The sequence below is a fragment of the Lissotriton vulgaris genome, chromosome 12, assembly GCF_964263255.1.
Source record: "Lissotriton vulgaris chromosome 12, aLisVul1.2, whole genome shotgun sequence".
Classification (NCBI taxonomy): Eukaryota; Metazoa; Chordata; class Amphibia; order Caudata; family Salamandridae; genus Lissotriton; species Lissotriton vulgaris.
In genome coordinates this window covers 766,382,446-766,526,624 of record NC_141700.1, presented here as the reverse complement: position 1 = coordinate 766,526,624, position 144,179 = coordinate 766,382,446, and the positions used below count along the sequence as shown (strand labels likewise).

General features: G+C 43.4%; 1 protein-coding gene and 1 pseudogene across 1 annotated transcript; both read left to right on the top strand.

The window, feature by feature from the left end:
- The first annotated feature begins 6,374 nt into the window (after positions 1–6,374).
- On the top strand, positions 6,375–17,986 carry LOC147678639 (monocarboxylate transporter 13-like; annotated as a pseudogene).
- Positions 17,987–46,943: 28,957 nt separating this feature from the next.
- LOC147678638 (monocarboxylate transporter 13-like) lies at positions 46,944–140,078 on the top strand. The gene is made up of 5 exons (XM_086946086.1): positions 46,944–47,029; positions 57,939–58,166; positions 96,108–96,251; positions 117,197–117,982; positions 137,957–140,078. Exons 2-5 carry the CDS (start codon positions 57,956–57,958, stop codon positions 138,166–138,168), a joined length of 1,353 nt encoding a protein of 450 aa, XP_086802212.1. The 5' UTR covers positions 46,944–47,029; positions 57,939–57,955; the 3' UTR covers positions 138,169–140,078.
- The last annotated feature ends 4,101 nt before the right edge of the window (positions 140,079–144,179 follow it).

Below are 144,179 nucleotides of genomic sequence, written 5' to 3'. Positions count from 1 at the left end.
ATTCTTGAAGGGTGTTTGTTCATCTTGTTATTTTTACTACAAGGTGTACTTTTCCTTTAGGGACGTGGTTGTAGCCTCGTGGCTCATAGCTACTTTTCCCTTGGACATCTGGACCTGGCGTACATCTTATTGTGCTTACTTCCATCTGCACACATTTTGTCTTTTGGTTGTTACACCCTATTTGGCTTACCAGGGTCGCTACCTTGTTTTATTAAGGAGGGTGGATGGGCATGTAATGTAATTTGCATACTTGTGTTTTGACCAATCATGACCATTTGTGCACTTTATGAATATCTTTCTACATGCCTCTTTTCATTTTCTTTGTTTCTGCCTCCATGCTTAAGTTTCCTGCTTTTCAAATTATCTCTTTGCCTTGCTCTTGTGTCTACAGTTTCCTTTGAATCCTTCTGCTCCATCTTAACTTCTTTCTTGCTGTTGTTCTTTAACGAAGGAGGATGTGTGGTAAATGACTTCTGTGTCTCTTCCCTCTCTATCTCTTCATCAGAATGTCCTGTGACATCATAGAATGTTTGAGTGCCTTTCTGTGACTAGATTGTCAGTTAGTCATCTCAGGCTGAGCAGCTGGTAGCTCGCTCCTGGTGGGGTTTCTCCTTGTATCTTCTTATCTTGTAACTTGCCACCTATCTACCTGCGAATAAAGAGGGATCTTCTACTACACCTGGACTACGCATCATCATTTATGTGCCACATTGCACTACACCTTTTATGACATGACTAGCAGCCCGTTCCGACGTTGTCCGGGAACAATCATGGCTCAGGGCCCTGCCCGCCCTGACGTTGTGTAACCTGCCCACGTTACTGCTCATGTCACTTTTTCCTGCTGTAATGCCCCGTTTGGTACCTGCCCACGAGACACATTATTAGGACTTGTTGACTGTTCTCCGCAGAGTGATGACTCGGGTGCTCTGTGTGACGCACAGGCTGTGTCCACTACCTTTTTATATTTTTAATTCCCTCTATTTTCATTGTGTTGAACGTTACCTATCCACCTGCCAGTGATTAACATAACAGAACAGATTGTCTACGTGTGCTTTCTCTTTCTTTCTTTATACATTCTTTGCTTTTTTTTAAATAAATGCTCTTTTTATTGAGCCTCCTTTGTCTCCTTAATGGAAAAGTGCAGGTAGTTAGCGTCACAGAGTACCTGCTTGCCCCTCAGAAGTTCCTGTACTGTCCCGTCACTACCCTCGACAACTAATTGATTCAATTTCAAAGGAAATGCCTTTTCTGAACAGCAGACACACTTTATATTCACTGTGCTCATGGGCCTGATAGCAGTGCTCTGCGCGTTTCACAATTCCATGTTATCAGCACCTTACGCTCTCATCCAAGAAGAACACGGCAGTAAGCTCCACTCTGGCGCACACCTGACGATTCAACATGATTTTTATTGGTTAGAAGCAATCCATGGCTGCCACAGGTGCTATACAAACAGCCTCTACCTTAACATAAAACAGCATACCAAAACAATGCAGAGATGGCATGCTTGTACCTTCCCAGCACTGGTGGCGATGTCCGGACGGCTGCAGCGGGGGCTGAAAAGATGGCAGTGGGACACTGGTTGCCATGGGATAGAAAGCGTAAGAGCTCGCAGTGTCTGCAGCCTTAAAAACCCTGGTGTAGGCCTTTTAATAGGAGAGCAAGTGCAGCTCCTCCGATAGGCCCCGGTACCAGCTCTCACTAAATTATTAGAGCCGTACAGTACAGTGAATATTCAATCTCTGCAGCCCCTCACTGTCTGCCCGCCGATCCTCACCGCCTGTCCGCCGGTCATGTCCGCGGCTTCCCTGATCTACGCTGCTCGTCGTCACTGCTCCTCCCTGCGCTGATCTCCACCGCTCCTCCCCATGCTGTTCTCCGCCGCTCCTGTACGCCGCTCCTCGCGTGTACGCCGCTCCTGATGTCAGCAAAGACGTCGTGGCTGGCGCGACTTTGAAGGGACTACTTTTTTTTTAACTTATATTTTTTAATAACGTATTTATTTTTAATTTATATAGCCTATGTCCATCTGCACACCCTGAGGATTACAACGATGTATCGGGTGTGTGGATTGGCGTTGTGGTTCCCGAGTTTACCCGCCTCAAAGCCTCAAAGTTCTTCTTTTATAATAGTAGTATAGATTAAACCTTTCGACTGCTCTATTCTCTGCTGGTTGGTAAAATGAGGTGGTTTTATGAGTAAAGCCATTCTCCTTTGCAAATGTTTTAAAGATAGCAGAAATAAATTGTGGACCATTGCCTGACACTATACATTTGGGAAGACGTTCTCTAAGGAATAACTTTCATAAGAAGTTGACAATGGTTTTTGCATCGGCATTCTGTCCCACTTTGACTTCTGGCCAGTTAGAAAAATGGTCCACTAGCACAATGAGGAACAATTGTTCTCCCTGTTCCCAAATAGGACCACAAATATCAATGCCTAGTCTAACCCAAGGCATACAGGGACTGGCAAGGGGCTGGAGGGGTGGCCAAAGCATGTGTTGTGATTTGTCAGAATTCTCACAAGCTATGCAGTTCCTGACTTTTCTCTCAATTTCAAGATCACAACCCGGCCACCAATACGAGTTTCTTACTCTGCTTTTAGTCTTCCCTATGCCCAGGTGTCCTTCATGACAAATGTCTAAGAGTCTTGCACGTAAAGTGGAGGGAGGTATGACTTTGACATTCCTAAGTAATAAGTCTCCTTCACTAGACAATTCGTCTCTGAGTTCTCAGAAGGTGTGCAATTGTTCAGGAATAGACTTTTTGGTAGGCCAACCATCTTCTCTGTACTTTTTTACTTCAAGGAGAGTAGTATCTCTCTCAAGGGCTGTGGTATGTGATATGCCGGGTACCTCCTCAAGTATGTTTGCAACACAGAATGTTTTGATATCCGAGTTCTGACTTACCGTGCTTGGCAAAGGCAACCGACTTAAACAGTCAGCCACACGATTCTTGATTCCAGGCACATACTCACATTGTAATTAAAATCCATCATTTTGACGGAAATGGGTGTGAGACAGGAAGAGGCACTCTGTAGGCGCTTAGTGGAGAGTACTTTGGCAAGTGGTTTGTGGTCACTTCTAAGGGTGATCTGGTACCCCCATATATACTGCCTAAAGTGCTCTAAGCCCCAGGCGCATGCTAGAGCTTCACGCTCGATCACAGAGTACCTTTCGTCTGTAGGTGTGATTGAGCATGAGGCAAATGCCACTGTTACTTCATTACCTGCTTCAGTGATTTGACTGAGGACTTCTCCTAGGCCTCTACCACTAGCATCAGCGGTGACCACACTGTGAAGGAAAGGATTAAATCCTTGAAGAGGAGGAGCATTGCAAATATCATCTTTAATTCTATTGAATGCTTCTTCACAAGTGGTGTTCCATTCGAATTTGTTTTTTAGTTTCGCATGTTCTCTCAAAGCGAAAGTTTTTGAGGAAAAGTTGCGGACAAACTTGGCACAAAATTCGGAGAGGCCTAGGAAGGCTCTTACATCCTCCCTGTTTTTAGGAGAGGGGTCTTTTTGATGGCAGAGACTAGTTCTTTTTTTGGTTTTATGCCACTTCCATTAATCTCGTGCCCTAGGTATGTGACCTCAATAATGGCAAATTTGCATTTATGGACATCAGCGGTGAGACCATGACAATCTAGGATACTTAGTACCCTGTTTAGTTTGTCATCATGTTCCTTCCTATTGCTGCCCATCACCATAATGTCGTCCTGAAAAATGAGGAGATCTTTTTCGTTTTTAAAAAGAGTACGCATCAATCTCTGGAACATGGCAACAGTCAAGGCCAATCCAAAGAGCACCCTTCTAAATCTAAAACATCCCAATGACGTAACAAAAGTGGTGTGGCTCCTACTTTTGGGGTGTAAGGCTACTTGGTGGTAGGCTGAACTTAAATCAATAGTGGAAAACCACTTAGTTCCATATGTGTAGGACAGCATCTCACTGATTCTTGGCAACGGAAATTGGTCTATAAGGATGTTTTTATTAAGATCTTGTAGATCCACACATAAGCGGAACTTACCATTGGATTTCTTTGCGATGACCAAGGGCGAAACCAACTCGGCCGATTCCACTGGTTCAATGATGACAGACTCGTGCAGCCTAATAAGTTCAGTTTCTACTTCACTAGTAATGGAGAAAGGAATGTTTCTAGATTTATGTATGCAAGAGATAGCATTTTCTTTGAGTTTAATCTCGTGGACGAACCCTTTAAGTTTACCAATGTTCTCAGAGAATACACGAGGATACCTTCTGACAATCGTGTTCTTGTAATCCTCATCTGTTTGTAGTGTGAGCACGGGATCAGGGCTGTTTGGGTCAAGAATTATTGCCAAATTCCCTTGATCGATCCATCCTAAAACAGAGGGATCGACCACAGAGAGATACAGCTTTCCCAAAACTTGTTGTGTCTTAAATTGGAACTGCAATTCTCTGAAGCCTAGCATTTCAATGTGTTCCCCAGTGAATGTTTTAGGAGATATGTCATGATTTAGCAAATGGTTACCGATAACAGGAACACATTTTTCTAACCATACATTCTTATTTACAATTGTATAGGGAGATCCAGAATCCACAACAATGGAGATCTCCACACCTCCGATATTTAAATGGCACATGGGTTTTCTACCTCTGTGCAACACATTATCCTCAACTTGTAACACACATAAATTCATGTCATTATCATTAGATAAATAAGTTAGTTCTTGGTCCTCAGGTACAACCAGTTTTACATTTCTACTACCTCTTGGTTTTCTCTGACACAGTGCAAGGAAATTACCAATAATCCCACATTTAGAAAATTCTGCTTTAGTGCAGTACACATTTTATCATTTGCCAAGTGGTATCTGCTGCCACATCTACAGCATTTTCTATCATCAGACAATTTTGTTCTAGTATTAGTGTCTTTCCCCTGTGTGGGGTTAGAACGCAGGGGAATATTGTAAACTTGAAACCTTGGCTATGGTAGATTTGTCCTCAGTAATCGTCTTCTCTTCCATTAAAACCGCCTTTGTGCATCTGCCTGTTAATTCCGTGCATTTGACGTTTTCTAGGACTTCTATAAGCGGCAGTTCTCTTTCGCCAACAGTTTCTCCTGAATGGTCTTACTGGCCGCTGGCATAACAATTTGGTCACAAATAAATTTGTTGTGCAAAGGACCAAAACGGCAAGTAAGGGCTACATTCTTTTAAGCAGCTACAAAGACTTCCGCCAATTCTTCAGCACTCTGTTTACATTGGAAAAATGTATATGTAATTGCAGAAATGGAAATAGTGAGTTTGAAGTACATAGACAAATCTTCCAGTGCAATTTTGTAGACATCCCCCTCCCTAGGCTTTTTTTTGATGCGATTGTAAATTTTCACAGCTTTTGCGCCTAAACAGTGGAGAAGGATTTTTTCCTTCCTCTCAGGGGTAAGTTTTTCTTCATCCTCAAATGTAGAGATGGGTTGCTGATCTTCCTGCCTCAATTTCTCCTGTTCTGCTGAAGTCCTGCTGCTGTCAGCAACTCCTGCTCTGCTCTGTTCCGCTGAAGTCCTGCTGCTGTCTACCCAGCTCTGGTGTGATTCTTTCCCATCTAAACCACTGATCCCATCTGCATCCAGTCGCAATGCCTTCCTAGAAGAATGCGGTGAGATTGGTGCCTTTGACGGGTTTGTCTTTCGCTGGTGTGGTCTCTGAATTCCTTGGCTGGAGAGGCGTCCTCTCTGAGGGGTTCTGCGCGATTCCTGCCAAGCGGCTTCTCAACAAGAATTTCCTCAGAGTACAGTCATATACGGCGTGACGTCATTGTACGCACGCATTCACGGCCATCTTGGGATTGGAATCCTCCTAGTTTACAATATACGTGTAACATGCGTTTGCCTATTGGAGACACGCACACTTTATTTCTTCAAATTTTACCATTCGATGTGTTTCTTTCTTTAAAAACACATTCACTACGTGTGTGCAACCTATCCGTGATATGCACGCCTTGAATATTGCTGCCTTTTGAATGTTTCAAATGCAGTTCTACGTGCATCTTCTTCATCGGTGATATGCACACCTTTATTTTTCTGCTGTAGTGCATCGTTTTACCATCTGCATCATCTTACACTTCCCTGGCACTTTATTCTCAACTGTAACACCCTCAACTTTATTCATTATTGTACTAATATACTTACCGACGTGCGTTCCATGCATCCGGTGACTTGCACACCTCTTCTCTTCAATCGGCAGAGTTACATTGTGTCTTTCTATGAATCACATAATATCCTTGACGTGATATATTTTTTAGGAGTGAACATTTTAAATGTAAGATCTACCTCTTGTAACTCTACCACCAATTTTTTTCACATCCTTTCTCATCGTTATGGCATCAGACAACATATGGAATCTTACTCCACCTCAGCCATTTATTCCATCCTCGTCGCCAAATTTGTAAATACGAATGACACTGGAGGTAAGTTGAAATGTCTTTATTCAAGAAACGCCACTGACACCAAGGGCACGTCTCCATATGAGCTCCTAGGAACCGCACCTGCCACTCCAACCATTGCCCATGTCCAAGATTCTACCCATAGAACCAAAGGACGTCATAGAACACTTGGGCATGAGGACGCGGCATGAGAAGGGGCGGGAGGAGAATACACGAATGCGGAACAAGGTTAAAGAACAAAGGGCATAACGATAAACATAACATGCAAGCTTGCCTCCCAAAATCTTCCCATTGAAACGCTGGCCAGCACTCCTCTTCAGCAAAACTGCACGACCACACAGCTGCACCGCCCGGTACTACAGCGGCCAAACTCTGATGCACCTCAATTACAGAAATGTACAGCTGTGCTGTCTAGTGCTCAACTGGTGGGCTCGTCACACATGTGGTAAACTGTCCTCATACTAGTCACCAATATTTAGTTAGGAAATAGTAATGACCCAGAAAACATCAGGTATGGTTAATAAGGATTTCATTTCATACAAACTAGTTCCATTAAACAAGCCCACCAGCCAGCATCCCCACAACTCTGATTATTTCTCCAACCATCACTCCGTCCGTTAGCCCTAGAATCCAAACACAGCAGGAATCCTGGATGCTGGCAATGTTCATTTAAAGGTAAGTTTCTTCATATGTTAATAAACAATACTGAGACCCCAAGATAAAACAAGCTACAAAAAACCTTAGTGGGAAAGAAGGGCATTTACAGTGCAGAGTTTCAAATTTCCTGCCCTTCAAATTTAAGTTGTGCCTGACCATGATTAAAATGTAACATAACATAACCATTGGTCAGAACTTGCAGAGCCAGCTGGTTGTGCTTCCTCCTAAATGTGATTGCTGTCTTCAGCACCAAGATATCCACTACAGGGTGTATGCACTTTGTATGTGGTTTAATGGAGTTATTGGTAAGTAACAGTAAAGGATACAAAAAAGTGCTGTCCCTTTGTTGGTTGGTTCCATCATGATCATCCATCTATATGTGTTCCCCACTCACCCCAATGTGTCTTTTCCTCCTTGTTCCATCAGGTCCAGTTGGCAGCGCCCTCAGCATGCAGTATGGGGAGCGAGCTGTGGTGATGGCTGGAGGGGTCTTCACCTGTCTGGGAACTGTACTGGCTTCATTTTGGAAGCTCCTTGACGCACCTCTACCTCTCCCTTGGAGTCTTGACAGGTAAGAGACATTCCCTGTGAATGGAGGATGGGCTATGAGTGTGTGGGAGTGATGCTTCATACTTTGGAAGCAAGAGAGTACATGTGATGTGGTCATTAGCACCATACTTCTTCCTTCATACTGAATACTGCCCCCACACTTTTAGGAGTTTTTTCATGAGCAACACTTACACAAAGGGAATTTGGGGGATAGCGTAGTGGTTCATGGCTTGGTCTGCTTTATTGCTTCTCTACCTTCATTCCCATTGTATTTGATGTATTACTTTCTCAGTTATGTGACATTCAGTTAGGTCTTTAGATCTAATCGTATGTTAGTAAGGAATCTGAAAGCTAGAAGGTAGTTCAACATCCGGGGTGTCGTGGAATAAATTACTTGAAATAGACAAGTGCAGAACTCTCTTCACATTTAAGACCGAGAAGGGACCTAGAAAACATGTTGAATTCATTTCCTGATAAATAGAATACAAAGACATTGGAGAACTTCTATAAAACATCTCTGATTCACACAACTCCCTCCACACAAGTGTGTGAATATATGGTGTATGAATCTAGTGCAGAAGGTTCCATCACGCAGATGACTCAAGGGCTACCCTGTTAGAAGCAATGACGAGGAGGAATGTTGTAGTTTGCACATTGTTTTATTACTCATAATCCTGCTTTTAATTGTTTCATATAGTTTTTATTTGAGTCTTATCATGCATTTCCCCTTCCCTTTGCTATGTCCTCTCTCTCTTTTCCCTCCCTGTCTTTTGCTTTTTTGTGTTCTGACTGTGAGGATTCTGTTTTCTTTGTTCTTTGATGTAACCAATATGATTCATCGTTTTCGATACCTATTACCGGCAGGGAGCTACATTAAAAGTCATTCATAAGTTCTGTGTCCTGGAAGTTTTGATTTCTACAGGAAGCTACAAATGGGTTTTCTGTGGTAGCTCTGTGTCTAGATGTGTGTGTGTGTGTGTGTATGTGCGCCTGTGTGTAAAAGCGGTTCCTCAGAGTCTTAATTGGACTACATTGAGGAAGCACACCAAGAAAAAGAACATGGCACAAGTGGTGGGTGTGTGTTACAACTGAGGCAGATCATAACAATCTTGGTTTTCTTCCCTCTCAGGTTTTGGTTGGGCTCTTGTATATTCACCAACCATGGGCGCCATTCCAAAGCACTTTGTCCGCCAAAGGGGCCTAGCACTGGGCTTGGCACTCTCTGGAAATGGCTTCTCCTCTATCCTCTTCTCACCACTCTTCCAAGCTTTCATTGACATCTACAGCTGGCGAGGGGCCCTCCTCATCATCTCAGCAATAGAGTTGAACCTGTGCATCTGTGGGGCTCTACTTAGACCAGTCCGTGCACCGCAAGACCACCGCCCTGGCCAACTAGAAGTAGAGAAGTCATCTAAGTATGCCTTGTTTTTGCGCACGATGGCCTCTGACCTAGACCTCAGTCTGTTCCGGAACCGTGGCTTTGTATTGTACCAAGCTGGCATGTTGCTTGTCTCTGCTGGTAACTTCCTGGTTTACGTCCACCTGGTGTTACACGGCAAGGAGATGGGCCTTAGCAGCTATGAGGCAGCCTTTCTCATGTCAGTGACAGGTCTAGCAGACACATGCTTTCGCCCTCTATCAGGATGGTTTGCTGACCTTAAGCTACTTACGACGTTGCAACTCTTGGTGCTTTGGACTTCATCAACTGGGCTCAGTCTGCTCTTCTTGCCCCTTAGCAGCACCTTCCCTGGCATTATGGCCCTTGGGCTCATTTATGGCCTGAACACCGGTGCCTTTACACCACTGTTTTTTGCTGTGCTGCCTGATCTGGTGACCATTGAGAGGACGACCAGTGCTGTGGGGCTCTCCATGATGGTCATGGGCTTTAGTGCATTGCTAGGTCCCCCATTTTCAGGTAAAGGAATTGAAATAAAGTAAATCAGATTGCAAGGGACTTTGGAGAAGTTAAGTAGAGAGGGAGTAAGAAATAGAGTAGTATAAGAGGGATGTATGAAAGGGTAGGAAGTGGAAAACATCACCACACCACAAATGCATAATAAATATTGGACTTGGATGAGGTTAGGAATATGTGGCTGGGTATGGGTAGAAAAGAAGAAACAATATGCAGTGTTGTAGCTGGTTATTTCTACAAAAATATAGCATTGAGTGACAACACCAGTCACTACACATTAACAGATTACTCTAGTATGCACATGCATATAGCAGCTGGAGTCTGTCTCTTATTAACTTTATTTCACACAAAAAATAAGAGGGAGAGGGTAAATGACTCTGCTACCCCAAACCCTCCTGAACTAAGCTTCACACACTAAGAGGGGTAGAGAGGAACAAAAGACCAGATAGAGCATGCAGGGACATACACAGAGTTAGTAAAAGTGCCCTCACTCACACACAAAATTGTGTGTGACATGATTCATCATCGGGTTTGCTTACAATACACCCTGGTGTAGCCACACACAGGGTGGAGCATAGGGGGGGGGGGGGGGGGGGGGAACATCAAACAAATCAGACAAATATGGAAAAATGTACACAACGGTAAGTACAAAGTGTTACCACCCTGACTGGGAAAAGACGTGATAAGGATTAGTGCAGTGTAAGTGATAATAAAACTGCCTCGTAGGTACTCAAACCAATTTTTTATTCCGGAGTCCCACGGACAGGATTAAAAGTAAGATGGAGTGGGTATATTTATGAGAAACAAAGACTCACATCAACCCCCCATAAGAAAGACTGCTAAAGTCAACATGTTTCGACCAAGATCACTATTCAGGATACAAAAGAGCAGGAATCCTGCTTAATGGAGGCTTTCCCCTTCTAACCACCGGGATACATATACGAGTTTATTAACCCAAAAGGCTTGAACTGGCAGCGGGCTGGGTGACCCTCCGAGGACACAACTGTCCCTAGGACGGTGCACGCCTGCTCTTTTGTACCCTGAATAGTGACCTAAATAAGGTAATACAGTGGGGACTGGAATGTATAGGGAGTCCTGAAGAAGACGGTTGAGACCCGTAAATTTGGGCACATAACACTTTGGTCGAAACATGTTGACTTTAGCAGTCTTACTTATGGGGGGTTGATGTGAGTCTTTGTTTCTAATAAATATACCCACTCCATCTTACTTTTAATCCTGTCCGTGGGACTCCGGAATCAAAAGATGGTTTGAGTACCTACGAGGCAGTTTTATTATCACTTACACTGCACTAATTCTTATCACGTCTTTTACCAGTCAGTGTGGTAACACTTTGTACTTACTGTTGTGTACATTTGTCCGTATTTGTCTGATTTGTTTGATGTTTTTCCCCCTCCCCTATGCTCCACCCTGTGTGTGACTACACCAGGGTGTATTGTAAGGAGACCCGATGATGAAGCATGTCACACACAATTTTGTGTGAGTGTGGGCACTTTTACTAACTCTGTGTATGTCCCTGCATGCTCTATCTGGTCTTTTGTTCCTCTCTTATTAACTTTATACCATGGACTTTTGTTAGGCAAGCCGCTCCTGAGGACATAAAAAGTGGTCATGAAGGAGTTCCTTTCCACTTCAGGGCCCCAAATCCCTCTCTGAGAGTTTTTTCAAGAATATGGGAATACCACTCGTTATCCTAAAGCTTCAGTCAAAAATGTGACCCTATGACTGTTTCCCAAATTATCCTCGTGCAAGAGGATCTCCTACATTCTCTTCGGGAATATTCTATATAGTATACCAAAGGGTCAGTGGGAAAGGAGAAAGAAGGGAAATAGAGTATTTAAGGTCTTGCATTACAGTGCACCTTCTCAACTACATACACAACATATGATATAAAACACTTGGTTTTGAAATGATTCAAATAAGACTGCACATTTGCTAGACCTTAAACCAGGTGCGATTTCTGGTTGCCCTCCTTGTCATAACTCTAAATGTGCATTGGTCTTTTCCATGCCATCTGTTATGATTTCCTATTTATCCTTGACAAACAAGGTTCATGAAGATTGGATCTTCATATCATGTTCATGCGTGAACCCTGGCGAATCTTCAGCACAATTGCATTCTTACGAACTCTTCCAATTTTGGTTTGTTGGATCTCTGGTCTAAATATGCAGCACCAATCTCTGGCTAGCCAGGTATGTTTTTTCATAGTGAAATCTTTGCGACCATTTCCCTCAACCTTTCCTTGTTTCCTCTGCACATTCCTGACTATGTTTTCAATATTCTGCTGTGGATCCATGAAGGGGACATTTTTTGTGCCAGGAGGGACACAACTTTAGACAATCCTGTACCAGGATTGGGTGTGGTAGGTAAACCCAAACCATGTCCTGTAGAGCTTCCTTGCCTGTGATATCCTTCTCCTTGGTTAACTGCAAACATTCCCCCACGAGGCAATTTACCTTTTCTCACCATATATTATCACATTAAAAGGGGGGTCATTTTCTCAACTCTCAGTAAGCTTCCCACTTACAAATGCAATTCATCTTTCTCATCGCAATATTGTTTGAGGTTATTTTCCAAAGCTTGTTTTTTAGGTTGATCATCTATATATTGGTTGATTTTGATAAGGACATCATCTTCTGCATATTCCACATCCTACTCATCTTTGGTAAAAGTTTCTAGTCTGGTATTCAGAGCTCCATCTTCAATTGTGTGACTTTCCTTTTCTATATCTGTCACTGGTAAGCAGGATAAACTATCGGCTGCTAAATTTCTCTGTAAGTAAGCATTCCATGACAAAGTTATAGCCATCTACCCCTATGATTCATTTGAACATTCTAAGGGTAATCCTTTCTGAACCTTTAGTAGTGAAATCATAAATTAATGGTTTGTGTTCAGTACAAACAGTGAACTGCTTTCTCCACAGGACATGTATTAAATGATTCACTGGCCAGTAACAAGCTAGGGCCTCTCTTTTCACTACAGAATAATTCTGCTAAGGCATCTTTCAGGGACCTAAGTGCAGAACTCTCAAGCTACTGTTTGCTGTTCACCATTGAGATAAAGTCAGCCCGACCCTCTTATACTGGCATCTGTGTTTCTCCCAACATCAAGGGGATGAAGAGATTTGTTCCTTGATCACGTTGAAAACTTTCTTACATGAGTCATTGTGTTAAAACTGGACCATCTTTTTAAATATAGTTCTAAAGGGGCTACACTGCAACAACATATTTTTTATATATTTAAAACAATATTTTGTAAGACCTAGGACTTATTTGAGCTGCTCCTTATCACTGGGAGACGGTACCATTTTTACTACTATGACTAAATCATGTTTTGACTTTATTCCCTCATGGGAAATGATGTGGCCAAAGTAGTTTATGGATCCTAATTTTTTCTTTCTTTCTGTATCTCTTGAACTCTCCAAACATTCCTTAAGTTCTGATTATGTTTCTCCTCCACCTCACCATGAACTTAGTGCCATATGTATGAAGAAAACGATTTGCGATTCTGAAATAGCGATCATTACCGAATCGCAAAATCAGAATCGCAAATCGGGATGTAACAACTCAATCGCAAATATTTAGCGATTCGCCCAAAATCGCTAAATATTTGCGCGATGGGTATTCGCGATTCCTTAAATGTAAAAAATCGCAAAAAAGCGAGTTCGCACCCCGAAAATCGCTAAATTGCTCAACCGCACCCAGAAAATTGCTAAATTGCGCAACCGCACCCCAAAAATCGCTAAATTGCGATGTTCCCACGCGAAATATTGCAATTTAGCAATTTTCTGGAAACATCCAATCGCAATCCTGATGCTTTATGATGACATCACCATCCAGGAAGTGAGTGATTTCCCATGGTGCTTCTGGATTGAGACAGAGAGTGTGAGAGTGTTGTTTGGTACTGAGGAGCCATGGCAGAAGGTGGAAACCAGGATGTCCCAGCAAGCCAGCAGGAGCAGCAAGAAGGGGAAGCAGGCATGAAGAGGAAGCTCAAGTTCTCTGAGGCTGAACTAGAGACCCTCATTACCGAAATGGTGCCACACCATGGGGCATTATTTGGGAGGAGTTCCCACAAGGTGCCAGAAGCCAGCAAGAGGCGGATTTGGGAGGGCATCCAAGCCAAAGTGAATGCCCTAGGAGTGACCCACAGGACAGTTGAAGTGTTGCGGAAGAGCAGGTACGACCTGCGCCAGCGCTCCAAGGAGAAGTTGGCTGCCAGGCTGGAGCAGTCCCAGCTCACCGGTGGGGGAACCTCCAACGTCCCTGACTCTACACCACTGGAGGAGCTGGTAGAGGGCACACTGCCTCCACAGAGTGTTGCGGGCGTGTCCGTGCTCGACAGCTCAGCAAAACCAGCTGCAAGACCAGGTAAGAAGCATGCCTCCCCACCCTAAACCACCCCCAGCAACCCCCTGTAGCGACCTAGGGATTAGGGGAACCACATGTCAGGCTAGAGCAAGTACACATGCAGTCACAGCAATGTAATGTAGAATGTAGCATCAGAATTTCACAATGTACACATGTGCAGGTCAGGAAAGGTGAATGACACAAGTAAAGTCAGGGAACACTGTGAAATAATTTATTTGAATATCACATGTAATGAAAAAATAAGTAATGTGTGCTGTTCTATCCACAGCACCTGCAAGTGGGAAGACTACAGCCAGTGCAACTGACACAGGACCCCAAGTCTCAGGAGAAGGCAGACATGGCCATGATACAGATGGGGAGGGCAGTCCTTTCATCCGACCACAGGGACACAGTAGGAGGAACGTCGGGCCATTCAGAATTATGGATGATGAGGATGAGGAAAATGAAAATGTGCAGTCTGATGCACCAGTACCCCAGCAGCAGGAGTCCAGACCACAGTCCAGAGGCAGGCGTAGACCCCGTACGGCCATCAGCTCCAGTGTGCAACAAGAAGAATCTGTGTTTGCCGGCCTAGAAATGCACATGCTTCAGGTTCACCGCCTGCAAGCGAAACACATGAAGGCCATTCAGAGAGAGATCAGGGCAGGGAACAGAGGAATACGCGAGGAAATCAGGGGGGCTGTGCAGGAGCTGATTGCAGAGTTGAGAGCTGAACGCACAGCCAGGCGCAAAGAAATGGCCCTCATGGACCACTACACGCGTGCTATTAATCGCCTGGCCTCCTCCACCAATATGCTGGCAAGGCGTGCCATAGAGACCCAGCGAGAGTTCTCACATGGTATCCAGGACATAGCCACTGTGGTAGTGCAGTCAACTGCCACCCTGGATGAGCTGCGTGCGCTGCGTACTGCTGGACCCGGGGTGCTTACCCCCAGTGAGGAGGACTCACAGTCGGTGCGGAGCTCAAATACACCACCACCCACTGTTGAGAGGAGCCATAGTGGCCAGAGCACCAGGCCTGCCACACAACAATAGGGACTGCAGCAAAATGACTATTCCACACAGGGGGGATATGGGGCCAGCAACAGTGTAGCACTTGCTGTACCAATGACTGATTTTGTTGCACTGTGATTGAAACATGTGTTTCGGTTTAGGAGAGTTCATCCATGTTTTGTTGGATGTGTGACATTGTTGCTTTGGGAATTAAACACGTTTGCAAAGCAAGAAGTTGTCATTGTATCATTTTCACTCACCTAGAAGTAGTTCTGCATGATCTCATCACGCCTCTGTCGCTCAGCTGCAGCAGCAGCTATGCCAGCTTCCATGTGTATGGGTCCAGGTCCCTCCACGTCAGAGGATTCTGAGTCACTCAACTCCATAGGTGTCCCTTTCCTGGTTGCAATGTTGTGGAGCATGGCACAAGCTACAACAATTTTGCAGCACGTCTCAGGGCTGTATTGGAGGGCTCCTCCACTTTTGTGGATGCATCTGAATCTGCGCCTCAAAATCCCAAATGTTCTCTCGATGGTGCCTCTTGTTGAAATGTGTGCCCGGTTGTAGCGCCGCTCCCCAGCAGTGGCAGGATTCAGTTAGGGTGCCAGGATTAAATCCCGGACTGCATAGGCACTGTCCCCTGTGGGTGGAAATGTTTAAAGGTCAGTCACTGCGATGCACATGCTGGCCATGAGAAATATAGGCTGACAGTGTGTGCTGTTACCTAGTAGGTATCCCTCTCCAAATTCCCCTCTTGAGAGTCTACGGTATAGCCCACTGTGACGGAATATGAAGGCGTCATGTGTGCTTCCTGGGTACTTTACCACTATATCGGTGATTATGTTTTTGGCATCACACACCATCTGTATGTTCAGTGAGTGGTAGCATTTCCTGTTCCGGAATACATACTCTATGTTTGAGGGGGGTGAAATGGCAACATGTGTTCCATCTATACATCCTATGACGTGGGGGAATTGGGCTATGTTGTAAAATTCCTGCTTGGTCTGTGCTAGTTCCTGTGGGGTGCTGGGGAAGTGTATGTGGTGTTGCATCCTATGTGTCATGGCGTCGAGGAACGCATGGAAGAAGCGCGACAGGGCAATCTGTGACACCCCTCCTGCAGAGGCTATGACCCCCTGGAAACTACCTGAGGCCAGCAGGTGTAGTGAACAGAGGACCTGGATGTGTGTGGGTAGGGCTTGTGTCCTGCGGGTGGGTTGTTCTAGGTGGGGCCTGAGTTCCTCAATCAAATCAAGTATGCTCTCTTCCTCCAGTCTGTAATGGGTGTAGATATCCTCCTAAGTGCGTTGGAAGATGGTGGTGCGCAACCGGAATATCCTCTCCTGCCGTCTCCTCCTCTGCGCCAGAGCTCTCACTGTTCGCCTCCTCACTATCATGTACAGCCCGGACATTGTGGTAGGGAGTGTGTTGCATTCTGGGTTTCAATTTATACTTTGCACCTGGTTACCACCTGCTCCCACTTGATGGTAATTGCGATTCCTTATTTTGCGATTTTGCTTAATTCGCTATTTGCGATTGGTTGATACATTCCATTGCGATTTCTAAATAGCGATTTCCAGTTTTGCGAATTTCGCTAACGGGTTTCATCGCAAATTTGGAAATCGCTATTGTAATCGCTATTTACCACTTTCGCAACGTTTGGGAATCGCTATTTTGCGATTCCTTATTTTGCATGCGTTTTTTGCTTCATACATTGCGATTAGCGATTTTTTAGTCGCAAACGCTATTTTTAACGATTCGCAGCGTATGCGACTGATTTTTGGCTTCATACATATGGCCCGAAGAATATTATCCTGAAAACAGACAACTTCGGGTAAGTCTTTCAAAATATGTTGCATAATGCGTTGGAATATAGCAGATGCTGAAGCTAACCAGAAAGACATGCAACAACACCTGTAGACTGCCCACAAAGTAACAAAGGAGGTGGAAACTGTTTCAGTAAAGACCGTTTTAGCCTAAAGTTATTTTTGTAGCAGTACACTGGAAATTGATTACCCAGTATTTTCCTAAGTCACGAAAATTGTATTTAGTATTTTTGAAGGAAGACGGTGTTGTATGCGGATGTTGCCACACCATCACACAGGCCAATTAAGGAGCTGGGAAGGGGATTCAAAAGGGCAACCAACAGAAACCGCATTGGACGTAGATGGGAGGGAACTAGAAGGAGCTAGAGGGAGATTAAGTGGAATAAGAAATGCCTGGGAAGAATAATTGAGGGCAGTAGAGTAAGCATGATGGTGGAATTAGGATGAATATGGAATAAGAAGATTGTGAGGGCACTCCTAGGAGTTGGAAAGGAGGTGAAAGGGCACTAGAAGAGTCTGGGAGAAGATTAAATGGTATTAGAAAGACTGTGGCAGAAGTCTGGCGAGCATTTAACTGAGAAGACTCTAGAATTGGGATGGAAATAGTTTAAAAGATTAGAGGGCACTCTTTGGAAATGGGAGTGTCCAAGCCTAGGTAAGAAGGGAGGAGATGAGATTTGAGATGGAGATGAGAAGCCACTAAAGGTAATTGGAAGTGAGCTGGGCATTAGAAGGCAATTGAAAGTGGATGAAAAAATGGCTCTGAAACAGACATAAAGAAACATTGGTGTTGATGGGAAGGTGGCACAAGAGGGTTCAGATAAATAGATAGATAGTAGAGGAGACTTTATGGAGTTTGGCTAGCTGGGACGGGGCTAGGAGGAACTATTACGCCAATGGGGCAGGGTTTGAGATGTAGTTTGGCTTTTAGGCATGTTGTCTGCAGCTTTCATGTTTCATGATGGCCACTATTTGTGTCCCACCCTTGTCTTTTTTCAGGATTCCTCAGAGACCTCACCGGGGGCTTCACAGTCTCTTTTCTTGTCTTTGGGGGACTGACGTTAGTCGGGAGTGGCTTTATGATGTGTATCCGCGTGTTCTCCCCTGGAACGCCATTGCCCTGCCTGATGCAGAAGAGAAGTGATTTGCCACATACTGAAGAGGAGCCACTGGCATCTACCATGCTGATGAGACTATCATCGATGGACCAATCTATGGACACCTCGAAGACCACATAAATGTGTCCGGTTAGTTATAGTCATTTTGGGAAAACCAATAAATACCAATACCAATAAATGGCACCAGTGTGTCAGGTCCAGATATCCTTACTACTGAATAGATGTTTATACTCATACAGAGGTATAGTCTTCAAAGGTAAAGAATAGTGTTCTGTCAAAGTGGATTATAATTAAAAGAAAAACACATGGCAATCATGGCAAGCTGAGGACTGAAATTAGCAGATCTATGAAGGCCTCAGAGAGCATATTAGAGGTCCAACTCATGTATCTATGCGGGTCAGCGGGGTCATACACAGGGGCTCCAAGGAGCAGACACAGGAACACCAATGGCAAATGAAGGATTTTGAGAACACACTCACAGGTTCTCAATGTCACCATTATATGAGCACCGTAACAATAAGGGTTGCACAATATAGGTTATAGGGTATAGTGTATATATCCAGCCATTTCATAATTCACTTATAGGTCCTCAATGGAGCACTGATGGGGGTCTCTAAAGGGATGCTCAGGGGCTTGACAGCACTTGTACCCAGGTCCATAACAGACGCAAAGGAAGTAGGAGATGGGAATGCTTGACTACTGAAGAGAAAGTCTGCAGTGAGCTGTGGATGACCTCACAGTTTTAAATAATATAATTCCTCTTAGATAAACATATTTCTGTGAGGAATCCCTGGCTCATCGTGCTGACTCAGCTTACACAATGTGGCCCTCTTCCGAAAATATTTCATGTGCTACAGGTGCAGCAAGAGGAAAACAACATTTTAGTAAAAACATAAGTTAGAAATCCTATAGCAATTTAGTAAAATAAAAATTAAATAGAATAAAAAATGTAAAACATGCAAAATGTTATTGTTCGCTATGTTGAGTTAATAAAATAATGGGAAATAATCAGAATTCAAAAACAGATTTACGTCAATGTGGTGTGGTCCCAACTTTTAGAAAATGTTTTACAGCTGTGTTTCGTGGGTGTGGGGGGCTCCAACTGTCTCCATATTCTCCAAACAATTTTATTGACACCAGGCCAAGGCTCCCATTTGAGGAAAGTCTTCTCATTACTACCTGTCAATTCAATAGGTCAAATGCCCAGCTGTAGTTGTTTTTTTTTTACTCTTTAAGTCATCAGCAGCTTTCTCTGTCTTTCAGAACTTTTCCACTCATCAGTCTTAGGGGGAAAATCCCAACAGGCAACAGGTTTCATTTTATATGAATAGAATCCCTATGCCATTGTGGCAGAGTAGAAGAGGTTATCTTCTTTAGCCCTTAGACACCTATCATGGTCCAGAGAACCAAGGGGCATATTAACGAGATGAAGTATCGCCGCTTTCTCTGCACAATTCGCCTAGAAAGGGGCGATACTTCCAGCGCCCTATTAACAAGGGCATTGCAACGCCTGCCACAAGTCCACTTTGCATGTCAGCGAGAAACATCGCTAATGACATGCAAAGTGGGCGTTCCCACGTCCAACCACATGTAAAATGTGGTTGGAGGTGGGAACACCCTATCACCAAGGCAGGCGTTGGGAGGAAAAGACCTGCGATAATCATGTTTATCGCAGGTCTGACCAGGCGTTAGGCATTGTTAACATGGGGGTGTGGATCATAAAGCTGAATCCACCCCCCATATTAACAAGGCACACATTAGCGCGTGAAAACAATGCTTGTTTTCACACGCTAATGTTCACTATCGCCGGCTATCGCAGGATTTACTATCGCTATATGTGTTGCGCGTTGATAATAACGCGCTAACACGGCGAAAAAATCCGGCGATAGCCGGCAATAGTGACATGTGCATTGTGCATTTTTTAACGCACATCTTGTTAATATGCCCCCAAATACCACTCTGCAAAATTACAACCAGCTGTGCTCCCACAACCACATGTGTGGGTGCAGGAATACCAAACCCAATTTTACCTACTGAAACAAATCACTAGAGAAAAGGCTGCATTGCAGTCCAGACCTATTTTCCAGACACCACCCGCCCCTCTCCCACGGCTGCTTCAAGGAGCATGTATTGTTCCATTCTTCAGGGCTATACACTCTCCTTCCCTCAAGGAACCTGCCCACCCCCCAACACCTCTACACCTCACACATACGTTCTTCCAAACATTTATCATCTGCTCGGAGGAGGTGTTGACTTTGTGCATACATCCACAAAAGAATTGGGCATTTCATGCAGGATTTTCTACAGTAAATCTAGGTCTGCACAGTTATCCTCCATTTTGAGGAGGTTGACTTTTAATAAAAGCAATTTTGTGGGTAGATTTGAACTAGCAATGGAAAATCCAGTCAATCAGAACCTCCACAGGGAATACTTCCTATCTTGTAAAGTTGGTTCCACCTCCCTGGAGCATATCGTCCTCCAGTGTTTGACATTTGGCTATTGGCCAGAGTACCCGAGAGGCAATTAGATGGGAAGTCTGACAATTATCTCCACTCACAGGGAGTCCTGCAAGAGGAAAATGATTAGACCTCTTGAATAACATCATATACATTTTAGAAAGATGTTATAACAATTTAGCAATGTCAAATAAGTTGTATAGATAATCAAAAGCCAATGCTGCAATTGACTTTGTTGCCTGTATGATAAATATGACTTTTTTAGCATTTACCTAACAAAACATACAAAAAAGACAATTGTAGTCAAAAAGGTTGCATTTTAAAAAAGACATCCCGCTACGCCCATTGCACAGCACATGGCATTGCAGCCATACTCAGTTTTAAAATGTAAAAAGGTCATTTAGAAATAAGATCCAAATTAGAAACAGCTGTACAATTTATAAAATGCTGATTTTAATTTGACTAACATGTGGCACTTTAATTTTGAAAGTGGCATAAAAAGCAGCACCCAACACATCTGTGGATCTACAGTTTGAAGAAGATAGGGTGGATACCTACACTGTGCCACAAGTTAAGGCCTTCTGCAAAAGATTTAAAACTCCTTTGAAAGGCATCGCCATGAAGGAGGAGTTCCAAAAGGCGCTGAGGGCCTAGTTTTAATCTAGAAATGCTATTTAGCACCCTAAAGAGCCTAGGGAAGAGGCAGAGATTGCAGATGGGCAGCTGGATGGGCCATTGGGCGTGACCGGGGAGGAAGTACCTTCAAGGCAAGGCAGCAGTGTTTTTTTCAAAGGGCCTGTCCCCAGAGGATCTGGAGGACAGGGAAACAGATAAAATGCACAAGATGGAGCTAGCCAAACTCAAGATGGGCAGTCAGATGGAGTTAGAGAATAAGAAGTTAGCCTTGGAGGAAAATAGGATGCATTTAGTGCATGAGAGGATGTTGAGAGAGTTGGAATTGAAAGCCAAGAGTTTAGAAATTACTACCTCTGGTGGCAGCACACCATCCATTCCTGTAGAAACAAGAGTGTTCATTGCCAAGGATGTTATTAAGGAGTTTCATGAGAATGAAGATATTGGGCAATGGTTTAAGGCCTAGGAGGTAGTTATGTCTTCCCACCAGGTTCCTGAGAAGGATTGGGGAGTGGGGTTGTGGGGGCGGTTCCTCAGTGATGGGCGGGTCACCCTATTAGATTTGTCCTCTGAAGATATGAATTCTTATGTAGACATGAAAGAGGCCTTAATGTCCAGATATGGGTTGACCCCTGAGCTTATAGACAAAAGTTTAGGAATTGTAAGAAACTGGAGTATAGCACTGCGGTAGAATATGTTTCTTTCTTTGGCAGAGCATTGGATGGTTGGGTGAAGGGTAGCAAAGGGAATGATTTTGAAACCCTTGTCAAATAATTGTTTTCCAGAGCTACGCCAGCACCTTATTGATAGCAAGCTGACTAACCCTAGGAAGCTTAGGACCGCTGTGTGAGAACCTAGGTCCACAGGGGCCACTTGGGAGACTCTGCCAAAGTTGGGCAGGGTCCCCAGTAGAAGAGTGGGGGGACAAGGGTAAACAGAGGGAGTTCCAGAAAGGGCCCCAAAGTAATCCCCAAGGGAAGGGTTCCCAGCCTCCCCCTGAGAAGAAGCCCGGGGCCCGACAGGTAAACCTGTTCATAGGGGACCAATGAAATGTTTTCAGTGTGGTGAAGTGGACCACCAGTTCTATGATCCCCAGTGCCCGCAGAGAGGCAAAACAACACCCACTGGTGCACCACCCCGGCAGATGACGAGGGTCACCCTGGGGAAGGAGGTGGGTACCCAAGGTGGGTGGGGTCCCGCAGAGATGTCCCTTGTCTCTTTAGGAGACTGTGAGGTGGTCCCCAGAACCCAGCTGCCTGATAACACTAAAAAGTACAGGCAGTGGGTGACCATCAATGTCCATAGAGTGGAAGCTCTTAGAGACACCAGGACAAGTGTGAAAGCTGTCAGTTGTCACCTGGTGTCTGAAGAGCAGGTGGTCCACAGTACATTTTACCCAGTTGTTGCCACTGACATCACAGAGAGCCACTGCAAGGTGGCTCAGGTTCCCTTTCAGTGGGAGGGGGGGTTCTGGTACTCTTCAAGTAGCTGTGATGCCAGCCATGCCTGTTGACTGTCTGTTAGGTAACGATTTGGAGAGCTCCCCTTGGGCTAAGGTGGAGCGAAGTGCTCATTTGGAGATGTTGGGTCTGACTGAGTAGGTGTGTGTGACCCCACAGTCCATGGTAGCCAGTAATGGTGTTCAAGAAGACCTGGAGCCTGAAAGAGTGGTCCAGGTGCCTGCCTAAAAGAGAAGAGGCCGGGGGCGTGGGAAACCTGCCCCCAAAGTTCCCACGGTCCAGGAGGAGGCAGACCTTGAGGGGGAGGTCCTGGAACCGACAGGGGAGCAGGTAGCTGAACTGGGGGACATGCCTGAGCTAACCCATTAACAGCAGGAAGGAGGACCCTCCAGGGAAGAGTTCTGTGAGGAGCAGAAAAAGGGCCCTTCTCTTGTGGGGTTGCGGGAGCAGGCTGCAAACCAGGCAGCAGGTGATTAGTCTGGATCACATCGGACCTACTGGGAGAATGGTCTCCTGTGTAGTAAGCCTAAGGTTGCTGAGCCTGGGTCAGCTCATGTGCTGGTGGTACCCCAGCACTTCAGAGCCTTCCTACTGGGGATGGCTCATGGTGTGCCTTTAGCAGGACATTTGGGGCAGTGTTATATTTCATATCAGTACCCTAATATAGGTCCAGGGAACATCGTACACTTTCCCTACATCATCTCCCCGTCATTTCACAGGAACAAGCCTTATTAGGACATAACTCCAAATAAAGACAGAATGCCTTATAGGGACATAACGCCTTATAAGGATTGCAGCCTTTTATGGACTAAACCTTTCTCCTAGTTCCATGCAGACGGTGGGTTTTTCCCAATCGATATTGCTAAGACGTCCTCCTTAGCACATATGAATAATTTATGAGTACACTCTACAGGGGGTATACTTCACCTCTCTCATCGATGCACAAGGTTCAATCCCCAACGTCATCCTCATACTGAACAATGGGTACACACGCACATGGACTGTATAAATACAGCACCTCTTGCTATCCGTAGGCAGGAGGGAACCGAGACTTCAAGGCCAACACACTGACCAGAGATGCTGCGGCTACGACATGCAATCGCTCCAGCTGACAGTGGTCTGACTATCCCATGCGGGGTGTCCAACTCAGGTCCAGGACGAAGTCCCACACTCTCACTATTCAGGTATGGGGTTTCGACTAAATCCTAGCCGGGTTCTTGGCACTTAGACCCTTAGGCTCTTAGACTCTTAGGCTCTTAGGCTTAGGCTCTTTTGCACCTAATCACATGCTAGGTACACTCAGGTACATCTAGACAGGCATCTTAGGAGTACACACTTTATTTTATAAATGCATTTTATATTCATGTATGTGTTCATGACTATTGCAAAATGGTAGCACAATACCATTCTTTTTTATTCTCTGTACTGCTGGTTCTATATCTCTGCTACTGTGTCACAATTGTAGCAGCACATTTACTTTACATGAGAAGAACACGCTCTACTGCTTCTTCTGTGTATCTCTCTGAGAGCAAAACAAGCAAGCACGAGTGACTGGGTGAAAAATAGTATATTGTTTCCACGAATCTGAGGAATAAGGGTTTGTTGTATTTTGAGGTTGCCAAAAATGAATCTCTCTGATAATAGGAGATCCTAGTGGCACTGCAAGCTAGCTTATGCAAAACATCGGCTAACATATTCGGCAGGGGTGTACAGAGTCAGTTTGCCACCAGACCCACGGTATATGTAATCCATAAACAGTGCAGCTCCTGCATGAAGGGTACTATAGGAACTATACTACAGCAGGAGAAGACCTTTGAAAGGCTTGTCACCGACTTTTATTGCCCCAAATACGCAAGAGTTCAGATACTCATTGCAGGACCTGTCAGACTTGCCAGGCAAGCGGTAAGAGTGGGAGGAAGCACAAGGCTCCTCTCCGGCCATTCCTTGTGGTCAGCACCCCTTTGAAAGGGTGGGCATTGACATTGTGGGGCCTTTGGATCCCAGACAGCCATGGGCAACAGGTTCATCCTGGTCTTGGTGGACTAAGCCACCTGGTACCCGGAAGCCATCCCTCTCCGGTCAGTGACTACCCCCGTGGTGGATCGTGCGTTGAAGGGGATTTTTTCCCATGTGGGGTTCCCCAGAGAGGTGGTGTCCGACCGTGATCCAAACTTCATTTCCAAGTATATGAAGTCCCTGTGGTAAGAGTGTGGGGTAACTTATAAGTTCACCACTCCTTATCACCCCCAAGCTAATGAGCTGGTTGAGAGATTCAACCGGACCCTCAAAGGCATGAATATGGGTCTTGCGGAACTTATGAGGTGTAAGTTGGACATCCTCTTGCCATGCCCTCTCTTTGCTTACAGGGAGGTGCCACAGAAGTCCCTGAGGTTCAGCCCCTTTGAACTGCTCTACGGACACCCTGTAAGAGGACCTCTGAGTTTGGTAAAGAAAGGTTTGGAGAAAGCTCCCAGGAAACCTCGTCAGGATGTATATAGTTACATGCTGGCCTTCAGAAACCAAACCTGGAGTTTCAGGCAACTCGCCCTGGCGAATCTGGAAGCCAACCATGAAGAGATTAAGCTGTGGTATGGTCAGAAGGCCACTCTGATTGAGCTTCAACCAGGTCAGAAAGTTTGGGTCATGGCCCCCGTGGAGCCCTGTGTGCTCCAGGATAAGTGAACCGGACCATTTGAGGTGGTGGTGCAAGAGTGATGTCACCTATTTGGTGTCCAAGGAACCCTTTGCAGGTCCTGCATGTCAACCACCTGAACCCCCACTTAGAAAGGTCCGAAGTGGGCATGCTCCTAGCAACAGATGATGGAATGGAGGAGGAGTCTGAGCCTCTTCCTGACCTTCTGTCTGCAACAGAGCAAGATAGGACAGCGAATGCTGTAAACCTCTCTTCCACACTGACCCCTGAGAAGCAGAGTGACTGTCGCCAGTTGTTCGTTCAGTTTTCTTATTTGTTCTCCCTGATTCCCAGTGTCACTGATTGGTGTGTCCATGATGTAGACACTGGGGACAGTCCTCCTGTTGAGCACAAAACTTACAGAGTGACTAACAGGATGAGAGCTTGCATCAAGGAGGAGGTCTCCAAAATGCTTGCATTAGGTGTGGTTGAGACCTCTAATAGTCCTTGGGCCAGCCCAGTAGTCTTGGTTCCAAAGGCCGCCGCACCGGGTGCCACTCCAGAACTCCGGTTCTGTGTGGACTACTGAGGGCTCAAGTCAGTCACCAGGACTGACGCACACCCCATCTCCTGAGCTGATGAGCTCATTGATTGGTTAGGGTCTGCCCGGTACCTCAGTACATTTGATTTGACATCTGGGTACTGGCATATCGCCTTAACTGATGGGGCAAGAGAGAGGTCAGCATTCTCCACACTAGATGGGCACTATCAATTTGGGATGAAGAATGACCCTGTCACCTTTCATAGGTTGGTCAACCAGGTGTTGGCTGGACTGGAAGGTTTCGGTGCCCCTACCTTGATGACATTGCAGTGTTCAGCGCCAGTCTGGAAGAACGTCCGCGCCACCTCTGGGAAGTGTTGATGGCACTGCGGAGAGTAGGCCTCACGATCAAGGCAAATAAGTGCCAGATAGGGCAGGGCACTGTGGTGTACTTAGAACACCAGCTGGGGAGCGGCCAGGTGGTGCCCCTGCAGCCCAAGATTACGACCATCCTTGCTTGGGAACCCCCCAAGACACAGACAGAGGTGAGAGCCTTATTAGGACTCACTGGGTACTACAGGAGGTTTGTCAAGGGGTATGGCAGCATTGTTGCACCCTTGACAGAGCTGATTTGTCTCAAGCTGGAACTTCACACCACTATAAATACACAAGTCACTATTCTGTGCCTCTCTTGTGACACACCCACAGAGGTGCAGCATTCAAATATATCGAGTGAGGAATTTTAACTTACAAAGAATGCGGTACCCTATCAAGTGGTGCAGATTTAGACTCCTGGTTTGGCGAAAACACTACAGAAACCTCTGGGAAAAACCATAGGCGCAAGATGCGGAGAGCAGGCCTCACGACACTAGAAGGAGAATAGTTGTTTATGGGTGGTGCTCATGTGTTAAATTTCACGGCAGGATTAGTTATACAGTGTGGGGATTGTACATGCAGAGATCTGTCTCAGGAAGTTTGTGCGCATTCGTTTCTGCTGCCTATTCTTCTTCATCAACGAAGACTGGCTACACCGGCTATCCGGCCAAAAGAGTTGAGGTTCCGTGACGATCGTAAGTGGTGTTTTTGACTCGCACGAATATGGTCGAGTCTGGTATCTATGAACCGCAAATGACGAGTTTAGTGGGTGTACGCAGTTTCGCTGTGCTATCCTAAACCGTTCGTCTGTTTCGTGGGTTTCTATATCTGTACCCACGGGTTCCATCTTAGATACGGCATCCATTTTGTCCCTTGCCCTCAAGTAGCCAGCGAACGGACGCTGTCCGCTTCGCCACCCTGGGATTCCCAAGACTCTTGCGGAAGACACGTTTCCTTTGAAAGTGTCTTTATGATGAGGGGGATGATACTGTAAGGCAGATGGCCCCGCTCGAGGCTCATCTTGCCGTGCCGGTCTATTGTCTCAGCCGTGCATCTCATTAGGCGCGTCCCTTTGATGCTTGCAACTCGTGTTTCCCGATACCACCTCTTTTACACCCTTTCCGATCTCCCCACTGTTTCTGTCTTCCTCTACACCTGTTCCTGTTCCTTCTTCGATCTGTTTATTGCTGATTGGAATGTATTAATGGTGGGAAGATGGGTTTTTACAGTTGGGAACCACCAAATGTTTCCGTACTTATGTTCCGGGCCCTGAAAGCATGAAAGCAACCTCCTTGTGGTTTATTATGGGAACCAAGTTGTAAACCTTTGTGTACCATGTTAACCTATGAGAGAAATGTGTATAAAAGGAGCGACCCACATCAACAATTTGAAGCAGTCTCCCAGAACTTACACGTGTTGTACTTCTTGTGACTTCTGTTTTCCCTGCAGTAATAAACCTCGAATCTTTGACGCCGAAGGAAGTGTCCCGTGTCTCTGTCATTTGGTACGCCGGAACAGGTTAAAAACGAAGGTTTCAGGTGTTGTCCCCTGGCACCGCTGGGTCTTAATAAAACCCAGTCCTTCAGAGTGGTGCGCAGGCGATGTAGTGCCCCCATAGCCCCCCTGGTGGTCCCGCGAGATAAAGGTGCTAGGGGTTTGATCACACGGTTTGCAGCACAGAGGAGTGACTGGAGATGGAGCCTAGCGGTGGTGGGATGCCTAGCCCATGTTTAGGTAAAAGAGGGGCCACTTATACCAAGAAGGGAGTAGGGCACTTACTCAGTGAAAAAAGGAAAATCCCTTTGAGTAGAAAATATTCTGGAGTAGATTCAGAGTTCACACATACACATTCCTATATATTTTTTCTCCTTTTCCGCACATACTACAATTGTACCATATATAACAGGGAAAGCACCATAAACACTAAATTAAAAAAAATATATCACATATATTTATTATCTGTTTGTATACAAAATATCACATTAAAAAAAGTGCAGAAATCCATACAATTAATAGCACAAACATTTCAATAAAACACAATAAAAATAATTAATCTCCATAATTAATGAAAACATCAAGAGAATGAAAACCAAAAGCTAGACAGAAAGAATTGGTCTTAACATTTTACACATCCGTCATGACATAATATTACAAGTATGGAAATATGCCATATAAAGTTAGCCTTTTTTCATCAGTGAACAAAGACCGGATTGTGTACCAAAATATAGCATTGACGCGTTTCGATGGGATTTTGTCTTATAAGTCCATCTTTATCAAGACCTGTATAGTATACACTCTGTCTTTTTATTCAATGTTTTCATGCAGTCACCTGCTTAAGTCAGCGAGGCCTCCCTGCTAGCACCCTTAATCATCTGTGCGTTGCAGGGAACACTATAATCAAAGACCTGTGTATAAAAACTTGCAATTTAATATGACGGAAAACATGGTGAGTAAAATCCAATCTTGTATAGGAGATAGCTTTATCCGTTTTAAGACAGTCTAACTTTAGCTGAGAGAATGTACTTGTCATTCAATAGCAGCCTCGAATCTCAATGGATCCCTATAAGGCGTTTTGTAATAAATTGGGCAAAGATTTTTACTCGCAAACAGCCCTCTTATAATTAGAGTCCAATGTCCCCAGTCTCCTGGCACTGAGAACGGGGCTGAATAGGGTCACTAGGGGAAGTAAGGGGGTGTAGTGATGCTCCTTTCAAGGATGTATAGCACACCTAATTTTGTTGATGAATATATTTGTATGCGGGTTGAAAGTGCGTTTTCACTTTTTAAGGGAGCCTCGAAGTGGGTCTCTTTCGGGCTCTGTTTTGTGCCCTGGCACAGGCGGTCCTTTTTCCAGACTGCAGTGACAGCAGGCACATCGATGTGTGCGTGGTGAGCGTTGTAGGGGAAGGGAAATCCTTTAAAGAGGGTCATTTTCTCTCTGGACTTCCCTTCTCTTTTTGAATCTCAGGAGCAGCAATAGTTTTGTGGTGTCCCTATCAGGTCTTTAAGTGGAAGTGTTTTCAATATTATATACAAGCCATAGTCACTGCTTATTTCCCTTATTCAACTATTAACCATTGACAAAGCCAATATTCCTGACTTGTAGTTATGAGGTGACTTGTTGTATCATGTATCTGGACGCAATGACATGAACAGCAAAATACAAGTTGGGCGGCACACTGTGCTAAACAGAATTTTAGCCTAGGTGTTTTTAAGCCACGCCCTTAATTACATTGACCACGCCCCTTTAAGAGACTCCCCAGTTTTTTCATCTCACTTTATGGCCGGGATGCCCGCCACCCCCTCCCAACACCAATTCCCCATGGGAGGAGACAGACACAAGTTTGAGCTTTTGGAAGGCGAGGGGGAGTTACCCCCCCGGCCGTATTTATTAAAATATGAAACAAAATTTAAAACATTAAATTAAAACGTTTCATACATTATGTACAATTTTACTTTCATTACATTTTGATGAAGACATGTTCCTTGGCTAACCTTAACAGATCTCTAATACAAAGGTTTCCTAGCCGAGTCTAGCATCCTGAAAATGTATACATTCTAAAATAAAATTGTACATCCTAGCATTAAGGGCCAACGGCAAGGTCTTAACCGGTGTCAGATCCCTACTACCAAACTCCCGCCGTCACGGTGTGAGTGGCGCATGCGCAGAGGACTTTACCCTCGTTGCCAACTGTAACTCCCGCCCTCACGGTGTGAGTGGCGCATGCGCAGAGGACTTTACCCTCGTTGCCAACTGTAACTTCCCTTGTCGTGGGGCCCCCCTTTCACTCGACGCCATTTTAAAGGTCGTCCGAGTTCCCGTGTGAGGTATCTGTAAGAAGGACAGCGTGGACTCCCCCCCTTCCCCACACTCTCTTCCGCCGGAGCGGATATCTGGCCCCCGGGAAATTCGTAGGAGGGGCATATAGCCGTCTCCCCCCTGGGAGGGGCCCATGGCCGTCTCCCCCTAGGCGACCCATCCGTCGTGGGTGCCACCTCCCCGTGGGAGGGGCCAATGGCTGCCTCCCCCCGGGCGCCCCCATCCATACTGGGTGGCGCCCCCCCTAGGGACCTTGAAATTACTGCTCACCGATCATGACCTTACCGCCCGACCAGAATAAATACGACAGTTGTTTTACCTACTAAGGAAAGAAAATACACCTAATCTGACACAGCTTGACGATTCATCAACTTTTCATTTCTACAAAGGAAAAAAGTCCTAAAGCACAAGACACCTTTTCATGTGATACACTCCTTCACTTTTCTACAAAGGAAAAAAGGCCTATACACATCTATTCAATCCAAGGCATACATCAATGCTGTAAAATGTGACTGCATCTCTTTAATACATTCGAATATCATCTTTATTTAAACAAAACATTGCAAGAAGGGGCTGGTGGGTGGGTCAAAATTGCTGCTTGTTCCGTCGAGGGCTCACGAGCAACGAGTGGTGCAGCCTTCAGAGCACTGGAACAAGAGGACGCTTCCTTGGATTCCCGCTCTATTTATCCGTCTGCGGAAGGGCGGGGGCCCTCCTCGGGTACGCCCATCTGGGCGCGGTCTTCCGGGCGGGTGTCTAGGACAACCCCTTCTGGGCGGGAAGGGCGTGGTCCGGCTATGCCGCTTTGGGCATACCAGCCGAACCACACCCCCCGCCCAAAACGGTTTCCCGGGGGAAGCGGGGCACCCATCCATACGTTTGGGGGGACCGAGTGGTCTTCCCTTTCCATATGGCCGGGATGCCCGCCACCCCCTCCCAACACCAATTCCCCATGGGAGGAGACAGACACAAGTTTGAGCTTTTGGAAGGCAGGGGGAGTTACCCCCCCGGCCGTATTTATTAAAATATGAAACAAAATTTAAAACATTAAATTAAAACGTTTCATACATTATGTACAATTTTACTTTCATTACATTTTGATGAAGACATGTTCCTTGGCTAACCTTAACAGATCTCTAATACAAAGGTTTCCTAGCCGAGTCTAGCATCCTGAAAATGTATACATTCTAAAATAAAATTGTACATCCTAGCATTAAGGGCCAACGGCAAGGTCTTAACCGGTGTCAGATCCCTACTACCAAACTCCCGCCCTCACGGTGTGAGTGGCGCATGCGCAGAGGACTTTACCCTCGTTGCCAACTGTAACTCCCGCCCTCACGGTGTGAGTGGCGCATGCGCAGAGGACTTTACCCTCGTTGCCAACTGTAACTTCCCTTGTCGTGAGGGCCCCCTTTCACTGGACGCCATTTTAAAGGTCGTCCGAGTTCCCGTGTGAGGTATCTGTAAGAAGGACAGCATGGACTCCCCCCCTTCCCCACACTCTCTTCCGCCGGAGCGGATATCCGGCCCCCGGGAAATTCGTAGGAGGGGCATATAGCCGTCTCCCCCCTGGGAGGGGCCTATGGCTGTCTCCCCCTAGGCGACCCATCCGTTGTGGGTGCCGCCTCCCCGTGGGAGGGGCCAATGGCCGCCTCCTCCTGGGCGCCCCCATCCATACTGGGTGGCGCCCCCCCTAGGGACCTTGAAATTACTGCTCACCGATCATGACCTTACCGCCACAGGCCGGATAGTTGACCGACTATCCGGCCCCCCCACACCTCCTAAAGGTCATGCCTCCTCAATCCCCTTAGTCTAGAAACAACAGTGGTCCCCAAGAGTATATAAATTCAAAATCAGATAAACAATAGTCCACAATGGGAGCTATATTGGCCACTGTCCAGCCGGACAGGGTAGTTTATTTTTTACAATGAAACAAATATTGGGGTGTGGAAGGGCACAGTCCTGTACCGTTTTCAGGAACAAACAGGGAGAGTTTTTTAGGCAAGAAGGAGCATGATTGGCCACTTGTAATTCAGTAGAAATTGAAAGTAGTGCCAAAAAGTGCTAGACACAGCGTAAATCAGACATAATAGTAGGGCTGTGAAAACACTTAAAACAAGTCGACGTTTCGATCCCATATGCTCAATGTTGCGGGACCATCATCAGGACTAACAATACATACATTTGCTTGCCTGGTATAAACAGTTAAACACACAACCGCCTATTAGGAACAAGGAATAAGGAGGAAGGTTGGGAAACAAAAGAAAGAGATATGCATGAACCCACTTAATTGTACTCTGAAAAAACTGACACAGCACTGTAATCGGAACCGACTTATCGTGTTCGTTAAATCCATGCAAGTGGTAACATTAGCCTTGGAACAGGTGATTGTTGCAGTCCGTGTCTGTAGCCTTGAGTCACACAGGTGGTGAGGTAAGTGACATGTGTATGTGAAAGATAATACTTTACTTTGATTACTGGAATCAACAAAATTACTTAAAATTACATAAATATTACTAAGCCACTTTCACTCAGCGTCCGCATTTATTCAGCATTTGAGGGCACTTATGTCCGCTTTTGTATCATGCATATTCGTGCTCACATCTTCACCACCTCTTAGAGTGACCGCTTACCCATATGGGTCGGGGGGTTTTCAGGGAATTTTAATAAGTTGAGATAGGTCCTCGTTTTGATATTCGCCTGAATAGTGGGGGATGACAAATTATAAGCAATATATGAGCGCTGCGGGTTCATTTGCATTAAATTCAAAGATCACGTACAGTAGCAAGGGCTATTACCTGTTTGATACAGGTAGCTCCGTTATGTCCACCTCATTTCCGTTAGGACAGAATTTTCTATGGGATAAATAATTACAAGGGCGGCTATCAGTCAGGGGATTTGCAACTAAGACCGTAGTTTTTAAAAAAAGGGGAGGCGAGCTTACCTTGCGGCGGAGATTGGCCTGTTAGGTCCGATAATAATCAAAACGAGTCTGTAATAGAAACTCTGTTTCAGTATAAGAATGCGGGGGGCCAGCATAGCGTTAATCGCCAATCGCTCAATCTGCTTACCAGTCGGAGGCAGTGCCTCCGTAGTGTCTGGGGTCCCTGGGTGCTCTGCCGAGTCGCAGTCACTGGGGCCAGACGGTCAGAACGCTTGATAAGCGTGCAGCATAAGAAATGGAGAAAGGACAAGGCGCACGTGGGCGCCATCTTGGAGTGGGGTAATGATCATTGGAGTATGCTGCAGCGAGGGTTGTGAGCGTGAAATTGTGCAAAAGTGACTATAATTATCGGCGCAGTGATAGAGTGATTAAAAGTTTAAACATGAGATATTTACATTAGGTACAATTCATTAATTTTCATATGTCAAGATTTAGTTGTCATTAAGGCAGACTCATTTTCTCATTCATAAATACATAATCTCCAGTCCATTGAGATTTTGAGAGTTCAGAATTTACCAAATTGAACCATTCATAATAATGTTGTCCAGTCCTCAGCGCGATTTAGACCATCGCGGATAGTGTTAAATTGAATCATAATCCTCAGCTCCTCTCTGTTGAGCATCTGGGTCAGGTTTCCGCCTCTTGGTGGTGGTTTGACGACTTTCAAAACAGTCCATTTGACGTCATTCTCATTGTGCCCTGCTTCATTGTAGTGATCCACAAGTGGTGCATTGATGGTATGGCACCTGATTCTACTCCGATGTTGGCAGATGCGGGTCTTCACTTTCTGTGTGGTCTGCCCTACATACATTTTAGGACAAGGACATTCAATGGTGTAAATCACGTTCTGCGTGTTACAGTTTGACAATGAACGCCTCTCATACGTGATACTATTGTGGGTGAAATCTTTACCCTCCACCGTGAAGTCGCAGACGTTACAACCACCACACTTAACATGTCCTGTAATAGGGGGCAGTCCCCACAGTAGGTCAATAGTGGGATTTTGGGCTGGGGATGGTAATGCCGCTCTTACAAGATGGTCCCTTAGATTTTTACTCTTTTTGAAAGCAAAAAGTGGTTTTTCAATAGTTAGGGTACCTACATTTAGCGTTGGCCAATATTTTAGGACTGACTTCCTGATTTTGTTGGAGATAGGTGAGAAGGTTGTTACACATGCAATAATCTCTTTCTGGGTTTTATCCTTAGGGGATAGTAGCAACTCCCTTGGGCAATACCATGTGAGCTTTAAGGATTGTTTTATGATCCTTTTCGGGTAGCCCCTGTCTTTCAATTTATTTGAGAGGGTTGAGGATTCCCTGAAATAGTCCTCTCTACATGAGCAGTTTCTTCTAATCCTAAGAAATTGCGAGTAGGGTAATGCATCCCTCAGTGCTCTTGGATGGTTACTCTTATAGCTTAAGAGGGTGTTTCTCTCAGTCGGTTTTCTGAACAGCTTCGTGAGGAGCTTGCCTTCAGAATGGTATATGGTAAGATCAAGGAAGGGTATAGATTCTTTGTCCCATGTTAATGTAAACGTCAGGCCACAACAATTATTGTTTAGCCAGTGGAGGAACTGGGTGAGTGTTTCAACTGGTAGGCTCCAGATCATAAAAATATCGTCTATATAACGCCTCCACATCTGGATCCCGGAGTAGAAGGGGTTGGAATCTGACAGAATGGAACCAGTCTCAAGTAGGTCCATGAACAGTATGGCCAGGTTCGGAGCAAAAATAGCCCCCATGCTGGTCCCCTTGATCTGTTGGTAATAAGTGTCATTGAAGAGGAAAAAATTCCTAGTGAGGCAGAGTTCGAGTAGCTGTAAAATGAACAGGGTCGGCACTCTGTGGGGACGAGGTCGTGTGTCAAGAACCTTCTGAATGGTGAGTAATGCTGTGACTTGCGGGATATTAGTATACAATGATTCGACATCCATTGTACACAATGTCTCAAGATGGGGATCGAAATCAAGATTTTCAACTAAATTTATCATCTGCATACTATCGCGCACATAGCATTTGGTGGATTGCACGAATTCTTTAATGAAAAAATCCACGTATGCTCCTAGAGGCTCTAGAACCAAACCACAAGCTGACACAATAGGACGACCTGGTGGATTTTGTAAGTTCTTGTGTATCTTCGGTAATGTGTATATTACCGGAATACGTGGTGACTTAGTGTTGAGGAAGTAGAATTCTTTTTTATTGAGGAAGCCATCAAGTAATGCTTTTGATGTAATTTTACTTATAATGTCTTGAATTTGTTTAGTGGGGTTACCTGGTAGTTTCTGATAATGATCAGTATTGCTCAGTTGACGCAGGATTTCAAGTTTATAATTGTCTATCTCTTGGAGGACAATTCCACCGCCCTTGTCTGCACTCTTTATGACAAGATTTTTATTGGTTTTTAGTGTTGAGATGGCCTTCTTTTCATCAATGGATATATTGTATGGGATAAACACCTTAGTTTTCTCAAGGGTATCAAGATCTGCTAGTACAAGCTTCTCAAAGGTAGTAACTTCAGGAGGGATCATTCCTGCTGAAGGAGAAAATGTGGATGGGGGGCGGAATGGAGTGTTGGCCACAGGCACATTACTGGGGTGTAGTTGGAAGAAAGCCTTCAGTCGGATAGTTCTAAAAAATCTAAGAAGCTCGGTATGGAGTTCCATAAAGTTTGGAACAATAGTAGGTACGAATGATAAACCCTTCTTGAGTAACTCGAGCTCAGCGTCCATTAATGTGTGATTTGAGAGGTTGAAGATAGGAATTACCTCTGAAGTGGTATTTGTTACCATTGGTAATAATTGTTCCTTGTTCTCCTCTCGCCTGGTGGATTTTGCCATTTTTGTGTACGCTTTACTTTGCCACGTTGGGGAGTGTTGGGCTGGCCTCTGCCTAAAAAATTAGGCTGTCCGCCGCCTCTTTTATTCGGGACACTTGGTCCTTCGCCTGGGTCTGAGCTTTCTGATGAGTCAGCCGAGGTGTCTGAAAAGCCAACGAGGTTTTGACGGCGATTAAATCGGCCCCAGGGTCTGTTTGATTGGGGGTAGGAATAGGCTCTGTTAGTGTAGTAATCTTTTTGAAGATAGGGGTAGGTGTTTTCTACACTATATTGTTTGATGTCCTTTTTCACCTTATTTGCCTTTTTGTTTTCCTCGATTCTGTGGAAATCTGCTAAACTTATTTCAAGTTGTTCCAATAGTTTTTTGCATTCACTTGTGAGATCAGATTCACCTAATTGCTTCTCTATATCTTTGATCTCTATATCCAGTGATTTTAAGGTTTCTACCGCTATGTCTATACCCAACACTAACCAGTGCCTAGAGCAGGTGGTGCTGATATAGCTGAAATTAGTAATATATTTAGGATTGTCGGTAAATACACCTGGTACGTTTCTAACTTGGAGGCCAAGGGGAATTACGTCAGCTTTGAGATAGTCAGTAAGCATCAAGACCATCAGCTTAAGTCGGGTCTGTTTCTTCCTGAGTTTTTCTAATTGCTCGGGAAGTGGGCTGGGGGTTGTACTGGGTGTTTCAATAGTGTTTGAGAGAAGAGAGGGGCCTTGGCATAATTCTTTGATATAATCATCAGTATACAGGGGTGCGTGTGCAGACATAACAGAGCAATAAAAAAGTGGGGTGGGGAAAAAATTAGGAGTGAGAGGTTTGTTCGTGTTAAGTTGGTGAACAAGGTACTAGGTGAGCCAGCCCTCGGCCGAGGGCTAGAAGTGTTCACTTGGAACCCTTGCAATCATGCGATTGCGCTAAAGTCTGTATGCAACAACAAGGGAACCCAATCGGTTGTCCGGGGACCGTGGGTAGCTATAGTCTAGAAACAACAGTGGTCCCCAAGAGTATATAAATTCAAAATCAGATAAACAATAGTCCACAATGGGAGCTATATTGGCCACTGTCCAGCCGGACAGGGTAGTTTATTTTTTACAATGAAACAAATATTGGGGTGTGGAAGGGCACAGTCCTGTACCGTTTTCAGGAACAAACAGGGAGAGTTTTTTAGGCAAGAAGGAGCATGATTGGCCACTTGTAATTCAGTAGAAATTGAAAGTAGTGCCAAAAAGTGCTAGACACAGCGTAAATCAGACATAATAGTAGGGCTGTGAAAACACTTAAAACAAGTCGACGTTTCGATCCCATATGCTCAATGTTGCGGGACCATCATCAGGACTAACAATACATACATTTGCTTGCCTGGTATAAACAGTTAAACACACAACCGCCTATTAGGAACAAGGAATAAGGAGGAAGGTTGGGAAACAAAAGAAAGAGATATGCATGAACCCACTTAATTGTACTCTGAAAAAACTGACACAGCACTGTAATCGGAACCGACTTATCGTGTTCGTTAAATCCATGCAAGTGGTAACATTAGCCTTGGAACAGGTGATTGTTGCAGTCCGTGCAAAATTATTTTACTTGTCCTGATGATGATCCCGTTGTAACTGAGCTGGGGATCGAAACGTCGACGACCGTAGAGTAATTCATACAGTTAACTCCCTGATACTATTGTTTGTATGAATGACTCCAGGATACACTGTCAATGTAAATTTAATTCAGTGACCTGCAAGCTCACTCTGTTTGCCTGATATTTTTCTTCACTTGCCTTCACTTTCTCACCTCTCTTCCTCTCGCCTGGCACAGAACTGTGCCCTAATGTAACCCTTATGTTTTGGGTTATATGTTGTATTCTGAGATTCTATACTTATTGAACTAATAAACATTCCCTGGCCGGCTGGTCAAGGAATCCTGAATTATATAGAATTCCATTGTGATCTATATACATAAATCTTTCTGGGTCTTTGCGTACTCTATCTCACGATGGTCAGTCAATAGTGAAAACATATTAACATATTTGTCCGCCCATATCATTTCCTTCGTGGTCGACGGGATGTGCTTGGCTACCCTTTCACGCCTCGAAGGCACTGAACTCTCCCCTACCATCGGCAATGGGTTCTTACCGGGTTCAACCGCCGTGTCTGCTGTCTTTCCTCGGCCAACCGTCGTCACTCCCGGTGCCACCTGTGGGAGAATAGAAGGAACATTTGCCGTCCCGGCGTCTCTTGACTGCCGTAACTGCTCGATTATTAATCTGGCTTCCTCGGCCGGATCCCCCGTAGCCACTGCCCCCCCTGATTTTTTCTTAAGCCAGGGTAATACTGCCGCTAACTAAAGGGCCAGTTCTGGGGGCATCTGATCATCCTCAACCGGAGTTATTACAACAGGGATTGGTAAACCCACATCTGGACTCGGAACCGGGCTGTCCACCGGTGTGATGGGGCCTGCTGGGGGTACCTCCGTGACCGGGCCCTCCCCGGAACCCGCCCTCTTCTTACTACGTCTCCCCCTACCCTCAGGGGCGACTCCCGGCAAGGCCGGACCTATTACCTTCTTAGGCCGCCCTGAGAGGTTGTTCTGGGCTGCAATCTGCTTTTTAACCTCTGCCAAGCCCCGACTGATCGAATCCACTTTACCCAGTTTTCGGTCCATGACCGCCATTCTGTTCGACAAAGTGCGCAGTATCTTCTCCAACTCGGAGCTCTTTCCTGCTTTTTTGCCGGACATGACTTCGTTCACTCCGTTCGACTTGATCGACGAGGTCCTAGATCCTCCACACGCCTGATACTGAAAAAGAAACAACAAAGATTACAAGTTCTCAAAATTGCTGCTTGTTCCGTCGAGGGCTCACGAGCAACGAGTGGTGCAGCCTTCAGAGCACTGGAACAAGAGGACGCTTCCTTGGATTCCCGCTCTATTTATCCGTCTGCGGAAGGGCGGGGGCCCTCCTCGGGTACGCCCATCTGGGCGCGGTCTTCCGGGCGGGTGTCTAGGACAACCCCTTCTGGGCGGGAAGGGCGTGGTCCGGCTACGCCGCTTTGGGCATACCAGCCGAACCACACCCCCTCGCCCAAAACGGTTTCCCGGGGGGAGCGGGGCACCCATCCATACGTTCGGGGGGACCGAGTGGTCTTCCCTTTCCAAAAGCCCTGGTGATTATCCTACAGGCAGACAGTGTGATTGTCATTTTATGTGCTATGCCAACCTAAAGGATAATATAATATAAACTGAATCAATTCACCTCTTTATTACAGTAAAAGGAACGGGCATATGTTTGTGTAACCATTACAGGTGGGGTGCAGCAAGTCGTGTTCTGGTCACTGGAAGTCCATGTTGCTAAATGTAGAGTGGACGCACATTGGAACTTTATCATTAGTCTAATGTAGTAGCTGTGGAATGGGAAGCGCGATCACGTACAGTTTACAAGATCCCTGTTGCGAACATCCAGATGACCGACTGTTGTATACGGCAAAGTCCTATTTTATTGACACAAAGCTCACAGCCTCAGCACATTCCCCCTGACGTGTCTGCCTGAAGAAGCCGTGCTCAGGTGTGCACAAGTGTGGCTTAGGAAGTACGACTTAGCCTATTTCTACTAGGCCTGGGTGGTAAATTCTGTTCAGCTCGCGGAATTTGCGGAGCGTTCCGCGGAGAACACAGAATTGCCAAAAATTGAGCGATCCGCGGCTTTGCAGATTTTTTTGCTTGTTTGCGCTTTCAAAATGCGTGTTCGTGAAATATTTCTTCCCAAGCACGCAAGCAGCGTTCGCGAACAGGAAAAAAGCATCGCGAATGGGCGGAACAAGCAATACCGTGTGTTCGCTGAAGTTTTGCGTGCTCGCAGAGATATTTGACTATTTTGCAGAGCTTTGCGTAGCGCGACTACGCAAATTCCACCCACCCCTAATTTCTACCCCTAAACGTCATTTGACCTCAGTATTGTGTGAGGGTGACATAACAGACTAGTCCTGCTGGAGAATTAGTAGTGAGTCATAACCCGTGAGCGCTGCCAAGAAGCGGTGGAAAAATTGTCAACTTGTGGTACTTTGTTGGTAATATGCAGCTGAACTATTAGCAGCTATCTTTGCCCAAAAGGCTCCGTTAAGGAACTCCTCCCCAGCACCTTAACAAACTGAAACACGGAGATAGCAAAAGCCTAACTGATTTTCTAGTCTGTACAAATGTTAATCTTTATTTCCTGTCAAACGGCTGTATTTCCTGAAATGAAAGCGTGCACTTTTAAGTTTCTTGTATGTAACCGCTTCCCTTGTTTCACAGGCGAGTGACCTCTATCTACCGCGTCTCGCACACAGTGCATACACTTAAGGTTCTTGCATTACAAGCATTGATGGCAGAAATAAACATCAAAATGCAACTTCTTTTTCTAACCCCTTTGATTCTCATGACGAGCTCAGCTCGTCATGAGGCATGGTTGAGCTGTGCTGATGATGAGCTGAGCTCGTCATGAACAATGGGATTTACACATCAATCAGCACAGGAGGGGAAAACCATTAGCAGCGATGGTGGTTAAAGAACTGCTTTGTAGCTGGGCTTCCGACCTTCTGCAACAGCAGAAATTCCCTTCTAGTCACTTGCGGTTTAAAGCAGATTTGGGAGTTCCTGAATGTTGTAATCCTTTCCTCGTGATTACTGGCTGCTGCAGAGAAGGCCGCCCGTTAAAATCCTAGGGCCTCGGGTCATTAGCCGCCCTGCAGTTCTTTCCCGTCCGAAGCCTCATCTCGAAGCTGTTGCCCAATTAGTAACTATCTGGCACATGCAGCAAGGTCGGCTTTTGCGATTCCTTAATTTTTATTATTAAGGAATCGCAATTAAGGAATTGCAAAAGCCTTTGCATGTAGGAATCGCTGTAAAAATAGCAATTGCTACACATTCCTTAATTGCGCCTCGCAAATTGCGAGTCGCAATTAAGGAATGCCGTCCCATTCATTCCTATGGGCCTCCAAGACTTAGTTATGTTTTTTTTTAGCAGTTCTGTCTATTTATCCAAGTTATTTGCTGCCATTTTATCAGTTTATTCCATATTTATTTGGCTTTTGTGACTAAATGAAGTTGTGAATTGTGTATTTTCACATTTATTTAACCAATAGATGTGCAGTCAATTTGTGGTGCTTGTTGGATTTTAGCACTTTAAACAACAAAATAAAGCACCAGCATAAACATATTAGCATTAAACCATAAATATATGTAGAAATAGGGTTCTATTTAGGAAATCCTACTCCGTTTTTTTGTATTACTGAGGCTGTTAGTCTGCTCAGCTGTTGACCTAGAACTCATGAATGACAGCAAAGAGAGTTGTTCAAAAGAACCCCAATTTACAATTTTTGTGTGCTTTAAAAAGAAATATAGGCAACAAATACACTGTTTTCTGCAAGTATATATCTGGAAAAATCAATAAAAAACAGTGAACCTTATAAATAATGCCAGACAGGATATCCCCCATGGATTAACCATCAGCCAGATTCTAACCCGGGCCCTAAATATTGAATATTATGGCATTCCTATTGAGAAAGAGTCTGGGTGTTCCCTGGCGCACGTAGAGTTAATAGAAGGTTGGAAACATCTCATTAAATATTTCATTTTGGCACATTGCTGATAGATCATGAAGTTAGTTATCAGTATGTGAGTGCCCTTCTTTGCAACAGAAGTCCAAATAACCTGTCATTTAATTTGTATTATTTTTGTGGAGAAGTGTGGCTCAATGGTTAGAGCAGCAGACCCTGATGCAGTGGTCTGGCCCAGGACCAGGGTTCAATTCCCCGCCTTGGCGGGTCTTGGGCTCAAAAATTCCACAGACCTGATCATTCTCGCCTCGGTGCCCATTCCAATCATGGAGTCTCACTCTGCAGCTCTGGGCAATAGCTTGCTTAATCTCCACAACGGCCCCAACAGTGCTGGGATACCTGGCCTCCACCTTGGGGGTGCCCAGGAGTGGACATTTCACAGGGAAAACCCAGGAAGGGTTCCACAGCGGTATGCGTACAAGTGCCTGAGATACCCCTTCGGGGGTCAATTCGGTGATCTATACAAATACTACTACATTTACATTTATTGACCATTGGCGCTTTAGACTCATGCTTCCTGTGTATTATTATGTTGCCTGCTTTGTCGAACAGCCAATGAGATTACTATGAATCAACATATGTTGAAGCTATTCAAAATGTGATTATTAATAATAATCATTGCTTAGCCTTGTAGTAGGTGAGGGCTTGAACACATCTCCATTTTACTAATAGATCTCCGGATAAATGACTGATAATGCTTTGCCAAGAGTTCTATTCATGACCTTCAGTTGATACATATTGTGCGGAATGCTTTATCTCACCAAGTTATCTTATCCGCTAATAAAGTAAACAAGTATCGGCATAGCCAATAGGCCTAGCTTTTGGGACCATATAAGTATTTAGTTATGCAGCACAATATCCTTGGTGCAGCAACATCAACTGTTGCATGGCTAAACACTTAAACACTTATAAGGTCCCAAAAGCGAGACCTATTGGCTATGCCAATGCTTGTTTTTTATCTACCAGTATGTCATCGAGTGATGGCGTTTTGGTCTGCGACCTTATTCATTACTGAAGTAATGGCTCCTACTAGGTAACGCTAATTCATAGATCAAAGTTTATACAAATAACTATAGGATTGAACATATCTGAAAGCCATTTAAATACAATATAGGCCATTTTGAACATCCATTTGACTAATGCTAACTCATTTCAAAGGTTTAGGCCGGTCCTGATAATTTAATTCTTCCTTCCATTAGTTAAGGCCCAGTTTTGCTCATTTGTTTGTACATCATGAAGCCATGCTGTCTGGCTGTTAGAGCCGCCACCCACTACTTCTATAGCATAACCTACTTTAGGATTTTTAAGAGTGACTGCTGTTTAACTTCATTTTGTCAATTAAAGGCACTGTTTGTTTTAATTTTCTTAGAAAAAAGATGGTCGATTTGACCACTTGCCTAAATTAGATTGAAAGTTGAGGCTTGGAATTCGTACAATGCCCAAATATTTTGCTAATTCGGAGGAATGTGGGTGTTACAATCAATTCTGTTGTCTAATCTTAACAGCTGAAACTTTAAGTTCATGGCGTTCAATCTTTGTTCATATTTATTTACCTAGAGGCGACCAGCTCTACTTTTATTACATGTACTTATTTTGTTTTAGTGCAAAAACAGCATCTTTACATAAATGGAACTGCAGGGTTCTATCCCTTATGATTAACAGCGGCTTGTTGAAGATGTTCAATAGAAGTGGTTAAGTGGAGAGCCTTGGGGTACCCTGCATTCCTCCTAATTCCGAATGTTTTGAAAAGGCAAAGTCTGACCTTATGGGTGCAACTAGTTAGAAAGTTAAAATAAACTTCTGCCAGTTTCCAACCTGAGCATCTGATTAGCAGCCTGACCATGACTGCAGAACTTGTAGCAGAATTAGAATTGCAGTGTGGCTCTGCTCAGTCGATGGAGCTTTGAGGGTGGTTTGCCTGAAACATACATTTCTCTCCTACTAAGAAGATGCTGTGTTGCTTTATGGACAGCAAAAGGTTAACTGAACTCTTCCATGCTCCAGCTCATAAATGCTGACAACTAGACCTGTGAGCAGCAGATCACTACAGGGGAGTCCTGGCACATGTGGCGTTGTTGCCCCCCAGGAGCATAAGCGTAGTGGGCTGGCCTGGCATATGCCAGTCCAGCGTAAGGGTTTGCACGATGACCCCGGGGCTCTGTGCGTGGTTCCGTACGGGACTGGACAAGGAAGTAACAAATGCATGTGTCGTTGCTGTTGCGTTGGTGCAACCCTGACAACAATCAGCAATGTGTCACCCTGTGACCTAAGTCTAATGACATGAGCCACATGGACGTAAGTGGAATTCATTGATCCTACATTCATCCATACAACCACACTTGAAAAACCATAGAGACGACACATCTGTGTGATTCGGAATGTTTAATGCACATTCAGTGGAGTGTAGCCTCTGGAGCAGTACAGGGCCATGCAAAGCCCACTTTCAAAGGTTGGCCCATGGAGGGCCAGCCAGAGTCCTTCAGTGAATGAGAAGTCCAATGGGAGAGGAAGAGTTCAGTCCACAGTCTGATAGCTGTGTCATTGGCGAGCAAACAGAATATGGCAGTCCATGTCGAGGTCCATGGTGAGTGTCGCAGAGTATTACGAGGGACAATGGAAGGTGATGATGCAGAGGGCAGAACCAAGCTGAAACAGTTCATATTGCGGAGGTGAATGCTAGAGTTTTCTCCATACCAGAAAGGAGGTTTAATCCACAACTTCATCCTCTGCTATTTCATGTGCATCAGGTGTGGGTGGTGCTGGCCTTACTCCAGAACTGTGTGGCAGTGCCACCTCAGGGGCCGGAGGGGGAATGTCTGCCACACTGTGTGGCACTGACACTTCAGGGGGCAGAGATGTGGATGTAGTGGTAGCAGCAGCATGCATTGGCGCCAGGCCTTGTGGCAGCAATACCATGGGGATTGTTTTGAGGTCATTGTGGAACCCAGATACCTCTCTCTGGAGTAAAGCCGTGGCAGCAGCTATCTCCACATTGGCCCGCTCTATGTTATCCATGAGTCTGCGCATGAGTCCCAACTCCCGTGCAAGCTTGATGGAGCCACCCTGACTAGACAGTCGTTCTTGTCTGGACTCTGGCGATGTCAGCCATGGTTATTTGGAGGGTATGGAGCGGACTGTCGGAGTCCGTTAGTGACTGTGAGTGGTCCCTGATGGAACTTAGACACCCACATATAGCATCTAGTTTGTCTGCCATGCAGTCGAAGCCCACCCACACCTGTTCAGCCAGCTTCTCCTGGCATCCCAACACACGGTGTTGGAAGGCCATGTGTTCTTAGTTGGGGTCATGGGAGGCAGCCGTGGTGGTGGGTGCTGCCTGCTGTGTGGTCTGCGCAGGAAGTGGGTTCTCCTTGTTGCAGCTGGGCTGCCCTGCTCCTGGAGGCGTGCTTCTGAGACTGTCAATGAATTCTCAGAGGGCGTCGGAGTCAAAGGTGTTGTGGTCCTCTTTGTCATCAGAGAAAAGAGGTTGGGACTGTTCTGCTGGAGGTGGTGATTATCCCTCTGCAATATGAAGGGGAGATGCAGTTTAATAATGTGTCCACATGTGTGTTGTCGCATTGTACATGTTTACATACAGACTGCATGACTGTGTACATCATGACTGTTTCAGAGGGGCTGCCCATTTGCTGCGGGACAGTGGACATTTCGACACCATCACAACTGTGTGTTTGTACCAATACATTATCAACTCACATTTCACTGCAATGCCACTTGTGATTGGCCAGTGTCTACACCCAGTCGGCACCACTCGTGTCCTCTGTTCTGTTGTGGACGTGTTGCAGTTTCTGCCACTTCATTGTCAATATTGATGTGCTCTGCATGTGATGTGTGTTTGCCGCGTTTTTGGGTTGTCGCCCCTGCAGCTCTGCTTTGACTGCCCCTTATCCCTTACATGCGGTATGCCTCAGAGTACTGTGCTTATACAGTGCTGACATGTAGCATGCTTGGGTACATTGTTCTCTTGGTGGGAGTTGGGGTCTGGGGCATGGTTTGTCCACCAGTGTGCTCAGCTCAATTGTGCATGTGTGCCATTGTGCCCGTCTCCCCCGTCCTCCAGTCCCTGGTCATCACTCACCCTGGTGCTGTTGTGTTCGAACCTGTTGAGCGGTGTTCAGGCCCCCGACTCCTGCCACTGTCTCCTCACTGATGACTGCGAACACCATTTCCTCCATGTCGTTCAGCTCCTCCTCTGGGACAGGACTGCACCTCCAGTCTGCACTGCTGCCTTGCAGTTGTTTGCCAATAACTGCTTGGTTTTTCGCTTGACATCATTCCAGCGCCTCTTGACCTCATCCATTGTCCTCTTCAGCACTCCGACTGCATTCACCTTGTCTGCGATGGCCTGCCATAGTTCATTTTTTGTTGGCAATGACACAGTGGAGGTGACGAACAGTTGTTGATGGTGTTCAACCACCTCCGTTATCAGGATCCTGTTTTCCTGCGGATTTAAGCGCTTCTTCCCCTTGGCCTTCCCGGACCCTGAGGTCCCAGGCAGGACCTCCTGGGGGGCATGTGAGGTTCTGGTTCTCCTCCGTTCTTGCTCCGGCAACATCCATGGTTCTTTGCTGTTGTTTGGCATTTGTTTGTCTGTTTTTTCTACTTTTAAGTTGATTGTTCCCGCCTGAAGTGTGAATTGCAGGCCTGTGGCTGGTTTTCGCAGATTTTTGTATAGCGATTGGCCTCATTGCAGCTTTTTTTGCGTTTGCGTTTCGCATTTTTGTGGCATGGTGTTGATTTTAAAGCGGCCATTTGATGTGTTAACTGGTGACTATCGCATGGTACCGCAGTGTTGTGAATACCTGGTTAACATAGCATAAATTTCCCAAGATGGACTGCGATGTTGAGGGTTGCATAAAGTAATTTTTGCGATGGTTAGCACACGTTCTTGAGAATATACCCCTACGAATGCAAAACTAGGGAAACATCCCCCTACGCATCATGCAAAAATGCAAATCAAGTGTGGGACATTGTCGGTCTCCATATTCAAAAAGCTTTAAGAGCAGGTTTTGTGAATTTGTGCAATTCGGAGTTTTACACTCTTTCAGAGGTCATAATTAGGAGTGGGCATAACTGGCGTAATTCTCTCTACCGTAATTACTCGTAATTATTGCGAAATTACCTGTAATCATGAGTAATTATGTGAGAAGCTTAATCCAGCATTTAGAGCTAGTTTCAAAAATGTACCTTCGCATCCAACGTTAGCCAGAGTACTCACGTAAATTCCATCATTTCACATCAGAAGAGTAATGCGTAATTACTGAAATTACTCCAATTGCTCTGGCCTATTTACAATTTCACCCAGGCCTAGTCATAAAGTTATGCAGCTGAAATATTTCACACACATTACTTTGTTTGTGAATCAGGTCCCTTATGCTTGCTTTTATCAATGCCAGTCACATGGCAAAATTTGTTTATAAACAAGTGAAGTCCTAGCTATGTGAATTCTCACTAAAATGTTTATTTCTTTTCCCACAAGTCTGAAGTAATTAAGAAGGATGTGTTCTATTTCCTTCAGTAGCCATATATGGCAGTGGATTAGGTTGAGAAACTCCTCAATAACATGTTTAAAGTTCCGGAACTGGCAATGTTTATAGAAACTATAAAAAGACCTGGACAAGACAATGAATACCCTCTCACCTTAGTGGCATGAGCAATGAGGTGCCTTAAGGTTACAGACTCCAGTTAAAATGGAAGTTTATTTTTGTTACTATCTAATCCAGTAGTTAATATATGACTAGAAGCTGATATGTCTTGTCGCAGATCTGATGAGCTTCTCTACTTAACATACTTTGGATCTTGCTGTCACATTCCATGCAGATTGAATCCTCAGCCAACCTATGCCTTCAGAAGTGAGGTGCTGTATTTATTTTAACATTCTAAATATATTTCACTTTCAATTGACTGTATAGAAACTATTTCTGATCTTATGCCTTGGTATAATCACAATTTGCACATATGTTTGTTTGTTTTCTTCCTTTTTTCTGTTTTGTCTTCATGTGTCATTGACTGCTACATATTTAGGTATATTACTACATGTTGTGTTTCAAATGTCAATTTCTTTAATTTAGTACATCTATCTGTATCTTTTGCATGTGCGTAATATATGATTTACTTGCTTGTATGAAATATTTCTAATTGTAATGTTGTAGCTCACTTTAAAAAAATGGGGCTCACTGTGCCACTGGAATCAAGCTATCCTGGCTGAAGAGGGGTGTAACCCCGAAACCGGTCCCAGGATGCTTGTTTCCGGTCCAGGGAGGACCTGGTTTGGCAGTTCAAGCTGGACTGTTCCCATGAGGCACAGGGTCAGACTGATTTGCATATGGCCAGGTCTAAACTGGGGTGGCACGGTGAGCAAATGAATGATGGATTTAACCCAGATCTCTTGACTGAGGGTGAATGTTCTGATTTGTTCTGCATTCCGTCCATCAATTGTGTTTCTTTTGCTTAAAAAATTGGTGGAATCTGAAATCAAAATATAAATGCTATCCCATTAAACAGTGATGGCTGACAAGATATTGAATTTGTAGGTTGTAGGAACACAAGGTTTATGAAGGGCTCAATTGTAGGGCCTGAGTGCCTCTTTCATTGGTTGGTGCTAAGTTATTGTTGAGCGGCGAAGACCAGAAAAGAGAAATATTGGAGTAAAGGGGGCAGGACAGAGTTTTGAGTATTTCTAAAGGAACAGCTTGTTGATATTTATTGGTGTTCCAGTGGTATAATGTGGCTAAATTGTGACCCTAGGAGCGGAAGTCAGTTTATAAAGCTAACTTGTAAGGGACACCATTTGTAACAAGCTCCAAGAGCAACATACGTGGGGTAGGGCTATTGCTGAAACTTTAGGGATCCCCTCTATTGACTAAAAACATTCAGAGGATTGGGAAAGAGTGAGCTCTGTTCACTCACCTATGCAATTCATAATATTGCTATATAATGTGACTGCTCGTCATGATATTGCCTCAAGATGCAACATGACTGATCTAATTAAGTAAATGTTTGGGGATCCACATTTCAGAGTGATTGTTGTTTGCTGTGGTCTGGGAAGAATGTAAAGTGTTTCTAAAGGGTGAATGTATGTCTTTCACTTTGTGAAAGATAGGCACTAAAGGACTAAAGAAAACTGTTTTTTCTGAGCCCGATTCACAAAGCTAAACTTAGACTTAAGTGTCAGTGTACTACTTTTTGCTTTTCATAAAGGTAAGTTACTACTTGTAACTTTCCTACTAGTAATTTTACTAGTAGTACCTTTACTACGAGCAACTCTACTAGTTGTAACTTTATAATCAGTAAAGTTACTTGTAGTAACTTACATTTGTGAATACCAAAAAGATGTAAACTTTGACTTAGGTCAGGCAGAGCTGATGGGACAAATAGGGAAATGTAGAATGCAGGGATGTATGACGTTTCAACGCATACTTTTACAACGCATACCATTACAACGAAACTTTTACAACGCTGGATCCATTACAACGCATGCCATTACAACGCATGCCATTACAAAGTAAGTATGGGTAAGTATTTTTTATTCTAAGTGTTGGATAGTGTTGGGGTTTAATTTACTATTTTAACTCCAGGGGGGCGCAACAGTAGGGAATGTGTTGGATAGTGTAGGGGTTAAAATTAAATTTAATACCCATACTTACGTTGTAATGGCATGCGTTCTAATGGCATGTGTTGTAATGGACCCTGCGTTGTAAAAGTTTAGTTGTAATGGTAGTGCGTGGTAATAGTTGTGTTGTAAAGGATTTTCCCCAGAATGCAGTGCATAAGATGATAATAACTTGTAGTTACAATCATGTTCTGCTTCTTTGCACTGCTTAAAAGCAGTAGGGGGGACACACCTCTGCCATAGCGAAGGAGCTACCGCTAGAATGAAATATGAACCTGCTACAGAAATTTAGAGAAATAAGATTACAACCTGTTCCTGACCAGTCATCACCAAGAAGAGATTGAATTGGGTAGAACAGAGGTGGGTAGAACAGAGGTGTGACTATAAAAGAGGAATTGATATTTTTAAAGTTAAAACCTCGTTGATTCAAGGCAAAGTAGTAAGGGCAGTGATTGAGTCTTAGTATAGTTCAGAGGAACCAAAAAATAAGCTACACCCACCAAATGTGTATTAAATATTTTCACAACATCTGAGAGCGTGAGAGGGCGAGTAAGAAAGAAAAAAGAGGGGAGTGATGGAAAGTGTGTGATAAGAGTATTAGAGAAGGAGAGAGGAAAGAGTAACAGTGACAGTGGGAGGAGAGTGACAGAGAAATGAAGCTAGAAAGAGATGAGAGATTGTGAGAGGGGGAGAGGAGAGAGTAAGTGAAAGCAGAGAGAATGAGAGAGCCGGAAGAAACAGAGAGAGAGGGGGGAGAGCGGCAGAGAGAAGTAGAAAAGGAGGGGAATAACAGAGATAAAATAAGAGAGAATGGGAGATAGAGAAGGAGAGAGAGAGCAGGAGTGTCTGTTTGTGGAATACTCACCAGTTTTTGGTGGGTTGCAGAAGTCTACGAAACAAATAAAGAAACCTTTAAATTCTGTATAAATCTTTGCACATTTGCTGCTCTTCAAAGACAAAGTTCACATTTCAGGCTATGTTTTCAGACAAATTGGTGCTTATTTTGTTAACATGAAGATTGGTATTTACAAACTCCTGTTAATTTGCAGTGAGAAAAAAAAGTAAAGTGAATTATGTGACAATCTTGCTGGAGTAGAGGGAGTGTGAATGATGAGAGTGTAGGATATAATGTTTGTGTAACTCACCAAAATGTAAATACCTTTAAATAGCAATGTACACATTCAGCAGTTAAATAAGCAAAAATTAAGCACTTTTTGTAAGTTTGAAGTGTGATGATAACAAAGATCTTAATAGGATCAGAACAATCTAGGACACTTTAGTTTGTGGTACACATGATGAATATTCACTGAAACCCGATTTCCACTCATTATTATTTGTATGCAATGTAGTTTTTGCAGTAAAACTGTGTCTGTGCCAATTTAGTGGCCATTTCAATGGAAAATGTTTTTTTGTAAATGACAGTGCGCTACCACACGATGCTTTAGATACATTAAAGAATCGCCTGCCACATGTCCATTAAAGCTAGGTGTTTTGTGAAAGATTGTTGTTCTAAAAATTGGGCTGTGGTTCAAACAAATTTGGGAAGCACTGCCCTAAAAGGTTGCAGCTTTCCTTGTGATTTGCTAAAATGTTAATATTTTACTTGGTGCCTATATGAGCACATGTACACTCACAGACACAACAAATACACTCTTTCTTTTTCTCTCTCACTGTTGAGTGCGGGAAGGCCATGAATTATGAGAAATGGATACTCAAGTGTGTCATGACGCCCCTCAACTCGCCTACCTGTGGTAATAAACAGTATATTACTCCCAGACACAGCAATGTGTAGCATGTTATGCCATTTTGCTGTTTCCAAGATTTAAACTGCTAAAGAAAGGTACTGGTTCACTATGGGTTACACCCCTGCAATTAAATATTGTCTCTTCCAATGTTTTTTTCTTACTTTCCAGCATCAAAGCAGATGCTGAACATCTTGAATGAAAACATCAAATGTAAATGTAAATGTAGTTGAGCTTATATAGCGCACAGCTACCCGCAGTGGGTTTCCCGGCGCTTGCTTAGGGAACCCGTCCTGGTATTCCCCTGTGAGATAACCCCGGCAGGGTATCCACAAGGTGAAAGCCAGGCTTCCCGCCACGAGGGGCCGTTGTGGAGATTAAGCAGGCTTTTGCCCAGAGTCGCAGAGTGTGAACCCGTGAGTCGAGAAGGCACCGGAGCGAGAATTATCGAGTCCGCGGAATTTTTGAGCCCAAGACCCGCCGAGGCGGGAAATTGAACCCTGGTACAAGGCCGATCTCAGATTCCGAGTCTGCCGCCTCTAACCCCTGAGCCACACTTCTCCACTCCAATCAAAAGTGGAATAACTAAATAAGCATGATGAAGCTAGGGCTATTCAAGTGTTAAGCAAGTGTATGCATGCAACTACAAAATGATGCAGGCCAGAGGCAGCCTCAGCACATTTCTTTATTTTTTTCTTTAACTGTTTTTGGGGTCCAGGCTTTGGGTCGGGGAGGGTAGCAGTGTGAAGTGGGTGTGAGAGCAACATGGAGGAGATTAGAGGGTCACAGAAGTAAATGGGCAAGAGAGGGCAAATGGGGTGGAGACAGAAGCACGCGTCAACATAAGCGAGAGTGGGAGCTACAAGCACACAAGTGAAGAAGCGCAACACAGGGGCTTAGAAGCTCATGGTCGAGCATTGGGTGATGGACAGAAGCACACTAGTAAGAGAGCGCGATGAGGAGTGGGTGGGTGCACTAGGGAGAAAGCTGGCAAACACATGTGCTGTGATGGAATGCTTCAATAAAGGAACTCCAACCAGCACAGACAGTAGCCCCACATTGAAGGTTGCTATGGACTAGCTGTCCAGTCTTGCTTCTATCTAGATTGAAGATTATTTCAGACCGTACCAGCTTTTCTCTGCAGCGCTTCCACCTGGGACCTTTTACTCTTCCCGCAAACCAGACTCCATTTGTGGAGCGGCACATGCACACAGCAGTAATGGACAGGCAAAATGTCCAACTGAAGATCTAGAACGCTAACTGCCAAAACTGAATGAGCCATCCTGATTCCTGTGCCAACATGCAGCTCAAGAAAGCAGGCACTGCTGACTGCTGTGATTATTTTCACCAGCGAAGCAGAGGGATTTATTAGTAATTCCGCGTTACAAGAGCAACACAGAATTGAAAAATGTGCCCATTTCTACTGGCGAATTAAAAATTTCATCCAACCCTAATTGTAATTATGGCTCAAAACACAAGCAGTAAAGTACAATTGGGTAAAAAGGCAGGTATCAGACAGAACAATGGGACTATGAATTTGGTTGGGATTTGGAAAGACTTCTCATTTTTTCACCACTATACCATGGGCATGGTGACAGAACTGTTTTCAAAGTACTAGAGGTGACATAATTAAATCTTCCAGGGGCCAATCCTTGAGTGGGCCCGCCATCTTCCCTTCCTCGACTTCCTTTTCTAGTTTTGCTGCCACTCTTCGGCAATTCTTTGGCTGAATTCAAATTGTCTGCCCATCTATGCACCCTTGGACCCTGGTATCCTACCTTGAAACCCTCGATAAAACGCCACTGTAGCCTCCCTGTCGGGGTAACTCGAGAGCCACGGGTCCATGGCCTCAATCTTAACTGGAGTAGGGGCCCTTCTGCCCAGTCTCTCCCCTCCCCTACGTGGCCCTCCACTGTTCAGCGGGGGTGGCCAGGGTAAAACACTGCATGAGTGGGTGTCTCCACCAGCATTTGGAGCATTTGTGCTTAAACCTACATGGGTGCCTGGAACAAAATCCCTTATTGAAGTTCCAGCATGCCCCGGTTTTGGCCCGTCTGTTTTGGTGACACACTTGTTCCACTTGCCCCGAAACTAGGCCCTCACAATCCTTGTTGAGCGGTACATGCCTGAAGGGACTGATACATCGCAGGCAGGCCACTGGCCGTATGTGTAAATGCCGAGGATGGTGTGGATGACATCCACTTCATCCATAGCTCCTGGTCCACCTCCCCCCATGGTTTATCAGGGTTGATGCTGACCCTGGCCCTACATTCCTCGTCATAGCTCAGCTAGGCAAAACCCCCAAAAAGCATCTGTGCTTTTTGAATATTATCCATGTACTTCAGCAAGGCAATCCCCCTGTCTAAGTATTTCTCATAGTAAAAGCTAGCGTATATTAGGACTGCTGAGGTCTAGTTTTAAATAATAATGGGTACCCTCGGCCTCCTTATCAATTCCGACTCTTCTTCCTTTGATCCCTCCTTAGTCTGTATCTCTCTGTGTAATATTTTAAAGACATCGACATATTCATGTTTCCAAATCATATTTTTCGATTTGTCAAGAAATGCGAACCCAGCGGCATTGCTAGTCCCATGTGTGGCAGTTTTTTATGGTGCTTGTTGTCCGTTTTGTCCTCCTTCCCTGCACCTGTTTTCATCGCTAAGTCCCTCACCGTCCATTCACCAACACCCAAAGACCGGCAGAATTTACCCTTCCCATCCTCATCACTGCCATCCCATGCTGTCCACCAGTCGCTATTACCTGAGCGCCCTCCTTGGACTTCCTTGTCTTTGCCCCAGCTGCTGAGCTTTTTCTGTCCCACTGGCTTCAACTTGTCCTTGGCCGCACTTAGCTCCTGTAAAACACCAACTCTCTTGGTTTCCTTCTCCGGCACTCTCAGAGCCCCCCATGGTCCCTTCTTCATCATCTCCCACTTCCCCTTCTTCCCACTCGTCACTCTCATCCTGATAATCCAGCACTATTTCAGCCTCGTTCAACATTGGCATCAGATCTCCTTTTCTTCTTTCCAGCGTGCTTCTGGGCAGCGACGCACACCCATGTATCCACTGTGAGCTCATCCTCATCCTCCTGCACTCCTCCCTCATCCACATCCCCACCATGCGGCCCAACCCCCCACCCAGATGTTGCCTGCTCTGCCCTCTCCCTAGCCTCACACATGGATGCCCATCTCTCCTCACTCTCCTGTATGATACGACGCTGTTATGTTATGTTATGTTATGTTAGTAGCTCTTTTACAGCGCTCAACTCACCCTGGGGCATCTCGGCGCTGCCTAGAGAAACGTCTCAAATAGCGGGGGCCTAAACTGTAGTTATTTTAATACAAGAAAGCCTTTAGATGTTTCCTGAAAGTACCGTAGGTCGAAGTGTCCCACAAGGCCTTAGGCGAGCTGTTCCAGTACTTCGGAGCTAGATACGAAAAGTCTTTGCCTCCAGTGCGGTTCAAACGGATGCGAGGGATCTGTAACAGTTTTAGAGAGCCTGATCTAAAATTTCGGCCTTGAGTGTGTTTTATCAGTTTCTTTTGTAAATAGTGAGGTCCTCTACCTTTTAGAGCATTGTATGACAGGCAGCAAATTAAAAAAAAGGATTTTTTTTTACCGACAGCCAATTCAGCTCCTTTAGCAAAGGTTCAGAGGGGGAGCCTGCTGGCACGTTTAAAATCATTCTGGCAGCAGTATTTTGAATGGCCTGTAGTTTGTTAAGCAAGGTCACACCCACTTCTGCCAGCAAGTTGTTTCCATAGTCCAAGCGGCTGATCACCATTGCTTGGACCAGGGTTCTGCGGTGAGCAGTCGGCATGTAGGGGAGGATTTTACGAAGTAATCGTAAGCTGTAGTAGCAGGAACTCGTTGTGGCTGCTACGCGATCCTTCATTGTTAGTGATTGATCCAATTTTACTCCAAGATTTTTGACACTATGCTTGGGCATGGGGGCGTTTCCCAGCTGTGAGGGCCACCAGTCGTTGGACCAGGCCGCCAAGGCTTTTCCCAGTAGCATGACCTCCGTTTTTCCTGGGTTCAACTGGAGACAGTTGTCAGTTATCCAGTTGGAAATAGCAAATATACCCTTGGAGAAACGAGATTTGTCATCTTCTGGATTAGGTCCGATGGTGAACAAAAGCTGGGTGTCATCAGCATAGGAAATCGTTTCAAAACCCAGGTGTTCTGATTTTGTTTCGGGGCTTAAGCCCTCCCATCTGGTTAACAAAGGGAGGAAAGGCTCCCCTCCCCAACACCCCCAATGGCCCCCAACCCCTTGTCAGTGGGCCCTGCAATGAAAGGAGATGCTTGAGCCCCGCCCACCTGGACTTTTTAATAACAGGGCCCAGGCCTGCATCTGACTCTTTTGTCCCAGTCCCAGGGAGAGGCCTCCACGTGAGGTCTATCGGGCCGCTCTCTCCCTGGGGCTCCTGTTCCTTCCCTGACATGCCGGCGCCTGTGCTCTGTGGAGCCGGCTCATGCATGGCCAGCCCCGCCCCCCGCTCACCTTCTCCATGCTGCCTTCGGCCTCAGGCAGCCGCACCGGCAGGCTCTGTCTCCTGACTCCGCACTTGGCCTGCTGCGTCTTTTGTTGGCCCCGCCCCTGGTCGCAGACGATTTCGTGTCGTGTGGGTGCTCGTCCCTGCATTCTGCCACCACCGCTGCTACTCCCGCAGAGGCAGACCACGGGGTTAATACCATGCCAATGCACTCTTGGTCTAGCATGCCTGGCTGCAGGAGGTCCACCATCACCAGCAGCGAGTCACGCACCGCATCGCAGTCAGGTGCCAACATCATCTGTTGATGACGGCTAAGTTAGGCAGTAATCTTCCTTTTTAGTTTTTCTGTTGATGCTGCCCCAAACTCGCTAAGAGGGACCCCGTCCGAAGTATCCTTGGACTAGGCCCTAAATACAACTACCTTACTCACAAACCTTTTCCTGCCCTACCCCGTGGTGCTAGGTGTCAAGAAGAGGCCAGAACCACCTCTCCTGACATCTTTATAGCGCACCCCTTAACCCGCCCCGAACACACTCCTTTGGACCCACCTTGTCTTTCCAGCCTTGACTAAGTGCCCCAGGGGAAGACTGGTTTGTGACCTTTGCTTCCCCCGAGGGCCGGCATTCTGGTACTGGAACTACTGCTGATGCCATATTGGTATTCTGTCATTGTTTGTGCGCTTGAGGCTACTAGAATTGTGAAGATTTAGTAAAGCAGTCCCACATGCAGTTGAATGAAGGGCTCCACCATGGGAAACAGTTTTAGGGCTTTCTTGTTCGTAGTGGTCCCAAGAGTCGTTCCCTTGTTTTAAGGGTGGATTCAGACATATGGAGCCCCAAAGCTTCCTGCAGCCTCGTGAGTCTCCCATAGTCTCTGCTGGTGTCTCCTGCGCCGGACCATATGACATCAATCAAATACAATTTATCCCTTCAAATGGTAATAATGTCACTGTTAATGTATTCTATTTTCAGCTTTTGCAAATATATAAATAGACATGCGTACACATATTTGCTATTGTTATAACAATATCAGTTTCAAATACAAGTGACTGAATAATGGCGTGATCCTACGTAATATGTCTAGAGAGTAACATCATGCATCCTAACTCACATATGAGGGGAGAGGGTAAAAAAAAAATCTCCACTACCCCGAACCCTCTAAAGTAATATGTCAACACATAGAGGGATAGGGAGAATAGAAACACAACACAGACGCGAGAGTGGCAAAACTAATATGTTTTGAAAACAGCCCTCCCTCACACACAGATGTGCGTGACATGCTTCATCATCGGGTCTGCTTACAAAACGCCCTGGCGTATCCACGCTCAAAACGGAGCACAGGGGAGGAGGAAAAAACATAACAAACCAAAAGGCACATACACAAGACAACACAAATGTCACAGAAAAGTGATAACACATTGAATATCACCCTGTGACTGGGTATCGTGATAGAACAGAGTGCAGCATAGGAAGTGCTTTAAAACTGGCTCATGGATACCCTAAAAAACTTTTATTTATAGGTTCCACGACCAGGATTAAAATGGTGAAGGATGGGCAGTGTTTAAAGATAATATTAAGTTCTCAAAACACCCCTCCTTAAACTGCTTGTGCCAACGTGTTTCGACCGACTTACTGTGCCAAAATTAAGCTGGTCACCCCGGTCTTCTTCAGGACGTCTATCTATCCCAGTCCTATTATCCACCTCACCTCAGTCCGGCAGATAGATGGAGTAAACATGATTGAAAATCGATCAAACATGTGTGGAGGAAAGTCCCGCCATCACGGGAAACAGATACTGCAAAAAAGCATGACAAATAGTATGCTTTCATGTATTGTGCCTGTTGTTATAACCCACCATTCCAAATAGCATATATCTAATATCTTAATGCTATCCCCAAAGAAATTACAGAATATCTGGAACTGTTATAATAAGCAGAACCTTTGTGTGGCTCATAGATTCACTCATCACCCTTCAAGCCATAATCATAATTTTGAAGGTGGTCTCACCACCATGAAAAGGGTGTTTTGAGGTAACTCATAATATGACCTGCAGTACCGCTGCGGCACCACCAGCATATTACTGACTAACCGATGCAAGACTGTCGCGTAATCCAGTATCCCCACCGGCCACAGGGGTCCTGTGGCAGTCTGACCATCACACTCAAAATACTGCGGTGTGGCGGGGGTCGGACTGCCACCATAGGTTCAGCGGTACTATGGACTGCCAAACTCATAATGCGGCCCATAGTCATTATAAGTGAGACCAGAAGTGCCTCGTAACGTTTATGTACAAACATTTCACTGCTGAGTCTCTCAACATCTAACCTTACTTTATATTCAAAGCTTGGCTCCAGGCATCCTTTCACATCTAAGGCACTCCACACAGACGAAGGGAGAGACCTGGCCATTCCAAATTAGACAAAGTACAGATAGGAACGCATCTTTAGGGGAGATACAAAACTGTTGCAGGAATAATTGAGCTCTTCCCTGACCATTGAGGGTCTCATAACACAGGGCCCTTATCTCATGGTGCATGACCTATTTAATGGGAAAATATTTACATACCCAGCGAGAGGGGCCAGATAGCAGATTGCAGGATCTATATTTCGCTTGCAAAAAATATTTTATGTTGAGTCCATACTTTGTGATGCAGGGGACATATTTCAAGGTGCGTGGCCTTGTTTCGGTGGTTACATGTAACATATTTTTGGGAAGTGGGGACCACGAAGTGGTGTGCAGTGTGTATAAATAGAGTGGAAAGCCTATATCATTGGAAACATCTTTCATATTTCAAGGTACAAGGCCTACATATAAGAATTCAGGACAAAGATTTACCAGTTCAGGTTCAGTATTTATGGTTTATGGCTATTTATGCGTCCAGAACTGATGTGTCTATTTTTCTTTCTTTGACGCAGGTCGCACTAGAGTTCTGATGGCGCTCCCGAGCCAGGGCCTCGATGGCCCCTCCGAAGGCGGGTGGGCGTGGATGATCGCCCTGTCTGGGTTTATGGTGAATGCACTCACCTTTGGCTATATCCGCTCCATGGGAGTCTTTTATGTGGAGTTTGTCTACTCGTTCCACAAACTGACCAGTGAGGTGTCTTGGATCGCTTCCATCTCCATCGCTTTTCAACAGTTTGCGGGTGAGTGACATGGTGGATGAAATAGGGCGTGACCGATGAGAGGAAGGGCATGGCTAGTGAATGACCAGAGTTCTACACACTAGGCATTATTACTGTGTGGCCAAGTGAGGCGTGCTTGGGCAAGGTCAGAGAAGAGAAAGGCCAGGGACCTGAGAGGGGACAGCTCCCAGAGGGCAAACATCTTAGGCCACTTATTAGAGGTGTTAGTTAGTGCAGTCAACAAAATCCAACACCAAGATGTGTGGAATCTATTGCAAATAATAATTATCTGCAGAAATGAGGCATAACATGCAGACTGGGTGCTTTCCTCACCAAAAGCCTCATGGCGAGGTGTTTACTAAATATTCTCCCCTGAGTGAATTTCCTCAAGTCTGGACTGCTACATTTTACCTAGCTAGACCTGCAGAGGTGCGGTATTTGCTGCCAAACTTGGAATTCAGGTATGTGCGACAATGGGAGCTGACACACATAGCCAAGTATAAGAGAACACTCATGTTGAGGGCCTAAGAGGACAAGGCTGAGAAGGAATGGTTCTCGTATGGGTAGCGTATATATTAGGATCTGGGAGAGGGAGGGGTGATCCCTCTCTCAGGTCAGGAAGGTAGAGAGGCCCTTCCACCTTATGGAAGGTAAAAAGGCGGGATACGTCCTCCATAATTAATTCACACATAGAAAGAGTATCGCACCTAAGACTTTCTATACATAGTACTGGGCAATCATTGTTTTTAGTGGTTCATTTTTAGTGGGTCACCACTTTAATAGAAGCGGAGAAGGAAAGGATTCCTTTTATTTAAATAAGCCTCATACTCTCTAGTAGTGTCATGCTTCATCATCGGGTTCAACCTGAATCCTAAAAGTCAGGGTGGGCTCGACCATCTTCCAGGGATCACTTAAAAGAAAAGACCAGGGGGCAAAAAGATTAAAACCCCTACGGCTTGCTCTGAGGTATCCCTTTATTAGTGGAGTAGTTGGGGTTGCTAAAACTAAAAATATAAATAGATGGTGTTAAGATATAATGGTCCTATGACCCTATACCGACATGGTTCAGCCCTACACTATAGCCCAGATAGGGTCGGGCTTTCATCAGGGTGATTTGGCTCACCTAGAGCTAGCCATTTGGAGCAGCTGACGTTCCAGTCTTTTTCCTCTCTTTTCATCGGGCTTGCGCTCCTTTATTTATTCGAAGACGCAGTGGACGTGCACAGCAGGCGCGCCGAAGATGTGCCAAAGGCAAGCCCATCTACGCCTGTCCACGCCTGGACTCCCCCAGCCGCCAGGAAGGCTGCATCTTTTTGAGTAAATTATGTTCCATAAAACTTACTTGAGTATGGAGCTTAACAACAGTAGGGAAACACGCTCTTGGCACCTTCTTTGGGAAGAAACTCCACCTATGTGACAATCTAGACCACTGGCAATGTAACACCTGTAAGTTGTCCTAGGTCAATACAACTCCCCGAGCCAGGCATAGTGCCCCTGGGCCCTCAATATGTCACCCTTTAACCAGCAATGCCTCTGCCGATAGTAACACTATTACTCTAGAAATGGCTATTTACACCCCTCCCCAGATACAATGCACTTACCTAAATGCACGTTCTATTCCCAAGTATGCCACAGAAATGTTGGATCCTTTAGATTCTACGAAGCCAGATATATGTTTCATTACTGAAACTTGGCTAAATCTGTCTTCCTCCCCTCCATAGCTATAGCCTTTCCTCAAGGCTACAGTATATTCAGGTGTGATAGACAGTATTATAAGGGAGGGGGAGTAGCTATTGCGACAAGAAATCCCCCAAGAGTGAATACCTTGGACTCCTGTTCCACCCCTACAGTGGAAATTATAATATTTCAATAAAAAATCTCAACTAACTTAACCTGGAAGGGAGCACTGGTTTATCATCCACCTGATGAAAGGAAAGATTTCAGTGTGAAGCTCATGGAACGGCTAGCACCACACATCTTAACAGCATGTTCCGGGGGGATTTTAATTATCATATTGATAATCAAACTGACCTCAACACCATACTCCTCTTATCAGACATGGAAACACTGGGTATCCATCAAATGGTATCAGGTCCTACTCATTTAGCCGGGTTAATCCTTGATCTAATATTGACAGAGGCTACCAACCTAGTAGTGCACACTCCTGTCGCGCAGGCGTGGACCGACCACTTCTCTGTAAATTTCCACTTAGACATTCAGAAATCCAAGAAAACCCTCAGTCAGACCATCAAACTCACGAGACGCTGGAGGAAGGTAGCCCCCTTCACCTTTCTCCCTGTCTTCACTCCCCCTACAATATCGGACTACGAAGACATCAATCTTGCACTAAACACCTTTGAAGACTCTCTTGTAAAGGCCTTGGACAACATTTCCCTGCTAAAAAGATCAAAATTGAAAAGCGAAACCCCTCCTGCCCCTTGGGACGCTGACTCTCTAAAGAAGGAGACGTTCGAATATCTGAATTTAGAACGTAAATGGAGGAAATCCAAATCAGAAGAGGAAAGATTTGCCTACAAAATAGCTCTAAGGAAATATTTAAAATATTGTAACATTGCTAGAAGAACTCACATAGCTGAGAGAATTAATTCTGCAAAAAACTCCTCCAAAGAGCTCTTCAAAATCCTTAAGGAACTCACTAACCCAAGCAGCTGAAATCACATAACACCCACATCTCAATCACATTGCAACAACCTTGCTGTACACAAAAATTAATAAATTCTACAATTCTTTTGCAAAACACTTGATACATATGACTCAGGAATATCAGGATGCTAAGATTAACGCTCAGTCCTCCACCCTGGAATCTTTCAATTCCGTTACAGAGGATCAAATACAGGTCAGATTAAATACAATAAAAACTGGTTCCCCGTCAGACCTCGCCCCGCTCACATAATTGCAACCCTGACTCCCATTTTGCTTACTCCAGTCACAGACATATGCAATCTTTCCTTACAGTTGCCCACCATTCCACTTAAATGGAAGACACCGCGCATTAAACCCCTTCTTAAAAAAACCAAGGCAGACCCCCTGGACATGGTAAACTACAGACCTATATCCCCACTTTCTTTTATATCCAAAATCCTAGAGCCTCTAGTAAATCTCCAACTAGCACCCTACCTTGAATCTAATCATCTGCTGGACCCCTCTCAGTTATGTTTCCTTGCATCTCTTAGCACGGAATCAGCCTTAGTAGAGGTCACTTATACCATCAAACTGGCCTTGGACCAGGGATCTCAACTATGCTGGTTCTCTTGGATCTATCAGTGGCATTTGAAACCATCTCCCATCAAATCTTATACAAAGACTGGGGGAGATTGGAATCACTGGTAAAGCTTTGGAATGGATGAAGAACTTTCTGTCTGAATGCACCCATTCAGTTCAGCGGTTCGACTACTCATCTACATCTATGGTCCTGAACAAAGGGGTGCCTCAGTGTTTAATTTTGAGTCCCACTCTTTTCAATGTTTATGTGGCTCCCCTAGCAAAACTCATCAGGTCATGTGGTTTCAAAACCCTCTCCTATGCCGATGACACACAATTGTTCAATACTATGGATCCTAACTCGACTCTAACCACATTTAAATTCAAGGACTCTTTGTTAACAATTGTCGCATGTATGACCGTCAACTTTTTGCAGCTTAATACGAATAAAACAGAGATCCTTTTATTCGGGAAATCCCACTCAGTCTTGTCGGCTGACTGGTGGCCAACGGAGTTGGGTCCACCAACTGCCCCTAAAAAATATGAAAATAACCTAGGAGTTCTCTTAGATTATAATCTCTACATGAGTGAGCACGTCAAAACCATCTCCGGAACCTGTTTTGGTCTCATGCGAATGCTTAAGAAAGTGTTTCAGTGGATCCCTCTACAGGCCAGGAAAACTCTAGTTCAAACCCTGATAATAAGTCTCATCGACTACGAGAAAGCCTTATTGGTGGGAATAAGTGAAAGCCTCCTTGTAAGGCTCCAGGTTGTGCAGAACACAGCTTCATGCCTTGTCCTGAACCTCCCTCCTTGCTCTCCATCGGAACCCACGCTACCCTCCCTCCATTGGCTACTGATCAAAAAAAGTGCCCTTTTTAAACTCCTTTGTCTAGTCTGCAAAACTTTGCAAGGAAACGTCTTTGTTAACTCAAAAAAATTACAGCAGTACACTCCTGTCCATCTGCTTAGGTCCAGCGATCAATTATTATCATGCCCAAAACGTATCTGAACAACCAGGTGTGGGAACTGCTCCTTTTCATTCCTCGCCCCTCCTCCCTGGAACCAGCTGCCCTTGTCCATCCGTGCCTGTTCTGATCTCACTCTCTGTAAAAAACCTTTGAAAACATGGCTATTCAACCTATCATCTTGCCATCGTCAAGTGTAATTTTCTTTTTTTTTATTTATTTATTTATTTTTTTTATTTGGTAATTTACAGTTGCAGATACAGACAGAGAGAAGAACAATGTTTAAAAAAGGAATTCAGTAAATATCATAAACAGTTTAAAGAAACAAAAATACTATGGATATAACATAAAAAGACAAAAATCTATGACAGTTTGGTCCTGATAACACTCATTTATCCACATTCTCTATTGTCATTTCTCCAATTTTCAATTGGTTTCCATATCTCAATACCATGTGCTCTAGACTTTGTCCCTTTACAGGCAAAAATCGCCTTTTCTTGATTGTACATACCTAACAGCCGGGACAGCCAAATCTGAAAGTTAGGGGGATCAGCATCCTTCCAGCGGGCTGTTAATGTTAGTCTATATACTGCTGTACCCAAGAAGAGTGATACTTCTTCCGCCTTAGTATTGCTCAGAGTGTTATCGTAGCCCAAAATATAGAGGGTGGGAGATTCGGCTACTGGATGCCCGAACACTTCCTGCCAGAACCCAGCAATCATTGTTCTAAGTGCTAGGAGTTTATCACATTCATAGAGCATGTGTAATAGATTTGCTGCTGCTTTACCACACCTTGGACACTCTGAAGTGGGCCTTATCCCCCAAGAGTAGAGTTTGGCTGGAGTAAAATACAAATCATAAATGGTTTTATATAATTGGGCTTTCAAGTTAGAAGACATAAAAAGCTGTGTCGATAGTATCAGCGACATGTCGATATCTACGTTGGGATTATTTAGTTTCCTCGACCAACCCACTTCGGTAGATTCTAAATCATCTTGTTGATTTTCAATTAAGATGTCATAGATAGTACCTATCCAAGTGGTGGGTCTAGACAGACAATCAATTAAAGGGATATTATCCAGAAAAATATTAGCACCTTTTGAATTTAAGATTGTGTTGAGTTGTATAAATTTAAATACACTGTTGTTTGGGATAGCAAATTTGGATTGAAGTTGTTGAAATCTATGACCATAAATGGGAGTCAGAAAATCTCCTATTGTTAATACTCCTAATGTTTCCCAGCATCTAGAAATAACGTCATATATTTGTGGTGGTAATATTAAGGAGTGCCATAGTGAAATATATCTATTGTATTTACGGATTTTCATGTATCTCGTAATTTTCCTCCCCGTTACCCATGCGTTTGATATAACCTTGAACTTTACTTTCTTATAATATGAGGGTTCAACCTGTTTCAGTAAAAGACCATTAGCCCTATCACCGATGGACAACTCATAGATTGAAGGTATGTGATTAACCCCCACCTCATTTTCCAGCAGTTTAATATGAAATAGTAACATCATTTGTTGTAGAAGAGCAGCCCATGAATAAAGTCTCAGATCCGGTATTGCCAGTCCTCCTCTAGTGATGGGTAGTGAAAGCTTCCGGATAGATCTCCTTACCTTCCCATATCCCCACGCAAATTTACTCATTTGGGATTCCAATCCCTTTAAAATGTTATCTTCCACTAGAAGAGGAATCGCTCGAAACAGGTATAGGACCCGGGGTAAAATATTCATTTTGAGGAAATTGCCTCTTCCGATGATTGAGAGATGTAGTCCGTCAATCCTTTTGAGATCTTTCTTTACTTTATGGAGCAGTGGTTCATAGTTAATTTTCACAATCTCGTCTATTTTGGCAGATATTCGAACTCCCAAATACACAGCGGATTCTACCCTTCTGGGATCAGTGAAGTAGACATTATTTGTGCAGATGACCATCGTTTTATCCCTGTTTAGAGAGTATCCTGATATTTGGCCGAAAGCTTGGGTAATTTGTTCTATTGCTAATATAGCCTCAGTGGGCTGTGGTGTTATTACTGCCACATCATCGGCGTATGCTAATATTTTTGTATGGTAGGGGCCCAATGTAACTGGTTTAATTGCCTCAGCCTTTAGTAGTTTTAAAATAAGAGGATTTATGTAAAGGGCAAAAAGGATCGGAGAACAAGGGCATCCCTGCCTAGTCCCCCGAGATATGTCAAAAAATCCAGATTCCTGGCCCATTATCAATACCTTAGCCTTCGGTGAGAAATACATTGCCTTAATCGATTTCATTAAGCAAGGTCCAACATTATTTTGTTCTAGTATTGCCCACATGAATGCCCATGAGACCCTGTCGAAGGCCTTCTCGGAATCCAGGAGGACCATCGACATCTGGCCACCCATAGCATTTGCGGCATCAAACAGTGCAATAGCGCGTTGGGTATGATCCGTAGTACCCTTGCCCGGAATGAAGCCATGTTGCCAGGAGGAGACCAGATGTTCGATGATCCCCCTGAGCCGATTAGCCAAGATCTTAGAATAGAGTTTTGAGTCAGAATTTATTAAAGAGATAGGTCGATACGATGAGGGCAGCTGAGGGGGCTTATCTTTCTTTTGGAAGATTACAATATTAGTTTCCTGCCAAGACCTAGGAGGGATGCCACTTACTTGAATCCCAACAAATAAATCAAGAAGTAGAGGTGTTACGATATTACCCAGAATTTTATAAAGCGCGAGTGGTATTTTATCGGGCCCTGCTGCTTTTCCCGAAGCTAACTCTGCAAGGGCAGTTTCCACTTCTGTTTGGGTTATTTCTCTTTCTAGATCAAGCCTAGTAACATTATCCATTCCTACCACATCTTCGTGCTCGATTGCCCATGTGGATAGTGTTTCTTTGATTACGTTGGGATTTACAGAGTCCTCATTTTTATATAGTTTCCCATAATAATTTTGAAAAACTTCTAAGATAGTTTCGGGTGTTGTAAATTCTTGGCCTTCTGACTCGATGCGCGTAATTGAGTTAAAAGATTGACTTTGGCGAGTTCGGAGTGCCAATTGCTTACCCACCCTATCTCCCATTTCATAGATCTTATTTCGGTGGGATTGATATCATTCAGCCGTCCTTTGGGTAAGATTACTATTTATCTCTGCTTTTAGTATCGCCGTTTCTCTTAGAACTGAGCCACCGTCCCTTTTTTGTGCTATTAGCCTAGTGTGCTTCTCTTCTAGTTCAGCTAATTTTTGTAGTTGTAATTCATTAAGTCTTGCCACCTCTTTCCTCTGTCTGGCCACATAGCTGATTGTCTCCCCACGAATTGCAGCCTTAAAATGGTCCCAGACCATATTTCTAGATGTGCTATATCGATTGTAGTCGAAAAATTCCTTCGACCAATTTTTCATATATTCTACATATTCATTGTTTACAAGCAGTTTTTTGTCAAAGGACCAACTTGAGCGAGATCTGGACATGTTGCTTAAATAGAGAGTTAGAGATAGGGGATTATGGTCCGAAATAGTTTTTGGAAGTTTACTGATTTGTGCCGGACTTGCCCGATTATTTGACATTAAAATATAGTCGATACGAACATATTTATTGTGAGGGTGAGAGAAATATGTATACCCTGGGTCTTGACCCTGCTTTATGTCCCATAAATCGACCAGACCTAAACTTTCTTTTAGTTGGGAGACAGCACTATAAACTTTTGGCTTGCGACCAACATATTTAAATCGCACTTGTTTATGTAATGCACTACCTCTGGGTAGAGAGATATTAAAGTCCCCACAGAAGATCAGTACCTGAGGCCAGGAAGCTAGTTCTATCTCCAGGTCATTAAAGATTGAGGGATCATCTTGATTAGGGGCCTAAATGGAACATATTGTAATTCCGCTCTTAAGCTCCGCGATCACCCACCTGCCTAGAGGATCAGCTAGTTTACGCGTAGCCTCCCCCAAAAAAGATCTTGCTAGTATGGCGACCCCCCCTTGTCCTCGTAGTTTGACTAGTACAAACCAGTAAATTAAACCCCGGGACCTTCAATACTTCCCGTTCTGCCCATGAGATGTGGGTCTTCTGGAGACATATTATATCGAACGCGTTTGTCCGTATTAGCCCCCACATTTGTTCCCTTTTTCTCCTATCATTGAGCCCCACCACATTCCAGGAACACATTTTTATCCTAGCCATATTATTGTATTATTAAATTTTGGTCCATAACTGTTATAGGGGAAAAAAAAAGAAGCAAATCAACCAACTCCTTAACATTATTAACATTAGTATCACAATTTATAATTCTCAAAATGCGTCTGGAACTGTAATCACCATATTTCTGAGCTTTCTCCCCCCCTCCCTCCCTCTCGACCCCAACACCTAACCCCCCCCCCCCTTCCACCCTTCGAGGCAACCTGGGTTTTGGCTCACCCAGTTGTTGATGGCTGTGTGGTCCGTACGCCTAAGCTTGCCCCTAGCCTGTTATTTTTTTCCATCCTAGAAAATGTCAACCATATAACGAATAGCAATAGTTTGTCAGCACTATCATATTCTTTATATTTTAGTATTCTTTGCCAAATATTCTTATCATATTTGATCAATATAACGTTCATATCAATTTATTAGGCAGTTTGTAAGTGTTCGTATCATATCCAGTCCATACTAATTTCCCTCTTTCGTTTATTTGCCATTATTTTGTTTCGCTTTCTCTGCAACCTCCTTAAGGTAAGCCGCTGCCTGGATTTCGCTTATGAAGCTCCTCGTTGAGCCTTTGTAGATTACTTTTAATCGTGCCGGATTTTGCAGAAAGACCGTCGCTCCCAGCTTTTCAAAGGGTGCAAAAAGTTGTCTCATTCGCCATCGTCGTTCTACAGTTGCATGCGCAAAATCAGGTCTTGCAAAAAACTTGAACCCCTTGTATTCTCTTTTAGCTGTGGGTCTAGCCAGGTCATATATAGTGTCACGTACTAGAAAATGTCCAAAATTAACTAGAAATGCTCTGGGGTATTGTAATGATTTATCCGAGCGTTTTGATAGTGACAGAGGAAAACGATGTGCTCGACAAACTTCTCTGTCCATTTCCCAAGAATTAAGTTCCGGGAAGGATGATTTTAAGAGGTTGGACATGAAGCCTCTTGGGTCGCTTCCCTCAGAGCCCTCGGGGATCCCAAGAAATCGAAGATTATTTCTTCTTGCTCGATTCTCTTGGTCTTCGACCTTTGTCATTAAGTCCTTGATTATTCCTTCTTGGTCCTTTGCCTGCATTTGTAGCTTACTGACATCTGATTCCAGATTTTCCGCCCTGACTTCTACAGAACAAGTGTAATTTTCACTGCTGCCATGGTGCCTAGAGATCCCATTGGGGATGATTTGTGTGCCTCATAAATAAACAAACTAAACTAAACCTCCCTGGTATGTAAGCTCGTCGAGCTATCTATTTTTTTTTAGATTTGATGCATGTACCTGTGTGCATACCAGAACAGTGTGTATACTTGCCCTTTTGTTTCTTTTTTCGAGTCCAACCTGTAATTAAAAATGGCCATATTAGTACCAGTATTAGTAATATTTCAAATTGTGAATGGCCAGTGCATTATCTAGAATCACAATGTGTAATTCTAACTTGTGGCATGCACGCTGTTGTGGTGGTAACAGTGGGAGTATCATGTTGTCCACCCATTCATCATTCGTGGAGTGACTGCGTGTGAATCTTTCTCATGAAGTCTTCTGTAGTAATACACACCCAGAGTACCCACTAACTTAGCTAACAATATTGGTGTACTACTCATTTTTAATTTCATCTCAATGATAATAGCTTTATCGGTTAGTGCCAGTTCGGTGATACAAACACCCATCTAATCTCATTCAGAGAGCTATAGCATTCCTCGTTTGCAGTAGCATATCTTGTGCATGAGATATGCATATTATATTGTTTAGATTGTACAAATTGAATGTTAATCATGCGATGGATGCACACATACAATACGCCTTCACTCACCCGTTGGTGTTGAACTTTCTGTTTCTCTGGAGTTAGAGGAGAAAAGGCTCACCCTGTAGTCAAATTATTTGTTTTGTCGGCGTCAGATTGGGGGTAAAAAGATGAAACATAAGAGCAAGTAGATGTATTCTCGTAATGTGGCACACAACATATTGTGGTTCCAGAATGCATACATACGGGGACTTACTTTGTTAAGAGTCCCACCCTACTTCCATGCCTATTTGGTTCCGTGTCTCCCGACTTGTGACTACCAGATGCCGGAGAGCGCGTGTATTTATGCATGGTTACGTCGCAGCTGTAGTTGATCGGCTCTCATGCCACTCCCATATTGGATGAGGCATTTCTTCTGTGATGTATGCTGAAGGGAATACAGGCGTTCTGGAAGGTTGTCAGGGGCAACGGCCCAGTCTCAGCGGAACTACAATGGGCCTGAGTGCTCATGGTAAATGCAGTTTTGTATATATATATATTGACATTGACAAAGGCCGTTATGGCCGAAACACGTTTGTCAAGCCATGGTACAAGAATAAAGTAATTTTTATATAAAACTCGAGTGTGCGCCACACTTTGTCGATACAGAGTGTTATGGAGACATTTATATATATATATATATATATATATATATATATATATATATATATATATATATATATATATTCCAGGAGAATCCGATGAGACCGCTGCACATAAATCGAACAGCAAAACACGGACACGGACCCAAAAGTAAGTGCAAGGGTATTTATTCCACGGTGTTCAAAATCATCATGACGCGTTTCGCGCTTCCACGAGCGCTTGATCACATGACAGGGTTCTAACAGGACATTGGTTTAAGTATTTAAGATCAAAAGGTCACATGTATGCGCTTTTCATGGAAACAGAAGAGTTATTTGTAAGTTTAAGGAAAAAACATTACAAAACACATTTACTGAAAGTTTCCACAATGCATAAATATAAATATATTGCATTTATTTCATGGCTAAAAACATGTGCAAAGATAGCAGTTTCGATAAATATTGATAAAACCCAAGTCCTGATAAAAACGGTGAATAGTGCAAATAGTATGTAACCATATACCAAATAAAGTGCAGTATTAATAAATTGTGAAAATAGCAGCGCTACAATTTTTTCTGTATTCTGGGCAGCAAATACCCCTAATTTGTGCAATGGGGCCCCATTGCACTGGAGACATTTATTTCACAGATAACAGTATAAATACAGGGGTATTTGATATGCTTGGAGCTTATGTGCAAAGACAAGGTGATATGAGGAGGAAACAAATACCAGGGATCAAAATAGCGGTGTAAATACCAGATAGTGACCTGTTCTGTTTGTTGTAGACTCCCCATTGTTTGTAAAAAAGGGAATATGTTTCTGGTAATAATACCCATCAGAACGTAATCAGGGGTAATGATAGCTCACACCTGATATATTATGGTAACACTTTTTGTATTTTCATTTATCATTTTAGCATTTCAGCATTTCCTCAAGAAAATGACAGTCTGTATTGGATTTTTGAATGTCATATTCATGAAACAACACAGTACAATATCAACTATAATGCATAACAGGCTAAAATTGAGCCAAACGGACCTCATAGAAATGCCAATTAATTAAAATCTTTAAAATAGATTATATAAAGGCTAAAAATAATGAAATCCATTGTTAGAATAAATATGCATAGTATAAATACAAAGTTTAAATAAATATACATCGAATATTAGTCAATAAATATCTATTTAAAATGTACCGCTAAAAAGAGTATTACATTCAAAGTGTAGTTCCCTGTTGGTATAGTATTTATACATTTTCCCATTTGGTAGTCAATTACAGTACACTGAAGTTTGTTGAGGGAGGTGACCCATTATAGACATGTATATAAGTCCTCCGTTATATTTAATCCAGAGGGATGCTTGGTATTGAGATCAAGTATATATCGGGTCTCTAAGCGACGCAATTTTTCCTCCCTGTTACCCCCACGTCGACTTGCCGGAACACAATCTATCACAAAATATCTCAAATCTCGACTTTTGGAATTATGTTTCATTTTAAAGTGTCTTGCCACAGGGTAGGTATTATCTTGGTTACAGATTGCTCGAAGGTGTTGTAAAACCCTTTTGTGTACGGGGAGTTTTGTACTTCCCACGTAGAGCAAATTACACGGACAAGACAAAACATAAATGGCAAACTCTGTTTTGCACGTGAGAACTTTGTCTATTTTATGTTCTTTTAGGTCGAAAGGTGAGGTATAACTGGTCCTGTTTACTGCCTGCTGGCAAGCCTTGCATACTTTGCAATTATAAAAGCCAGCATGGGTCTGGAACCAGTTAGTAGATTCTAACACTTCAGGACTGGTTTTGACCAACTCATCCTTCATGGATTGCCCTCTACAAAATGTAAACGAAGGCCTTTTGGGAAGACTTTTCCCTATTACAGGGTCACTTAAAACTAGAGGCCAGTTTTTCTTGATTATTGACTCGATCTTTCTATGCTGAGTATTGTACTGCATAATGATCCTGAATTCTTCTGTGGCATCTGGGCTGTTAATTGTGGGTGGTATTATATCTGGTGTCCCACTTAAAAGAGCTATTCTGTCTTTTTGTTGTGATTTTTCTATAGCCGCATTGACAGCCTTCTCTGAGTAACCTCTCTCTATAAATCTCAATTTAGTTTCCTGTTGGGATTTTTTCAAGTCCTCCTCCCTACTGTGTATGCGCTTGAGTCTTAGCATCTCCCCATAGGGAATACTGTCAATGAGGTGTTTCACATGTGAGCTACTAGCATGTAGGGTGGAGTTACCCGCAGTTAATTTGCGGTGAAGTTTAGTTTCAATTCTATTATGGTCAATGAAGACTTCTGTATCCAGGAAGGTGATAGAGGTATTACTGATAGTGGCTGTAAATTGTAGATTTAAGTTGTTACTGTTAATCTCTGCCACAAACTCCTCAGCTGAAGTTATACTCCCCCTCCAAATCACAAACAGGTCATCTATGTATCGTAACCAAGTTACCACATGTGTTTCCATAGATTCTGCGTGTTCAACCATGAGGACCAGCTCCTCCCACCAGCCCATGTGAAGACATGCATAGCTGGGGGAGAAACTATATCCAGCTCAAAACTTCATCTCCAACACAAAAATGAAGGGACCACACTCGATCGAGGTTGCAGCTCGGTTACTTTATTTTACCGAGACCAAACATAGGACGCGTTTCGGCTTCGCGCCGTTTTCCAGCCGTATACAAAGTGCCATAAGTTCAACATGATTATATCCTGTTACACTCATAGAGTTTCCGGTGCAACACAGAGTTAACATAGATAACAGACTCCAAAAAATAAACATAGAGTAAAGGAAGATGCCATTTTTGCACATGCAAATAAATAAAGCAAATACTTGCTGGTACATAATAAACATCAATGTATTTTGAAATGATTTCACAAACTTTCATTCATTTGTGCAACTCAGTATTCCCTTGCAGGAATACCTAGCATAATTACAAAATTACAAAATTGAGCCCTGCATGGGCATACTGTTTCTCAAACTCATTTTTTAATACTATTAAATCCAAATTCATCAAATCATGAAGCAACTTTTTCACTTGGAGAGGTACCCCAAAATTAGAAATAAGCCCTGAATGGGCAAAGATAAAATATATAATACTGAGTCCCCAATGAGCTAAACAGCAGATGTGTTGTGACTCTATAATTCTAAAGATATACTCTTACATTTCTCTCATCACCGCTAACTCAGATACACAAATAATAACAATTTTATACACAGTTATTTATGAAAACATCAACAGAAATCATCCTAGGTGAATTGCAAGTTCCTCTTCAGTATTCACACAATTTGGGATGATTGTTTGCGCATCAATTATGAATCTAGATTCTAGCCGCCGCAATTTCAACTCCCGGTTTCCTCCCCGGTCACTTGCTGGTACATAATCTATACAGAAATGTTTTGAAAGATATGAAATTTAGCAAAATACCTTGCCACAGGATAAGTAAAATCTCTGTTTTCTACAGCTTTTGCAAGCTCTAGAATTCTTCGTTTTGACGGGTGTATCGTGCTCCCAATGTACTGCTTGCCACATGGACATGCCAAGCAGTAGACACAAAATGGAATATTACAGGTCAAGAATTTATTGATGGCCTAGGTGCGTCTCGTGCCAGGTATTTTATATATTAGGACTCTAGAACTGTGTTTGCAAGCCTTGCATTTAGAACAGGGAAAAAAACCTGTTAATGTGCTAATCCTCGGATTGAATGGAATAGGTTCATAAGGACTCTTCACAAGTGCATCTTTCAAAGATCTACTCCGTCTGAAAGTCACTTGTGGATAATCCGGAAGCGTTTTTCCTATCACCATATCTGTTTTCAAAATATGCCAGTTGCGACACAAAGTTTTTCTTAATGTGCCTGCCTCATTTGAAAAAGTGTTGATAAATCTAAAGGTTTCTCCCTCTGTGATCTTGATTTTTTCTTTATCCCGTAATAGACAGTGTCTAGGAATGTTGTACACTTTAGATATAGTTTTGGCCAGCAAGTCCTTGAATCTCTCTATTGCCTCTGATGCTGCAACTTAAAAATCACTGTCTAAGGTACAATTTCTTTTTATGCGGAGTAGCTCACCATACAGTGTACTATTCTTCAAAGATTTTTGGTGGCCACCACGTGCTTCCAAAATGGAATTGCCCGCAGTCTCCTTCCTAAATAGGGAGGTGCAGATCTTACCATCCCTAACAAAAACTTTTACGTCTAGGAAAGAATTTTCTGTTGTATTGAAATGGCCACTAAAATGTAGATTCAGAGTATTATTGTTGAGTTCTGCTATGTAACTCTCTGCATCAGTCTGAGAACCCTTCCATAGTATAAATAAATTGTTGACATATCTATACCATGCTGTGATGCATCTGACCCACTATGTATACTCCTCAGCCCAGGCCACCTGCTTCTCCCACCAGCCCACGAACAAGTTTGCGTAGCTGGGCGCACAGCAGGTGCCCATACCTGCGCCCCGTATCGGACGGTAGTGCTGCTTATTGAATAGAAAGATATTATTTGTCAAACAGAACCACACAAATTCAATCAACATTTCATTGTGTTCTGTGAACTTCAATTATCTTCCCTTTAAAGAATACCATAATGGCAGTAGGCCATTGTTGTGCTCAATACAAGTATAAAGACTTGTCACGTCCAAAACAATCATTAGCATGTCCGGTTCCCAAGGTATATCCATGATGTTCCTGATGAAATGAGATGGGTCTCGTATATAAGATGGTAACATTCTTACAAACTCTGCCAGAAAGAAATCAATCTATTGGGACATTGATTTTGTTAAGCAACCCTTGGTGGAAACAATATGACACCCTGGTGGTGGGCGGGCGTCTTGTGAATTTTCAGCAAGTGATAAAATGTTGCTGTAACAGGATATGGGCACGTCAGGAATTTATACTCGTTGTCATCAAGCATGTGTTAATCCCCCATTTTTTAATGAGCACATGATTTTGTTTATTGCTGACAGTGTATTCATCCTTGGTTATTCGAGTATAACACTTCATATCAGATATTATATAAGGAACTTGGATATATATATATATATATATATATATATATATATATATATATATATATATATATATATATATATATATATCCCACTCCTGCTACTTCCACCGCAGCGGCGAAGAAGGAGAAACGGACCGCTTCAATAGGCAAGATGTTTTTATTTAAACTTTACATCCAGTACAGCTACGGCAGATGAAGCGTTTTGGGCTCGAGAGCCCTTGATCACATAGAGACTGTCTGTAATTTCGTCATTTTAAAAGCTGCTAGACATCCCGCCCATGTCACAAGGTACACACACGTGCAATCAAGCTAGAAGGCAGACTTGCGGCATATTTCAACAACAACTAAGAGTTTCTTTCTTTTAATCTGTAAATTTATATGTTGCATGCCGTACATTCCCATTATTATATAAAATTCATTTAAACACAATAAATATATATAATAGAGTAAAAACATCATTCATGAATGCGATATGCGCACGGCGCACGGCCACCAGCTGCTGCGTGTGCCCCTTGCCTGCCTTCTGCCTCGCTGCTGCCTCGTTTGCCGGTTGCCGGCTGCCTCCGCTGCGGCTGTTTTTGCCCTTTGTTTTGTCGATAATTTGTGCCTGTATTGTTTTATTCTCGTTTTGCCCTGGTTTTGCCGATAATTTGTGCCTGTTTTGTATATTTTCACTTTCCCCGTGTTTTGCCTTTCCTTCCTTGTTGTCCGCCTACCGCGCCGCCCTCCGCCCTCCCTTCCCGCCACCGCCGCTTTTCCCTGCCCCTTTTTCTTTTCTGTACCCTCCCCGCTCCCGCCTCCCAGCTGCTCCGCCCACCCGCGCACTTCGCCTTAAATGGCGACCGTGCGAACGCGCAGCGGTCACGTGCAGCGGGCGCGCCGATTGTGCGCCGAAGGCGCGCCAAAGGTAAGCCCGTCTGCGCCCGTCCGCGACCGGATCGCGACCAGCGCCAGGACCCCTGGCCCCCGAAGACCCCGACCGACCCGCCTGACGTACTCCGCCGCCACCCTCACCGCTCTCAACACCGGCCGACTCCCAGATTGCCATCAAGCCACTCCAAGACGTACCCACGGACCTTTCAGCTGCCAAGCCTGCAAGTTCACCTGCATCCGGACCAGCCCCGCACCAGCACCCGCCAAGTCGATCACCAGCAGCACCCACCTCAAGTGCATCCTGCTCAACACCCGCTCCGTCCACAGACACGCCATCGAACTCTGGAACCTCCTAGACGCCACAGCCCCTGACGTTGCCTTCCTCACGGAGACCTGGATGAACGCCTCTTCAGCTCCCGACATCGCCATCGCTATCCCAGAGGGCTACAAGATCGTCCGGAGGGACCGAAATGCCAACCAGATGGGAGGAGGCATCGCCATCATCCACAGGAGCACCATCCGTCTCACGACCAGCACCGACAACACCCTGACCAGCGCCGAACACCTGCATTTCCAGATCCACACCAACCCGAACACCACCCTCCGAGGCACCCTGATCTACCGACCCCCTGGACCACGCACGCAATTCAGCGAGGACATCGCCGACTTCGTCAGCCCGCATGCCCTCCCCTCCGCTGACTACATCCTCCTGGGGGACCTCAACTTCCACCTTGAGAACAACAACGACCTCAACACCAGCACCCTGCTCGACAACCTCGCCAACCTGGGACTCAAGCAACTGGTGTCCACCCCCACCCACCTCGCCGGACACACACTCGACGCAGTCTTCTCTTCCAGCACAGACATCGACTTCAGCCACGCCACAGAGCTTCAATGGACGGACCACAGCTGCGTCCACTTCACCTTCAAGAGAACGACGACCCACCACCACCAGCAACAGGCCGCCCGCAGAAGCTGGAACAAGATCACAGCAGACCAGCTCGCCACCTCCCTGAGCCAGCACCCTCCTGCCAGCTCAGCGAACCCCAGCCAGGCCGCCGACAACCTCACGAAGTGGATCAGCAACTGCGCGGACGAACTCGCCCCACTGAGGACCCCGCCTAGCAGACCCGGCAGCAAGAAGGCCCCATGGTTCACCGACGAACTCAAGAGCTCCAAGAAGAACTGCCGAGCCCTCGAGAAAGTCTGGAGAAGGGAACCGACACCGGACAACAGGACCTCCTTCAAACTTGCCACCCGGAAACACCACCAGCTGATCCGCGCCGCCAAGAAAACAGCATTCAAGGACCGGTTGGACAACAACGCACACAACTGCAAGGAACTCTTCAACATCGTGAAAGAGCTTTCCAACCCCAGCGCAGGAAACAACGACATCACCCCATCGCAAGACCTCTGCAACTCCCTCGCTTCATACTTCCACAACAAGATCGCGGACATACACAGCAGCTTCAACAACCAACCAACGCACACCATGACCGAACAACCACCCCCCACCACCACCCTCCACGCCTGGACCCCGATCAGCACCGAAGACACCATCCGCACGATGAACTCCATCCACTCCGGATCACCGACCGACCCCTGCCCTCACCACGTCTTCAACAAGGCCGACGCTGTCATCGCACCCCACCTGCGAGACATCATCAACACATCCTTCGACACCACCATCTTCCCTGAGAGCTGGAAACACGCCGAACTCAGCGCTCTACTCAAGAAACCAACAGCGGACCCCACCGACCTCAAGAATTACCGCCCCATCTCGCTCCTCCCGTTTCCAGCCAAAGTCATCGAGAAGACCGTCAACAAGCAGATGGCCGCCTTCCTCGAGACGAACGGATCCCTCGACCCCTCACAGTCCGGATTCCGAGCCAACCACAGCACCGAGACCGCCCTCATCGCCGCCACCGATGACATCCGAGCCCTGATGGACAATGGAGAAACAGCGGCCCTCATCCTCCTGGACCTCTCCGCGGCATTCGACACGGTCTGCCACCGCACCCTAGTACGGCGCCTCAGCAACATCGGAATCCAGGACAAGGCGCTGGAATGGATCATCTCCTTCCTCGACGGAAGAACACAGAGAGTCCGCCTACCACCGTACAAGTCAGAGGCCTCCGAAGTCATCTGCGGCGTCCCCCAAGGATCATCTCTGAGCCCCACCCTCTTCAACGTCTACATGAGCCCCCTCGCGGACATCGTACGCAAACACAACCTCAGCATAATCTCCTACGCCGACGACACCCAGCTGATCCTCTCCCTGACCAACGACCCCGCCGCCGCCAGAGCCAACCTGCACGAAGGGATGAAAGAGGTAGCCGAGTGGATGACGACCAGCCGCCTGAAACTGAACTCGGACAAGACGGAGGTCCTCATCCTGGGCTCCTCACCCTCCGCCTGGGACGACTCCTGGTGGCCTCCCGCCCTGGGCACCGCACCCAAACCGACAGACCATGCACGCAACCTGGGCTTCACCCTGGACTCCTCCCTCTCCATGACCAGGCAAGTCAACAACGTCTCCTCGGCGTGCTTCAACATCCTACGCATGCTTCCTGAAGATCTTCTGGTAGATCCCCACCGAGACCAGGAAGACCGTCACCCAGGCCCTCGTCACCAGCCGACTGGACTACGGCAACGCCCTTTACGCCGGTACCACCGCCAAGCTCCAGAAGAGACTCCAGCGGATCCAGAACGCCTCAGCCAGACTCATCCTCGACATCCCACGAACCAGCCACATCTCCGGACATCTGAGAGACCTTCACTGGCTCCCCGTCAACAAAAGAATCACCTTCCGCCTCCTCACCCACGCACACAAAGCCCTACACGACCAAGGCCCGAGCTACCTCAACAGCCGAGTCAACTTCTACGCTCCCAAACGCCACCTCCGATCAGCCAACCACGCCCTCGCCGCCGTCCCCCGCATCCGAAGAGCGACTACAGGAGGAAGGTCCTTCTCCTACCTGGCCGCCAAGACCTGGAACTCCCTCCCGACCGACCTGCGCCTGACCCAAGACCATCAGGAAGAAGCTGAAGACCTGGCTGTTCGAGCAGTAGCGGCACCCCCCCCCCCCCCCCCAGCGCCTTGAGACCCTACGGGTATGTAGCGCGCTTTATAAGTGTCACTGATTGATTGATATATTTACAACATGCCTGCTACAATGCGTTTTTTTGTATATGAATTTTCCACAATTTATTTTTAACTGAATAGTGTAAATACCAACAGAGTCATGAATGGCTCAAACATGTAGCATACAAATTAACTGCTGGAATTATATCCGGTTAAATCCGAGAATACTACAAATTATTGCAATTTCAGGTAGATGTAATATATTAAATTGTCATCTGCTAGATTGCAAACTTTGGATAGATAGATTTTGGGCTTTTTCAGGATGTGCAAAGCAATGCATAGCAGCAAAGAGATAATATGTACAAAACAGTGCTAATAAGATCTCTAAAATTTAGAGAATTTTAAAGTGCTTGAGTATGAGGCAATATGAATGTATAAATATCGATAAAATAATATAAAATTCATATTTGTCAACGTTTTTGTATAAAAACTATTCAATCATACTAAAACATAGTGCAATAGTGTATTTTTTCTTTTTGTTATAAAAAGGGTCAAATTAGCATAGTTTTGATATCAAGCTAACGAGGAATTACATTGGAGCTTGCATCGAATGCATTTAAAATATCCAACATTAAAACAGAGTAAAGATTGTGTTTTTTTGTTGTTTTTGTGCCTAATTAAGTGAAAAAACAGATCCAAGAAATGGCTGGAACAATGAAACGACATGGTATAAATGGACAAATCTCTTTAAATGAATGGCCATTAAAGGAAAGTACACATTTCTTCTGAATTATTAAGGCCATTCGGACATTTGCTATCAAATTTGAGGATAAGTCTGGTCTCTAGTTGTCTTAATAGCAACTCTCTGTTGCCCCCTCTACGTTGTTTAGGTACAGAGGCAACTACCACAATTCATCCTTGGTTATTCGAGTATAACACTTCATATCAGATATTATATATATATATATATATATATATATATATATATATATATATATATATATATATATATATATATATATATATATATATATATATATATATATATATATATATATATATATATATATATATATATATATGTGATCAAGGCTGGGGTAACCTAGCCGAAACGCATCATGTTGTGGCTTATGGAATAAACTGCACTTTATAAACTACCTTTTGCTGTTGTCTGTTCCTGATGGTGTGTCAGTGCGGGGGTTTGCGTATGTACACGGAAGGATTTGGTTTATATATATATATATATATATATATATATATATATATATATATATATATATATATATCAGGGGAATTTGATTTCATCTTGGCATTTCCTGTACCCCGCCCGACCGCTGGGTGTGATATTCCATGCATCCACCTACCTGGGAGCCAAGAGCTGCATCCTGGGAGTTGCAGTTCGGGACTACTCCCAGAACTGTAACAGGTGGGATTCTAACATCAGGGAAGGAGCCTGGGTCACTGGACCAATATAGGCAGCAGGACAACATCAGTGCGTGGATGAAAACCTCCTGAATGCTTTTGGCGCTGAGGAAGGCATTGTTATGCCGAAATGCATTCACCGATTCTGTGGAAATAAACGACTTCCATGCTGTCCCCTACTGAGGTTGTTTGGATATATATATATATATATATATATATATATATATATATATATATATATATATATATATATATATATATATATATATATATCCAAAATAAGTTCTCCCACTCCTCTCAGATGCACTCCAGCCGGTAGCGCTCCAAAAGACGGGAAACAGACACCAGGTAGCGTGGTTAGGCAGGTCTTTATTCGCTCACAGCTTGTGCCAGGTCAGACGCTTTTCGAATAACAAGTATTCTTTTTCAACTGTATATATATATATATATATATATATCCAAACAACAAGTTCCCCAACCATCCAGGCTCCGACGGAATTTTGTAGACAACATCAATGGAATCAGTGCTGTTTTTTGGGGGTATCGGTACATTACATGAAAGGGAGCACATTTTTGATATCTTACACCCCAAGTTTCATGTATAACTATTTTGGGCTCAGGTCTCAGACATATTTTAGGGCATCCAAGCGGGGAAACAGATATTTCATGTGTTGCCAACTAAGGCTGGAGACATATACCTCGAGAAATCGTTACTTATAATAATAGAATTTATGCTGATATAAGGATAAAGAGCTATTTTTGACTATTGCTCCTAATGCATCAGCCAGACTATCTTGAATCCAGTGGTAGAGTGGATCGGGTTGGACTGTGCCCCCTAAATTGGCAGGGTATGCCCAGACGTGGGTCCCTTGCTCACTCTACTACTGGATTTAAGATAGCCTGGCTGATGAGGATTATGAATCCGAAACCGGTCCCAGGAAGCTTGTTTCTGGTCCAGGAAAGACATGGCTTGGCAGTTCGGGCTGGACTGTTCCCATGAGGTACAGGGTCAGACTGATTTGCATAAGGCCATGTCTGAACTGGGGTGGTGGAGTGAGCAAAAGTGAGCTAAAGAATGGTGATGCATTAAACCCATTTCAGCTGACTGGGGGTGAGTGTTTGATTTGCTTTGGGTTGCCGCTGCGCTGTGAAGAACCAGCGCAGACTTTGCTGCCGCTCGTACCTGTGGGGCCAAACTGGTGATCTGGGAGGCAATTCCTGCTGGGCGCACTGAGGGAAGGACGACGAAACCCTGTCCTGCACCTCCCGTGCTGTTCACGTCGGACTGAAGGACTATGAGTCCCATCAGCCACTGGGGCCGCTACACCGGCTGGAGCACCTGAGGCTTGTTAGACTCCTCCCCCCGCTATATATAATTAACTAGCTCACGCGTAACGCAGGACGTGCGCGGGCGGGTGCCGGGCGAAGCCCGGGCCCAGGGCGGGCCCATTTGAGCCCGTACGAGGCCGGAGAAGGCCGGGCCGGGCCCACCCTCTAATGATTGCCTTGGATACAGAAGCTTACTTTCGCCTGGTAAGCCAATTTTTTCCTTTTCTAAACTTTACAGCGTGGGGTTTATCAACGCTAATAACAGCTATGGTGTCTGGTATTTCTAAAGACAAGCCAGTTATGAACAGTGCAGGTATGATGGGGACCTTGGACTATTTCTTCACTAAAGCGTCAAAAGCGCTCGACCAGGAGATAGCGGTTACAGAGCGGAGGTTATCTCTTGACGTGCATGCTCACCCTGTTTTGCCTGTGAATGGATGCATTCCACTTAGCCCATCTGTACTAGTCCTATCTTGTGCCAATAACTCCCCACGGTGGCCAATAGCACAGCAGTGGTCTCACCAAACACAGCTATAGAAGTAATGGCATCGGCACAGGCATCCCCCCCATAACGAGATCAAGGACCACTACCTCAAAAAGCAGAAAAGACCAGTCACTGCTAAAGCTGGGGGCGACTAAAAAGACACGAGACATAGCACCCCCAAAAAACCATAGTCGCAGAAAATCTACGAACCTGGGGACGGACGATGTGGTGCAGGTTACCCCGGTCACCCCAGTTCGCCCAGAAGAACTGGAAGTATTATTAGGTGCACCTGAACGGGTGCCACCGGACCCTTCATCTGTTGAAATGCCTTTCGCAAATGATGTTTTTTGGGATAAAATGTGGACTTTTTTTGCTGATTTGTTGTTACCTTTTTCCCACAGACTGGCTGGTTTAGCGTCTATAACCAACGACCTAACCCAGATTGCAGGGGATGTAGCTAAATTGCCTAAAGCTGCTGAAAAACCTGCACTTGTAGTTTCTGATGGCCCAAACACTATGAGCAATATGGCAGGTATAGTTACTCCAACACTCATAACCCATCACGATGTGGGGGTGGGCAGGCTAGCTATCTCAGATCCTATTGTATTAGACAATGGGAGAGAGGAAAGGGTCATGAGACGGGGATGTGGGTGTTGCTTGCAATGCGGGGCAAGCACCAAACATAAGACTCAATTCCAACACACGCCCTAACATCAATGCACCCAAGCAGATACAACGCACTAGTAACCCTAGGCCCGTAACAATAGATTTGCCGCCCCAATCTAGCCCATACGTGGTGGTTCTAACGGGGGTTCCAGAGCTTATGAATGCGTGTGAGGAATCTCACACCTCACTCAAAAACAAAGTTGCAGATTGGTTAAATAAAAACAGACTACTTCCACCAGCCGTGACCAGTGAAATTTTACTTGTTCGTAGGGTCGCATGGGTGGACCAAAGGCCGAAGGATGTATTGGGTGACTGCATTCTGATAAATTTGAGAAACTCACAGACAGTACACTACATTTGCAAATGCCCCCACCCCTGCCCTGCAACAGCCATCCAGCCGCTCCCCCTGGCATATTTTTATCCCCCAGGTCTATTGCATTACAACACGGGCTCTGGCCAATCATGGACACGGGTAGGTCGCCGATTGGATGGACCCGTTCGAAGGGATATTGGCGAGCTCGTTGGCCCTGCGACAATTCCCTTGCATAATAGATACAGTGGATTGGACTTGGTTGATTGACTAGGGTGCACCCTGGGTGAAACTAAACGGGATTCAATTGAATCTGAAAGGCATGAGGGAACACTGGGGGAACTGTTACAAGAAAGTATTGGGCAGAGCTCTCTTAGGGCAAGGCGGGAGGGAAGGAATGGGCTGAATGAAACAACCCTACCCCGCCCCAGTAATAGTCAATCTTCTGCTGATAGTGGCAGAGACTCTGGGACTCTGACAGTACTGGATGATACACAGTCGGTGTCTTCAACGCGCTTAGTGACCAAGATTATTGTTGGTGGCCAGGATGAGGGTACAGGGCCTGATTTACTCAAAATACAATCTTGGAACCTGGCTGGGCTGTCTAATAAGATGACTTGTCCAGATTGGGGCTCTTTTGCGGACAGTGCTGACATGTGTCTTTTTCAGGAGACATGGGCCCGAACCGTGCAAAACCGGTTTTGCTGCATTTGATGTGCCGGCTGCCTGGGGAGGGAAAGGCCGCCCCTCTGGGGGCCTGATTATCTGGGTTGGTACCCATCTTGGTTGTACAGCCAAATCTCGAGAAACTCACTCCAGAGACATCCAGTGTGTAGTTCTCACCTGGCCAAATGCTTTTAAACTTGCACTAATCAATGTTTATTCCTGACCTGTCAGCATAAGTAATGAATCTATTACCATTGAGGACCTAGCCCTTTTCATCCCCACTATCCCGAGTGACACCTGCTTGGTGGTTGGTGGCGATTTTAATTGTCATTTTGAATCACTAAAAGGCTTAAATGAGGACGATTATTGGTCGAGACCCTTGTCCCTGGTCCCATCACCTAAGGCTTGGACGCCGTTGGCGATTCAAATCACGGCACTCACCCTAAGTAATTCTTTAAGAGCATGTAATGGCCGAACTTCTTCGGACATTCCAGCTAGATTTACCTACAATAAGCCTGGACACATGTCTCTTATTGATTATATTTCAGTTTAAACAAGGTTATGGCCACTCGTCAACAATTTTACTGTTTCTAATAGAGCAGATAGTGATCCTAACGCTTTAATTTTAGAATTGGGTTTACAATACAGCAGTAGTGAGGGCTTTCTAGCCACTAGTACCAACGATGACACTCTCATTGTTTCCAACGATAGACGTGGAGTCAAATGGCAAAATCTATTAGAACACCCAGATCAACTAGGAAAACTGTACAGCTCCGCAATTCCCTTATTTTACGGAGGTTGAAACTCTAATTAATCAACCACCATCGTTGGAGCATTTCATTAAACTGGAAACTCTCCACTAGGATTTATTGAGAAATCTGGGTGAGATTCTTAATCCCCGGGTGCACCGAGGTCCCGTTCGCTCTCCCCATTATGGCGGTGGATATGGAGGCAATAGAGTTCACGGTGCCTGAAGTCTGTAATGCTATCTCGAAAATTGCCTCAGGGAACGCCGCCGGGTTGGACAAATTACCAAGTGATCTTTTTAAACATGAGCCCAAAATCTGGGGTCCATATCTCCAGATATTGTTCAACGCTGTTATGAATGGCATGTCGGTCACGAAGGGCTCTCCTCTGCTCCCCATCAACTACTGACCGATCAGTCTCATCGATGTCCCTCAACAGATCTTTGCAAGGCTCATCTTGGACCGGTTGCAGGACTGAATCGATGAGTCTGTAATTCTTAGCCCCTACCAGGCAGGGTTCAGAAAGAACACTTCCACTGTTGACCAAATTTTCCGTCTACAATTATTGTATTGGAAAACGGTGAGAATAGAGGGTGGCAGCCTCTATATGGTGTTTGTTGACCTCCGATCAGCTTTTGATCTTGTACCTCGGGGGAAACTTTGGGCTGTTCTTACTGACCTTGGTGTTCCTACTCACCTCCTGAACATATTGATAAGGTTGCATGAGGCCAATTTTGGCCAAGTCAGATGTGGACAAAATGGCAAACTATCATCTAGATTCCAAGTAGGCAGGGGGTAGGCAGGGTTGCGTACTTGCGCCGACCCTGTTTTGCCGCTATGCAAATGGGGTAATTGGGCACCTCAACAGAATCCAGAACAATGATGCCCCGAAGATGGCAGGCAACAGGGTCCCAGCGATTATGTTCGCTGATGACACCCTTTTGCTTTCTAAATCCCCAATGGGTGTTCAGCGAAATTTGGATGGCTTTCAGGAGTTCTGCACGCTTAGAGGTTTGGAGATCAACACTTCTAAAACAAAATGTATGATCTTTAATCCACCAAGAACCTCACACCCAAATCCAAGTTTCCGGGCAAGTACGCTAGTAAGGGTAAATACTTTTGACTACGTGGGGGTGACTTTAAATGAAAACCTGACATGGGGACCCCAGCAGATAAAGTCACAACTTAAACTGGCACAACTTTCTGGCAGAATCCTCAGGTTTTCTAATAAATCCTCTATTAAACCCTTGAGGCCACCATTGTAGGTTTACAAAACACAATCCAGGGGAGCCATTATTTATGGGGGAGAACTCTGGGGATTCTGCAATAGGTCTGAAATCAGAAAAACTGAGAATACATTTCTAAGAGGAATTTTGGCTTTACCATCTAGCTCTCCACTGCTTCCTCTTAGGTTAGATTTGGAAATTAGACCTATTGATGAGGAGTTAGCCATAAAACCCCTGAGATTCTGGCGCAGGCTCTGGGTTACCCCGGAGCTCATACAATACAGAGAGGAACTCAAGGATATTTTGACTGCTACAGGCCCAGGAAATTTTCCTTGGCTTGCCTATATAAAAAAGAAATTTACCAGGTTAGACATTCCTGAATTGTGGTCAGACCCAGCGTACGGTTGCAGACGACTGTGTCGCACTCAACTAACACACTTTTTTCGTGCAGACAGACACAATGCTGCACTATCCAATTCCAAATTAGGTTCAATTACTGTTTCCTTTTTGCAAATTAAAGACTCCTGATTATTTGAGCATTTCCTCGATGACCTATACCCTGTGCTAGCAAAAAAATTATACCTTCAGTGGAGGCATGGTGTACTTCCGCTGCGAGCCATTACCAGCAGGTGGTCACCCTCTGCTCCTAAAAATTGTCCGGCATGCGGATTTGATACTGAAAGTGAAATACATGTACTGCTTTTTTGCCCAGGGTATTGCAAGGCCAGGAACTATTGGATTGTTCCACTATGTGAAATCCTAGCTTTTAAACAATGTATGTATGCATTCAGAATACTTAAAACCAACACAACTGGCCCGACCATATGTGCTGTTTCAACATTTTTGGCTGCCGTGTGGCATAAGCGCAGGCTCCTAATTGCCTGAACTTAAGCCAGGCCCGCCTACGGTTTTATACTGTCTTTTTATCCTGTTTTAACTTAACTATGAAATGTATTTATTTTTTTTAAAAACAATTGTACGTTTTCCCCTGTGTCGAGCTTGTATGAATTGTCTATCTTGAGGATCAATCTGCTGCTATTTGTACTATTCTCTTTTGTTATCTATTTCACTGTTTTTATGTACTACTGCTGTCTTCTTTTATGGCATTTGCCGAAATAAAGATTCTTTGATGATGATTTGCTCAAACGCTCTGTCCATCATCCCCTTTGGTATTGCTTTGTTCATCCTAAGTTGGCAGGGTATGCTCAGACGTGGGTCCCTTTCTCACTCTACCACTGAATTCAAGATAGCCTGGCTGATGAGGATTATGAATCCGAAACCGGTCCCAGGATGCTTGTTTCTGGTCCAGGGAAGACATGGCTTGGAAGTTCGGGCTGGACTGTTCCCTTGAGGTATAGGGTGAGACTGATTTGCATATGGCCATGTCTGAACTGGGGTGGTGGAGTGAGCTAAAGATTGGTGATGGATTAAACCCAGATCAGTTGACTGGCGGTGAGTGTTTGATTTGCTCAAACGCTCCGTCCATCATCCCCTTTGGTATCAACATCTTCCTGATCAAAGCACTGCATTTGTTCAATAATTTCACTACATGTGACAGGTGTGATTTCTCTGGCCTCGGTCTCAATATTTGTAAACCACCCTATGAACTAGCATCAGACATTATGATAGACTCTTGTCCTGGTTCAAAGCTCTGGAAAGAGGATTTTTTTTGTAAGACAATCCTTCATAAATCTGGATTCCTCTTCACATTCTTGATTCCACCTGAAGATAATACCTTTCTTTAAAAAAGATTGCATATCCTTTATTCTCTCTGCAAAATTATCAACAAATTATTTATAATATTCAGTCATCCCCAGAAATTTAACAAGCTCTTTTTTTGAGCTGGGACGGACTAGATTGTTTATAGTTGCAACCAACTCTTGTTTTGGTTCAATGCCTTCTGATGTGAGTTTATGACATAAGTAGTTGATTTCACCTAAATTGAACTTACATTTGCCTGCTTTAAAAGTTAAACCGTTTCCTCTAAATCTCGTTCGAATCTCTCACACCCTCTTTATTGTGTTTTCTTCATCCTTACCAAACAGCAACATGTCATCCCGATAGATACCTTTTACAACCTTTTTTAATACTTGTTGAAAAACAGCAGCAGCCGAGAGCAACACAAACGGCATGCATACAAATTTCTAATTACCAAACAGGGTGATAAAAGCAATTCGTTCTGGAGAATCTTGGTGCAATCTCAGTTGATGGTATGCTGAATTGAGTTCTACCGATTAAAAACACTTTGCCCCTTTCAGTATTGATAGGATCTCGCTCATATTGGGCAATGGGTAGTGATCAACAATGACACACTTGTTGAACTCCCGAAAATCTACAAAGAGGCACACTTCACAATTAGCCTTCTTTTCCATAACCGCAGGGGCAAGTCATTCTGTGGTTTCTACCTCCACAATTATGCCATAATTCTTCAACCTGTATAGTTCTACTCTTATCTTGTCCTTAACTATTAAAGGGACTCCCCTGATTTTGCTCACTATAGGTTCTGCACCCTTCTTCACTTTAATATTATGCGCATAGTCCTTTAAGCAACCTAATTTGGTCTGAAAGACTTCAAAACATTCTTATTTAAAATGTGTCTTATTATCATTTGCAGTCTTGGTATCACTTACTGAACTTATCTGTTCAACTTGCTCTAAGCTGACTAATGGATTGGCATTAGGATCACGATATACAGTCAGATCCCTCTCCTGATACCACCTAATGAGGGAATCACCTCTCATGGAGACATACACCTTTCTTGCAGTTACTCCTTAAACTGTATGGACCCATTAAAGTACCCTGACATGTTGATGGGTTGGCCTCATACCCTTTTGGACAAATATCAGGTATAAATAACTTGACCTTGCCATGTAAGTTTCTTTAGAAAAAAATCCTTTGGAATAAGCATAATCTTAGCCCCCGAATCAAATAGCATAGAGACTGATATGCCTTCAACTTGAACAATCCCCCAAGGGCCTTTACCATCTTGAACCTGTAAAAAATCTCTTCACCTAAAAATCATTTGAGCTCTCATAAGTGACTTTACTAATCTTTGTTTTTGTTGCGAACATAGTTTTTACTGTCAGAACTCCTACAACATTTTGACACATGCCCCTTCTTCCCGCACTGTTTGCATATGGGCTTCCATTCCACACAACCTTTAAAATTGGCAAAGTGACCATATCAACCGCACCTAAAACACTTCCATTGAGTTTTCTTAGCATTTTCCCAACCTCTTTTTTAACTTCTTGACTTGTGCTTTGATAATTACATTTCCAATGTGAGGAGACCAGTTATACCATAACCTCATTTTCATAAGTGCTTCCTTTTTGTATTACGTCTACACATGTAAACTTTGTTCATACATCTTAGCAATGGTAACAACAAAGCAAAGGATCAATTTTAAGTGGTTCGAGTTAAACCAGGTTTGAATTTTGGTTAGTGTGGTCGTTGAGGTGTAGGATATCTCTAGGTAGGTGTCTTTGTAGTACAATTGTGTGTCATCAGCATATAGGTGATCCCTAACCCCTGCTTGCATGAGAATGATTGTGAAGGTTCCATGAAGAGATTGAAGAGGGAAAGAGGGTGTATTGAGCCTGCGAGGACACCAAGGGTAATATGTGTGTATTTGGAGAGACAGGAGCTTTTGATTTGTTGTGAATGGTGTTGAAGGAAAGATGTCAACCATTTAAGTACAGTGCCATTAATACCAGAGCGGATCTTCAGTGTCTCAAACAGAGCTGAGAGATTGACAGTGTTGAATGTTGCTGATAGGTCAAGTAGGATGAGTAAGCATGCTTTGCGTTCTTCTAAGATTCTGAGGATGTCATCTTAGATATTGAGCATGGCCAATTCTGTGCTACATGCAAAAACGACAATTGAGGGACAGAATGCAGAACAATCTCATACATTCACCCCAGTACAGAGATCTGGGCCTAAATCGATTCTTGTTTTGCTCCCCATGCCATTCCAGTTTGAACACAGGCATATGCAAATCAGTCTTCACCCTGCACCCAATGGGAATAGTCCAGCCCGAACTGCCAGTCCAGGTCCTCCCTGGACTGGAAACAAGCATCCTAGGACCGGTTTCAGAATTTAACCCCTCATCAGCCATAATAGGTTGACTCCCGTGGCATGCAGAGCACGGGACCCACGTCTGGGCATACCCATTCCACTCTGGGTGACGAATGCAAAAAAATGCAGAACAATGTCATACATTCACCCCAGTACAGAGATCTGGGCCTAAATCCATAATTTGTTTGCTCCCCATGCCATTTCAGTTTGAACCCAGTCATATGCAAATTAGTTTTTACCCTGCACCCAATGGGAACAGCCCAGCCTGAACTGTCAGGCCAGATCCTCCCTGGACTGGAAACAAGCATCCTAGAACCTGTTTGGGGTTTCACCCCTCATCAGCCAGAATAGCTTGACTACAGTGGCATGGAGAGCACGGGACCCACGTCTGGGCATACCCGTCCCACTCGGGCTGACAATTGCAAAAATAAAAATTTAGGCACAGAATGCAGAACAATGTCATACATTCACCCCACTATAGGGAGCTGGCCTTAAATCCGTTGTTGTTTTGCTCCCCGTGCCATTCCATTTTGAACCAGCAATATGCAAATTAGTCTTCACCCTCCATCCAATGGGAACAGTCCAGCCCGAACTGACAGGCCAGGTCCTCCCTGGACTTAAACAAGCATACTAGGACTGATTTCATGTTTAACCCCTCATCAGCCAGGATAGCTTGGCTCCAGTGGCATGGAGAGCATGGGACCCCCATCTGGGCAACCCGTCCCACTCGGGCTGACAAATGCAAAAACAAAAATTGATCGACAATACAGAACAATGTCATATATTCACCCCTGTGCAGAGATCTGGGCCTAAATCCATCGTTTTGTTTGGTCCCCATGCCATTCCAGTCTGAAACTAGCCATATGCAAATCAGTCTTGAACCTGCACCCAATGGGAACAGCCCCGCCCGAACTGCCTGGCCAGGTCCTCCCTGGACTGAAAACAAGCATCCTAGGACCGGTTTTGGGGTTTCTCCCCTCATCAGCCACGGTAACTTGACTCCAGTGGCTTGGAGTGCATGGGACCCATGTCTGGGCAAACCCATCCCACTCGGGGTGACGAATGCAAAAACAGCAATTGATGGAGAGACTGCAGAACAATGTCACACATTCACCCTAGTACAGAGATCTAGATCTAAGTCCATCGTATTTATGCTTCCCATGCCATTCCAGTTTGAACTCAGCCGTATGCAAATCAGTCTTGACCCTGCAGCCAATGGGAACAGTGCAGCCCGAACTGCCAGGCTAAGCCCTCCCTGTTTGGAAACAAGCATCATAGGACTGGTTTTGGGGTTTCACCCCTCATCAGCCAGACTATCTTGAATCCAGTGGCAAAGTGAGCAAGGGACTCACGTCTGGGCATACCCTGCCAACTTAGGGCAAACAAAGCAAACACAAGGAGATGATGGACACAGCCCTGAAACTTTTCAGACACTCACCCCCAGTCACCGACCTGGGTTAAATCCATCATTGTTCTTTAGCTCACTTCGCCACCTCAGGTCAGACCCAGCTATATGTGCTGGACTGTTCCCATGAGGCACAGGGTCAAGACTGATTTGCTTATAGCTGGGTCTGAACTGAGGAGGCAAAGTGAGCTAAAGAATGATGATAGATTCAATCCAGATCTGTGACTGGGGGTGAGTGTCTGAAAAGTTTTAGGGCTCCAACCATCATCTCTTTGTGTTTGCTTTGTTCGTCCTAAGTTGGCAGGGTATGCCCAGACGTGGGTCCCTTGCTCACTTTGCCACTGGATTCAAGCTAGCCTGGCTGATGAGGGGTGTTACCCCGAAACCGGTCCCATGATGCTTGTTACCGGTTCAGGGATGACCTGGCTTGGCAGTTCGGGCTGGACTGTTCCCATGAGGCACAGGGTCAAGTGCCTCATGGGAACGATGATGGATTCAACACAGATCTGTGATGGGGTGAGTGTCTGAAAAGTTTCAGGGCTCCGTCCATCATCTCTTTGTGTTTGCTTTTCTGTGCTACAGCCCTGTCTGAATCCAGATGGGAAGGTACCATGAAGGTTGTAATCTTCTATATGTTGGTTAAGTTGTTGAAGAACACACTTCTCTATGGTTTTGGTTAGGAACGGGAGGTTGGAGATTGGTCTGAGGTTGTTGAGATCATTAGGGTCCGCCTATGTTTTTTTCAGTATGGGAGTGATTTGTCTTAGTTGGAGGGAATCAAGTTGGAGCCTGAGGAGAGGGATGAGTTGATGATTGGTTGACGTGGTTGAGGTTTTGTACTATTGTGGACGGGAGGAGATCTGTAGTGTGGGAGATTGGCTTTATGTTTAAGTTCACAATTATATTTTAAGTCAGACCAATTGGCATAGTTTTTCAGTTGGGTGAGATCATGGATGTTGTCCTTAGTATAATATAGGTCCATTTGGTTGTTAGTGAGTCTCTTGTGCATGTTAGGAGGGAAAGCTACTATGTGATTTGGGTGGAGGCTTGTTCGATACTTGTCACTTTATCAATGAAGAAGCTGGCAATTTCTTTGCCATGTTCATTAGTGGCTGATATTTCATGAGGGGATGAGAGGGAGGTTTGACTTTTCCAAATATTGAAGAGTTCCCTGGGTCTATTCTTGACACTGTCCAGTTGTTTTAAAAATAAGAGGTTTTTGGTTTAAGTGGGGCTACTTGATCACAAACCTCTGTTATATCTGTGTTAAAGTGTGTCATGAGGTCCTCGACGGTGTGGCTGGGAGTGTGACGCTGTAGTTGGGTGCTGATTCTCACTTTCTGTTCCATTAATGGGACTCGTTCGATGTTCCTTGTCCAGTGCTTGGGTTTAGTTAGGGTTGGCTGGGATCTGATGCATGTATTAATGTTAATCAATATGAGGTGGTGATCTTACCAGTCAATGGGTAATACTGATTTAAGTGAGACCAGGTCATTTTTGGTGATAATCCTGTCAACAGTGGATCCTTTAATGTGTGTAGGTTCATTGCAGAGTTATTTAAGATCATTTATTTCAAGGTTGCTGATTTTCTGGACTGTGGTGTCATCAAGGTTGTCCCAGTGAATATTGAAGTCGCCCAAGAACACGTCATTTGTGTCCATTAAGGAGAATCATGTAATTAGGTCGGTTAGCTCTTCTGGGTGGTGGATGGTGTGTAATTTAAGGGTAGATGAGCTTTCGACTGTAAGTTCGACTCTGATGTACTAAAAGAATGAGTATTGAGCAGATTTGAAAACAGAGAGCAAAATTTCTTCTTTGTGAATGATAGCTAGTCCACCTCCTGTTCTTATAGGTCTGTCTTGCATGATTATGCTGCATCCCAGTGGGAGAAGCAGGTCTAGAATGAGGGTAGAGTGGTTATTGAGCCAGGATTCAGTGAGGAAGGCGATGTCTAGTTTGCCCTTGAGTGTAATTTCAGAGATATCTGTAGCGTGTTGAACAGCGGCTCCGCAGTTGAGGAGCATGTAAGGTAACAGGCAGGGAGAATCTTTTTTAGTATGTGACGTTTAAATGGTAGTGTTTTAAGCAGGAGGTCTGGGTGAGTGCATAGTTGTAGGGATTCAACTTGTTTCCACTATTCATGGGGTTTAGAAGGAAGGCTTATCAGCGATAATCTGGTTCGAAGAGCGGTAAGAATCGCTAATCGCATTATCGCATAGATACATAGCTACAAGATACCACAAAGGCCATGTCCCCTGACTGAATGGAGGTGTTGTTTATATTTTTAATGAGCTTTTGTTTTCTGTTGCAGAGCAGGATACATTCATGATGTGTAGAACAAAAGTCATTTTATCATGTGACATGTTTTCTGTTTTACTTTTGGATAGCTTGATGTATGTTTTACCTCGAACCATACTGACCGTATGATTCCTGAGTCTGAAAACATATAAAAATGCTCCACTGGGGAGCAAGCAAGAGGTTCCCCAGGTCCGCTTAGGGAGCAAAACCATGTTAGTCTGTTCATTTATGTCTAAGTAGAATACTTTCTATGATTTGTTCTAGTGAGTGATCCTTATTACAAAATGCTTTTTGACTCATTATTTGAGTTGTGCTAGATCATAATTGGTTCTGACTATTTCCTAGGTTAGGGCTCAGCTTCCACTACCTATGCCGATACATATTTTTACACATTTGGAGTGTTTTGAATTGAATTAACCATTTGTTTTTTGCCTTATGGAATGAAACTCAAATTTTAAATAAACCTTAATGATTTTCATGTGTGGATTTTCCTATGTGGGATTTTCCTACATGTGGATTTTTCTATGTGAGAGTTTTCCATGTGGGTTCTCTGAATTTACATGCAATTTTGTATTTGTGCTTAGGCTCTCATCTTTAGGGGCTTACACATACCCCATATCCATTCAATTTTCCCTCTGAATGGTAAAAAGCCCCAATACTTTCAGAAAGTCACTCTCTTGAGGTAGCGAGGACGGATGTATGACGTTAAAACGCATACTTTTACCACTCATACCATTAGAACGCAATATTTACAACGCAGGACCCTTTACAACGTATACCTTTACAACGCATGACATTACATCGCAGATACTATTACAACGCATGCCATTACAACGTAAGTATAGGTAAGTATATTATTTTTAAATATTAATTTATTTATTTTTTTAAATGTAATTAATAAATATTTAATTATTTTTATTTATTATATACATTTTTTATTAATGTCATTGTAATATTAAAATTATATATATATTTTTTAAATAAATATTAAAATTACTAAAATAAATGTATTTAATTAAATTTAAGTATTTTGATAAAACTGAACCCTTAAAATACCCCTGTTCCCCAAAACCCAAACCCAGCCCTGAACCCTTAAAATACCCCTGTACCCCAAAACCCAAACCCAGCCCTGAACCCTAAAAATAACCCTGTACCCCATAACCCAAACCCAGCCCTGAACCCTAAAAATACCCCTGTACCCCAAAACCCAAACCCAGCCCTGAACCCTAAAAATACCCCTGTACCCCATAACCCAACCCCAGCCCTGAACCCTAAAAATACCCCTGTACCCCAAAACCCAAACCCAGCCCCGAACCCTAAAAATACCCCTGTACCCCAAAACCCAAACCCAGCCCTGAACCCTAAAAAATACCCCTGTACCCCAAAACCCAAACTATATATAAAATTACTTTAATTAATTATTTTAATTTATTTTTAATATTTTGGTAATAAAAAAAAGGTAAAATAAAATGATATACTTACTTATACTTACGTTGTAATGGCATGCGTTGTAATAGTATCTGCGATGTAATGTCATGCGTTGTAAAGGTATGCGTTGTTAAGGGTCCTGCGTTGTAATGGTATGCGTGGTAACTGTATGCGTGGTAAAAATCGCGTTGTAACAGTTACATACCGTTCCTTAATAACTGATTGTCCAGTCAGTCATTTGGTTCATAAAAGTCATTTAATACAAACCATTAAAATATAATACTTGGGAGCCAGCAATCTTAGAATAAAAGCTCATCTCCTGGGGCCTGAATTAAAGTTCGGTGGACAGGTTACTCCGTCACAAACGTGATGGATATTCTGTCTGCAAAATTCCAAGTTCATTCTATCCTCCAGCACCTGTAATACAGTGGATGGGAGACATCAGGTTTGTGATGTTTGTGATGGAATGACCAACCTGTCAAACTCTAAAATCAGGCCCTATGTTCCTTATTATAGGCCAGTTGTGATGTCACCTGTAATGACATAGCTGCTCAATTGTAATAGGTTAGCAGTTGAGTTCTGATATCACAGTGCATTCTGCCAGAGCGAGAGGTCAACATGAAAGGCATGCCATATACCATCATTACAGCTGTAGTTTAACCTCATAGATGCGGCGCAAATATCCCTCCCCAGTGCTGAGCTGTCCATTGCAACTAGTGCTGAATGGACGTCCAATGGTCGTGCGCAGCACTGGGGAGGTAGTGCTGCCGTCGGCCAACGCCCCGACGCAGCACTTAAGGGGTTAAAGAAGGAAACCAAGAACTGACTTTTCATTCTTCTGATTATTTGTTCAAAAAAGAAAAAGTGATCAGTATAACAAACAATTTAGGACAGCATGCTTATCTATTTTATGCTATAGATCTTTTCTGCAACCACATAATCTCTACATGCATCTCCACTACCTAAGCCCCAGCATTTTCTTAATTTGATTTACAATAAACTGATTCTAATATATTTTAGCAAACTTTCTAACTGCTTTTGGGTGTGTTTAATTTCACAGTACAGATTCTGCTCTTATAATTCATGTCTGCAATCAACATAAAGGCAAAACTCCAAAGAATTAAGTAGTTTGTGGGAAGCGGTATGGTGTATCCATGTATTACAGGAAATAAAATACCCCTTGCCATACATTAAAAGGATACTGTAAGTCACCTCAGAGTCCAGGAGCTTTTGGTCTTGTTCATCTGTATGGTCAGATATCTCCAATGATGTGCAATAATGTATGGCTGCGGTAATTTGTTACTTATATACTACATGCACAATAATGAAAGGCAAAATAAATTAGAAGTCATTCTCTTTCTTGCCATAGATGCAAACTCAAATAATAAACATGAGGGCAAGACTTAGAGAGGGATCAGAGACAGCAGGGTCCAGTTACTCAAGACATTAACGATGATCTCCCTGGCTGAAGTGAGATTGGAAGACATGTGCTGGAGTGGGTTGAGTGTTTCTTAACAGAGACAGTGAAGGTGGGCTTTGCAGCCACCTCTCCCAATAGACCAGACCAGTGTTATGGGGTTGTCACTCGTGCCCCTGCTGTTGAACCGGTACTTAAGGCCATTGGCCCATTTGTTGCATATAGTGGGATTTTCCTTCATGTCTGCAATTGACACTCAGGACTTGTTGGCTTTTCAAAGGGTGGAGGAGTTCTACTGTGCAGTGGCTCCCTCCAGCTCTGGGGGTGTTCCATTAGTGAATGAGCTCAAATTCCTTGGAGATTCATCCAGCAAAAACCAACATCCTACTTGCTTAGATACTTCCAACTTTTGGGACACTAACTTCATTAATAAACCCTAGCTATGTCAGTTACAGTTCTGGATCAGTACATTATTTGACCCAGCACCTAGATGGGGTTACTAAACCCTGTTTCTTCCATTTACCAAGATTTTACCACCCTATGTGTATTTAGAATAGTGGACAGCATATGCCAGGTCAACTTCTCACACCATCCTGTTCACAGAAACTAATTTTATGACACCTTGATAGAAATGCATGAGAGAAAGAGTGGCTATGGAAACTAGAGGGGAACTGTAAAAGGTTTGTAGTGAGGGAATCAATGGAAAAGGAGGTCAATGAGGGCGCCAACAAACATTGTTGCACCGGGCGCCACTGGTGCTAAAGCCGACCCTTCCCCTACTTATTCCAGTGTACCTTTTCCTCCCTATTGCTTCAGCTCCGGTTGGCAGCGCCCTCAGCATACAGTATGGGGAGCGAGCGGTTGTGATGGCTGGAGGGGTACTCGCCTTCTTGGGAACTGTGCTGGCTTCATTTGGAAACTCCTTGCTGCACCTCTACCTCACCCTGGGTGCCTTGGCAGGTAAGATACACTCCCTGTGAATGGAGGGTGGGCTATGTCTGTGAAGAAGTGATGTTCCAGGCTTTGAAAGCAAGAGAGTGCATGTGATGTAGTAATTGACACCATGTTCCTTCTCTCCTTCATACTCAATACTGCCCCACACTCTTTTGAATCTCTTTTTAAGTGAAACAGACATAAAGGGAATTTTGAGGGAGAGTGTAGTGTTTCATGGCATGTTCTATGTTTAAGACAACTCCACCTTTATTGCCATTGTATGTGATGTGTTACTTTCTGAGTTATGCAACATGTAGTTAGGTCTTTGACCATGTCATGAGTGATGTAATATGTGACGTCATCAGCAGTGCATTACAAGCGCAAGTTATAGTGAGTCCAACTAACTATAACGTGGGAATTTCAATGGTTTTATGTCAGTAAAATTTCCAGCTAACTATAACTGGTGTGAAACCTATGGTTTTTTCAGTAAAGTTAATAGGTTTTTTAAATGCTAATTCCTAACTATAACTGGTGTGAAACCTATGTTTTTTTCAGTGAATTTCATAGGTTTTTTTAAATGCTAATTCCTAACTATAACTGGTGTGAAACCTATGGCTTTTTCTGTGAATTTCATAGGTTTTTTAACTTCTAATTCCTAACTTTTTATAGGGCCTCACACCTATGTGTTTTTTAGTGAATTTCTAAGGTTATTTTTTCGAAAATATCTATAGCTTAGAAAGGTATGTTTTTCTAAAAATGAATCCTATATTGTATATCAATATAATATATTTTTTTTAAAGTATATTCATTTTTTTTTTATATTTCACTCTGGAGTGCTCCCGGTGCGCGTACCGGTGAGCATCCCCGTGCTCGTACCGGGGCGCGTCCCGTCAGCGCACCAAAAAAAAAAATAAAAAAAAATAATGAAGGAGTGAGCATGAGGAATGGGGACAAAGAGAGTGGTGTAAAGAGAAAGAGAGCTAGAGGGAGAAACACAGAAGGACTGTGTAATAGTAAAACAGAGAAAATGTATAAGAGGAAGTAACTGAGAAAAGGAAAATGAATAAGGGAGCAAAAGAAGAGAAGAAAGAGGAAGAAGACTAAAGCAGAGGTTCTGGAAGAATGTGAATGGGTGATGAAAGTAAAAGGAAGGAGAGTAAAGGATGGGGAATGACAGGTAGTGACGGAACCAGAGAAAAGGAACAGTGGTGACGGAGGGAAAGAAAATAGCAGTGAGTGTAAGTAAAGAGGAATGAAAGAGGGTGGATAAAAGTGAATAAGGGTAAGATATGGGGAGTGACAGAGAGAAAGAACAGAGAGCGTAAAGGAAGGAGTGTCAGAAAGGGACTAAGTGAACCAGAAAAAAAAGGTAAGTGAGGGAGTGTGGATGAGCAGGGGCACTGAAAGAAGTTGAATGTGGTAGGAAAGTAAGGAAAAGAGAAGTAAACATGGAGGATAAGAATAAGTGAGGGAAGCAGAGTAAGGAAACAGGGGTGAGGTAGGGTGAGAGAAAAGTAGTGAGGTTAAAGCAAAGGGTGATAACAAACTACATTTTGTAGTCACACTTACCATATAATTAATGAAAACTTACTTGCATGTTTAAACTACACTTTGTATCTGTGAAAGACAAAAGAAAAAACAAGTTATAATTAGTAAAATATATATTTTAAAATAGAAGAAACAGGCCAAGAGATAAAAAATCAAAAAAGTGTACTAAGAAATAAAGCAAGAGTGAAGGATACAAAAACAGAAATAAAGTGATGTAGAAAGACAAAAAAGAGGGAAAAAGAAATAGAAGGAGAACAAACTACTGAAGATAAGTAAGATACTAAAAGAATGTGAGATACCAAAACGAAATCAGGAAAGAGAAGAAAGTAAGAGGAAAATGAGTGAAAAGGAAAGGAGTCTAAATGAGGATCCATTAATAAGAAAGAGGAATGTAAGATGACTGAGAGTGAGTGAAGGGGAGTCACAGAGTGAAGGGATGAAAGGAATGAGGTTAATATAGAACGATAGAGGAAAAAGGAGTGAGGAAGTAAGTACACAGAAAGACAAAGGGAAGGACTGAGTGAACTGCAGTACAATGAGTGAAGAAAGGGAAAAGAGTAAAGGAGCAAAAGAAGGAAAGAGAGGGGAAGAGAACTAAAGCAGTGGTACTGAGAGAATGTGAGAAAGGTGAAAAGTGGTGCAAGGGAGAGCAGAAATGCAGACAGTTGAAATTGGATTGAGGAGTTGTGAAAGAAGTGGAGTAAAGGAACAGCGATGAAACAAAGTGAAAGAAAGGCAGTGTAAGTGAGTAAAGAGAGCTAAATAAGGGTGGAAAAGGGAAAATGAGTGTGAGACAATGGGAATACAATATAAATTACACAATGCAAACTATAGAATGACTTATACAATATGTTACATTGTTTATTTTTGCTAAAAGATTGTGTTTAAAAAAAAACATAAAAACTTACAAATCATATATGTACACTAATCTTTGATTCACTTACTTTTCCTTGAGGCCAAATAGTAGATAGTGAAGGTCCTTTTGGTGGAAAAAAAGTCTGCTGTTCTCTATAACTTCCATTTCATCGACTTCCTATGAAAAAAGATCTAAGAACATCATACCTTACACTTTCCTTACGGCCAAATAGTGTCAGATATAGGAGTATTTTTTAAAATGTCTCTAATTAAACTCTGAAATTACCGTTTACCCGAAGTTTTCAAAGAAAAGCTCATATAACATTTTCACAATCTTTAAATATTCATATTCCCTTTTTTGATCACTCATGTTCAACATTTCCTATAAAACTGATATCACTTACTATGAGATCCACTTACAGTACCTATATGAGATAAATAATTTTAAACATTAGACTAACTAACTTTTATTAACTACTCCCGTCTTCAAAGGCCAATTACCTTTACTAAAACTTTGGTTTTAAAAACACTAGGTAAGAATTTTTAAAGTCATAAGGCAAACGTTGTTTATAAGTCAAATGAGAATCATTGCAGTAACTCCAACCTTTTTGACATTTTAAGTAGCATGTATAATGTCCTGATGTTGTCGAAGGACCGTCATGATAAATAATAGCTACAGTTGTAAAGGTTCTTTCTGAAATTGATAACTGAGAAGACACAACATTTTTTATACAAGTTGTCAATTTAGTTCCATCAGGTCTACATCGTTGGAAAACTAAAATGATATACTGACCATAACTTTGTATAAATAATGTGGACAGCATTGGACACTTACATTGGGTACACACCATATTATGATCTGCTGCTTTAACTAGATTATTAAATGACACTGATTTACAGTCTGGTAAAGTCAAATATATAAATCTTTCAGTGTCTATTCTAGTATTACTTGATGAACTACAATTGTCGCAGTCATGCTGCCATTGATAAGAAAGGCTAAAAAGATTTTCTACATCTACACCTTCATCTTCCAAAACACCAAACATATACATTAAAAATTCCTGACAATCCTGCTGAATGTTCTGTGAAAATCTATCTTGACCAGAACACATGTCTAAAATATTTCGAATTTCTATTACACTTTCTATTTTTGATCTATCCCTGCTACATTTCTCAAACACAGAATTCAATAAACCACACAATCTTTGATCCGGATTTTCAACAATCTGTTCTTGTAAAGTTTGAAGAAAAAAAACAACATTAACCACTACATTAGCATAGCAGTTGACACCAGAATGGTTTTCAAACTGAAATCCAACAACATTTTCATCAGAATCCTTTTTCTTTCTGTTTTGAATTAAATTTTCATCTACTTTTTGTCTTTTTGCTACTACCTCACTGCAATTAGTCTCATTTCTTCTTTTTCGGCCTACCACACGTTTTTCAAACAGAGGATATTGAGGCAAATGTGGAGCATACTCTCTTCTTAACCTATTGTATTCTTTAACACAATCTAGATCTGCACAAATCTTTGTCTCATCACACTCAATCAAGTACAATCCTGATAAAGTTCTGACTCGTGATAATGCCACATATGCCATACCCTCTTTAAACACAGATCTTCTAATGTTCACCAAAGCACTATCTACACTTAAACCTTGAGATTTATGAATTGTCACCGCATATGCCAAACAAACAGGAAACTGTTTTCGGCGAACATATAAGTCTTTTACAAGCAAAAATCTAGCAGAACAACGACTGATTTGTTGTACTTGCTCAATGCCATCAAATTTTATTTTTAAAAATTCAATTCCATCTCTATTTCTATAATTCACAAAATCAACAACACAACCCATTGCTCCATTTACCAGACCTCTTTCAACATTTAAATTCCTTCTCAAAATGATACGACAATTTAAACACACATTCAGAGTCTTTTCAAAACCAGCTGTTTTAGATATACTTTTCTCTAATGAATCCAATTTTGTTTTCAAATTTTCTGACAAAACAATTGTTGCACCCATATGCTCTATTTTATCTATTGCTTCCATTTTCACAATCTCTTCATTTTCTAACTTTAACATTTTGTTGTTGAAGATGGAACATTCTTGCAGAGTTGGCATCAAACATATCCCAGATTTCTTCTCACTCATTTTTAAAAAAATATTCTCTGGAAGAATGTTTTCATTTGGATACAAATTTGAAAATAATCGAGCATGTAAAGCTTCTTTCCCAAGCTCACTTACTTTTCCGATTCTTACATCTTGTAGAATATTTTTATAATCTTCATCCTTTGCCTGTCGCATATTTTGAAGCAGTTCAGCATATTTAAAATGTAACCATATATTAACGTTTCCAATGCTTCCAAGGGACTTCCTGGTATCTTCATGCGTGATCATTTTAAACACTGGTTGTCCTTTTACTGGAGTCAACTGCAGTAGATCTTCAAAAACAATAATGTGTTTTCCTCCAAATAACACATCATACTCTGTTCTAAGAATTTCATGCATTCTCAAATGCACAAAAGCAAGCATTAGATTTGAGACCATGCTTACTTCATCAATGATAAGAAGTTTCATTTTCTTCAGGACTCTGGAAACTTCAGAACACGCATCTCCAGATAGCTTGTTGTAATGCAATTTATTATCATGCTCAACTGGCAGCATCAGTAAATGATGTAGAGTAATCCCTTTAATGGTATGTGCTGCCAGTCCAGTTGGAGCGGTTACAACACAAGACAGCGGTGATTCAGTCCTTTTCTGCAAATAAGTTGCAATGGCTTTAATCAGAAAACTTTTTCCTGTTCCCGCTTCTCCACTTACGTACAGTCGAACAGGCTTAAATGATGTACATGGGCATACTTTTTTCTCATGTCTGAATCCATGTTCAATCTGTTCTGTGACTTCGTCATATATCTTTTTCTGCTCAACGTTTAGTTGCTTTACCAAATCTTTTAAGTTAACTACATCCTCTTGAGCTTGTTCCATAGCACTTTCCACCTCATCCATGGCAGTTGCAGCTTCATTGTGGATAATTGGTCCTCCTAGTGGATCCTGACTCAATGAAGTAGAACTCTGACTGTCTTGAGAACTGTCTCTAGCAATCTCTTCAGCAATTGTGGTTTCTTGCTCTATTTCTTCGTTCAACATTTGCAGATAATTTGGAAAAACAGGACATTCTATAGTATCCTTAGTTGCATTAAAAGAGTCTTCATAACAGAGAAAATCTCCAAGTAGTTCCTCTTCTGTACGCCATGGCTTAAAGAGTTGCAAAAGAGCTAAATAGTCAAATTCTCTTTTGTCTGGAGCTTCGCAACTCAATTTTCGATGATTAATCAAATGGCCTTTTCTCTGCTTCACTAGACATCCTTCATACCCAATGACAGCATATTTTCCATTATTGATATATTCTGTGATGTTCCTCTTATAACTGTAGTTTTGCAGAACTTCATACAAACAAGTGTTCTCAAGGTGAGTACTTCTATTTGGATAGTATGTATCCAACATGTTTGTCTTCAAAATATCTGTACTGTTTGGTTCTTTCTCCGCCAAATATTCAATTTCTTGTACAGATTTCAAAACTCGGTTTCGTGTTGTAGCAAGACCTGTAGCAAGACCTAGACTCACCCAAATGGTTGTTCTTGATTTGGCATAAAGACTTGCTGATGATAACCGATCAGAACATTCATATGCTCCAATTTCTCGATGCGACAACATCTTCAGACTGAAACTGTATAATTTCTTGCTTAGACTCTTTTCATGTGAAATGTCCTCCCACATTTCCTTCAGTTCTGTCTTTTCTTTTTTTGTGATGTAAGATGTCACATATCGAGCCACAGCAATAGAGTTGTCAGCAACGAACTGAATATCCATATTAGCATTCCACATGGACAAAATCACTGGGTTGTAGTCGTTGATGTACTTGGACTCTTCGTTTCTTTTTAAATTATATGTATTTTTGGGTGATTTCCTCGTCACAGTATGTCGTAGAGATGACATCAAATTATTTACTCTTCCCTTAGAAATCACTGGTCGTGGAACGCAAAACGACATTTCGTGTAGTACTTTTCCTTGTTTTTGAATTTTCGACGACAGTACTTTCCACAACGATGAGATTGAAAACGTAAAACTTGTTGCCTTAAACTGTTTTCTTCAGTAGTTTTCGGAACAGCACATGTTGAATACTCTTCAATGAAACTCATCACTGTTTCATCCGAATCTGATCCAAATTTGGGTGCATCTTTAATCCATAACAACATATGTATATGAGGAGCACCTCTCGCTTGATATTCCGTCCTCCAAAAGAAATCCAAAACCTCTCCAAGGGGAGGATTTTTTTTGTTGGTAATAAAAGACATCATAGCTTCAAATCTATGATTAAAATATCTGCAAACATTCACTGGATCCAAAAAACGCAGTTCTCCAGGTGTTTTCAATTCTATATTTTGTATGTTTCCATTTGCCTCTCGTAGAAATTGAAGTAAGTCATCCCATGCATACTCAGCACAGCTAAGAGTGAGGAACCATGTAGGAGTTCCTAAGTTTCTTAGCATACATTTCAATTCCCCATGACGATGAAACCAATACTCGTTTGTTCCACGCTGACATGCCATGAGATTGATTAGCTGAGATTCCAAAATACTGTCTTGCAGATTGACTTTATCCATAAAGTCCCTCGCCAAAACATTTTTGCAGATGAGCTCCACTTTTTAGTATATGATTAACTGCATAAGAAAGCCCAGACAAATCACTTTCATACAGTAGATGAAACAAATACGGAATGCATTGACGAAACCTTGGATCTTCAGCATATAATCTTAAAGTCCGGTATTCAGCTGCAGGAATTTGAACTGGTCGATCGTCATATCGTCCACCTTGACCTGTTGGAAATAACTGTGGAAAAGAACGAGCTTCCAAACTTTCTTCCCATACACTAATAGGACTTCCTTTTGCTGCTTTCATTTGAAACAAGTCAATTGCATTCCCCATTACTTCTTTGGAATGCAAAGGATGAACAGTATAATGTTCATATATTTCTTCACTTCTAGACACATCAACTTTTAAAATTTAGCCAACTGAACAATCACTGTCTTTTTCTGTAGCTGTTTCCTCTGCTCCAACACTTACATCTTTATAGTACTCATTGTTTTTGACTTTCCTAACATCCACTAAATCTTGCCATATTTTCTTACTCTTTGTCGGAACCCCATTAACTAGAATAACCAGAGGATCCTCTTCTACTCTTTCTACACCAATTGTATCAATATTCTTCTTAACATCTAGAGGCAAATAAACAACTCTTCCCTTTAATCCTCTTTTTTCCTTGTCAAACTTTTCTGTACTTGAAATCTGTACATTGTCTTCCACATTACCATCCATTACTATATCCATTTCTACACTGTCCTCTTTGTTCCCAAAATAACAAAACTCAATTTCTTCACAAATAGTCTTCACATCTACTTCAGATCCATGCAAAAGAGCACTGTTTAACTGTTTAAGCTTAAGTGCTGGAGTTTTTTTATAATACAACCTTCTCACTAATTTCCTCACCTTATTATGATGCACTGCTAACATCCTAAAATGATGAAAAACACTCTGACATACTTTTCTAGAAAGACAAGCCAGTGAATGCCCATGCAAACCTGTGTTTTCTCTCACTCTGCAAGGATCTAACTGTTGCAAGATCTTCATTTTTTGTTTTAGACTTTTCTTACTATATGTACGTAAGAAATTTCGAAGCAAATCGATTGAATCCTGTCGCACACTACAAATACTACTGCACTTCCATGTGTACACTGGACCCTTAGTATGTCTCCCTAAAACTTCATCAGCTAACACCTCTTCTGCATCTCTAGACACAAGTTTCTCTTTTTCCATCACACAACCATCTTTCACCTCATATGCTCGACCACTGGTGTCAACTGCATGCACCAAATCCTTTTCCTGAAAGTAACTCTCCTCATTAAAAAATGGCTCAGAACTTGAACTATGCATCCATTCTCCAGAAAATACTTCACAAAAATTAGTCCGATTAATTATTCTTTTCCATCTACTGTTCGATTTGAAACATCAATTGCCTTATTAAGTATCCTAATTCTATTGATTACTAAAATAAATAATTTTTTCTTAACTTCAAAAGCCTGATCAACAAGCTTCTCTACACTTTTCTTTTTCTTGTAAAAAGCAGCTCTCTGTTTACCTTTCTTTTCATTTTTTAGCAAATTTAAAACTACCCTTTTGCGAAACATTCGTCTACGAATGTCCCTAAATTGATTTAACCTTCTATTGCTATCCATATTCTTCTCTCATGCTCCAATAGAGACATTTTTTGAGGGCCTCTCCTTCCTTTTCAAATTTGCTCTCTCCTTCTGGATCTTCACATTACCGTTAAAATTTGTTTTTGTTTTACATATGTTGCGAAAAAAAGACTTAGTTGTCTTACCAGGACCTTTTTGGGTGTTTTTTGAAGTACTTGTTGTAGAGGATTCCTTTACTTCCGTTGCTAATTTTGTAATTTTCCGTATGGTATTTTTTCTTCTCCTTTGCCTTGACGGCATTTTTGCTTACTTTTTAAATGTTGATTTCAATCTGTGGTAAAGAAAAAAATAACACATTATTGACCACTATTAGCAAACTACAAAGCAATCACAATAAGCAAACAATATAAACACTAATTTGCAACATATCTAAGTTTATACCACAGCAACTATATAACTAGAAGTAAGACAAAGAAAAACAGCTAGAGGGAGTAACACAAAAACACAGAGAGACTCAGACAAAGAAACAGGTAGAGGGAGTAAAACATACAAAAGGACTAAGACAAAGAGAGTGTATAATATGTTGAAGGACAGAAAAAGGATGTAATAGGGAAAGGAAGTAAGTCAAAAAAGGGAGTAAATCAGAAAAAGGATGTAACAGGGTATAAAACAGAGAAAGGGTGTAACAGGAACTAACACTGAGAGAGGGTGTTAGAAGAGAAAAGGTTGTAAAAGAGACTAAAACAGAGAGAGCCTGTAAAGGAAGAGACAGAGAGTAAGTTTTAGAGAGGGTGTAAGAGGAAGTAAATCAGAGACAGGATGTTACAAGAAATAGGACAGACAGAGGGTGTAACAGGAAGAGAGAAAAAAGTCAGAAAGAGAAATGGTATAAAACAGACAAAAGGTGTAAGAGAGAGTAACTCAAGACTAGAATATTACAAAGAAAAAGGTTGATTAGATAGTATCTGCATGATTCAAGAAAAATATTAACACATTTCACAATCATGTCATCTATGTTTCCTCAGATTACTCATATTTTTTCATAATGCTTGGTTAAAACATTTTGCTGCATAGAGAAATTATCTTTTTAGAAACACAGCACAAGACCTATGTACAAGCATTCAATTTCACTACTAAATCCCCTATCTTGCAAATGTTCATAGCAAGCATTATCAAAAAGCAAGACAGAAACCAACAGCAAAGAAACTCAGGGCCTTATTTATGAAGGCCTTGCGCCACCGGTGCGTCACTTTTTTCCCATGTTAAAAGTGACGCACCGGCGCCACAAGGCAATCATAAATAAGGCCCAAATGTAAATACCATTGATTTGCCCCCAAAATCGTTTTTTGAATAACATTTTAGAAACACAGTGCAGGACCTATGTACAAGCATTCAATTTCACTACTGAAACCTCACTGTTTCACAAAATACAAATCCTCTATCTTGCAAATGTTCATAGCAAGCATTATCAAAAAGCAAGACACAAACAACAGCAAAGAAACTCAGGGCCTTATTTATGAAGGCCTTGCGCCACCGGTGCGTCACTTTTTTCCCATGTTAAAAGTGACGCACCGGCGCCACAAGGCAATCATAAATAAGGCCCAAATGTAAATACCATTGATTTGCCCCCAAAATCGTTTTTTGAATAACATTTTAGAAACACAGTGCAGGACCTATGTACAAGCATTCAATTTCACTACTGAAACCTCACTGTTTCACAAAATACAAATCCTCTATCTTGCAAATGTTCATAGCAAGCATTATCAAAAAGCAAGACAGAAATCAACAGCAAAGAAACTCAGGGCCTTATTCATGAAGGCCTTGCGCCACCGGTGCGTCACTTTTTTCCCATGTTAAAAGTGACGCACCGGCGCCACAAGTCAATCATAAATAAGGCCCAAATGTAAATACCATTGATTTGCCACCAAAATCGTTTTTTTAATACCATTTAAAAAACACAGCACAGGACCTATGTACGAGCATTCAATTTCACTACTGAAACCTCACTGTTTCACAAAATACAAATCCCCTATCTTGCAAATGTTCATACCAAGCATTATCAAAAAGCAAGACACAAACGAACAGCAAAGAAACTCAGGGCCTTATTTATGAAGGCCTTGCGCCACCGGTGCATCACTTTTGTCCAATGTTAAATGTGACGCACCGGCGCCACAAGGCAATCATAAATAACACCCAAATGTAAATACCATTGATTTGCCCCCAAAATCGTTTTTTGAATAACATTTTAGAAACACAGCTCAGGACCTAGGTACAAGCATTCAATTTCACTACTGAAACCTCACTGTTTCACAAAATACAAATCCCCTATCTTGCAAATGTTCATAGCAAGCATTATCAAAAAGGAAGACAGAAACCAACAGCAAAGAAACTCAGGGCCTTATTTATGAAGGCCTTGCGCCACCGGTGCGTCACTTTTTTCCCACTATAGATAAGCTGAAAATCGCTTTGGTAAGGGTAATATTTCCAGTAAATTTCTAGGGATAGAATCTACGTAAATACAAAGAATTCGAGGGGAACGTTGCCCTGGTCCAAGAGTCTGGAGTCAAGAAGGTGTAGGTCCACAATGGGGGTCCTTGCACAGCGTGAGGCAGCCTTCACACACAGTAACAGAAATATTACCCTTACCAAAGCGATTTTCAGCTTATCTTGATTGGGGTTTCAAGCTTAATTATTAACTCTTTAGGCAATCATTTTTGTCCTGAGGATGAACCAATAATTTGTGAGGTTCGAAACCTCGTCGACAACAAGTGCACTAAATGCATAGTTAACATACAACTTGAACATGCATATGTGTATACTGAGGATTATCATTGTGCAATTTTAATTGTCAGATAACCCGTTTTTGCCTGAATATTCCTTCCCTTGTGTTTGTTCCCCAAGTGTGTTAGTCGGACACCGGCTGGTGTCCCACTTCCATCGCACTTTGTGTTCTATTCCCCTTGTCTTATATTATTCCTATCAAGAAATTAAAGTGTCCGGCTGGGCATTCTTAAAAATATAGCTCTATTTAGTCTATATTTATTGTCAGAATTTCCTTTTCTTTTACTAAGGACCTCTGTTCTTTGAAAATATGTAATGACGGCACAGCACACAAATTAAATAAAACAAAAATTTGCACAAAGAAAGTGGAGTTCGTTCAGGTTTCTGGTTTCAGGGAAAAGTGTGAGAAAAAGGATTGTTGCAATATAAATATATATATATATACATATATATATATCTATACTACTATTATAAAGAGAGAGCTGAAACCTTTGAGGCGGGTAAGCTCAAGAAGTACAGCACGAATCACAACACCCAATACAGCATTGTAAAGGACAGGTGCAGCAGAAGGACATAGGCTATACAGCTGCCCACCATATACACTAAAAAGGTAAAAGAACCTTAGGGGGAAAGTAGTCCCTTTTGCGCGTCAGCGTTGTGCTATCAGCAATGGGCGTGGCAAAAAACACTTATGGGCGTTGGCGTTGTCAGCGGCCTGGACAAAAACAAAAAAAGAAATGGGCATGGCTTTCATGGGGCGCATGGGCGTGGCTTTAACGGGGCGCATGGGCGCGGCTTTCACTGGGCACGGCATTCACAGGAAGCGCCATTCACGCCTCGGCATTCACATGCAATTCTTTCACGGGGCGCAGCATTCACGGGAAGCGCCGTTCACGCCTTGGCATTCACGCGCAATTACTGCTATATGGTGCACCGAAAAAGAAAGGTTTAGAAGACTCCCTTGTGGGCGTGAGCTCACACCTTAACATATTGCTCCATGGCTCCGGCGGAGGCTAAAGCGAGGCAGCGTAGCAGGCGAAATCACACAGTTAACGATTGCAATTTACTCTGGGGCTCAGGCGGGGCCTCAAGCCAGTCAGCCTACCAGCGTGAATCACACACGCGCAGCCCTTGCAAGCACGCTGTGACGCAGGGCACTGTCAGCGTACAAGGATTAACGTCGGACACAACGCTCTTGGGGATTACATAAACAACCCACTCCACACCACCCACAAGCTGCAAAGGTTACCGCTGATGACGCACAGATCACGAAGACTCTTCAAATACATTAAAGCTAAGGAGGCACATATCACCAACGCTCTTCCTAACAGTGCATGCACAAGCGGACAAACAAATTGCACACAAATTAACAACTAACGTTAACCTAGATCAACAACTTCTCAAGACAGGTAAAAGACAACGTGCAAGATCAATGTTAAAGAACGCATAAAAATCCTATTGCCTTTTGTCATACTTACGTAATGCTGCATACTCCCAATAAATTCACATTTCCTATTACAAACATTGCACACATTATATTTCATGCCCGGACAACGTCGGGACGGGCTGCTGGTATATATATATATATATATATATATATATATATATATATATATATATATATATATATATATATATATATATATATATATATATATATATCCGGAAACACGTTTGCTTTTAAAAATGAAAAGGAGCACTTAAGCAGGTTGCATTTGACAGCCGCATGGGGAGGCTCGGTCGAGTGACCTCCTAAATGCTTCAGGGCACTTTGGGATACAAAATAATTACACAGCAGCCTGGCCATGAGGAGCACCATCACTTACTGGAGGAGAAACACAGATTCCAGCAAGTGAGGCTGTCGTCATGCACTGATCAAGACGTTTTTCAGCACAGAGCCTCATATGCTGATTTAACCTGCCTAATGATCCGGAACCTACTAAGGACAGAAAGTAAGCCTAAATATTACAAATAAACACTTGAACTTACCTGAAATGACTAACAAATGCTCGCATTAGGAACTTTTCCAGCATGCACTGCTTAACTGCACTGAGCATACGCCCACCAGAGGGTAGCAATGATGACAAATAAAGCTGAAATTCAAACGCAATGCGAGGCTCAGGTGTTTGGTTTGTGGCAGCCCTAGAAGAAGGGATTTGTAATCCTGAAACTCGTTGGTTTTTAAAAATGAAAAGGAGCACTTAAGCAGGTTGCATTTGGAAGCCGCATGGGGAGGCTCGGTCGAGTGACCTCCTAAATGCTTCAGGGCACTTTGGGATACAATATATATATGTATATATATATATATATATATATATATATATATATGTATATATGTATATATATATATATATATATATATATATATATATATATATATATATATATATATATATATATATATATATATATATATATATATATATATATATATCCACACAAGTTCTCGCGAACAGCGCCGTAGTCTCAATATCACCGCAGCGCCGCCAAAGAACAGGAGACCCAGTGTTTCCGTGAGTAAATTAATTTATTCTGCAACACACGGACAGCATATATATATATATATATATATATATATATATATATATATATATATATATATATATATATATGTATATATATATATATATATATATATATATATATATATATATCATCCACATTTGCCACGCAAATAGACCTGAACCTTTGCAGGGCAGCCAGTGTTGCTGGTGCGAGGCTTCCAGGAAAACTTAAAGTCCAATCCTCCTTTCTTTCCTTCCAAAGAGGCACACTGGCTCTGGCTGGGTTGCAATATTTCATTTATTAAGTGAAACAACACGAAGGCAAGAGGCTTCCTTATCCCAACGTTTCTGCTTGTGAAAGCCTTGGTCACGGGAGGCAGTCTCTGTATTTTGAATTCCACCCACGTGGTCTGCTTTTACACAGCGTGGGCCGTATTCTCTTTCAGAGTGCGCAAAGGAAAACTTGAAGGCTTTGAATGGAAAGAGCATTCAGTGCTCCGACTTCCTTGTTTTAATGCCCTTTCCAATGCGCAAAAACAATGTCAGCTTCTTTGCACAGTTCGAAATGTTAGTAATTCACTCACTTGATTAAAAGCAGCCCCAAAGTTGCCCGTAAGCAGCAGAGCCCACTACAGGTAGGTATACGCCAATTCTTTAATTCAGGCAGCAGTTGTAGAACCATCAGCACTGTCCACAAAGTCCTTACATCAAGCCCAACGCGTTTTGTATAAACCACTTCATCAGGGGCTCTGGATAAACAGTCTGTACTCCAGCATTTCTGGCGGCACTTTTGATGATTGGATTACTCCGCCTCCGGGGGAGTGACCATGACCATGGCCTTCTGGTAATCGTAGTGCGCCCATACCACTCCAGTGAGCTGCCGTGTGTAGGACTGCCAATATAACAACGTAACCTCCAAGTGGAGTGTGGTTACAAGTTCTGGGGCACCTCACTGCTTTTTGTTCCTCAAATTACGGTAACCGTTTCCTTTCATATTCCCCCCTTTGACGGGGCTGCAGGGGTGTCGGCTGACACCGGGGTTTGCTTCCATGGCTCAGGCAAAATCCTGAATTTACCCTTACTGTCCTTTACCATTACCCACTTCTAAAACCTCAAATATGCCCCTACCACCCATACACCAAAAATTACTTTTACCACCCTTTACCACTACCCACCCCAAAACCCTAAAAATATAAACCCTTTACCTCTATTTACCCCTGAAGCCTAAAAATACAATTACCACCCTTTATTACTACCCACCCCTAAACCCTACAACTACTCTTACCACCCCAAACCCTTAAAATTACCCTTACTACCCTTTACCACTACCCAGCCCATAACCCTAAAATTACTTTTTCCAAAGACAGAGCGCATCTGGTTTGCTAATAACGTTGGCGCAGTTTGATGAATCATCAGAAAATGTTCCAAAAAAGTTCATCCACCACAGTCCCTTCCTGGAAGTTTTTGGGGTGATACGTCAAACGGGGGCTGAGAAATAAGAGTGTCCCAAAACACAAGATCCCTATGCATTTTCCATAGACTTCTTTATGCAGCACTACTGCAAAAACTGCTGAACGGAATTACACTAAACTTGGCAGAATGCTAGAGCGTGGTCCACAGATTGTGCTCTTTAATGATTTGGTGTAAATCTGTTCAGTAGTTTATGGGAAGTTATGGTTTAAAACATTTGGGTATCTGGACAGTTGGGTTCAAAGGACACTTGCGCAATTCCCTCCAACCCATTATTAAAAAATAGAGCATTCTGATTGGCTCAGGGAGCTTTTTTTCCCTTGGGCCTATTCGCGACTCCCACTGGAGCAAGGCTCTGATTCGCTGACAGCAAAAATTAGAAAAATATTGCTGCCAGTCATTAGAGGACTCAGGTACTTAGTCTCCTGTCCTGGAATTATTTGAAATAAAGAATATAAGGGGGCGTGGTAGGATACCCTGCCCCCCTAGGCTCTGTGGGGGGAACCCAGAGGGACTCACTCTGGGGCAGAACTTTACAAAAAAAATTGGGCGGTTTTGCCCTGATCCTGCAGCACTGTAATGACTCGGTTTTCCGTATGTTTTGGTGCCTCTGTCAGTTACCAGGCCATTACTTACCACAGCCCTTCTCAGGACTCATAAAAACACCACACTTTTAGAATACCTACCTGAGAAAGGAATAACACTGATAGCTAGAAATACTGCAAGTCTATAGCCATAGTTAGGAGGGTATGTAGAGCAACACAACGCACCCTCAGTGCAATCAAGAGCAACACAACGCACCCTCAGTGCGAACAACACCTTCCGGTGAAACAACGCGCTACTGCATGACAACGCACCACTGTGCGAACAACACCTTCCGGTGAACAAAACAAAACAACGCACCACTGTGTGAACAGCACCTTCCAGTGAAACAACGCGCTACTGCACGACAACGCACCACTGTGCGAACAAACAACGCTTCACTGTGCGAACAACACCTTCCAGTGAACAAAACAAATACATACCTCCTCCACTATGCTGGGAAGAAACACTTAGAATTTAGACATTCCTGCTGGGAGCCGATTTCCCTTCCGTATCAACAACTACCCATTAGAGGGGAAACTTGCCCAACCCTCTGTAAGCACTTGGTAAAAAGGCGCCTGACCTTCCCTCACAAGGAATACAGACAAATTATATGCTCTGGGGTTTCTTTATTACATAATGATAGAATGACAAAAGAAAGAAATAACTAAACATCACAGTAGACATTTTTCACAATAGCAATTACTAACATATACATATATGTAGAAGCTGAAAATAAAAATAATAGTTAAGCATAGACAGTTAGAAAATAAGAATTAGTGGAACACCTCACCAAGTTTCTATACATCTCTCTTCCTCTGGTTCAGTCAGGACTCTCTGCTCCACAGTCACGACTGCACGTCTGCACCGTGATGTATCACCAGACCGCCAAACCACCAGACTAACTCACTCTCTCCCTGAGAGCTCTCGGATCCTTTCTCTAATATAAAATGCAATCCTCCTACTTTTCTTATCAGATTCCTGTACCACCTCGTACCGAGAGCACAACAGCAGCTGGCCAGGCATTTGCTTTGACTCCGGCATGGAGTGAGCACATTCCTCTGATAAGAACCGGTCCTCTCTAGTTTAGCATGAGCGAAAAACAACTAGTAATTTAAACTTAACCTCTCACCTAAAGAGGCTCAGAAGATGGCAGCAGTTTAGAATATGGAGTTGCTCAAGCATATGTCATATGTCATATGTCATAGGTTTTTGTATAGCGCACTTTCATCGTGAGGTCTCAAGGCGCTTGCAGCAAAAACGGTAGACCACTTTAGTAGCTGTTGAGAAAAATGGTGGGGTTATTTGGGAACAACCAAGTTTTGAGCATTTTACGGAATTGTTTATGTTCAGTGATAGATATCAAGTGTGGGGCAATTTGTTCCAAAGTGAAGGAGCAAGATAGGAAAAGGCACGCTGGCCATAACGGGAGGTACGGACTCGTGGTTGAATCAGAAGTAGCTTATTGCTGGACCTTAAAGGTCTAGTGGGTACATACCAGTTGAGTTTTTTTTAAGATATTCAGGGCTGGTGTTGTACAGAGTCTTATGTATTGTACTCAGAATCTTAAAATGGCTTCTCTGACGCACCGGGAGCCAATGGAGTTTTTTTAGGCATGGAGCAGAGGCAGTTCAGGGGGGAAGATTCAAAATGAATCTGGCCGCAGTATTCTGAAGAGTCTGCAGCTTTGAGAGCAGACCCTCATTGATAGCGGCATGCAGAGCATTCCCATAATCCAGATAGCTGATGATCAAGCCCTGTACCATGGGTTTTCTGGCTTCGATAGGAAGCCATTTAAAAATCTTCCGAAGATTACGTAAGATACCATAGCAGGTGCCTGTGACCTGGTTAACATGGTTTCTCATGGATAAGGCACAATCTATCATTATTCCCAGATTGCGTACAACTGGTTTTGGGGAGGGACATACTCCCAATTCAGATGGCCACCAGTCTTGCGACCAGGATTTTTCAGCATTACCAAACAGCATGACTTCAGTTTTACTAGCATTCAATTGCAATTTGTTGTTATTCATCCAATTACTAATCTTGATCATACAGTTTTTAAAACAAGAACAAGTCCCGGAATGATCTGTGCCATAAGTGATGAGAAATTACAGGAGTAGAGGCAAAGGCCTCTACTCCTGCAAAGAGCCAAAATTAGTATGCAAGAAGGCATGAGATCATGCCAAAGCCAATAGGCAAGCCCTGCCATTAAGCAAGATGAAGTGAGAAACAGAAAGAGACATAATCAAACCCTTCTTTGTAGCTTCCGGTCTACACATCACTATGTCTATGTGATGATATGAATTGCAAAGCAAGATAACATGAAAGCATGTCAAAGGTAATAGTCAGCACTGCCATAAAACAAGGTAAAGTTAGAAACAGGCCTAAATATCACTATATTAGGCTAAAATATGCTGAGATGGTGGTGGGCAACGGTCATAACCGACCCAATCATTGAAAATACCTTGGTCACTACAAGCACACCTATGAGATTCTGCCAAAAAAAAGAAAAGACATTACATAAAAAGAGTTGACCCAAAAAGTACTGGGACCTGGGTATTAAATGTTACAGGGAAAGTGGTCCCAGTGTACACTTTTTTTATAAAAACAAAACAATCCTTTATACTCAATTTGAAGTGAAAATAATAAAACAACAATTTTAAGAGGGATGTTGTTTAATCACATCCTCCTCAAGGCAATGTATGACAAAAACCATCTTGCAATATATACAATGTGCCCAGAAGGAAAAGGGGAAAGTGGGATGGGTAAAGTCATTAATTGTGATAGAAAGTCTTTTGCCATTTATACATCAAAGTCTTTAAGCATAGGACTAGTACAGAGCTGTCCATGCCGAGCTGTAAAATGACAAAAGCCATTTATCACTCCAGGCACAATATTACAGCTTTGAATTGGTAAAATACCAACTCAAGCCAACCTGAAATGAGTAAAAGCAACCCCTGACACAGTGTTTTGCTCTAATTAGAGCTCTTCAGAGAGGTATAGCTTTGTCCAGACACAAGGGAGCACCCAGTATTAAGTCAAAACAAAACCCTTTCAGGCATAGAGTGACGCATAAATTATGCAAAAGAGGAGAGAATTCTGGGTAGTTCTCAAGTTTAGGTGGGAAGCAGCTCCTGTTAGAGCACTCTCAACACCAGCGACACTCTAGATCTGCTCACCTCAAATGTCTGTTTTTCCATAAAGTTTTTAAGCATAGGATTAGCACAGTGCCATCCACGCCGAGATAGAAAATGACAAATTCTTTTGCCATTTATTCAGCAAAGTCTTTAACACCTTGGCTGCTAGGCGTTTTCCCGCTGTGTGCTGGAAAATTATTGATGCCATTATTCATGACGAGCTCAGCTCGTCATCAGCACACGACCACCGTGGCTGATGACGAGCTGAGCTCGTCATCAGCATCGAAAGGGTTATGCATAGGACTAGTACAGTGCTGTCCTTGCCGAGCTGTAAAAATGACAAAAGCCATTTATCACTCCAGGCACAATATTACAGCTTTGAATTGGTAAAATACCAACTCAAGCCAACCTGAAATGAGTAAAGGCAACCCCTGACACAGTGTTTCGCTCTAATTAGAGCTCTTCAGAGAGGTATAGCTTTGTCCACACACAAGGGAGCACCCAGTATTAAGTCAAAACAAAACCCCTTCGGGCATAGAGTGACGCATAAATTATGCAAAAAATGCAGGAGAGAACTCTAGGTAGTTCTCAAGTTTAGGTGGGAAGCAGCTCCTGTTAGAGCACTCTCAACACCAGCGACACTCTAGATCTGCTCACCTCAAATGTCTGTTTTTCTATCAAAGTTTTTAGGCATAGGATTAGCACGGTGCTATCCACGCCGAGATAGAAAATGACAAAGTCTTTTGCCATTTATACAGCAAAGTCTTTAAGCATAGGATTAGCACAGTGCTATCCACGCCGAGATAGAAAATGACAAAGTCTTTTGCCATTTATACAGCAAAGTCTTTAAGCATAGGACTAGTACAGTGCTGTCCTTGCCGAGTTGTAAAATGACAAAAGCCATTTATCACTCCAGGCACAATATTACAGCTTTGAATTGGTAAAATACCAACTCAAGCCAACCTGAAATGAGTAAAAGCAACCCCTGACACAGTGTTTCGCTCTAATTAGAGCTCTTCAGAGAGGTATAGCTTTGTCCAGACACAAGGGAGCACCCAGTATTAAGTCAAAACAAAACCCTTTCAGGCATAGAGTGACGCATAAATTATGCAAAAAAGAAGGAGAGAACTCTGGGTAGTTCTCAAGTTTAGGTGGGAAGCAGCTCCTGTTAGAGCACTCTCAACACCAGCGACACTCTAGATGTGATCACCTCAAATGTCTGTTTTTCTATCAAAGTTTTTAAGATTAGAATTAGCACAGAGCTATCCACGCCGAGATGACAAATACTTTCCATGTGTGGTAAAGGCACAAAAACGTACCTGTGTGGTAAAGGCATTGCATGGTAAACACATTGCTTGGTATACACATTGCATGGTAAAGACAGCATTATAAAGGCTGTTTCCCAATAATTAGTCGACTGTCATGTATATTTTCTATTTTCTTTTGCTCCACACTCTTCCCTCCCTGTCTCATGCTTCTTCAGTTTTCTTGCCTTCATCATTCCACTTTATTTGTTTTTTAATGTAATGTATATTTTCCATTGTTTTTGGTGCCAGGGTCTCCAATAAAGTAATTCTTAATTTCTCTGTCCCGGACCTTCTGATTTCTACAGGAATCTATAACTGGGTATCCCTTGGGAGCTTGTGTTTGCTTGTTTGTTTGTGTGTTTGTATGTGTGCTAGTGCGCAACTGTGCATCTATGTGTGAAGGCGATTCCCCAGAGACATAATTGGACTACACTAGGGAAGCACAATGAGAGAAGGAACATGACACCAGTGGTGTGTGTGTGCCATAACTGAGGCAGATCATAACAATATTTGTTTTCTTCCCTCTCAGGCTTCGGTTGGGCTCTGGTATATTCACCAACCATGGGCGCCATCCCAAAGCACTTCCTCCGCCGAAGGGGCTTGGTTCTGGGCTTGGCACTCACTGGAAATGGCTTCTCCACCATCTTCTTCTCACCACTCTTCCAATTTCTTATTGACATTTACAGCTGGCGAGGGGCCCTCCTCATCCTCTCAGCAATACAGTTGAACCTGTGCATCTGTGGGGCTCTACTTAGGCCTGTCTGTGTGAGGCAAGACCACAACCATTGCAACGGAGAAGCAGAAAAGCGCAGCACATGTGCTTTGTTCTTGCACAAGTTGACTTCTGACCTGAACTTCAGCCTGTACCGGAACCGTGGCTTTGTGATGTTTCAATTGGGCACGTTTCTCTTCTCTACTGGTACCTTCATGGTTTACGTCCACCTGGTGTCACACGGGAAAGACCTGGGCCTCAGCAGCTACGAGGCAGCCTTTCTCATGTCGGTGACAAGTCTAGCAGACATGTGCTCTCGCCCCCTATCAGGCTGGTTTGCTGACCTCAAGCTACTTTCATCCCTGCAGCTTTCAGCTTTGTGGGCCTCAATAACTGGTCTCAGTATGCTCCTCTTGCCCCTTGGCAGCACCTTCCATGGCATCATGGCCCTTGGGCTCTTCTACGGCCTTAACACTGGTGCCTTTGCACCAGTGTTTTATAATGCGCTTCCCGATCTGGTGACCACGGAGAGGACGACCAGTGCTGTAGGGCTCTCCATGATGGTCAATGGCTTTGCTGCACTACTGGGTCCCCCATTTTCAGGTAAAATGAATTGGAACAGAGCAAATCATATTGCAAAGGGCAAGTCAGGAGTTTAGTAGAAGAGGAGTGACAAATAGGAGTAGTATTAGAAGGACGTCAGAAAGAAAGAAGAAGTGGAAATGATCCACACTCATAAATGTATAAAACATATTTGACTTGGATGCATTCAGGAGATATCAAATGGATTTTTGTAGATGGATGTTTTTTCAATACCATAGTGCTGATGCGCTTACTGTGACTACTCTAGTCACTGCACACTAACAAATTACTCTTGTATGCACATAGCTGCTTGAGTGAACTTCTGTGTGTCTGTCTTTTGTAAATTTCATACAATGGGCTAGTCAGTATTAGATGAACCACTTCCGAGAGCATATCAAATGGTGATGAGGGCATTTCCTTGCACATGAGGACTTCACATTCTATTTGACCAATTAAAAGCAACTTATGTAAGGTAAGTGAAGAGTTCTTTTGAACATGCAAGGAATATCACCAACACCCAACAGCTCTGGTCAGAAAAATCGCCATCTGTTTCTCTTACTGTCTGCATGCAGTAGGATCTCCTACATTGTCTCCGGCAGCATATCATGGAGTAAACCAAAGGGTCAGGGGAAAGGGAAGGGAAAGAAGAATTAAAAATAAGGTAAGTAACATTACCTATTTGAGTATCTCTTCCTCTAAGGAGGTAATATATAAAACACTAGATATTGAGATGATTCGGGTAAATTTGCTAATTTGGTAGTCCTTACAACCGGTAGGAATTTTGGTTGCCCTCCTCGTCTTAGTTCTAATTACTCAGTGGTCTATTCTGTACTGTCTTGTTAGAATAAACCATTTGCCCTTCACGAATAAGGATCACAGAGCTTGGATTTGCATATCTTCTCCATATAATCCCATAAATACCACCATTTTTTGATCATCTGAAAAATTGATCCTTTTGGCCTGTTTTTGCCCTGGTCTATGTAGACCCAAACTCCGGATGTCTTTTTCCATAGTGCGGTCTTTGCTACACTTTTCCTCACACATTTCTTGGTGCTTCCATACCTTCTGCACTATGTTTTTCCAATTCCACAGTGGAATGGATCCACTATGGATACCTTTTCCCACCATACATTATTATTAAAGGGGCTACTATTATCTTAACTCTCAGAATTTTTCCTTCATACAAACATAATTAATCTCTCTCATCCCAATATTGTTTGAGTTGATTTTCCAAAGCTTTTTTCTTAAGTCAATCATCCAATATATACTGGTTGATTCTGTACCTATCATCCTCCGCACAATCCACATCTCACTCATGTTTGGTAAAACTTTTTTGCCTCATATTCAGAGCTACATCATCAATTGTGCTACTCTCCTTTTCTGTATCTGTCACTGGTAAGCTGAATACCCAATTGGTAACCATATTCTTCAGTGCAGGTAAGTATTCCATGACAAAGTTATTGCCTTCTAGCCCCAACATCCATTTGTAAATTCTAGGGTTTGTCCTTTCTGAACGTTTAGTAGTGAAAGCATGAATGAAGAGCTTGTGGCCAGTACTACAAGTGTTCTGTGTTTCTCCTATTTATTTATTTATAGATTTTAATATAGCGCGAACGAGACCCTTAGGTATCAGAGCGCTTTACATAACATGCGGTATGTTAGAGATAGAACTTATATAATATAACGATTCATAATGATATGAGGTAGGTAAGTATATAGCCTTCAGGAGTTAAGCGTAAAAATATATACACAGTGACATGAGGTAGATTTAGGATACAACTTGGTGTCAAGGTGTACTGGGACTTCCAGTATGCAAAAGTTCTTAACTGTCTTCATCCTGTGCAATCTGCGTTCTACAGTCTTGTGCCAGGAGTAGAGTCGTACCGCCGGTGACTTTCTCCTTACTTACATTGATGTTCTGTGTTGGTAACATCTCTGTCACGGTGCTAGGGATGAACTGTCTTACCTATGTAAGGAACTTACTCATCAGGAAGATCTTATCTTCCCTCCTAAATGTTGCTGTGTTTGAATTTTCCTAATGTTTGGAGGGAGTGAGTTCCAGATTCTGGGGGCTGCTCCTGAGAAAGCTCTGTCATATGTTTTCCTCTTCCTGAAAATGGGTGGTCTCAACAATAGCTCCTTGGCACTCCTGGCTGGTCTGCTTCCTCCTGATAATTCAATTTTCTGTGCAGGGTATCTTGGTGTATCGTAGTGGAGCGCTTTGTGGGTGATACATACCATTTGTAGCTGAATTCTGGCCTCGTATGGTAGCCAGTTTAATGCTTTCAGGTGTAGAGAGATATGGTCGAATTTCCTCGATCCGATGATGGGTCTTGCAGCTGCATTGACGCATGCTTTTAGTGGTGCGCTGGAGATTTTTGGTAGACCTGCTAAGGTTGTACATCCATATTCAATCCTTAAGATAACTAATGATTGGACTGCCATTTTGAGATCCGCCTTAGAAATGAATGGTTTCAATTTACTAATGTAGTTCAAATGAAAATGGGCACTTTTTGCCATTGATTTAATGTGGACTTTCATGTCTAGGTTCTCATCCAACGTGATTCTTAGTGATTTCGCTGAGTCAACTAGAGTAGGGGTGCAATTTAAGGCTGTGATCAGTTTGGACCATTCCTTCACTTCTGTATGGTTCTTTGATGGTAAAATTACTAGGAATTCTGTTTTTTGTGCGTTTAGCTTCAGATGATTGCTCGTTAACCATTGTAATGACATTTTTAAGGCCTCATTCATTAACTTGATGTCTTCCAGAGACACGATCTTGATATATATTTGTGTGTCATCTGCGTACATGTGATAGGATATCTTTGAGTTTCGGAGAACTTTTGTAAGAGGTTCGACATACATGTTGAACATTGATCGAGACAATGTAGTACCTTGCGGGACACCAAAAAAGTTAGAGAATGATGTTGAAAGTGTTTGGTTGACAAGGAATCTTTGCTTTCTATTCTGAAGGAAGGATTCAAACCATTTCAGCAAATTTCCAGACATTCCCATCCTGTCATGGAGCCTGGTCAGTAATGTTTCATGATTTACCATGTCAAATGCAGATGACAGGACAAGGAGGATTAGTAGGCATGTGCGATTGTGATCTAGGGTCTGTAGTCCGCCATCGATAATATGTAGGATCGCTGTTTCCATGCTGTGTCCTGTTCTGAATCCCGACTGGCAGTCGTCCAGTAGCGTGAAATTGGCGATGTGCTGGCTCAGTTGATTTTGCACGCATTTCTAAATTACTTTGGCAAGTAAATGAATATTGTTGGTCACTGGGTACAAATTATTAGGATCTGCCGGGTCCGCTGTAGGTTTTTTGATGATGGGACGACTTGACCTGTTTTTAGGCATTCTGGAAGGATCCCTTGGGATAGAGAGGCATTTATTATTTTCGTCCATATTGGAATCACAATATGGCTGATTTCTTTCAGGCATTTTGAAGGGAGTGGGTCATTGTAGTGGTTGTTAGGTTTGATATCCGAGAGCGTTTTGGCGATGGTATTCTGGTCATATAGTTTGAAGGTATCCCACTGGGCCTAGTTTTTTGCCTTATTATAGACAATTTTCAAAGTGGTATTGATCGTTGAGGTTTGTTGGTTGGGAAGGTTATCAGCTGCTCTCCTGAGCTCTCTTTCAAGCGTGTTGGCCTTATCGGTGAAGAATGTTGAGAATTCTTCACAACTTAATTGCGTTTTAGTAGTCTCTTGGGCGGATTTGGACAGCTTATTGGATTGTTGCTTTAAGATTTCAAATAGTTTCTGTGGTCTGTTTTTGACGTTATCCAATCCCGATCTAATAAATTCCTTTTTGGAATTGAGGATCTTTTTGTTGTATTCGTTTCTAATTTTTCTTAGGGATGTCAGTTCGGGGGATGATGGGTGTTGTCTCCATTTTCTTTCTGACAGTCTAAGTTTCCGTCTGTCTTCATTTAGTGTCCCATTAAACCATGGATTTTTAACCTTCTCTGTGACTCTTTTCAGTTTTAGTGGCATGATGGTGTGGACTATATTCATTACTGATGTAGTGTAGTGATTTGTTAGGTCATTCACATTCTGCAGGTTGTTAGGTGGATTTAGGTCCTTCTCACAGCTTTCTACTCGCAGTTTAATATTCGAGTCTTTAGTGTCCCGAGTCCATTTTTTGAGTTTGATATGTTGCCTGGTCTTGTTCTTTTTCAAAGTGGGTATCAGGAAGGTTATAGCATGGTGATCCAACCAGTCGCATGGAACAATTGACAGGATTGAAGTATTGTTTCTCGATATTATCCAGTCTAACGTAGCTCCTTTCGAGTGTGTTGGCTGTGTGCATGCTTGGGTGAGGTTTAGCTCCGCTAAAAAGTCTTTGAGAGCGTTGACCTGTTTGTCATTGCCGTCGTCCCAGTGTAAATTAAAATCACCTAGGAATATGTTATTAGTGTCAGTGTTAGAGTTAGCCGTTATGATCTCCATTAACTGGTCTATGAAAGTAGCATTATTTCCTGGTGGGTGGTAAAGCGCATGCAGGTTGCACCTTTGGTTGTCTGCCGATCTTATATTGAGACCGAGATATTCACAGGATTCGAGTGGGTTGGATTATATTTGGCTGACCTCTATATCCGATCGGTGAATGCAGGCTATACCACCTCCTGTCTTTTTAGTCTATCTAGTCTCACAATGTTATACTGAGGGGTACTAGGAGATCCATGAATGGAGACGAGGATTCCGAAAGCCATGTTTCTGTAAGGATTGTCTTGTCAAATTCCTAATGATGAGGTCAGCTATGTCTGATGCATGTTTTGCTTCAGACCGACAGTTGAGCAGTAGTCATATCAGAGGTTTCCCTGAGCTACTTGGGTTCGGTTTTTGTGAGTCGGTGATTAGCTGGACATGTTGTAAGTTGTTAAGGTTGGGTTTCCTTTCATTCTGTATGGATGTTCTATTAGCGTCGATCAGGACTGTTTTAATTTCCTCACCTCTACTGCGGTCCGTGGGCTCATACGCCCGGAGTAAGGATAGGGTTTCCTCTTCCGATAAGTAATTACGATTCCTCTCTGGTCGATTATGCCTTTTTGATAATGGCATGGCCGTCTCATTGCTCTTTCTTTGAGAGTTGTGTACTAGTTCTTGGATGTGCTCAACTTCAGAGTGAGTGTTTACCATGATTTCGAGTAACTTTTCTGTCGTTTGCAGAGTGCTTAGTATGTCTTGCGCCATGTTGCCTATTTGTATTTGAAGCTCTTTGATTTCTCTCTGAGTCTGGGGTTGCATATTAGGAGTGCTCACTTGCTTATTTTGTGGTTCGCGTTTTGCTTTTCCGTGTTTTAAGATCTGTTCTCCTTGCCAAGATCCTTTTTTTTTGTCATTTGTTCGGTTGTCTGCTCCACCTCTATTTGTGATGTGGGATGCATTATCTATGCTTTGTGATCTTAGTACCACGTTTGGGGGGGCATACATTTCGGATGGTTCTAGATGTCACTTGTGCTGTAGTAGCATGGGGTATGGAAGGGTTGATATCTTCCAAATCAGTTATTTGCAGGATCTCATTGAGTGGCCTACTTGTAAGTGATGCACCTTCATTTGGGAGAGGCGTTGATTCTTCTCTCTGGCACTGCTCCTGGTCGTTATTCGCATATCGTGTAGACATCTCCATTCTTTCTGTATCATTCCCAACCAATGTCCTTCCTGTTACAATTGTGTCTCCTAGTAGCGTAGATTGTTCCCAAGGGTCTCTAGTTCGTATGAAGTCTGTGGTGGTAGCGTTGTTGGTGTCTAGAGTGTCTTCTTGTGGGGTCCAGTGTTGTTGAGATCTTGAGTTCTCTACAGATTCTTTTAAGGTTGAGAACATGTTGTCGAATTTATCTAATTCGTTGTTGGCTGCTTGTAAAAGCACTATTCTGTTCTTGTAAATAGTTATGCACAGGTCCGCTCTGCATCAGGGTGACGATGTGATCATACGTTTTGTGGGTTAACCTGAGCACTCCTGTGTGCTACAAAAGCAAAGCTAGAAAAAAGACATGAATCATGTTGCAAAGTGAATAAAACTTTGAACATCAAAATACCCTTGTATCAACTTGCTTTTGTAGCACACAGGAGTGCTCAGGTTAACCCACCTTACACCTGTAAGGTTCTTCGTGTATTCATATTTCTTCCCCTCCTGGACAGTAGGGGTTCACCCTGAGCACCCTAAAAGACTGTACTTTCACCGTTTACCAATTAGGCTCACCGATTTACCTTTGGAGTGCAGCGGATTTCTTCTACACATTGATCATAAGTTTTGTGCCATGTGGGATATTGTTTATAGTTTTCATGTTGAGAATTTTTGTGATGGCATTGCACCATTTAGCCGTTCTTTTGGTGAAGAATATCAGGTCATTCACTATAATGCCTTTGTCTGTGCTAAAGGAGGGGTCAGAGATCAGCGTGTCCAGGTTTTTCCTTATTAGATTGTGCTTGAATTTTTTGGCTGCATTTTTGGATAATTTGGTTGGATATTTTATGACATGATCGTTCATGCCTACTGGCTCTAAGTAGCTGTCGTCCATATTTGCTGCTTGGCGTAATGTATTGTATGAGTTGCCCTCTCTTACATGTCACTCTCTGTCTCCGGTTGTTAGCAAGATTAATGTAATCCTTGTAGTGTCTCTTCTCTACTTAATTGCTAATATTTACCAATTGTTACTTTGTCTTCTCTGCTTAGTTGCCAATTGTCCAGTTTGATGCTTGATGTGCTCTCTTACTCCCCTGTCTGCCTGTGGTTTCTGTAATTGAGTTTGTTCTCTTCTTATACCTACTGTGAGGGACGTTTGTGAACTCTCCCTGTCTTGAATGGATTTGGTTAAGTCTGTAAACTTCGGCTTAGGATGTATAACCAGCTTAAAATTCAGCGTTCTTTCCCATTTCTTTCCTAGTTAAAAGTAATTTTAAGATGGCCGCCTTCGTGGTTGCCAAGCTCATCTGAAACCTGGATGTCCTTATCTCTTTCTATTAATCGTCCTCTCTCACTTGTCCTTTCTTGTTCCTGCCCTTTTGGAGATAATGCCTTAATAAGGAGCCATCCTCCACTCAGGATGGCCAGGGCCCAAGCCAGCAGAAGTTGACAGTGAGGAGGAGAGTGAAGTGTCTGCTCAGTGCCTGCCTTTGCTTGTGACCCAATGTTGCTTTAGATCTGGACCTCAGCGGCGGCCAACATTTTAAGGTCAGGCAGGCCGGGCCCTGACTCCCCAGTCTTCTTCTTTGCTCGGATCGATATTGCTTTAACCCTACCTTTAGCGCTCCTGGAATAATCCCTCCCAGCAGCAAGGGGCCGAGGTGGGTCCGCGAGGGAGTGTAGCGGGTGCTACGCGTCTGCCTATCGTGAAATAACAATCCCAGGGTACTCTGTGTCGCTGTCCCATCTGAGCAGCAGTGATCCCTGGTAGTTCGACGGTATTCAGCGGTCCGGTGATAAGCTGTTTAGTCTCCGTTTTTCAGGCTCCACTCACCCGCGCTCCGTACCTCACCTGATATAAGGATAGGCGTAGTCTGTGGGGGTCGGAGTAGCGCTCACGCCCATGCAGGGTCCGGTCCCACGTCGTTTTGCCTCTGTTTCACGGGCTCGGCCCTCCGCTCACCAACCCTCCTCCGATGCTCTCAGTCTATGGAGGGGATAAGGCACAGACCATTGGGGGCCCTGATATCGATATCCTGTGGGCGGTGCGGGCAGAGGATCCTGAGCCTCACCTCTGTCCTGTGTTCTCAGCTTCAATGCGAGGACACGAAAGAAAGAGCTGAAACAATTTACTGCCTAGTAACCAGCTAGGGTCTATCTTCCCACTACAAAACAATTCTGCGCAGTGTCTTTTAGAGATCTAGAGTCAGAACGCTCAATAAACTCATCGTTATTCCCCATTTAAGATAAATAAAAATGGAAATTCTTTTCAACTATAGTTCCCAAAGGGTCTACAATACAGCAACCTGTTTTATGAATTTGGAACAGTATTATGCAAGATCTAGGAATTATTTGAGCTGCTCCTTATCACTAGGAACCAGTGCCATCTTTACTGCCTTGATTAAATCATGTGTGTGTTTTATTCCCTCCAGGATGCGGACAAGATAATCTATCCCAAACCCAATCAAATTTGACATGATTCTTTCTTTACCGTAAGCTCCTGCACCTCCTAAACTCTTCAAACATTCCTAAAGTTCCTCCTCCCCCTCACCATGAACGAGAACATTGATATAAACACATACACTATGAGAAGGCCTTTCAAAATATGCCGTATAATACTTTGGAATGTAGCAGCTGCTGATGTGAACCAAGAAGGCATTCAACAATACCTATATCCCCCCTGAGATGTAACAAAGAAAGTGGAGATGAAGCTGATTTTTGCTAAATAGGTATTATTGTAGCAGTACAGAGGGCATTGCTTAACTAAGATTTTCCTAGAATGTAGAAAATTGGACTCTCACCGTGTAATTAGAAACCGGTGAGTGTGCAAACCCCTTACAGCAGGCATGTGGATCAGAGTTGTGCACAGGATTTGTGATGCTCCTCCCTTTCTGAGGTGAAATGATGCTGCAGCAGAATGACTTCTTGACCAACAAAAACAATCATTGATTCCTATAGTGAATTTAAAGCGTCTTATAAACATTCGAAAGATATTAATAAAGTTAGGCAGGCAAAATAAGAGGTACAATTATTGTGACATTGGCCTCCTGAAGAACAAACCCCCCCTGGAGGGAAACTATGAATAACATTAGGATTTGGGTGGTAATAAAAAATGAATTGGTTTGTGGAGGAATTGCTAATCCCCTCCTTTGGAGGATTCTTCTCTAGTGAAGAATCCACAAGTACAGTTACCACTGCCATAGGGAGGTAATTCTACCGACCCATTCAGGTTTAGCATTTAATCAACAATTAGGAGGATTTTTGGCTACCATCCATATCTAAATCCGGCCCTAAATGTATGTAATGAAAAAGCCCACGAATGGCACAATTTCATTTCAAGAAAAATATAACATAAAGAAAATGTAATCCGCAAACCTGTTACACAGGGGGAGGTGTGAGTTCTCCATCCCACAGAGCCAAATCCCAAGAGGTTTTCTTAAAGATACCTCCTGATCTCCCAAGTGACCTTGGGTATGAACCGGCTATGCCACCCGCCGCAGGCCCATCTAGGGATCCAATGAACACTATCAGGTCCACCATGATATCACCCTCTCAAAGGTAGCAATGCTGAAGTAAATATTTGGAACTGCAGTTAAGGCCCCTATAGGACTGTAGGATTATGTGAAAGCTCTAGTCCTCACTCACTGTCACCTGATTGCGAGGACACCCGTGGGTCTTGGGCTTTCACTCTTCTTTATATATTTCTGTTCATGAGTTTGTATTTTGTTGGTTGGAGGAAGGCAGTGTTGTAGCCAGATGCTGCCACAATATCACAGAAGCCTTTATGAAGATGGGAGAGGGGTCGAAAGAACAACTGGAAGAAAGCAAATTGGAAGGAGGTGGGAGGGCACTAGAAAGAGATAGAAGGGCATTAAATGGTATTAGAAAGAACTTGGGTAGAGTAGAGGGCAGCAGAGTTAGCACAACACTACAATTGGTATAGAGATGGAAACAGAAGTTTATGAGGGCACTACTATATCTTTATAGCCCTCCACAGAGGGTTATACTGTCCATTAAAAGCCATGAAACCGCATTAAAGGTCCGTGCTGAAGGAGAGGGCCTTTAAAAAGGGAGCAGGTTTTCAATGGCCGGTATAGCCCAACTACGGTGGGCATTGAAGTTATTAGAACATTCCGCCCCAGGAGAAGAGAATGTTCTAACTAAACAAAACAAAGGCCTCTCGGAGCTGTAAGGATGACTCGTACACATGGAAGTGATCGAAGGTTTATTGGAGAGCCAGCAAATGGTAACCAACACCTCTGGTATCTCCTTCCAACTGTCACCACCCACTCTCACACAATCTAACATTCCAGAACTTGTGGTATTAGGTTACCAAGAGACAGGCAACTTAGATACCACATCTCCCCTTCTTAATCATAACAACTCCACACTAACAATAAATGAATAGATAATACATAGAGGAGAAATAAGCTACACATAAAAGCTGGTGCTGCTTTAACCAAAGCAGCAGGAGCCCCATGTCCCTTCTTAATAAAAAAATCTTTAAGTGCACCATACATAGTACATGATTCATGCTTAGAACATGAATCCATACCTAACTGCTGCAAACTGATATGCATTTGTATTACACTATCCCATACGTACATATCACCAGGCAATCTTAGACCTATGGAAGTGCACTATTCCATTACAAAATTACTGAACTTCCTAGGTAACAAAACTGTTCTTCCTACACGTGTAGTCATTCATCCACCACTTGACTCACTAGCTTCAGCAATATGAGCATTCTCGATCTCTTCATTCGTAAATCCTGTAGATGCGAACTCCCCTTTATGAGGTTCATCATCAGCAATATCTCACACTTTGGACACACACCCAAAAACATGACCTGGGTCATCATTTAACAAAAATAGAAGACCATGGACAATCTAGAAAAACGTCTTTTTGAGAAAGAACAAGGATGAATTTACTGAATGTCAACCCAACAAACTAGATTAAATGACAATATTCCATGGAACACTGTTTTGTAGTTGCGTGTCCCTGATAATCCCCAATAACATGTGGGATGCAATCTGCAGATCAGGATTTTTGACTTCATTTTACAGTAATAGTCTGCAAGAAGCGCCCCCCCTCCTGGTGACTACTAAGTCACAGAAATCCAATCAGAGTATTATAGTGCCTTCCAATAAGATGCAAATACTCAGTCGCATTGACGGTTGCCACTGGAGAGCAAGAAGTATTGCTAGTGATCCCCCCTTTGCTCCGAGATGACCATCCACTTTGCATATATAGAGCAAGAATACAGAGATAATCAAAAATGATAGCAATGGTAGGCAGATGTGGACGGGCATTCTTTCCCCATTTCCATGGATCTGAGTGGGACGTACTAGCCATTGAAAGACAGCGGACTCTCGCTGGGATCCAACAAACTCAATTGCAGTTCGTGATTCCATAGCTACCAGTTGGACGCGCAGCTTCACATGACTTGCGATTTTACTCCACATTGAAACTGCAATTGCAGATGCACCCTGTGGGCGGTACCTAAAAGCATGAGGACTCATTTGACAGCGTCAGTAAATAGTAATTAGTGGGTAGTGAGCAAAAGTGAACCACATGGACCTCATGGACCTAGCAAACTTGCCAATGAGTGTCCTCATTTTTAAATCACACATGACCACATACACTGTCACAAACACAAAAAGCCAGCTCCGCTGTGATCAGATGTTGCTGCACACCCTTGAAGCATTCGCCAACCAGGGTGGGAACCCGATGATGAAGCATATCACTGACTAGGATGGTGAGTGAGGTTTCTTTAACCTCATGCGCGCTAGCGGAATTCCGCTCGTACGCTGAGATTTTGTAAATCGCATGTTACGTGACGAGCTGGGCTCGTCATCAGCGTGCGAGGACGCTACGCCATGACGAGCCCAGCTCGTCATCAGCGTGGAAGGGATTAAAAACACAACGCGGGTTCCAGGGCACACTTGCCACTAAGATTCTGACAATCTAATCCTCTAACCTTTTGTCTAGTAGGGAGAATTAATTCTTGTTGTATTTACTGATCGTCTTGGAAGGTGGATAAGTTTCCATTTTCCTTCTCCCCCTCTCTGTTGTTTAGCTATATGCTTAAGTCTTCCCAAGGATTCTTTGGACATTCCCTAGTCCCCTGTGGTTGCTGAAAATACAGACTGTGCCTTGTCTGAGCTAGCACACCCTTGACAATTCCTCCCAAATCTCTCAGTGTCCACATCAATGCCTGGCCACCAATAAGACGACTTCACTCTTCTTTTGAGTTTCACAAACGCAAGAGGTCCCTCATGGTTTAACTCTAGAATTCCTTGTCTCAACCCGTTAGAAGGTATCAGCCTATCACCTCTGAGAATATAACACTCATCACTAAGGAACAATTTATCTTTAATTTACCACAACTTCTTACATTCTTCATGCAACTTGCTCATGTCCGTCCACCCTCAGTGCTAAATTGTTTTACTATCCCTAAGATTTCATCCCCTTCATAACCAGTTTTCAAATCCTCAATCAGTATTGCCACTTTACCTTCCTGACCAGGGCCACCCTATATTTATTCCACTCCTTACTGATATGATCGCACAATATTAAAGGATAACCGCTTAAACAGTCGGATATTGCGTTCTATTCCCCGGGTAAATATTAACATTGTATGTGAAATCTAACAATCTCAAAGTCATCCTCATTATATGTTGTGTGGCCCTCATTATTCCATTAGATATGAGTACTTTCACCAATGGTTTATGGTTGGTACGGAGTTTGAACCTGTGTTAAAAATGGGGGTCTCTAGTTGGCAATGGTTTGCACATTTGTCCAAATAGGGACCCTTGCTTCTCGTCAGGGTAAAGGAGTTATGCCCTTAGACAACTCCTGCTCAACCGCTTGGTAGCTTGGCACGAGCAGACAGGCTTATCTCAGAGGCAGTGTGTAAAGCATTTGTGAAAACATACAGTAACACAGTGAAAGCACTACAAATGGACATCACACCAGTTTAGAAAAATAAGCAAACTTTATCCAAACCAAACAAGAACAAAACAACAAAAATCCAACATAAAGTTATTAAGATATGACTTTTAAAAGGTAAAAACAGTTCTGTCCATAGCGAAATATAGATGTGACACTTTCAACACAAAGTTCCTTGGATGAGTCAAAATCATAAGCAAAAACAGCTGACGGGAAGTTGATGCGTCGGTTCCTTACATGCAGGGAAGGTGATGCGTCAGTTCCTTGCTCCAGGGGAGGTGATGTGTTGGTTCCTTCCTGCCACGCAGGGGAGGGGATGCATTGGTTCATTACTGGAGAGGAGGTGATGCATCTGTTTCTTACTGTGCAAAGAGGTGATGCACTGGTTTCTTACTGCGTCCCTGGTATTGTTGTAGACTTGGCACCACAGTGCGATGTGCCAGGAGTCAGGGAGTCAGGGAAGTGTCGATTCTTGCAGCCGCACACAGGGCCTGCTTCTGAGTCGGACTTTGGTGAGCAGTGCATGAGACTCGGCGTGTGGCGGTTTCTCAAGCCTTAGGCAGGTGCTGCGTTGGTTTCTTTAGCTGCACTGTGGCGATACGTGGAAATTCTTCACGCACAGCGATGTTGCATCGAAAACAGATGCGGATGCATCACACTTACTCAGTTGCTTCAAGTCTTTCAGCTCCCAGCAGCAAGACATTCCTCCAGAGGCCCAACACAGGAACAAGCACCTCTTGGCAGGACAGATCTCCCAGCCAGGGAGTTCAGGGGAGCTGGTGGTGAAGTCTTTGTAACCCTGAGACTTTAGAACAGAAGGCAACCTATACTTCAAGCCCTTGGATATCTTCTTCAAGCAGGATACTCAGCACACAGCAAAGTCTTTCTCCTCTCCTAGGCAGAAACAGCCATTGCAGGCTAACCCCACACAGCACACAGCAAAGGAGCAGTACTTCTCCTTCAGTTTCTCCAGCTCTTCTCATTGGCTGAGGTTCCTTTTGAGTCCAGAAGTTATCTAAAGTTCTGCGGTCTGGGTCCTAATATTTATATTGCATTTCACTTTGTTCTCTTGTTGGAGAGAGGCTATGTGCTCAGTCAAAACTAGTTCTGTCCTCTCTGGCCCATCTTCCCGGCAGGAGGTGGAGACAGCATTGTCCAAGGCAGACCAGGCCTTTTCAGGTGCAGGGAAATCTCCTCCCACTACTCTAAATGCAGCCCATATATTCAGCCCTGCCCTGACTCTTCCAGGAAAGGCAGGACACACCGCAACAACCAAGCCCCAGTCGCTCCACAAACCAGGAGAGGCACACAGGATGGCAAAACAAGAAAATACCCACTTTCTAAAAGTGGTATTTTCAAACACACAATGTAAAAATCATCTTTACTAAAATATGCATTTTTATAATTTGAGTTCAGAGATACCAAACTCTACCTTTCCATCTTGTCCCAGTGGGAAATTACACTTATAAGATGTTATAATTAAATTCCCATTCTATCCTATGGGACAGATAGCTTTTTCATCCTGAAAAAAAATCACTATATTTCAAAATCAGTACATGTCACACACATTAGTACATACCCTACTTTTCACATACACTGCACCCTGTTCACAGGGGTATACCTTGGGCCTACCTTAGGGGTGACTCACATGTAATAAAAGGGAAGGTAAGGGCCTGGCGTGTGGGTGCACAAGCCAGGTCGACATGGCAGTAGAGACTGCACGCAGACCCTGCAAAGGCAGGCTAGAGACCCCTTTTGAAAGGCTGCTTGTGTGGGTGGCACAGACAGTGATGCAGGCCCAGTAGCGGTACAAAAGGGGGTGGTGATGGACGGAGCATCTGAATCAATCAAACACTCACACCCAGTCAAAAGATCTGGGTTTAATCCATCACCGTACTTTAGCCCACTCTGCCACCCCAGTTCAGACATGGCTATATGCAAATCAGTCTGACCCTGTGCCTCATGGGAACAGTCCAGCCCGAACTGCCAAGCCATGTCTTCCCTGGACCGGAAACAAGCTTCCGAGGACCGGTTTCTGGCATTCCAGCCGTCTTCAGCCCGGCTTGCTTGAATCCAGTGGCAAAGTGAGCAAGGGACTCACGTCTGAGCATACCCTGCCACACTTATGGCGGCCAAAGCGGTACAAAAGGGGGTGGTGATGGACGGAGCATCTGAATCAATCAAACACTCACACCCAGTCAAAAGATCTGGGTTTAATCCATCACCGTTCTTTAGCCCACTCTGCCACCCCAGTTCAGACATGGCTATATGCAAATCAGTCTGACCCTGTGCCTCATGGGAACAGTCTAGCCCGAACTGCCAAGCCATGTCTTCCCTGGACCGGAAACAAGCTTCTGAGGACCGGTTTCTGGCATTCCAGCCGTCTTCAGCCCGGCTTGCTTGAATCCAGTGACAAAGTGAGCAAGGGACTCACGTCTGAGCATACCCTGCCACACTTATGGCAGCTAAAGAACGGTGATGGATTAAACCCAGATCTTTTGACTGGGTGTGAGTGTTTGATTGATTCAGATGCTCCGTCCATCACTACCCCCTTTTGTACCGCTTCAGGCCCAGTAGCAGCATTTGAATTACAGGCCCTGGGCATACACAGTGCACCGTACTCGGAACTTAGTAGTAAGTCAAACAAGCCAATCATGGAAACAACAATCCATATGTACAATTTACATAGGGAGCACTTGCACTTTGGCACTGATCAGCAGTGGCAAAGTGCCCAAAACCTCTAGACCAGAAAAAAAATCCAACACACTGCAAAAAGGACAGGAGGTAGAGGCAACAAGACAGGGGAATCTACACCAAGCTGCAACCGCATATGTACTGCCTGAATTTCTCCATGGTCCAAATTGCAGCCAACATTTCCTTCTCAATTAATGAGAGGTTTTCCTCTGCAGAAGACAATTACTGAGAAGTGTATGCTATAGAATTTTCCACCCCTTTGTTTGAAACTTGGCTAAACACTGCCTCTGGGCCCTTCCCACTGGCATCCAGCGTCACTACACTGCTTGCCCCAACATCAAACCCTTGCAAAGAAACTGCAGTACTTATGTCATTCTTTGTTCCCTCACAATCAGCCTGTAATTCATTACTCGAACAGAAATCTTGCCTTACTTTTAGCAATTGTCTTATCCCATGTGTCTTCATGGCAAAGTTCTGCACGAATTTCAAATAAAATTCTGCAAGGACAAGGAAAGACCTTACCTCTTTATTAGAACTCAGGGTCTGAGCCTTACTGACTGCCTCAAAAATAACCTTCTTGGGCGCAATTCCATCTCTCCCTATCGAATGACATAAATATGTCACTGACCCCAGTGCAAACATTTTTTTAATACCACAGTCAATTATTTGTCCGCTAACCTCTCCAAAACCCATCTCAATCTTGCATCGTGCTCATGCCTGTCTCAGACCATCAACAGTATGTCATCTAGGAAATAAGTCACTCCTTCAATGCCCTTAAATGACCTGTACATCAAGCGCTGAAACACTGCAGCCTCTGATGCAAGGTAAAACGGCATATATATGAACCTGTAACATCCAAAAGGAATGACGAATGACATTTTATTTCTGCTAGATGGATGAAGTTGAACCTGGTGATAGGCCGAGGTCAAATCTATTGTCGAAAACCACTTGACGCCTTTGGGCAGTCACAACAGTTCATCAATCCTGGGGAGAGGAAATTTGTTGAATGCAAATTCAGCTCTCTGAGGTCAATGCATAACCTTAATTGGCCATTAGGTTTGCGAGCTACAACTACATTCTGCACTCTCCACAGGTTCCATTATATCCTTACTTTCCAGCGCATCCAATTCCTCCAGAACACCATCCCTCACATTCATCTGTTTCCTTACTTCGTGACAAGCAGGCACTGCTCCTTGTTTCAATAGATTTTGCGAACAAATCCACTTAGTTTACCAACTTTACCCAAAAATACACTCGGAAATTGTGCTTTTAGTTCATCTTGCATGGAAATCACGGGTTCACCCAGTAACATAATATGGTCTCCGCTATTGGACTCAAGGGCAATACCTAGTGCCCCTTGATCAATCCATCTTAATACTGATGGGTCTTTTTCTTCTACCTACAGTTTCTGCTAGGCTGTCATCCCCTTAAATTAAAAGCTGACTTCCCTGTAACTTACCCTGGGGATGATTTCTCCTGTAAAGGTGACTTGATGCATCAATGGGATTTAAACGGTCCCCCAAAGCTGCTGCAAACGTATCTCCTTGCACAGAATGCTGTACATGGTTTATGGTGCAGCAAAATCTGCTAAGATCAGTATGTTCACGCCACCTATGCAGATATTGCACATAGGTTTCTTTCTTGACACCACATTCATATCCGGCACCGCATCTTCAATACTAATGATGCCCTCATCACTCATACGCCCCTTCGCTGGGGCAGCCGTGCGCTATACAAGTCACCATAGCATAGCATAGCATAGATTTATGCTCTCCTTCTAACTCTTGTTTATTGCCCATTACAAATAATATAGCATCCCTGTTCTTTTTCCTGCAGACTTTAGCAAAATGGTCTATAATCCTGCGATATGCACAATTACATTTTATAGCCGGACAATTCTTATCTCTAACAATATGAGCTTTGTTCCCACATCTAAAACATACAGGACGTTTGTCTTCCTTATCAGCTTTACTGTTGCCAGACTTTTTCCCAATCATATTTTTGCCATTGCGTCTTTCCATCTTCTTGTCTTCATCCTTGCTACCTAAAACTGTGCACTCTGACTCCCCTTCTGCACCCTTCTTCAGTGCATCTTTAGTGCACCTTCTTGGCTTTTCCTCTTTTTTTAACAAGTGCAATAATTTAATTGAGTGGAGCATCTCCACGCACCCATATCTTTATTTGTATACCCTCATTCTTAGAAAGCATCACTATTTGGTCTCTTATAAGATCATCGTTCAAAACCTCACATTTGCGAGAAATCGCCAGATTCTTGAGTGAAGCTACAAAGAGCTACATAGTCTTCTCCCAATTCTGCTTTAGTTTGTCACCTTTGGAAAAAGGTATATCTGTCAATAGCTGAACAAACTGCAGGATGGTAGTGGATATCTAAATCTTCAAGAGCCCCCTCAAGTGCACATCTCCACTAGTAGGTCTCTGTTTTTTTCTCCATTTAGCCATAGACTCGTAATCACTCAGGAACCAAACTATGTAGTACTATTTTCTTTTTCCTTGGAGCAGCAAAATCTTCACCATTTTCTTCCTTTAAGGCAGATAAGTAATTAATAAAATATTCCTCCCAGTCTGGCCATTTCATTTTAGGTTCACCAGCTCGAGAAAGAGATCCAAAATTCTGTAAACTTATCTTAAGGAGTTTTTTTTATCATACTAATATGTCTAATTCTCTTACACTCTCAAAACAAGGTGTGTGTATCACCACAGACGCAGCGTCACACTCGATAGCCGGTGACGCCTCTTCAGTGACTTGTACAGCAGTCATTCACTGCCTCAGTCTTCCGACGCTCTCACTGGTATTGTGCCCTCCACAACCAGCACCATGGCATAAGACCGAGCACAGGCATATCCTTTTCAGTGCTTGCGCTCACCTAAATCTTCTGTTCCTGAGCCTTTACCGTGTCGCAGCCTCCTCAATGCCCTGCACAACCGTTGTTTGTCTTGTGCGACTCCCTCAACCTCGAGGAGTCTGAAGAAAATCTGCTGCAACACCCATAGGATAGTGGCAACTCAGATTTGCTTGCTCTTCCCTGTGTATGCGCCGATGGTCCACGTGGATCAGTATCCCAAAATCATCGCCAAATTGTAAGGATAACTTGTGTATATGGAGGTGAGACGGCGGAACATTGGAGAGCAAGCAAATGATAAACGACACCTCTGGTATCTCCTTCCAACTTTCACCAACCGCTCCCACATGATCTAACATTCTAGAACTTGTGGCATGAGGTTATCAAGATACAGGTAACCTAGATACCACAGTGTAGTATTGTGCTTCATGGGTAAGTTGTAAGTCAATGTTAGAATTGTACTAATAATCTAGAGCTGAGCAGAATTTACCCCACCCTCCTCTTGAAGCCCCAGTGACAATGTCCATTAGGAGGAAAGAGTGAAGGCTGCTGGTGCCCTCCTGTACGACCTCTGCTTTTCACTTTCCTCTAAATAAATAATATATTTTCAAGTGCAGGGGATAGAGAAAGGCAGAGGCTGTGTATTAGGACATTGAAATCTTGAGTGCAGTGGGCCCATTCCTGTTTATATAGGCTGCTGCTGCTGTTCCGTTGTCTTCAATGGAGCTCTCAACATTCCAATGTTCTCATAGGAGTTGAGAAAGAGATGGAAGGACTCTAGAAGTGGCTCGAATGAGATTAAATGGCACCAGAAAGAGCTGGACAGAGAAATAGAGAGTAAATTGAATTGGGAGGAAGATGGACTCAAACACTATACAGCACTATCAGGAGATGGGTGTGCCCAAGAGTAGGGAAGAGGGGAGGAGCGGAGACTTGGGCTCTAGATGAGAAGTTACTAAAAGTAATGGATTTGGATGAAAAAGAGCAGTGAAACAGACAGAAAGGAGCATGGATGTTGAATGGAAGGAGGTATAGGGGAATGAGGATAAATGTACGGATATGTAGGGAGACTTTATGGAGTTGGAGCAAGTTGGGAAGGGGATGGGAAGAGGTGTAAAACAATGGGACAGGATTTGCGATGTAATTTGGTTTGCTAGCATGTTGTCTTCTGCTTTCGGATGTCACAATGTCACGATCATCACTATTTTTAGGTCGAGCATTCAAGACCTCTTGTATATACTTAAGTATATACTTATATGTGTATGTACTTTGTAGGCTCTGGAGATCAGCCCTAGGACTTGTCTGCTTCCGCTTAGGGGCTTTGTTTTCTGTTCAACTGCCTCTATTTAACTGTCTTGGTAGGAAATGACCAGTAGAGGTCAGTAAAATATCAGAATTGCTTTCTGCTGAGTGCATTTTTGTTTTTTTATTCCTCTGGCAACTGCCTCTATTTAACTTTCTTGATAGAAAACGACCAGCAGAGGTCAGTAAAATACCAGAATCACTTTAGAATTCTCTAGATTCCAGTCCATAGAAATTGTCTTCCACGAGCAGCCATAGACCATAATATTTTTTTCAAATCCTGTATTTTCAGTGATATGACCATCGAAGGCCCTGATTTCATATTAAAAACAGAGCTTTGAACTATACCACTTCCCTCTGAAAGGCAATATTTCTCTCCATGTGTTCCCATACCTGGCATGTCTCACAGTTTGGTGCTTATTTTCTCTCCATGTCAAAGAACAGTAGATGTTTCAGCACCCAGGCTAATGTACTTAATTGCTAAATACATATAAGGTCCCAAAGGCGAGACTGATTGCATTGCAAATGCTTGTTCCTTTTCTGTTTACAGGATTCCTCAGGGACCTCACTGGGGGCTTCACGGTCTCATTCATTGTCTTTGCGGCATTCACGCTAGCTGGGAGTGGCATTATGATGTGCAGCCCCTCGTTCTTCACAAGAACCCCATTGCCTTGCCAAATGAAGAAGAACAGTGAGTTGCCACATACTGAAGAGGAACCTCCGGCGCCCAGCACTATGATGAGACTTTCATCCATGGACTAATCTCTGGACAGCGAAAAGAACAACGAACTGTATTCTGTGTCCAGTTAGTGATTATCATCTTTGAAAATCACAACATGGCCTTGGTGTGCAATATCAGAAATGGTCTCTCTTTTCCACTTTGGACAAGAGTGGTTTAGAGGGTGTGAGAGTCCCAGGGATTGTTTATCCATCTTTTCCATTTTCAGGTGTGCTAAAATGTAGGAAGCATAGACACTTGCTCTTGCTATAACATGTATGATGACTAACATACAGAGCTCAAGACCCCTTTAAAATATTATCATGACAGTCATCTTCAACCAGAGCTTTGTACTGGTGATGAGACGGGAGCAGCACCAGCCAAGATTTCTATCCCCTTCTAAGGGAGACTTGTTAACAGGGGACATGAGCCTAGGTGGCCATCGCCTTACTGCCATGGTGTATCATGATCACTGTGGAAGAGTGCATCTTCAACACAATCAAACCACTGAGCAACCATAGAATGCTAGGAGCTGCCACATAGATAGTGTTCAGTCTCAGTGTATTGTGATTAAAAGACAAACACATGGCATTCAGGGCATGCTGAGGACTGAAATTAGCAGAATCTTCCACCAATGTTCTTTGAGTGGAATAATGGCAGTGCCTCGTCTGAAATTGTGTGGGATGCAGTTAAGGCTAGTTTCAGAGGTGAAACTATGAGTTATACCCTTAAGAGGAAGAAACAGCAGTCTAAATTAATTAGGATACTTTCTGACACTTTGACCTAACTCGAAAGAGAACTAACAACCATAATATTAGATTATGAAAAGATACTAACACTAACATTTCTTCCTAAATTGAAAAAAATCACAAACTTACACAAAAGTGTAAGCTTACCTTTGTGAACCAGACACCCTGTGTTTAGAGGATTTACATCTAGGCTACTGCACATGCAGGTGATGTGGCAATAATGTCCATGAATCCAGAAACCGTGATGCGTGAAATTGAGTTGGACGCTTCTCTTTTTGGGAGAGTTTCTAGCTATCTCATAAATGGCATGGGAGACACAGATAGTTTCCAATAATAACTATCATTTTACAGACAATAGAAAGACCCACTGTGGCACATACCATGGAGATAAAATTACTGCTTCAGCAGGACAGACCGTCCCACTAAATTACAATTTTATATTAAGAAAGTTGACAACTGATTTGAAACAGGTGAACAAACTACTTGTTACAATCATTGGGCACTGTAATATAATAAAGATTGCACTACCCAAAATACTGTTTTTGTTTAGGGAGATAGAATTAGAAATAGGCCTAAAGGGTCTGATTACGAGATTGGCGGTGCGGGAGTGGAACGCCACGCCGGCCGCCCGCTCTCACACGCCAAAACAATTGTGCACTGCCAGCCAGATTACGAGTTTCCTTGTGTCTGGTGGGCTTTTTTTTGGTCTTATGGCAGTGCCTCTGAAAATGGGCACCACAATGGGAACGCCAAAAACAGTTCCTGCACAACATCAACTTAAAGTCCATGACATGCAGGAACTGGGGTGCATGCACACAGGGGAGCACATGTTGTGCCCCCCTGCATACATCCCCATGCATATGTTCAAAAGGGACTCCTTTGTTTCAGGACTGACAGCCTTTTCATGGAGTAAAGACCTCCATAGCACCGCTGGTGGTCCTGAAACTCGTAATATGCATGCCGGTGCCGCAGCTGCACTACCACCAGCATATTTCTAAGCCACTGACCACCTCACGCCATCAGGGAATGGCAGTCCCCTGGCAGTTGCGGCGGTGCAGTGTGTATTCCATCTGTCTGGATAGCTAGTGTTATCATTTATAGAAGTTTGTATGAATTATCTACGAATTCTGTAAGGTTTGAACGTATTTATCTGCCTTTGTAATATTCCTCCGAAAATACTAAAACAATAAAAAAGGTATTGAACCTCTGCTGAGAAGTGCTGGAATTTTCCCTTTGATATTAATGAAGTGCATGTACTCTGTATCTGCTAATTTAACGCGCTGCTGGTTTGGTGTAGGAGCAAAGGACTCATGGGTGGGACTGGAGAGTGGGGAACTCAAGTGCATCTGGAATCTTCTGTGATTTGTGAATAAGCCCCCGAATTGTGAGTTGTTGTAGGTCCCATTCTTGAAAGACTTTCAATATGAGGGGGAGGCGCCCAAACCCCCAATGTTCAAGGTGTGGCGCTACTGAAATAGATGTGATTCATTATGTCTATTTAAATACGTTATTTCGGCCATAGGCCGTAAAGGTTTCACACTAAAACAAGATTCGTTATGTCCACTAGACTGTCCAGTGATGGCCAGACCTCCAGCTAGCCAATCCATGCTACTGCCTCCAGACTGGGTGGCTAAGCTTGGGAAAGTCTGCAGAGAGAACACTAAAGCAATGGGACTCACTAAAGTCTTACTTTCCTACAAACTTTGATGAGAATTCTGAAGGCAATAAGAAAAAGAGAAAATCTGGTGATGGAGTCTACGACTTGTAAAACAGTTCAGAAAACCAATGACAAAACGTTATTTCTTGTTTTTTCAGGCTGTGCTTCCAACTTTTGATTGGTTCAATGCATTACTTCAAAGTGAAGCCCCAATGATACATGTTCTCCACTCTTCAGCAATGCATCTTTTCCAAACTTTGATGGCCAACTTTATAAAACCTCAAGTTATGGCTATAGCTTCAGATTTTCTACAAATTGACATTGAAAATCCAGGCAATTACTTGCCACTAAATGAAATTTACATTGGCCTCATGACCAATCAGGAGGCCAGGAAAGAGGATCTTCTGGGTTCAGCAGCATACAACACATTTCTGAAGAAAGCAAAGAATGTTCACATAAATGCTGTAAAATATATGATAAAGTCAATGCCTGCATTGAAGGATGACATCCTCATGTCTCTCACATTCTTGAACCCTGATACCAGACTACAAGCTACATTGGAACAAATTGAAATTCTAATATCGCGATTTCCAGAAGTGATTGAAGCAGAAGAGTTAGAAAGTCTTCATCAAAAATTTCGGCAATATCATTGCAAGGCAAACAGCGATATACCGGAATGTGAAAGAATTGATGAGGTTTGGGAGAGTCTTTCCAAATTAAACAATGATGTTACTTAGCTACCTTTATCTCCAAGCCTTGTAAAACTGGCAAAGTTTATTTTACTATTACTGCATAGCAATGCCTATTGTGAAGGAATATTTAGTACAGTTAGGAAAATCTGTTCGGATTAAAGGCACAACCTAGGCAAGGACACCAAAGGGGGTCATGCATTGACCTCTGTTTACGCTGAACTGACAGGAACAAGAAACACCTTAGTTGGAATCCTAGTCTCAAAACTGAATGTCTTCAAGTCACAAAAAACTGCCAGTTATCAGTGTCAGCCACCAAAACCTCTTTTGCAGGCAGCAAAAAAAAGCCATATGCACAGGCCTCGCTAGTAGATCTTAGAGCCCGATTAAAATAGTTCCTGTCTAAGGAAATGTATATTGCGTCAGAAGTTGTCCCCGCGATATGATACACTGATGAATGTCACTCTGCTCGGTGCTCTAATTGTTTGAACCACATTATTGCTTGAATGTGTGCATTTCTGAAACCTTAATAAAATGTTATTGCAAACAAATTGTTGCTTTCATGTCCTTTGTTTTAATGACAGAAGAAACAGAGCCAAAAGTTTAGTATGCCTACTCCTTTTATTATATAGATTCCTCTCCATCCCATTTGTTCTTCTACATTTGGGGAGCTTGTCTCCACCCAAGCTGTCCTGTTTTCATCCTGCAGTGGAATTCCCTTTGTTACCCTTGCTACCGGTCTTTCCCCACCCCCACACAAGTACAGTGTCCAATGTCCTGTCTGTGGACTTAAGAGAACCCTGTCCGGCAGGGTCTTAATGTCTCTGGACCATAACATTTTCTTTCAGTTCATATTAACTAAAGCAGAAAACAGTGACATAAATAATACATCTGCTTTGTAAGAACCGTATTGTCTCTGCTGCAATTTATTATACCACTCTCATCTTTACCACCCTCTATCGCTGTTACCAGCTCACCTCCCAAGAGTTCACACAGACTAGAACATTCTGTTACCCCAGATTTTCACAAACGTTTAACTCAAATATATTAGTGCACTGTGCAAACAAGAGTATCTGCTCTAATGTACTCTCTCCATCTCATCTCCATCACCAGCTCTTCTTCCAGGTATAGAGAGTTGTACTTTAGTGCTTAAGACTGTCACAGATATTGTCTCAGATTTCAACAAGAACACAACTAGTGTACTGTGGGCAAAAGCACCTCTTTGTAATGTGATGCCTTCTTCATTAACCCCTTGTATTTGTCACAGTCTTTTCTTCCAGGTGTATTGGCTTATAGTTTCTCTCATTATGTTGACTTGTCATGCATTTATGAAATTAATACATATGACTCTCTTCCTGGAAGTAAGCATGCTACATTCTACTTACAGGTGTATGTATGACCTATTTCTATAAAGCAGAAGTCATTTCTTGAAGATGGTAAAAAACATCTCTCCCAGTTACTCCTGTGACCTATTTCGTGTTACGATTTCGTGTTACGCATTATTCAGGTTATTCACCCACGCATATTTCTTCCTCTTATCGAAGTGGAAATGTTGGCATGTATGCATAATAGTTCACAATCTTATAGAGGTGTGCGAATCACCACAGAAGTACACACGACAGTCCGTAACTTAGAGGTGTGCCTATCACCTGGAGAAGCATCCATTATATTGTATAGGTGTTGGATGTGCCTGTCACCATAGTGAACCAAATTTTCAAGCAAAATTACTATTAAGTTATGATATCAGGATGTGCTTGTCACCTGGATACTAGTATACAAATATATTAGCCTCCAAACTGTATTCCAGGGTGTGTGAATAACTGTGCAGTGCCTGGCCTCAAAATGGCGCAGGCGTCAGCGTGTACCTTATGTCACACTCGATAGCCGGTGACGCCTGTTCAGTGACTTATACAGCAGGCATGCACTGCATCAGCCTTCCGACACTCTCACTGGTCTTGTGCTCTCCACAACCAGCACCATGGGTAAGACCGAGCGCAGGCAGATCCTTTTCAGTGCTTGCGCTCACCTAAATCTTCTGTTCCTGAGCCTTTACCGTGTCGCAGCCTCCTCAATGCCCTGCACAACCATTGTTAGTCTTGTGCGACTCCCTCAACCTCGAAGAGTCTGAATAAAATCTGCTGCAACACCCACAGGATAGTGGCATCTCAGATTTGCTTGCTCTCCCCTGTGTATGCGCCGATGGTCCACGTGGATCAGTATCCCAAAATCATCGCCAAATTGTAAGGATAACTCGTACATATGGAGGTGAGACGGCGGAATATTGGAGAGCAAGCAAATGATAAACGACACCTCTGGTATCTCCTTCCAACTGTCACCAACCACTCCCACATGATCTAACATTCCAGAACTTGTGGCATGAGGTTACCAAGATACAGGTAACCAAGTTACCACAGTGTAGTATTGTGCTTCATGGGTTAGTTGTAAGTCAATGTTAGAATTGTACTAATAATCTAGAACTATAGAATTATATCATGTAGTGAGCATTCTCCTTGGTGGCAGTTCTGCTTGAAGACCATTCGTGTTGGGGCTGGAAATAAATAATCCTGCTTCATCTACTTTGCTGGAGTCGTGTTATTGGGAGATACACCACACAGGAGCCCGAGGGGCTTGAAATCCTCTAGGTTCTAAAGTCTTTTTTTCCACAGCTTTTTCTGTGAATGTTCTAAAGCTAACAGCACATGCAGGGTCAGCGCTGTTAGCTGTTGAACATTCACAGCAGGAGCTGGGAATGGGGGCTGAAGTCAGCCCCTGGTTCTCGCCAGCTTGGCTGAACTGCTTTATGTAGTTCAGCCAAGCCAGGAAGACCCAGGAGCTGAGCAGAATTTACCCCACCCTCCTCCTGAAGCCCCAGTGACAATGTGGAGGAGGAGGAAAGAGTGAAGGCTGCCTGTGTCCTCCTGTACGACCTCTGATTTTCACTGTCCTCTAAATAAATTATA

Bases quoted from the DNA above. Each gene is read 5' to 3' on its own strand.
- LOC147678638 (XM_086946086.1), top strand. From the start codon at position 57,956: ATGGCGCTCCCGAGCCAGGGCCTCGATGGCCCCTCCGAAGGCGGGTGG. The intron at 58,167-96,107 runs GTGAGTGACATG...CTATTGCTTCAG, and splicing joins CGCTTTTCAACAGTTTGCGG to CTCCGGTTGGCAGCGCCCTC. The intron at 96,252-117,196 runs GTAAGATACACT...CTTCCCTCTCAG, and splicing joins CACCCTGGGTGCCTTGGCAG to GCTTCGGTTGGGCTCTGGTA.